This window comes from Molossus molossus, unplaced genomic scaffold (assembly GCF_014108415.1).
Source record: "Molossus molossus isolate mMolMol1 unplaced genomic scaffold, mMolMol1.p scaffold_m16_p_5, whole genome shotgun sequence".
NCBI classification, from domain to species: Eukaryota; Metazoa; Chordata; class Mammalia; order Chiroptera; family Molossidae; genus Molossus; species Molossus molossus.
This window is the reverse complement of record NW_023425388.1, coordinates 7,386,265-7,506,677: the sequence shown is the minus strand read 5'-3', so window position 1 is coordinate 7,506,677 and position 120,413 is coordinate 7,386,265. Positions and strand designations below refer to the sequence as shown.

Here is a 120,413-nt window from a genome sequence, read left to right as displayed (position 1 = left end):
GAGGTATCACTGTATGTGTTGGGGAGGGGGCGGGGGCGTGGGTGTGCTCCTGGGAGGGAGTTGAGCTAGACCTTTATTTTTTGAGGTTTTTTTTAAGGCTAGGCTTTTAGGGAGTCTCAGGGGAGGATTTCATTAGACTATTCATCAGTTTTATGCTGATGTACCCAAGTCAGGTTTATTCTTTTAGCTTCATCTGTCCTTGGCTGTGGTTGGCAAATGGCACAGACTGGATTTCTGCTATCTGTCTCTCTGAGCAGGGTGATTTAAGTTATTTACCCTCTGGTTAAGGAGAAGTGCAAACCATTGACTCTTCAGTGTCCTTGGTGTAGGGAAGACAGGACTTGCTAGGTGCCTGCAAACTGTTGTCGAACTTTCTGGCTCGGTTTCCCTATTCCGCTTTTCCAGGCTCCCTGGCTTGTCTCAGTATCACCACTCTGTAACCGGGAAGGAAGTAAAGGTGTGAAAGGGACCAAGTTTTGCCATCTGATGCGGCCTTTTGGGATATTGCTTTTAACCTGGTTATAAAAAAACAAAAGACTCAGAGAGAGTCTTTGACCTTCCCCCTTTCTACCTAAGAGATTCAGACCGAAAGGTCACCTGCAGGAAGGAAATCTTAGGATGTTTGCCTCAGTCTACTTTGAATTAATTGTGATAAATAAAGGGCTTCAGGCCCTGGCCAGTTTGCTCAGCAGTTAGAACGCAGCCCACGAACCAAGGGGTCTCAGGTTCCATTCCCAGTCAAGGGCAGGTATTGGGGTTGCAGGTTTGATCCCTGGCCCCTGTTGGAGTCATGTGAGAAGCAACCAATCGATGTGTCTCTCTCACATAGGTGTCTCTCTCTCTCCCTCCCCCTACCCTGCCACTCTATCTAAAACTCCATGGAAAAACACTCTGGGGTAAGGATGAACACAAAACATAAAATAAAAAGAGAGGGCCTCAGGCAGGGGCCTGTTAGCTCCATACCCCCACTCCCACCCCGGGTCCTGTTGTTTCTGGGTTGCCCAGCAAGAACGTGCCTGCCACTGTGTCCTCTCTTCCTCAACTACCTGGACATCCCCCATTTTCTCTTCTAAACCTTAGACCATTTCTCTTTTGTCCAAAATGTCATGTACACTCAATGTTGCTTCCCTGTCTCTGGAATTTTCATGCTTACGTGAAATCCTCATGTACCTGTATTAAAATCGGATTTTCTCCGTTTATCTGTCTTAGGCCGGCTCGAAGAACTTGGAAGGTGAGAGGAAAGGTATTAATCTTTTTTTAGCCCCTAGAGGAGAAAAGTTGTGATTTTTAAAAGTGTTTTTATTGTTTATTTAGAGAGAGGAAGGGAGAGCAAGAAAAAGACAGAAACATCCATGTGAGAGAGGAATATCCGTCAGGTGTCTCCTGCACGCCCCCTACTGGGGATCAAGCCGGAAACCCAGGCATGTGCCCTGACCAGGAGTCAAATGGGGACCTCTCAGTCCATGGGGCAACACTCAATCCACTGAGCCACACCGGCCAGGCGAGTTGTGATTTTTTTTAGCTCAAACAGGTGAGTGGTCTGTCCAACGAAGGTTTCTCATTAATAACTGGGAGAGCATGTGTTCTTTTGCCAAGATGTTCTCGTCTTCTTGAAGGAAAAATTTCAGTCGAGAGACAAATTGAAGAAAAGCAATCAAGAATTTATTGGCTGCTGCAAAAACACACGTAGGACAGTGAAACTAGAAAGGGCATAGAAGAAATAGCAGGAGAGCCCAGGCCGGGTTGCTTTGGCTCACTGGGAAGTCAGAGAAAAGGGGACCTTGGGGACAGGTTCATGGGTTGGTCTGGGATGAACTGCTGCTGCCCATTGCTGCCCTGGTTGCAAACCTCCTGGGGAGGTCTCAGGGAAGGGTTTCAACATATTTGGGTCATGCCGACTCTTGGCCTGCCATAGGTTGTTGCAATGCAATGAACTACAAGCAGAGATGGCTTGGAGTGAGGGGGAGCATCGCAAGGGAGCAAATGCTCCTGATCTCTGGATGCAGCCCAATTTATTTGCAAAGTGGCTCCCTAGGTTACATGGTGTTTTAGGTAATTAAGTCTTTGAGGTGGAGTCTCTGCTAACCTTACAGCGAAGCAAGCATACTTCCTATTCCAGCTGTATCTCGCAATTTTCAGCAGAGATACATAACAAACACATTCACACTTGGGCAATAAGCCCATTGGTGCTTTCAAGGCTGTTTTCCAAACCCAACATGCATACCTTATCTATTCTCATGCATACTATACATTCAGGGCTGTGTTCCAGCTCATTATGCATACCTTATCTATTCGCATGTATACTTTGACTCTTGGCTGGCCAGGCCGTGAGAATGCATACCTCAAGGCTACATTTTATTCATCCACAAACCCCCAGCCCCACAGTCATGGTCTTCACTTTGGTCAGTGTCAGGGCAGGGGTTTGACAGTCACTGCAGCCGGTCCTGTTGTCACCCACCTGGTTTTGCTGTTTTTCTGGGTCTGGAGCTGAAATACAACTGAGGCCTCGATGTCATCTCTAGGGAGGTGACCTTCTGTAGCCCCTGGAAATTGTTCTGCCAGTGTGTTCAGCTCTCTGTCTGTTTCCCCATTCTACTCGTCCTGGCTTACTGGCCTGTTGTAACAGGAGTCTTCGGCGTGGGGTGGGTTGGGGTGGGGGATGTCTTGTTGTCTGGGACTCTGAGCTGAGCTAAGAAGAATGGAAGTAGAATATTCTCTTTCCAAAGAGAAATGTTGCTCCCTACTCACAGAGTCCCAGGGCCACTCTTCAGTGGGCTTGACCTCAGTCCCCACTGTCTACTCATCTCTGCCCCAGACAAATCGGATGTGCCAGGGAGGCTTGGGGTGCACAAGGAGAATTGGGAGAGGAGGAAGATGATGTGGGGCTGCAGGAGTAGGGGGAGATGGAGGAAGTTGCCATTAACATGAAAATGTTTGAGAACCCCTGCTGGTGCTGGACCAACCCTCCAGCAGGAAGACACCTCATTACGGGCGAAGCCTCTGTTCAGAGGTCAGGGACCCTCCAGGTTCGAGGCTATGTTCCGGTTTGGATGTCTCAAGGCCTTCATTTTTATTTGTTATTTCGTTAATCCTCACCCAAGGATATTTGTCCATTGATTTTTAGATAGAGTGGGAAGGAGGGAGGGAGATAGAGAAAGATTGATTGGTTGCCTCCCTCCTTCCAGGGATGGAACCTGCAACCCAGGTAGAGGTCCCAGGCCATCTACCCTGGGATCCTTGGGGCGGCCCGCGCTCTAACTGCTGAGCTCAGGAGAACGGCAGGATGCCTTGAGGCTTTCCAACAGCGCTTCTCAAAAGCTGCACCGAAAACGTCAGAATGGCCTGATGAAACTCAAATTGCCGGGCCAGCGCCCGAGTTTCCGATTCAGCAGGTCTGGAGTGGGGCCCAGAGCCTGCACTCCCCGCAAACTCCCCGGGATGCGGATGCTCTGGTGCGGGGCGCACAGCTGGAGACCTTGGGAGGCTGCAGCTTAGGGCCGGCTCCGGAGAGGCTGAGGTTCGCTTTCGTTTCTGAGCTCTCGGCCCCTAAAGTTCCCTCCCTGCTGGGCGGTTCCTTTCTCCCCCGGGGGCGGGGCGGGGCCGGAGCCTGCGCTGCATAAAGCCGGGGAGCGCCGGGATGCGCGGGTCGCTGCGAGGAGCAGGTGAGTGTCGGCTCCGGGTCTGCGCGCCCTCCAGCCAGCCCGGGGCTCGGACAGGGGCGTTTGGGCGCTGCGGGGTGCGGGCGTTGCGGGGGGACTAGGAAGAAGAATAGTCCTAATGGTAATGGCCGTGCTGGCTGGGTCCGAAACACACTTGATTCTCCTTCAGGCTGCTGAGGCTTCTGGGTGACCGATCGAAACAGCCCCCTAACCGGCCCCTTTTCTGGGAAAACGACACGGAAAACTTCGCGTATTTACGGTGAGTTGATGTGGCTGGAAACAGACTCCCTGAGGGCAGAGACTGTGGCCTTTGATTGCTGGACTCGACATTCCTTGAGCACCCTTCCTGTGCCGGGCACACTGCTGGTGTGATCCGTCGCCGTTGCTAAGATCGTGTGTGGGTACAGACATGAAGTCCTCTGGGGAGCTGGATCTATGGAGGGTTCCGTGCTGTCCTAGCTAGGGATGGAAGAAACAGCAGCCTTTATGAAAGCGATACCCACAAAACCACCGAAATGTGAGAAGTGTTGGAGGCAGAAAGTGACTCTGACTCCCAGCGGCTGGTGGTCTCTTTTACTGATTGGGAATGTTTGAAATTGCACTACTTTCTGGCATCTCTAAAGCTACAAATAAATGTAGTTGTTTTTCCTGAACCGAACACTTGTCTGTAGAGGGCCTTAGCACCAGGACTAGACAAGGCATCCGTGGTCAGGGAGAGTCATGACAAGCAAAACAAAACAAAACAGGAAGGGAATATACTTCTAAATACATTTCCTAGGACCCACCCTGAGCAGGAAAGTCTGTCCAAAGGCAAGGGGATAGGGAATAAATATACAGAATGCAATCTCCTAGTACTCTTCAAAACTGATTGCCTTTCCAGATCCCCTTTCTGCCACTTTACCACAAAACAGGATGCATCCCTGGCTCCCCCCCCACTTTTTTTACCCTTTCCCTTTCAACTGCACCAGTATTGAGAAAGACCACATAGCTCTTGGGGGAGGGTCCTGTGAAAAGAAGCAGAGAACATCAGAAAATAACATTGATGCAGGCAGTAAATTTATAGCAAGGTTCTGTGCCTTGTCCATCTGTCTTAGAATTAAAACATTCAAGATTTACAAAAAGGATTCCGGGGACCATGAACTGGCTTCAGAGCAGGTCTCCTCCGTCCCCTCTGCATCTGCACCACCGGCAGCTATGAGAAAGCACCTGGATGGGTGCTCCTATTTATTTGCTCCGGTTTTCATCGACTTTGTATGTTTTGCATGATTTTAAGGAGGGGTAGGAGAATAGCTTTGCATTTATCAACTTGACATCCTTAAGGAAAAGGGAGATACACTGGAGGTAAGTAGGTGCTTTATGTTTTTTGTTTGTTTGTTTTTAAATATATTTTTACTGATTTTTAGATAGAGAGGAAGGGAGAGGGAGAAACATGGATTGGCTGCCTCCTACACACCCCTTATTGGGGATCGAGGCGGAGACCCAGGCATGTACCCGGACCCAGAGTCAAACCAGTGACCTCTTGGGCATGGGACCCTGATCAATCCACTGAGCCATGCTGGCTGGGCGATGCTTTATGTTCTTTATAACATTTACTTTAAATCGAAGGAGAAATATTTTTATTTACTTTTACCCAAGATTATTAAAATAGATGTGTAAAATTTAATGTTTAGAGACTTGTGGTCCCAGAAACATTTTCAAATGAATTTCAAATATATGCATATATATTTTTGGAGGCAGACAAGTATGATAAAGTGGTCAATTAAATACTTTCAAAAATAGCCCTGGCCAGTTTGGCTCAGCGGTTAGAGCGTCGGCCTGCGGTCCGGAGAGACCCGGGTTCGGTTCCCGCTAAGGGCACGTACTTCGGTTGCAGTTTGTCCCCGGCCCTGGTTGGTCGTGCGGGTGGCAACCACTCGATGTGTCCCTTCACGTCGATGTTTCTCTCTCTCTCTCCCTTCCTCTCTCTCCCTCCCACTCTATCTGTACAAAAAATGGAAAAATGTCCTCGGGTGAGGATAAAATAAATAAATAAATAAATAAATAAATAAATAAATACTTTCAAAAATAAAATGAACAACATTAAGATACACTTATGTGGGAAAAATGGAATGAAAATATGAAATCAAGGATCAAAAGGGACAGAATAAATGACTTGGAGTTCATATCTTTTTTTAAACTATAGGTTTGGACATCAAATTACCATTTTTAGATCCCTTCGGCTACATTAGAATGAGTTCTATCATAGTTTTAATTTTAAATGTAAATGAAAAAATACGTCATAAATTTTATTCTTTGCCACTCTGAATTTATGGTGAAAAATATTTTTAAACATGTCTTTATTGATTTTTTTTTTTTAGCGAGAAAAGAAGGGAGAGAGATAGAAACATGGATGTGAGAGAGAAACATCCCTTGGCCGCCTCCTGCACGCCCCCCACTGCAGATCGAGCCTGCAACCTGGGCACGTGCCCTGGTTGGGAATCAAACCGGGACCTCTCAGTCCCTGGGACGACACTCAGTCCACTGAGCCACAGTGGCTGGCCTGTGGTGAAAAAATTTTTGATGGTCAACCTAAAAATGTGACAGGAAATATCTAGTTAAAAATAATCAGTTGGGGTCTGGAAGCATATTCGTGAAGACCACTGACATTTGCTTCCGTGGGGTCCTCCCGTCATTTCTGTCTCAGCCAGTCAAGTGTGGTGCACGCACCTGGCATCTGATGTGTGTTCCTTCTGCTCTGCTTGATTTTAAGGTGGAACTGATGAAGGAAGAAGGTAGTTCTAACATGGGACTCACAGATCTTGATGCATCCTTTGCGTCCAATCTCCAGTCACCGAATGAAAATGCTGATAATTCAGAGAAAAATCTGGAAACAGTGAGTTGTTGCCTGCAAATCACTCTCCGTGTGGCTGGGAGCCGTGTCCCTGTGCGGGCTTCCCGGGGGTGGGGTGGGGGGAGTGGGGAATGTGGGCGGAGAGGCCAGCTCCTTCCCTCTCCTGGAGCAGGGTGCGGGTGTGAATCCTGTGGCTTGAGCCCTACTTGTAACCAAATGGAGACTTTTCGCCTCAGCTGATGTTGGGTGGAGTACCCTTGTGGCCCGGGAAGCCAGGCAAGATGCGGATTGGCTCGTGTAGGAATTGGCCTGGGCCCTGGCCTAGGAGCCTGTTACCGGCTGCCCGTGCCAAGATTCAGGCTCAGGCTGCAACCCTCCGAGGTGTCATCACGACATTCCCTCACAGGGTAGCCCTGTGGCATCACTTTTTTCCCAGAATCAAGACATATTTTTGTGAGGAACCAAACTTGGCTTCTGGAATCCATCCAGTCTAACTTCGCTCCTAACAATGACACTTTCAGATGCATGCTCTTGGGGTCATACCTCCCTTTGTAAGCCTGTTTTCCATCTTTTAGAGGATAATAAATAGGATTTACTTCATGTGGCTGTTGAGAGCATGAATCAGGCCTCTTGGGCACTTAGGAAAAGCTCCTTTTCTTGCTATTACAGGTGTTAAAGCCACGGATCATCAGCTTCTTTCAAGTAGACTCCATGCTCATGATCATTGCTATCAGTTTTTTGAACAACATTAAAAACCATGTTGAAAATCATAGAAAAATAAAAAGGTCCATCCATCTTTCCACCTCCCTAATACAACTCTCTCTGGCCTGGCTGTAACTGGTGGTGTATGGGGCAGTAGGAATTCACACAGCTCACACCCACTTGCTTGGAAGTAGCCTGGCCCTTTCCAGGAAGTTGAACAGAGTGTGTCTTGTGATCTGGCAATTCTACTTTTAGCTGTAGACTTTGGTTCTCCAAGTGCAGTCCCCACACCAGTGGTATCAGCGTTCCCTGGGATGCTATCATGCAAATGATGTTTGAAATGCAAATGATCACACCTCCGCACGCTCCTCCCCCAGACCTGGAGAACTAAAACCCGGGAGGGGGCCTTTAACAAGCCCTCCAGATGATTCTCCGTGGTGCTAAAGTTTGAGAGCTGCTATGCAAACTCTTGCTTGCTCTCCCTGAGAGTCATGATCCTAACAGCATTGTTTATAATAGCAAAACACAAAGCCAACGCAAGTGCCCACGAGTGATGGAGTGCACACGGAGACTGTGGTGTGCTTATGCAGCATAATTCTATGTAGCGGTGACAATGAATGAACTCGAGTTCCAGGCACCAGATGACTGCGTCTAAAAAGCAGTGGTGAACCCAAGAATCAAGTCATAGAAGAAATGTACAGTGTGATCCCATTTATATAAAGTTCCAAAACAGGCAACAAGAAGCAGTGTATGGTTTAGGGAAAGATGGACGGGTGGCACAACTCTGAAGAAGAACAAATACATGGTTATCACAAGCCTCGGGGTAGAAGGACCCTCTGGGGGTGAAGGGATAATAGGAAGGTGACTAGGGAGGGGTGATGGAGTGTCTTAAGTACTGGGAATATGTGTTTTCTTAACCCAGGTGGTTGGCACGTGCATATTTGCTAATTATTCATTTCTTATACACTCTCGTGGATGGATGATGAAATGAAACCAAAAGAGCCTGTAAGGGGACCTGGTACTGAGGCTACTCACGGTCAATGGGCTTTCCCTGCACAGTGTGCTCCACACCTTTCTGAAGTGTTATGGAGAAAAACTGCACTGGGCACTTGTTACAAAACAGCAAAAGCGATTTTATTCAAGACCATTGCAATAGAAGAGAGAGAGTGAGGTCAGTGTGGAATGCAAGGACAACTGGGGTTTACAGCCAGCAAGAGGGGTGGAAAAGAGGAAGGAGAAATACTAAGAGGAACTTGGTTAGGGTTGAGGGGGTTGGGGAGGAACTTGATTAGCTATCAAAGGTGAGGAATTCTGGATGGACCAGCTTAGCAGCAGGCTGAGGACCGGGCTTAAGGGAGCCCTACTCAAGGTTGGTTGAGGGAGTCCTTGCCAGGGTATACACCCTTTTCTGCTGAACTTAGTCAGTGTTTCCCATATATGAAATTTTCTCATAACAGCCTCTTTTAAACATCCAGTGTTTTTATTTTGATGGAGTCTTATTTGTCAGTTGGTTCTTGTATGCATTTTGCTTTTGGAACCATACCTCAGAAACCATAACGTAATCCACAGTCACAGAGATTTTTCTTCTAGAAGTTCTGTAGTTTGAAGTTTGCATTTAGGTTTATGATCCATTGTGAGTTAATTTTTGTATATGGTGTGATATATAGATACAAGGTGGGGTGTTTTTTGCATGTTGATAATTTGATTACCCCAATACCATTTTCTGAAAAGCATATCCTTTTTCTACTATATCATCCTTGAATTATCAAAAATCAGTTGTTTGTATGTGTGTCAGTTTGTTTCTGGAATATGTATCTGTTCTATTGACTTCTTTCTTCATTTGTACACCAGTATCACATTGTTTGGCTTACTGAAGCTTGATAACAATTATTGAAATATGGTAATGTGAGCTTCCAACTCTGTTCTTTGTTTTCAAAGTCATTTTGACTGTTCTAGGAGTATTAAGACCATTTATGTCTATTGTGATTATTAATATTAATAATTGAGAAGATCATTTTCTATTTATTTTCTATTTACCTTATCTGTTCTTCATTTCTTTTCTCTTTTTCTACCTTCTTTGGAGTTAATCAAGTATTTTTTATGATTCCATTTTATCTTCTTTGTTGGCTTATCAAGCAGAACTATTTTAACATCTCTACTTAACGTCATTAACTTATCAAGTCTACCTTCGAGGGGTAGTATACTACCTCATGTTTAATACAAGAGCCTTACAATAGTATGCTCTCATGTCTCCCCTCTCAGCCTTTATACTATTTTTTGTCATGAATTTTAACTTTACCTATATTACAAACCCCACAATATACTGTTATTTTTGTTCAGTCAAATATCTTTTAAATATATCTAAGTGATTTAAAAAGTATAGCAGTTACCTTTTCTGGTTAGATCCCTGTGACTTCCATTCAGTTCCATTTCCCGGCTGCTGCAAGCAAACACTTTCTCTGATGTTTTCGGCAGTGCAGGTCTGCCTGTGATGCGTGTGTTCCCCTTTGCTATATCTGAAAAAGTCTTTAATTCACCTGCGTTTTTGAAAGATATATTCAGTACTTTAAAAGTGCTGCTCCACTGTCTTTTTACTTACATTATTTCTGGTGAGAAATCTGCTGAAATACCATCTATGTTCCTCTGTATATAATATGCCATTCTCTGGCTGCTTTAATTTTGTTGTTGTTGTTCATCTTCACCCAAGCATATTTTTCCATTGATTTTTAGATAGAGTGGAAGGGGGGGAGGGACACAGAGAGAGAAACATCAATGTGAGAGACACATCGATTGGTTGCCTCCCACACGACCCCAACGGGGGCTGGGGATAGAACCTGCAACCCAGGTGTGTGCCCTTGCCAGAGACTCGAACCTGTGACCTTCGGTCCATGGGTTGATATTCTAACTACTGAACAAAACCAGTCTCTGGCTGCTTAAACATTTTCTCAGTATCGCTGTTGTTGAACAATTTGGCTAGATTGATGTAGTTTACTATGTTTCTTGTGCTTGGGGTTCATTGAGTTACTTGGAACTTTGAGTTAATAGTTTTCATCAAGTTTGGGAAAATTTTATTTATTATTTCTTAAAAAATTTTTTTCCGTTCCCTCCCACTCTCTTTCGCTAACTTAAATAATCTGTGTATTAGGCCAGTTCCACCTTTGATGGAACATGACCTTCCAGCCATGACAAAAGTCTCCGATTCTGCTTTGTCCAGAGTGCGGAGAACAGCCTGTACAACCAGTACGAGGAGAAGGTGCGCCCCTGCATCGACCTCATCGACTCCCTGCGCGCCCTGGGCGTGGAGCAGGACCTGGCCCTGCCCGCCATCGCCGTCATCGGGGACCAGAGCTCGGGCAAGAGCTCGGTGCTGGAGGCTCTGTCGGGCGTCGCCCTGCCCAGAGGCAGCGGTAAGGACTGGCCCCGTCAGCCAGCTCTGGCTGCCGTACAAACTACCGCAGGCTGGGCGGCTTAAGCAACTGAACTTCTCAGTCTGGAGGCTAGAAGTTCAAGATCAAGGTGTCAGCAGGCTTGGTTTCTCCCAAGGACTTTCTCCTTGTGCCAGTGACTGTCTTCTAGTTGCGTCCTCACATGACCTGTGTGTGCACATGTGTGGTGTCTCTTCCTCTTTTTATAAGGATGCCAGTCACATTGGTTACGGTCCCACCCTTAGGACCTGATTTAACCTTCATCACCTCTTTAAGGGAGGGCCCTATCTTCCCATGCAGTCACATCAGAGACTGGGGCTTCAGCATGGAACTTTTGAGGGGGACACACGTCAGTCCATAATACCCACCCGGTGCACATTTTTGTGTGGTGTATATGTAACCCGTAGTTTGTGGGAGGTCTTGAGTAAATACACACGGGTCCCCAGCCCAGAATCCTGTGCATGGGGTTGTCTTTCTGGAGCTTCTTCCCAAGAGCTGACCCTCCGTTTGGGAGGTAAAGATCGGTTCTCCGGTCAGTGGTGCTGTCTGAGCTACAAGGCCAAGGGTATCAGTGAGGGTTCACAGGACGCAGACAGACCTGAGATGGGTCTCGGACGTGCTTCGGATCTGGGCGGAGGTGGGATGGAGAAGGCTTTCATAGGAAGGTGGCCTGGTGGGAGCAGCACGCCTCTCTGACAGGAGCGCTGTGTGTATTAGGGAGAGTGGAGGATGTTTGCCTACGTCTGCTGTTTACCCCGAGCTGGTGACAAAACACTGGGATGAAGCAAGATGCTTCAAATGGTGGCTTTCAGAGTTAGGGAGCCAAACATCACCTCAGACGTATATTCCAAGTGCATACTCCTGAGACCACCCCAGACTTTCTGCATCAGCGTATCAGAGGGTGAGACCAGAATATTAGCCGTGTGGGCAGCCTCCCGGAGTCTGTAAAACTGGTCTCAGAACCACTGGTCTGAGGCCACCCTGTAGAACTTTTAAGAGCAGAGTATGGAACTGATGTGCCCATGGCCTCCTAGGTATTGTTACAAGATGCCCCTTGGTGCTGAAGCTGAGGAAACTTGGGCAAGAAGATAAATGGAAAGGCAAAGTCAGTTACTGGGACACTGAGTTGGACATTTCAGATGCTTCGGAGGTAGAACAGGCGATCAGGAAAGGTAAGTACTCCGTGGTCGTTCAGCCTCATCTACTGGGAGGGCAGGTCGAACCATGTGAAGTCAGTGGGGTCTGCTTGTCACTGTTCCCACGCTCTCCTTTTGGGGTCTGCCCTGAGCCCCTGAGAACCCATCCTCTCTTCCTCCCTCCTGCTCTTCGGGCCCTAGCTCCCTTGTATTTTATCTTAGTTTCCCTACGTAAGACCAGTGCTTTGGGACAGATTCTGACCTCAATAATTTGTTGCTTAGTATGTGATCAGGTATCTGGAAATGATGTGGATTTTAAAATTTAAAACTTGTCTCCAAAGATTGAGGGTCTTTTTTATCCAAGGGCTTTCCCTCTCCACAGACCTGATGGAAGAAGCATGGGGCTAGGTCTCTCCACCAGGAGCAGAATCCTTGTTTAGGCTAATGTATGGCGGGTCTCAGTAAATGTAAACCACAGAGATCGTTTGATTAATTGGAAACATCCAAAGGGAGAAATCCCACTGGAAGTTGATAAAGACAAAGGAGTAACACAGCGAGTTGCTGTGATTGAGATAAATAGGTAACTTCTCCTTAGTGACTTTAATTTCTTCCTAGCATATCACATAATTATGTTTCAGTCATTTGGGGAAGGTATAAAAGTGCCTGGAAGGTGTTGCTTTCAGAAGATTCGCTGTAATGAGTAACTTCCATCCTAGTGCTACGCCCATTCTCGGCGGGCTGGGATCGGTGCAACAATGATAGTACAAGCACATGCTGCTTGGAGTGAGGGGGAGCTTTGCAAGGGAGCAAACGCTCCAGATCTTTGGATGCAGTCCCATTTATTTGCAGATCAGTTCCCCCAGGTTACATGTGGATTTATGTAAATTATTTCCTTGAAATGGCGGCTCTGTAAACTATACAGCCTAGCCTTGTCTCCTGCTGTTTTTTGCAGAAAGAGGCTTTGAAACTAAAAGGTAATAAACACAGACATTCTTGAGTTCTAGGACCCATTAGTCCACCCATGCAAGCCTTATCTTATTCCCATGCAAATGAAGCACTCAATTGCACCTGGGCTGGCCAGATGGTGAGAATGCAGTAACATAAGGTACAAATCATCCATCATCCAACCCCCCAACTCCACAGTGCTATTCGGTTTTTCTTTTTTTCCTCTCCTCTAGCCCAGGTTGTCATTGCTGGAGAAGGTGTGGGAATCAGCCAGGAGCTCATTACTCTGGAGGTCAGCTCCCCTCATGTGCCGGATCTGACCCTGATAGACCTTCCTGGCATCACCCGGGTGGCGGTGGGCAATCAGCCAGCTGACATTGGACGTCAGGTGAAATTCTAGGCTCCATTCTGACCTTAGTCCTGTGGGGAAGGGAGGCTGCGATCGAGCCACAGTGAATTCAGAGCCGAGGTTGCAGGGTGGGTGGATATTGGGTGGTGTGAGCAGAGAGTTTGAAGAGCATACTGGTTGCAATTTCCTCCTTCAAGTCTGGTGGAGTCTTATCTGGAGACAATGAGGCCAACAGGTAAAATTGGAAATATGTTTTATATGTTTAGTTTTGTACAATGACTCATCTTTGGTTATAGTCACATTTTCTGGCCTATCTTAACTGGCATGTGTTAGAGAAGGATCTTAATGTGGGGAGAGAGAGCACTGGAAACAATATAGTGATATTTCCATATCAGTGACTCTCGCCCTGTAGACTGATGATTTGGGGAGGACTCACAATTCTCGTGACGTCCTGTCTTTGGTGACCATCAGACATGAGGTTTTCACAGGAGATGGTTAATGAGTGAAAACCTTCCTATTCCCTGACCCCAGAGCTCTTTTTGCCACAGAGAACTTTGTTTCTCCAAACTCTGGCTTTGGGTTGTGGGCTCATTTGGTTGGGGTGGGGTGGGGGGGATACCCCTGGGACTCCAAGCGCCTGAAGCAAGTACAAGGTCAGGATCTATCTCAACTCTCACACCCGCTCATTTTCTTACAGATTTTGAAACTCATCCAGAAGTACATCAAGAAGCAAGAGACCATCATATTGGTGGTGGTGCCCAGTAACATGGACATCGCCACCACAGAGGCGCTGAGCATGGCTCAGGAGGTGGACCCCGAAGGAGACAGGACCATAGGTGAGGAGAGGGAAGAGCCTAAAATCGGTAGATGGTGTGAGAGTGGAAAAGGGATCCTTGAATCCAAATGGATGTTTGTTGGGACACACGCAGGGTAGGGGGCCTGCACCCAGTCGACGAGAACTGCTACGGTGTCAGGTGTGGGGCCCACTGAGTCCTGATGACATGGGTCACATTGACTCTTGTTGGCCGCAAGTTGGCTCCGAGCCCTTGCCTACCTGCTTGTAAAAGGCATGGTGAGCTCCGAGGTCAGGGCAAAACTGGAAAGCAGTTACGTCAGTTAACAGTGAATTTGAGATGGCAAGAAAGGACACTGTGACATGTGCCACAACATGGATGGACTTTGAAGACATTTGGCTAAGTGAAATAGGTTGATACAAAGGACAAAAAAAACCCATATATTAGGTCCCTAGGGGAGTCAAATTCATAGAGACAGAAAGTAGAACGGAGGGTGCCGGGGGCTGGCAGAGGAGCTGGGGCGAGTGTCAATGGGGACGCAGTCAGATGGGGAAGAGGGACGCTCTGTGCCTGCACCTGAGCTCTGCAGGCCCTGCCGTCTGCCCTCAAGCAAGGCTGGGAGGGAGCCGGTGGCCGGGCCTGTCCTCTCCCAGGTGGGTTAGCTGTCTCCTCACTCCAGTGAAGCTGTGAGTAGCCTCTAACTGGAAGGCTCTGGTCGCAGGAATCCTCACAAAGCCCGACCTGGTGGACAGAGGCACGGAAGACAAGGTAGTTGACGTGGTGCGAAATTTTGTCTACCACCTGAAAAAGGGCTACATGATCGTCAAGTGCCGAGGCCAGCAGGACATTCAGGACCAGCTGAGCCTGCCCCAGGCCCTGCACAAAGAGAGGGAGTTCTTCGAGAACCATCCACATTACAAGTAAGGACAGCTCTGTTTTCCCAAGGTCACATCCAGACCGAGGACCTCCGTCCTCCCCGGGACAACTGCCGCTTTCCGAAAGCAGATATTGTGTGTGAGTGTGTCTGTTTCTTGACAGTGACCTTGGGATTTTCCTGGAAGAACAGTGGAGGAATTCACATGCATGGCAAAAAAATAACTTGTAAAAAATCAAATTAAGGAGTGAGCCTGCTATAATAACTTGAATAGTATGGTGCTGGAACCGGATTAAATAACATAAATATAGCAACTAGGAAAAATACAACAAATAGGAAAAAAAAAAATAATCCAATGAACAGAGAAAAAAACGCCATAAATACAACAAATAGGAGAAACATAAATACAACAAAGAGAAAATCCAAAAATAGACACAGATACATATATTTGATTTGTGATAAATGTGGCATTTCAAATCCGTGGGCTCTATTACTTTGATTGTTAATCAGTGGCATTGAGAAAATTATTTAATGTTTGGGTAGAAAAGTTACATTGTGCCCTGAACACGTTACACCAAAATAAATATCAGTGGTAGTTTATAGATGGAGAGTTTAGAATCCCAGGCGAAAGGTCATTCTAATGTTAATGCCAAAAGCAAATTTTTTAACAAGGAAGAGACTGATAAATCGGTTAGATTTAAATGACTGAGAAGATGCAGAGTTGGTGGGGAAGGAGGAACCTGGCCCTCTGCCCTGCAGCTGGGAGCCTGCACCACGACCTCTGCATGGTGCTTTGGTACCAGGCCAATGAGATGCCAACGCAAAGGTGCTTATGGGATTGTGAGGCCCCTTGTGTGCACATGTGTATGCAGGTGGAACCCCGTGTGCATTACAGTCAGTTCTCCCCAAAGCCTGTGGAGGGTCCTGTTCAGAGTTGACAGGTATATAACTCTGTGGCAGCAGCACTATTCACAAAAGCCAAAGGGCAAAACAACGCAAGTGTCTATTGATGGATGAATAGCTGACTGAGATGGGTCTACCCCGATGATGGAAAGTTAGCCTTTAAAAAGGACATTCGAACACCTGCTGCAACATGGACGAACCTTGAGCACTTTACACTTAGTGAAGTAAGCCAGTCACAGAAAGACAATACCGTAAGATTATAAAAGGTCCCTAGAGTGCTCATATGCATAGAGACAGTGTGGGATGGCAGGTGCAGGGGCCGGAAGAGGGGGCTGGGAGTTCGCGTTGATGGAGACAGCGTTTCCGTTCAGGAAGATGGAACATTCTGGAGACGGATGGTGGAGGTGGTTGCACGGCAATGAGGAGTAACACTGAGCTGTGCCCTTAATGGTTCATGTGGTGTGTATTTTACAACAATTAGGCAAATTGACAGGAGTCGAAACTGAAACTCGGGTCTGTGTGTAATCTCACAACCAGCCATGTCAACTCCTGCTCTTTGCCTCTTATCCTAAGAAATTGACCGCCATGTCATAACCCTGTACTAACTCCCCTGGGAACACAGATTTGGATTGAGTGAGAAGAGGGCTTGCCTTCCTTCCTCCAAGCAGCCACGGTTCAGTTCTCGTCCCGGGGAAGAGTGTGTCCCCTGGCCCAGTGTTCATCCTCACACCTCTGTAAATATGGGTCGATATAGTTTTATGAAGCCCTATGCCGATATGCATTAGATATACATGTGGACCCACAAAAGGGTGTGTCTGTGTGTGATGAAAACATCTATAGGTGATTGTAAAGACACAAGTCGTGTATCAGCTGGAAGGGGCCATTCTATACCATGTTTGAATGATCTGAATTTACCAAAATGCAGTCAGAATTCTATACGCTGCAGTTCTGAACATCGGAGGGGGACCTACCGGCGGGAGGACAGTCCCTCCATTGGATTCGCGGTGACGTCCCCAGCCACACAAAGCTGACTGCCCCTGTGGCCACACCGAGATGGGCCTTCATGCTGTCTTCTCTTGCAGGGATCTGCTGGAGGAGGGCAGAGCCACGATCCCCTGCCTGGCGGAAAGACTGACCACCGAGCTCATCGAACACATCTGTGTAAGCACAGGGAGGGCGGCCCGCGCTCTGGGTAGACTCCCACAGGCAGAGCTGAACCGTGGCGACGGCTGAGATGTCAGCCTGCACACGGAACTACCGGGCATCACGTGAAGAACAGGCCCAGCTTCAGTGGGTCTGGAGCGTGGCCTGAAACTCCCCATTTCTGGAGAGGGCCCAGGTCGTGTGTGGTGTTTGTCAGAAAGACCACGCGTTGAGCGGGATACTAATAGACGGTGTCCACGTGGCCGAATTACAAGCCCAAACCTCTGAGCACTGTCCTAACTGCCTTTCTCGCCGCCGACCACTGTCCACTCGCCTCGGTGATTGTAATGATTGTATTTCGTTTCTTAAATCTCGCCGGTTCTTTGCCAGTCTGTCCAGTCTCTTGCTTTTCCACATTCTCAATCCTTTGAAAAAGATGTCTTTGCACTTAATTCGGTGGTGTCTCAACCTTGACCGTTCCAGCGTCGGAAGCCTGGTGTGCTGGGTTCTGCTGGCTGTCACCCACAATGACTTGGGCCAGCATTTTGACTATGAGCTGTCTTTCTTGGAACTTGATCGGTGGTTATTTATGGAAGCCTGGGTCCCCGGGGGGTCTCTTCAGGGAGGGGCAGTGTTGGCTTCTGCCAGACACCTGGGAAGGCTCCCAGTTTGAACCACTTAGCTTCTGAGCTGGAGGTTCTGTCCATTAGATCCCCACCTAGAACAAGCCCACGGGGGCTTCTCCTTTGCCTCAGCACCAAGTCAGGCGGGTTCAGGTTTTCTCTCCCACAAATGCCCTTGAGGCCAGTCTGGCCTCACTGCTGTTCCCCTCAACCCGCGGGCACCCACTGTCACCGGGGTTGGCTTCTGAGTGTCTGGATTTTTTCTATTGATTTTTTTACAGAGAGAGAGAGAGACACTGAGGTGAGAGAGACACATTGATCAGCTGCCTCCTGCACGCCCCCTACTGGGGATCGAGCCCACAACTCGGGCATGTGCCCTGACTGGGAATCGAACCAGGACCTCTCAGTCTATGGGATGATGCTCAATCCACTGAGCCACGCTGGCCGGGCATTCCGTGGCCGGGTATTCCATGGCACATTTAAAGGGGTGCACGAGACGTTTAGCCACGTTTTCAGGTGTTCTCAGTGAAAGACTGAGCCCGCATGCGCAGTCAGCCCTAGGGTTAGATCTAGAAGTGCCTGGTCACTGTTCATGCCTGGACGATGTGGACGTTGCTGCGTCTGACCGTTGCACCTGCCACCGTTGCAGAACCCACCAGACAAGTTGCTTTTACAGGGCCTGGGAACCGTGCGAAAGGGTGGCCTTGGCTCTGAGCCATTTGCCCAGGAGGGGAGAGTGGCAGGCCTGGGTGGGAAACAGTCCCTAGCTTCTGGGAAATCTTTCTAGAGGGAGCCAGGACGTCAGAAATACTGCTCAGCTGCCCTGCACCTGGCAGAAGGAGGCCCGGGCCCCACTTCTCACTCCCTGCCCATGTTTCTGTATTCCCATCCCTTCCGCTCTCTGTTCCCCAGAGAACTCTGCCCCTGTTAGAAAACCAGATGAAGGAGCTCCAGCAGAGCGTGTCGGAGCAGTTACAGAAGTACGGCACGGACATTCCCCAAGACGAAAGTGAAAAAATGTTCTTTCTGATCGACGTGAGTACGGCCCGTGGCATCGCGTTGAAGAATCACACGTGGAGTGTATGAACCGGGCCGGTGCCTCTGCCCGCTGAGCACCAGAAAGGGGCCGGGGTCGGGGGCAGGGGGCGAGGAGGGGGTAGTGTGGACAGTCACATGTTCCTTGATTCTTCATCATGTGACTCACCCAAGCCCCGAAGGCCTTATGGGAAAGTGGGCGGGCGGGTGCCCAAGCCTCCCCTTTCCCGTTACCCCCATGCCCGTGGGCACCAAACAGCGTCTCACCCACCCTCCGCCTACGTGCGCTCTGCACACCCCTCGGCGCTTGTGTTTGAAATAGCTCCTGTGTTTCTTCTTCACAGAAAATTAATTCGTTTAATCAGGACATCCTCGCTTTAGTAGGAGGGGAGGAGTCCGTGGAGGCGAACAGTAGTCGGCTGTTCACCAAGATCCGGAACGAGTTCCACAAGTGGAGCCTAACGATTGAAAAAAACTTCCGGGAAGGTGAGTCCAACACACCAGGGCACACCCGCGTGGGCGGGGGCGCAGGACCGGGGAGCAGGCGATGCGGTTGGCGAGGGCAGTGGCCATGAGGACTTAGTGTGAGGGTCACCTTCGCTCCATTCCACGTCATGGAACGCAAGCCAGCGAGCACCTGTTGCTCGGGACGCTGGAAGAGGCTTCTGGAAGCACGAGCGTGTCTGCGAGCAGGTGTGTGGTGCTCTGAGTGTAAGAAACGGGGAAGTGGCCGCGGTGCCTCCGGGTTCACTGGCCAAGTTCCTGAAGCCGGATGCATCTGGGCCTAATAGTCACAGCAACCTTGCAGCTTCAAGTCCTCAAGAGTCGGAGAATGGCAGGAAATGCAGTCTGAAATTTATTTTGTTTTTTAAAATATGTTTTTATTGAATTTTTTTAGAGAGAAAGGGAGGGAGAGAGAGAGAGAAACACTGACGTGAGAGAGAAACATTGATCAGCTGCCTCCTGCACGCCCCCTACTGGGGATCGAGCCTGCAACCCGGGCACGTGCCCTGACCTGGAATTGAACCGGGACCTCTCAGTCCACAGGATGACACTCAATCCACTGAGCCACACTGGCTGGACTGAAATTTATTTTTTAGTATTTCAAGAGGCCTAAAGGAAAATCATATATTGGCCGACAATAAAGCTGTAGCAGCTGCGGGAAATTTCAAAGACTTTCGCTTTTATTCAAGCAACACGGTGGAGTTCCACAACTTATTTCAGCTGAGCAGACGTGCACACGGACAGTCTCCTGGCTTTGAGTGATGCACGTGGGACAGTAAGTCGTGCAGTTCTGTATACAGTTCTAGGCCACACCTCTGAGCCCATCTGCTCCTTGGCAGAGGAATGGAGGACGAAGGGGTGGGCAACCGTGTCCTGACACAGGGAAGCTCATTCCGAGGAGGTCGCAGAGCAGATCGTCGGCCGCCTGCCGTGTGTGTCCCCACGTCAGAAGGGGACCTTGCTACCCCTTTCAAGGAAGAGCTCGGCGCCCGACTTCAGCCCCCCTGCGCGCGCCGCTCTGCCAGCCTGTTACAGCATCAGCCTTTGCAGCGTGCAGCCTGGGAGGACGGAGCTTCTGGTTTTAAAGGCTAACTTCTTCCCAGCAAACTATCAGCTGCACATCACTGGATACCCACGAGCCAAAGAATTTGGACCCCCGACTCACCCCCCAACCAAAGAGGAACTCAAAATGGATCAAAAACTAGAATGGAAGCGCTAAAAGTATACAACTCTCGGAAGGACATAGCTTTAACTCGTTGTAACCTTAGACGAGGCAACGGTTTTCAGCTGGGGTGCCTAACGGCAAGGAAGAAGGGGAACGTCGATAAGCTGGACGGCATCAACATTAAAAGCTTGTGTGTGTCAAAGGACACTGTCGAGAATGTAGAAAGACATGTCACAGAATGGGAGAAGATATTTGCAAATTATAGATCTGATAAGGGTCTAGTATTCAGAATATATGAAGAACTCTTACAGCTCAACAACAAAAAGACAAATGATTCCACTTAGAGATGGACAAAAACTTGGGATAGACATTCCTCCAAAAATATAAGCTATCCAGGTGGCCAGTAGGCACATGAAGAGAGGCTTGATGTCATTAGCCACCAGAGGACTGCAAGTCCGACCCACAGTGGGATCCCACCTCGCACGTCCTGGCATGGCTATCATCAGAAAGGCGGATGAGAAAGGTTGACAATGTGGAGAAATGAGAGCCCTCCTACATTGCTGGAGAAAATGTAAATGGCCCAGCGACTCTGAGAAATACGACGGCAGTCCCTCGCAGTGACACATGCCGTTACCATGTGACCCAGCAATGTCACCCCTGGGTACACATGCAAGAGAATGAAGACATGTTCACGTACAATTTTGTAGATGCATCTTCTAGGCAGAATTACTCAGAAGAGCCAAACAAGCAGAAACAACCCAGATACCCATCAGCTGATGAGTGGATGAAGGAAATATGGTAAATCCATGTATATTTGCCTGCGTGGGCTACCACAGCAACGTGCCAGAGACTGAGTGTCATATCCAGCAACAGAAATTTATTTTCTGACAATGCTAGAGGTTAGAAGATCAAGATCCAGGTGGGCAGGGTTCGTTCCTCCTGAGGTCTCCCTCCTTGGCATGCAGACAGCTGCCTTCTCCCTGTGTCCTCGCGTGTCCTCTCTGTGCACATTCATGTCCTCATCTCTTACAAAGACACCAGTCATATTGGAGTAGGGCCCACCCTAATGACCTCATTTCAAATCAGTTACATCTTTAAGCTCCCTACCTCCAAATACAGCCACGCTCTGAGGTATCAGTGGGTAGGACTTCGACATGTTAATTTGGGGGACTCTGATACCATACAATGGAATATTCCTCCATTGTGGAAAGGCATGAAGGACTGACATGGTTGCAACATGGATGAAGCTTGCAGACATGCTAGGTGAAAGACATGAGACACATAGTCCCACACATGAGTTGGTGCATCTGAAATGTCCAGAATAGGCAAAGCAGAGAGACAGAACAGAGAGCGGTGGTTTCTGGGGCCGAGGAGGGCGGGGGAGTGACTGCTGATGGGTACAGGTTCCTGGAGCGATGGAAATGTTTGCAGATTAGAGAGTGGTGATCATTGCACACCTTTGTGAATATACTGAAACCACTGAATTGTACACTCTGATGCAGTGACTTTTATAACCTATGAGTTGTATCTCACTTTTAACTTTCCCTGTGAGAAACTAGCTCCCGACCTAGAAAAGGTACCTAGGCTACCATCCCTGGTTAGTTTTTCAGAGAGAGGAGCCAGAGCCCTGCTGAATTCCCCCTCCCCCAATGGGGGTGTTTTTCTCCACAGTCTAGTATGTTAAGAGTAAAAGAATTCCAAAAGCATAAAGAAAACACTGAGTGGTCTTTACCTAGTGAACAGTGATACCATTGATGTGATCTCATGTTCCTCGGGGAACTCTGGGTCCCACCCGACCCGTGCACGCCTCCTACTCATGGGACCCACGTGAGTGATGCTCACTGATTTTGGTTGGTGTTCATGGCCAATCCTGCTTTTTACTTATTTTTCTTTATTGCTTTTAGAGAGAGAGGAAGGGAGAGGGAGAGAGATAGACACATCGATGAGAGAGAATATTGATTGACCACCTCCTGCACGCTCCCACTGGGGATTGGGCCCACAACCTGGGCATGTGCCCTGACTGGGGAATTGAACCGGCGACCTCTTGGTGCATGGGTCGAAGCTCAACCACTGCGCCACACTGGCTGGGCCCAATTCATGATACTCTATTATGATACAATTGCTTTGGTAAAAATCAAATTGGATTCACAAAGTCTCATACTCAGGTACCTATTTAAGGATAGGTCTGCACTGACTGCCTCCTGGCATTATGCCCAGCTCTCCATTTGCTTTCCAAAGAGCAAGGAAAAGTGTGTTCAGAGCTGTCTCTGTATTGCCACCCCTGATTATTTGATGGTTTGCAGATCCGATTTGATGTTTTCCCCTTGCCTCTCTGTGTGTTCAGAAAGTCCAGAATGGTATCGTGTCTAGAAAAACCTGCAACATTATTTTTGTAAAATAATTCAAAGCTTTTCTTTCCTATGGTAGGTTATGGTGATATTCTTAGACAGATCAACATATTTGAAAATCGGTATCGTGGCAGAGAGCTGCCAGGATTTGTGAATTACAAGACATTTGAGACCATCATAAAAAAGCAGGTCAAACTCCTGGAAGACCCCGCTGTGGACATGCTGCACAATGTCACCGGTGAGTCCTCAGTTTTTCTCCGATCTCCCAAGACATTCTAAGGGATCTAGGAGCTGTGTGTCAGGAACCGGGGACAAAGACCAAATATGTATTTCTTAGGACAACAGACCTCCACTCTGCCCCACTACTGTGGCCACTGCACAGTCTCAGAACACCTGTTTATTTGAAAGCTCTGAGAAGCTAGGTTGACGACTAAGTAGCTGCATTACAGGAGGGTTTGCAGCCTTCTTGGGACGGCATGACCTTTGTCACCGGTAGGCAGGAAACTCAGCAGCCCGCTGGGGACGAATGCAGCGTTTCGTGGTATTGACCACCCTGCCCCTCAGAGGCTGCGCTCCTTGCTTTCTGGGGCGTGACCACAGCTGTCCGTCCACTCGGCGACATCACATGCAGGCTTTAACCTTCTCGTTTTAGCAATAAGTGATAATCATTCACAGATTACTGTGGGGGTGGCCTCCTAACAGCCCATTAAGAGATGTACTTCTAATGAAATTTTGCCTTTAGTGTTAATAATTATATATCAAAATCTGTCGTCGTGTTGTGTTGATCAGGCGTGCCCTCTTAATCCACTCCTAAAGAGAATATGTTGTACTTAGAGTTTTATAGTCATAGAAGTAATTTGTTTGTGTGTGTGTGTACACACACATAAATATATGTGTGTGTATATATATGTGTGTGTGTCTATATATATATATATACACACATAGAAATCATATTCTTTTTTAACTATTTATCCTTAGGATGAAAACTTTAAATGTCAAATAAGTATGCCAGGGTTTTAAAATTCTTCTTGGGAGCTCTTGAGCAGAAAAGCACACCTTTCTCCCTCCGGGAACAAGAAGAACGAGGGGGGCGGAGGACACTGTCTTCTTGTTGTTCTGTGTTTTATCCTCCTGGTTTCTGCAGTTGATAAAGATGATGAATGATTCTACCAATATTGCACTTTTTTGTCTTTCTTTCATCAGATATGGTCCGGAATGCCTTCGCAAATGTTTCCAAGAAAAATTACGAGGAATTTCTCAATCTTTACAGAACCTCCAAGGTAAAAGACAGTGTGTGTGTGTGTGTGTGTGTGTGTGTGTGTTGGGGGGGACCTCTGGTGTCTTTTTATAAAGGGGATTCCACTCACGTGACCTAGATGTCCCAAAGGCCCTCCCTCCAATCACCGTCATTGTAATTAGGATTTCAGTTCATGCACTTGGGGGACAGGCATTCAGCCCCCAGCACCCAGCACAGAGGGGACAGGCTCCGCCGTGCACCAGCGGCGGGTCTTGGCGGCGGCTCGGGCTGCCTGGGCCAGCGGCTCCAGGGAACGTGCCGTCCTCCGCAGGCTGTGATGGACACGGAAGGAAGCGGGGAGGACGCACCTGCTGTGTGCGCTGTATTTCCTGACGCTCAGTGAGGGGGGGGGGGGGTCCAGGTGTGAACGATTTCCCTGGATTTCAGGTAGTCAGTTTCTCTAAATCCCAGGAACAACAACAACAAAAAAGGAGAGTTCACTGACTTAAATTCGTCCCTCATCTTATCCTGGGGAGCTCTCTGGTGGACATATGCTCCTTGTCCTCAGGCTCAGGGGACAAGGGGTCTGGTCACATGTGTGGTTCAGGCTCTTCAGGGGATTCTGACCCTCTGTGGAGGGTGGGAACCCCCTCTTAGGTAAGCCAAGGCAGGGCGCAAAGTCTGCCCCGATGCACCATGCTGTTTTAATTCAAGTCAGAGAACCTCATTCTGTGGACTTGGCATATAACCTGTTTTCCTGGGACCCAGGGATTCATTTCTTGAGGGAGACTTGGTTGTGTTTCTCTTGTGCATTAGTCCAAAATTGAAGACATTAGACTAGAGCAAGAAAAAGAGGCCGAGAAATGCATCCGGCTTCACTTCCAAATGGAGCAGATTGTCTACTGCCAGGACCAGGAGTATCGGACTTCACTGCAGAAGATCCAAGAGAAGGAACTAGAGGAGAAGAAGAAATCAGGCAAGGGCTTAATTGAGCAAGTCTCTTCAGATTGCTCCCTCGCTGAAATCTTCCAACACCTCTTGGCCTACCGCCAGGTGAGTCTGCACATGGCTCAGAAAAGTGGTTTTTGTCTCATTTCCTGTCTTACTATCTCCAGAAGGTGCTCACCAGCCAACTCCATCTTTCAGCCCTTTGTTACCCTCCACAGAAGCAACTTAACTTCTGATGACAAAGAAGAGGTTGTGGCTTAGGGCCACTCACATCTGGCGTTGACTGGCCGTGTGGCCCTGGCCAAGTTCCTTAACCTCTCTGAGCCTCAGCTTCCTTCTCTGTAAAATGGTACCTCCTCATAGGTTTCTAGTGAATATTAAGTGGGATGAGTGAGTGTGTGTATATCCCTCAGCGCAACAGTGGGATACTACGGCGGCTCGCCAGATAGAAGCTACTCAAGGAGACACTTGCTTTGGTTGCTTCTCTGTACCTTGAATAATACGAAGGGTGATCGAATTCATCCTGCACAGCTCAGTCAGAACCGCCAGGCTAGGTAACAACCTGGATAGGTAAAGCAAATAGTAATCCCTTGGCCTACCGGTGTCTCCATCGCTTCACTACTCATGGGCTCAAGGCAGTGCTTCTCGAACTTGACCTCCCTGGGTCTTGTCGAGATGCAGGGGTGGACCACAGGTCTCAGTGGGGCCCAAGATTCCACATATGGGCTCCCAGGGGAACACCGTGCTGCAGTGAGTGAAGCCAGTGCAGGGCAAGCTGGAAGGACACCTGCGCCCCTTGGCTTCTCCTGCAGCGAAGCTTACAGCCTGTCTGCTCACCTTCCCCGTAGAACCTCTTAGAGTAGGTAACGCAGCACATGCACAAAATCCAAAAGAGAGAATGGGTGACAGTGGAAAGTGGGTCTCCCACCCACCCCGTCAGAGCCACACAATTCCCGCCCCGGGAGCAGCAGAGGCAGACACGTGCACACGCACACGTGAACACGCAGTATGTGTCTACATGCGAATTGTGTTTACACCGAGGTTAGCAGAGTTCCCTGCCCTGCGCCTTGCTTCCTTTCCTGTTACCTTGGAGATCGTCCCGCAAGTTCCCGTGGTGGTGCTGCCTTGCTCTATATCAAGGGCCGAGTCTCCCGTTTTATGGATAAAGAATATTGAGCCATTTTCCTATTTATAGGCTTGATAGTTTGTTTCCAGTCTTTTGCTAACACAGGGATGTTGCAGTGAATAGACTTGTTCACATAATATATCTGAAGTATAAATGAGGTTCCTGGTTATTAGTCAGAACCAACAGGATATATGTAGATAAAGAAATGTATTTTGCCCTGGCCAGTTTGGCTCAGCAGTTAGAGTGTCGGGCCATAGACTAAAGAGTCACGGGTTTGATTCCGGTCAAGGGCATGTATCTCAGTTGCGGTTCAGGCCCTGGCCCTGATCGGGGTTGTGAGGGAGGCAACCGACTGATCAATGTTTCTCTCTCTCTCTATCTGAAGATAAATGGAAAAATATTCTCAAGTGAGGATTTAAAAAAGAAATGTGTTTTTCAAGGAACTGGCTACTGGATCGTGGGGGCCGGCTGGGCAAGTCCAAAGTCTGTAGGAAGGCCATCAGGAAAAGCCGGCTGGAGATTCTTGGGCAGGAGTTGAAGCTGCTGTCCAAAGGCAGGATTTCTTTCTATTTTGCTTGTAAGGCCTTCAACTGATTGGGTGAGGCCCACCCACATGATCAGAGATGACCTCCTTTATTAAAGTCATCTGATTGTAGATGTTAACCACATCTACAGAACACCTCGATTAGTGTTTGATTGAATCACTGGGTACTGCTGCCTGGCCAAGGCGACACATGAAAGTGACCAGCACACCTGGGGCGAGGCTAGCACTTGCTTTATACTGATAAATACGACCTGCCGCAGGGCCTGCTTCTTCCCACACTTGCCAGTTTCGTCTTTACTAAAGTTGATTTTGTTTTTTTTACAGTGTGATAGGTGAAAAATGGTATCTTGTGGTAGTTTGAATTCTTTATTACAGTGAGGTGGACATCTTTCCATAGAGGAGTTATTTCTCTGTCCTGTTTGGCGAACTGTCCATCCAGCCGGGGCTGTTTCTCCAGTGCGGTATTAGCTCCTGTGGGTTTGAGACGCAAGTACTCTGCGTTTTCCCTTTGCCCTCTGACTTTGTTTATGGTGGTCTTGGACCATGCTGACGCTTTCTTGATTTATGGGTTGGATTTTAGAGTCATTTCTCCCTGGGCTTCTGGGCTTTCTGTCATCTTTCAAAAAGACTTGGTCTCTCTGAGTTTTAGAAATAAAACCTGCGGTGTTTTCTTCAAGTAACTTAGATCAGCTTTCATCATTAGACCGGCGATCCCTTTGGAACTGTTGGATATCGAGAATGAGAGTTGTTCCAGATGGCTGATAGTTGTCCCTGGGTGAAACCCTCCCTGTCCCCACTGGCAGGCAGTACACCTGTTCACACCCTCTCCCTGCGTAGGCTGGTCTTCTGGACCCTGAATTCCAGTCTGTTGGTTTGCTGTTCGTAGGTCAGTATCCGCAGATACATTACTGGATCTTTATACACTGTTCAGCTACCTGGTACAGTAAGTGATGCCCTAAACGCCTTGCACTTCTTTATGTTGTGGTGAAGTGTACATCGCATGAAAGGGGCCGTTTCGCCATGTTTAAGTGAACGGCTCAGTGGCCCTGAGCACAGTCACACTGTTATGCAGCTGTCCCCGCCATCCGGCTCCGGAACTTTCCATCGCCGGTCAGGGCTCATCTTCCTAAACTCAAACTCTGTCCCCATTCAACACTAGCCCACCCCCCACCCCAACCCCCACCATTTACTTTGTGACTCTGAATTTTTCTATTTAGGGACCTCCTACAAGGGGCCTCGTATAATGTTTGTCCTTTAGGGTCTGGCTTATTTCACTCAGCATCACATTCTCAAGATTGATGCCGGTTGTAGCATGTGTCCGAATTTCCTTCCATTTTAACGTAGGGTAATAGTCCGTGGTAGGGAGGGACCACGTTCTGCCTCTCCGCTCCTCTGCCCGGGGCCGTCGAGCTGGTCCTGCCTCGGGCTCCTCTGCACAAGGCTGCTGTGAGCGTGGGCATCGCCCTGCCTGTGCTGCCCTGCAGACACTCTGCCTGTTCTTGTGTGTTTTCGCCTTCACAGCGACTTCAGAATGGACTCCGTGCGCCGAGTGGCATTCCGGGCCCGGCATCTTTCTAAACTTTTCTTTTAACCATCCCATGAGCAGGACACTGAGGCACAGAGGTCACTGCACTCGCCAAGTACAGCATGCATTAGCTTCCGAGAGATGACCCATCTCAGGCAAGGGAAACGTTTCACTAACAGGTGGCATTTCGGGGTGGGGGCAGGGGGTGGAACCTACCTTTCAACCTGCACGGGACTCCAGGGCTCCGTCTGTGGCTTTCGATAGCTCAGCCTCCGCTCTGCTGAAGACTCTTAGTGGTGATGTTTTTTAAAGTCATCTGTTTAGCAGCGCTGTAAATAACTCGAGAGTGTAGTTTCTGGACTCTCCATTTACCTCTTTGGAGTACATTTTATCCTCTTCCGTCAGAAGTGACCACGTCATGGCCAGGACAAGCCGGTGGGCATCCAGCCGGCCCCTGACGCCAGGCCGGCGCCCTCTGCGCTGCGGGCATCTGTGTGGTCCCACCTGGTGCTCCCGCGGCGAAGAGGGAGTCTTCCTCTCATGATGTCCCCTCACCCCTGTGTGACCTGTTCCTTCCAGGAGGCCAGCAAGCGCCTGTCCAACCACATCCCTCTGATCATCCAGTACTTCATCCTGCAGTCGTATGGCCAGCAGCTGCAGAAGGCCATGCTCCAGCTGCTGCAGGACAAGGACCAGTTCGACTGGCTGCTCAAGGAGCAAAACGACACCAGCGACAAGAGGAAGTTCCTGAAGGAGCGGCTGGCGCGGCTGACAAAGGCTCGGCAGCGGCTGGCCAAGTTCCCAGGTTAAGTTGGGCTCTGTCCCACCCTGGTCCCCCAGCCTTCTTCCCCGGAGACCTGCGCCTTCGTCGGTGACCCATGCTCACCCCTCAGTGAGAAGGGACCTGGTAGGAAGCTATGATGAGCAGCCTGGTCTCCAGCACGAGGCCCGCCCTCAGGAAAGATGCGGTTTAGGTCAGGCAGGTGATGCCCTCTTCCTGGTTAGGAATCCCGTCGTGCCGTTCCTGCTCCCAGACTCTCCGCGTCTCCATCACAGACCGCACGTGAGCCCCATAGACGCTCTAGCGCCCAGTTTTCTTGCTGGCTTTTCCTGCCGTAAGATCATTAGCACCATGTGTATGAATGCTACAAGAGTCATAATTCACCAGTTGGTAATAAACTCCTTTCTAACCACACTTCTCCGATACCTTTTTTATTTGGGGGAGAAGGCTGAGAATGACGGCAGAGGAGCCCCGGGAGCAAGGGCTCCCCCCCGTGGCTGGGCCAGGTAGGAGTGAGGACGTTGGGAAAAGCTCACAGTCTGGTCGTAGACGAGAGGCTGAGGGGAAATGGGAGGTCGAGCGAAACCGGGTGTGAGGCACACGGTTGTTTGTAATGTGCACTGATCAAATGTCCAACTGTGAAACCCCTGGGCACCCACCGGAGTTAAAGGCCCAAGCAGGAGAGGTGGTCCAGCAAGCGGTGCCCCAGTTGGGGGTGGTCTGGGCAGCAGACAGTGGAATAGGGGCCATGAACTGCCCTGGAGGAACACAGCACAGTCATGACTTCTGGTCTAGCCGGGGGTGGGGATGCTCGCAGATACCAGCCAACTCGGGCTGGGCACTGAACAGAGGGCCTCTAGCCGGATGGGGGTGGGGGGCAGATGGCCAGAAGGATCTGTACCATGTCCTGTGAAGTGAGCTGAACCATCATGAGCCCAGAGGAGGGAAGGCAGGACCAGCAGGGGGACGAGGTGTGTGAGCCGTGCCACAGGGGGACCCATGAGCGGATGCGCTGCAGGGAGACCCACTCCGCACCCTCTCGGAGCAGTGCGGGCAGCAGGAGCACTCCCTACCAAGACGTCCAGAAAGAAAGGGCTCTGACCAAGCTGGCAGCCGCTTGTCAGGCCGGAGAGGTGAGCTAGTTACAGTCCCTCCCCTCCCGCCGTCCCCGCAAGATCACTCCGACCCGCCATGCAGCTCAATGCTTCGGGACAAGCAGAATTCCCTTCCGAGAGGGAATGCCAGGAGGAGAATGGGCAAGCACCTGTGTGTCTCTCCCAGGTGCCGAACCCCTGCAGGCTGATGCAGGGCAGAGGGCTCACAGGAGCCAGCCTGGCTCGCACTTAAAGAGAACACTATACCAATATGCACAGACTTGTGAGAACAAGGGTAAGCAGGCTGGGCGCACGGCACCAGGCCAGTACTGGGCACCTGTCCCTTTGGGAGACAAGGCCAGCCTCTCACCTCGGTGTTGGGGAGCTGGCGCCCCCTCTTGGCTGGCCCAAGTAACGTCTCCAGTACCAGGGTCTTCCTTGCCACCGAGCGAAGACTCTGGGAGAGCAGAACGGCAGGTGGCAGCGGTGCCAAGGGTTCTTTGCTGCTATAGTCCCAGAGAGGGTGGAGGAAGGAAGCGGATAGTATGTGCTCCGAATCGGGAATTTACCCAGTAGGGTGCTGGGGGGTAAATCTGATGGCGACTCAGAAGGCGATTACGATCTTTCCTTTTGGCCAAAAGAACAGGCGTGTAGCCCGGCTGGTGTGGCTCAGTGGACTGAGCGTTGTCCCACGCACCAAGAGGTCATCGGTTCAATTTCTGGTCAGGCCACGTGCCTGGGCTTTGGGCGTAACCCTCAGTTGGGGACGGGGGTGTGGGAGAGGCAGCCGATTGATGTTTCTCTCTCACATCAATGTTTCTATCTCTCTCTCCCTCTCCCTGCTTCTTTCTCTCTCTCTCAAAACTCAATTTTTTAAAATCTGGAAAAAGATGGACATTTATAATGCTTTCAACAATAAAGCTTTGTTTTTAATGTGGGAAAGAAGAAAAAGCAGGTGTCTAGGGATTTCCCAGGCCTGTCAGCCATCAACAGGGCAGACATTCACTGTCCCTCCTCCCAAGTGACCAGGACCCAGGAAGAAACGGCCCTGGAATGCATGTGGGTGATTCCTCAGAGCGCGGCAGGGCTCAGGCAAGGGGCTGAACTCCCCTGATGTCGCCGCCCCACCCCACGCCCATGAGGGCCCTTCCCAGATTCTGATGCCCCCTCTAGCACCGGCTTAAAGGGCCATCAACCGTGCAGGATATGTTCAAATATCCGTGATGCCCACTCATGGACCCTCACTCCAGGCAAGCTGGGGCTCAGTTGACCCCCAGGATGGGGCTGAGTTTGGTGCAGAACAAGGTGAGAGGGTGGAGGACTGAACTGCCCGAAAGCCTTCGTTTTCTGGAACGCACGATCTGGTGTGCTGCCTAAATGCCGTGGGAGGGAGGAGGTGTGGGAGACGCTGGCACTGAGCAGTGACTTCTGGGTTTGTGGTTTTCCTCGAAGATGCTATGGGGCGCCCGCCTCTGTCACTATCCTACCCACGCAACAGCTGAGACAAAAGCACCCGGCTGGCTGGGAAGGTCCCCAAGGGTCCCTGTGTGTGGGGGAGGAAAGGCCTCCACTCCGGGCAAGTCCTCCACCTGCAGCAGTAAGGGCAGCAGGGGGGCGCCGGGGGCTGCCGAGGCTTCCTTGGGTCGGATCCCACCGTACTCTCCTGTCCAGGGAAAAGGAGAAGACCGCGCTCCTTAGTCACAGCTGAGTGATGGCTCAAACACCATTTGTGGAGCTGATGCACTTAAAATGAGACCGCTGGTATGCCAGTGAAATCCGTAAGTTATTTTAGAAGGGGCATCAACCCCCGCCTTTTCTTAAAGCACCGGCCGCACTGGGAGTGTGGGCTGGGTCTGGTCTGCGCCAGCTCTCTGTGCTGTGGCCCCCCTGATCCTGCGCATTTCGGAGCCTCTGCCCTTCGGACCGAGCTCCCTCTGAGGCCTGGCTTTGTACACAGCCCCAGCCCCAGGCCCTCCGCCCTGGCTGCTTTCAGGACTCCAGAGACGCAGTAAACATTTGGGAAAAAAAAAAGTATAATTTATTCGTACAATATTTCACAATTCAAATTTACAGTTTAAAAAACAAAAGCGTACAACACAAGACAAACTGGGGTGACATAAATAAAAAGAAGCACGAGAGGTCACATTCTCACCATGTCAAGGCTTGTTAAGATCCGGCCTGGGGAGCAGCCACCTCGGTGCTGTGCGTCTGTGCCACCTCTAGGGGCGCTGCTGCCACTGAGGCCCATGGGGCGAGGCATCCTGAGAACGGGGTGGTGCAGCCTTCCTTCGACTCCCAGGTGAAGTCCCAGGAGGGGAACCGCTGCCTTCTGGACCCCGGCGTGCGGCAGACACTGGCCATCGCCCTTGGCCATTCCAGCACGGCCCTTCTTTCCAGGGGACCCCCGGGGGCCGGAAGGGGCCACTGGGAGTCCAACATACACCTTTCTCTTCCTTGTCGCAAGCACCGTGCAGTTCGTCAGCAAACTCGTTTACAGAACACGAACTTAGGAGCCAGTCACTTTGAAAGAAGCTCCAATTGGCCACTGCTCATCTTTGGCAAGGACAACAACAGTTTCAAAGAACCAAATGTAGCGACTACTCAGAGGCACCACGGCCAAGATTCCATGAGCACGGAGGTAGTAACACCTGGAAACGTTACATGCAAACAGTATGTCTTGAATCACACATCCCTGATTTCCCAGGTCACCTCAATTTCCTGTGATTAGCAGGCTGAAGAGTCAGCATGGCAGTCCACGTGGCCCCCCGGGAGGCCCGTGGGGCGGGCACATCTCCAAGGGGCTGGAGGCGGGCCAGGGAGGAGGGTGGGGGGGGCCGCCTGCCCCAGCAGTGCTCGGGGTGACCCGATCTGCCACCGCTGCCCTTGCTCCAAGGGCTCTATGCTCTTGTCCCACAAGAAGAAAGAAAGGTTTCTGAGGCCCTTTCAAGCGACTATCAAGTCATCACCCATGAAGGGCTGGTCCCTTTTTGTCAGCCACCATCCAGGGCTGCTAAGAAGCCAGTTAAAAATGATCAGTGACATCTCTTGTGGGGAGACAGGCCCTGGGGCTCCCCCCGTGGCCCTCCCCAGCAGTGGTCCCAGAGGGTGGCCCCTGATGTCCCACCAGGCTCTCTCCCTTTTCATCTCGAACTGTCCAGCAGTTGAGGTCGCCAGCCCCATAGGTCCCCCCCGGACGGGCTCAGAAGGAAGATGCCAGCGGGCAGACTCCTTCCCTCAGCCTGCGTTGGCCCTAGGCACCCACACCCAGCCCGCCCGGGCACCCGTTTGGACAAGAGGTCCAGGAGCACGGACCCGGGGTCGAGCCGCTGTGACCTGCACAGACTGTGGAGAGTGCCAAAGACGACCGAGATCACTATTTAATAAAAATGAAAGGACCTCCGAATCATTTCTAAAAATACATTGCGCACAGGGAATTAAAAACCAGCCCCCTCGTTCTCGTGTCGAACGGCATCCAGGACGAGGCCGGGCTGATCAGCTGTTTGCCTGTTCCAAAAGGAAAAGAAACGGCGTCATTTTCGTAAGATAAGCAAAGGTGGAAACTTACTGTTTTCTCCTAGATTGACGAGGCCCTTACACACCACATGAGCAAGCTTAAGAGGGCAAGGGGTGTGACTCCCCTACAGCGCGAAGGTCAGGAGGGGGGCTGACAGTGGAGGGAAGGCGGCGGGCTGAGGAACGTGTGTGCAGAGGCCGGAGGGAGGGGGAGGGGGAGGGGGGAGGGGGAGGAGGCCAGGGCCCAGGCCTTCACGGGGAAAATCAAGCGTGACATAGCCATGAAAGACATCAAGTGTTTCCCAATCCTGGCTCTGCCCGCGTCCCCTGCCGCCCAGCCTTTCACTCCATGCTCTGGTTGTGCTGAGCGATCAGCCAAGCCCTGGCCACGCCAGGCGGTCAGCTCTCTCTGTGGACAGACGGGCCGGCCCGTGGCCTGGCTCACTGCCGAGCCCACCAGCTCCCTCCCCGGCGCGGCCCCCAGCAGCACATCGGGGTTGCCTCTCTCCAGCACGCAGGCTTTTGCCAGGTGCGGACTGGCCAGCACTGTGGCCGCTAGAAGGTATTAGGTCCCACGGGTGTATCTGGGGTCCATGTCAGGCAATGCCCTCTGGTCCCGCCCTTCCCTCCCCACACAGCAGACTTGAGAAGACGAAAAGGACAGTTTCCTCCCCAGCAGCCCAGCCCTAGCAGGGGCAGGAACCTGGGCAGGTGCCGGTCCTGGGGCCCTGGGTGGAGAGGGACGTGGTTCTCGCCCAGGACCCAGGCAGTGCCGAGAAGGTCTTTGCTAAGCAGCATGGTCAGGCCGGCAGTCCCAGGGGGCAGGACACACCCTTGGCCCTCCCACCCTCGCAACCTCTATTTGTACCGGAGAATTCCAGCTGCTGCCCGACCCCTGACCTTTGGAACCTGCCCAGGGCGCACTCAATAGCCCGGAAAGGACAGAGCAGTCGCGACCCAACTGGCTAATCTGTGTCCCTGTGCTGTCTGCCCACCGCCAACATGTGGACTCGATGCGGTCTGGTGCAGCCGGCTGGGCCAGGACTGGGCAGTCCACAGAGCACAGGCCCGTATATCAAGTTAGCCCTGCCAAGCAGAGCCCAGTCGTTTCGTCCAAGCCCACTGGGCAGCATGTGAGTGAGGCCACCAGCAGCGATGGGGGGGTCGCTGGGAGGGGTGCTGGATGCAAACTCTGGTCCAGACAGGCACCGTCTGCGTCATGCCCACGGGTGGGCAACTGCCAGCTCCCTGCAGCAGGACCATAGCTCACAGACATCTGGGCCCTGACACAAGAAGGCAGAGCCCCCAGCCTGGAGGGCGGGACAATTACCTTCATTTGTCGGTAGATCCAGTCTGTAAACATAGTCACGTTTCCGTACACGCCTGGCCTGTTAGCCTTGGCACAGCCGGACCCCCAGCTCGTGTCCCCAATCAGCCACCAGATGCTGCTCTTCAGAGTGACCAGAGGGCCGCCACTGTCACCCTGGGGGACACAGCACGCAACAGAGAAGTCAAACCACAACTGCACACACCATGGACCTTGCACAGAGGACAGGGGTCGGGTGGGGGGTCTCAGTGGGACTTCCGACGGGGTGTGCGGCTGTGCTATCTCCCTCAATGAGGTGACAGAAATATAATGCTAGAAGAGACTACACCAGCAACAAACTGGTCTGGATCAGCTAAGAGTGACTAAGTCGATGGGTGTCCATATTTTTAAATAATCTAATACTTATTTCTGCTCCAGGGACACTCAGACAATACAAACTCCTTTTGGAAGAAGCAGGGGCATGTGGGTGGTGTTGACAGTACAAACCCTCCTCCCCGAGACCGTCAGCCACCAGCAGGTCCCTCGGGGCCCCAGAGCTGGCTGTGTCCCGGGGACACGGAACCTCATCTCTCATGGGGGAGACAGGGGCTCAGAGAGCCCCTGGGGTAGCCACGGCCCAGAGGCTGAGCAGCAGGTTGCATCACCTGGCAGGAGTCAACGCCCCCATCCTGGTAGCCGGCGCAGATCATGGTGGGTGTGATCAGGTTGTTGTAGACGTATCTGTGGTTGCACAGCGCGGGCTCTATCAGGGGCACCTCGGCGGCGTTCAGCACGTCCGACGTCTTCCCTGAGACAGACCGTGGCGCCATCAGTGCCGCAGCAGCCCTCACAGGCAGAGTGGCCCCTCCTGGAGGCAGGCCACCGCAGGCACCAGGCAGGGGCCCTGTCCCCCCCCAACCTCCCAAGCCGTCTCCTGGGGAACCTGGGTCATCCTTGCCGCTGGTGGGTCTGTGCTCATCGTGGCTCTAGTTTTTGGTTTCAGGGAGGAGATTTCCTGCCTCTGGAGCTACAGAACTCCACCGTGTCCCAGAACCGGCCTCTGTCACCACCCAGCCACTTGGTTGTGTGGGATCAACTCGCCTCATTCATCGCTCCCTCTGCCCGGGACGGTCCCCAGCCTGCCAGGAGCTTCTCTTCCTACCGTAAACCACGGCCCCGTCCACCCACACCCTCCTCCGCACGGTGTCTCGTCCTCAGTCCCCACTTCTCCCTCCCGCCTGGCTGCCCCCACCTGCTGTCTTCTGGGCAGCACGGGCTTCGTGCTGGAACAGTATCCACCAGTGTCCCCTGGCTCGGACACGGGGCCGTCGCCCGCCTGGGGCTCCCGTCACAGAGCTGGGGGCCTCCCTCCCTCGCCCCTCGGACAGCCACTCGATCAGCAGGTCTGGTGGCTCTACCCCAAACCTGCGAGACTGCTCCACCTCCACGCCCAAACCCAGGTCCGGGCCACCATCCCATCACGGAGGGCCACAGTCGTGGCCCCTCACCATCGCGTGCTGTCTCCTCTTGCCTGCACCCTTTCTGTGACAGCCATCAGGTTACGTCACTCACTTGACTAAAACTTCCGACAGCTCCCTGTCTCGCGAGGAAGGGAAGCTAATGTCCTCACCATCACCTACGCGGCCGCCCCTCGCCCCGGCTCATCGTGCCCCAGCACACTGGCCCTTCTGCTCCTTAAAGGTTCTTGTCACCCTGATGCCAGCTCAAATGTCACCTCTTCCAAGAAGCCTTCCCTCCCTCTCACAGCAGCAACAGTTATGTCTCCAGGCTGTCTGACCACATCCCGCCTCAGGCCTCCACCCGAGAAGGTGCAGTTTCTGAGAGCGGAGATTTCTGCCTCATTTTGTCCCACAAACTATCTGTTGCTCTTCCTTCCCGCCCTGGCTGCTGTGAGGCCTGGCTCGCAGCCTCAGTGCTCAGCTGGAGTAAACTCCACCGGGCACGATGCCGGGACACCCGCCCCCACGTCCCCCGAGGAGCCCCCGCATCACCCAGCCCCGGTCCTCTGCCCCGTGTTCGAAAGGGCTCATCGTCCGTGTGCCCTGCACACTCTGGAAGCTGGGGGACCACCGGAGGTGCCTTCGTACCGCTAACACTTCCGCACCCCACAACATGAAACGTATCTTCCTCTGAAAAGTATCTGAGAGGAAGAGAAACTGTAACTGAAGAAACCCGAGCTGGCCTGTGCTGAGGAGACCACAGGACACCATCACAGGGCGACTCACTACCTCTCACACTTGCATAGCTTTTAGCTTTCAAAATGCAGTTTCCACGCGTTGTCCCATCTGACGGGGACACGAGCACGGCGTGTTACGCAGGACAGGTACGGTTCTTCCCGCTCGGCAGATGGGGAGACCGAGGCACACAGACCGCACGAACTGCCCGAAGTCACCCAGTCGCCCGGGCGTAGAAGCAGGGTTGAAACCCGGGCCTTCCACTTCCAAACCCAGGGCTGTGTTCGTGGGACCGGCAGACTGGGTGCCCAGGGGCCTCACCTTTCTCGTAGGTGGCTCCCCACCCGGAGATCCAGCAGGGCTGTTTCGGCCCCAGCGCCAGGCCTGGGTTGGGCAGGCACACAGGTCTCACTTTGTCTGTTTCGAGAAAAAAAAGCACCGTGAGCTGGTCCGGTCTAACTGAAGGCGGTGGTCTGCCCTGGGCCCGCCCTCGTGTCAACTGGGCCCTCCTGCCCAAGGAAAATCCCAGATTCCAACAGTTTCTGGTACTTCCACTTGCTGCCCCTGCCAAAGTCCTCCTTCCACCAGGCAAGACGTTCGCTTCTGCAAGTCATGCGACTTACAAAGGGGAGTATTTCCTGCTAGCTCTGCTCCAGCACACAGACAAGCCCCTTTTCCTCCAACTTAAACCTTCAAGAAATAGAAATGAAAGAGACACGATGTCTCCGAGTGACAGAGGGTAAAACAGACGGATTGTGACAGTGGCCGGACAGCTGGTGAGCTTTGCCCCTGGGAGGCCTGCAGTGGGCGCTGCCTCACGGATCGGTTTTCTCCGTCCACATTGTTTCCTGACTTGAATGCAAACGCCTCCAGGGGAGGGGTGAGGTTTTGCTTCTTCTGTACTCAGGCAGGGCTAGAGCATTCGGACCCTTGGACACGGGGCTAGAGCATTCGGACCCTTGGACATGAGGCTAGAGCATTCGGACACTTGGACATGGGGCTAGAGCATTCGGACCCTTGGACACGGCGTTAGAGCATTCTGGATCCTTGGATGCACTAGAATGGGCCCAAATAAAAAGCTAAGGGAAGGCATGTTTCTTGTTTTGTTTTAAATAACTTTAAGTTGTTATTATTTTATATATCTTTTTATTTTTATTTTTTTCTCTATTGATTTTAGAGAGAGAAGCAGGGAGAGGGAGAGAGAGAAACATCAATGAGAGAGAACATTGACTGGCCACCTTCTGCACGCCCCCCACTGGGGATAGAGCCCACAACCTGGGCATGTGCCCTGACCGGGAATCGAACTGAAGACCTCTAGGTGCATGGGTTGATGCTCAACCACTGAGCCACACTGGCCGGGCAGTTGTTATTATTTTAAATTATTTTATTTTCACAATTTATGTGAAAAAAATAAATCTTTGCAAGTTATAGACCGATTGGCCTCAACCGGCGGCGATTCTGTCCTAAGGAATGTCTGGCAACCTCTGGAGACATCTTTGCTCGTCACACTGAGAGGTGCTCCTGGCATCCAGTGGGCAGGGGCCAGGGGTGCTGCCAAACACCCTAAAGTGCACAGGGCAGCCCCCCACAACGAATTAGCCGGCCCCAGAGGCAGCGGGGCTGTGGCGAACCCTTTTCTAGCCTCTCTCGTGCTGATTAAATCACCTTCTTGTGTGGAGGAAAGAAGGGGTCACTGCTTCCCTCAACACACATGGGCACATTCGGGGGTGAGCCGGCTTCTGCTGAGCACACTTCTACCGGCCAGCCCTCCGCACAGCACCCCGACTCGGCGGAAGTGCCTCCTCCATCTCCCGCAGCGCGCTGCACCTGCAGTCACCCCCCTTCAGATTTGGTCGGACTGTCCGCACGCCCCAGCCCCGCGAGCACACGTATGTACCGTTAAACGTCAGCGGTGTCTGCAACTTCATAAGAGCGATGTCATTGTTCTTGGTCTTGGAATCATAATGTGGATGAGAAATCACTTTTTCTACTCGGTACCCGTTCCCGTAGAACATGAAGGCTTGTCTCAGGATGCCCGCGAAGGCCGTCCAGTGGCGCGGGCTGTTCAGCGGTCTGGAAGAGAGAACGCCGCTCAGCATCCCGGGCCTCAAGTGGAGCACCCCGTCCGGGATCAAAAGCCAGACGCCGAAGCCGAGGGTGTCGGGGTGACACCAGCCGCCAGAGCCGGGGAGGCTGGCGAGCAGGTGGCAGTCTCCCTGACCTCCATCTCGGCGTGTCACCCCCGCACACCCTCCCCCTCCCGCCCGCTCTGAGTCCTGTGGGTCCTGTGAGCTTCGGCTGCAGCCCACGTACCCCCGCAATGCCGAGAACGCTTCGTCCTAGACCTAAACGCCTCCCTGAGGTTTCAGACTTCATTTCTGGCAGGACTGGGTCTTACCTACCTTTGTATGCTGGGGCATTTCCCGAGGCGCAGAAGGTGCTTAATAAATGTGTAGTGATAATAAACTTGAGGTCTACAGCCATCAAGGCATTCCCTCTATTTAGGGGTTTCCCACTGAGAGCACCCCAAGTCCAGTGGCTGGCACAGTCCGGTGCAGGGAAGGAAGGGACAGGCTTGGGTACTGCCCAGTTCCCGAGCCTCCGCAGCCCCCTGCAGCCCCCCGCAGCCCCTCGCAGCCTCCCACAGCCCCCTGCAGCCCCCCGCAGCCCCCCATAGCCTCCCGCAGCTCCCCACAGACCCCACAGCCCCCCGCAGCCTCCCGCAGCCCCCCGTAGCCTCCCGCAGCCCCCTGTAGCCTCCCGCAGCTCCCCACAGCCCCCCGCAGCCCCCCGCAGCCTCCCACAGCCCCCCGTAGCCTCCCGCAGCTCCCCACAGACCCCACAGCCCCCCGCAGCCTCCCGCAGCCCCCCGAAGCCCCCCACAGCCTCTCGCAGCCCCCGCAGCCCCCTGTAGCCTCCCACAGCCTCCCACAGCCCCCTGCAGCCCCCTGTAGCCTCCCACAGCCTCCCACAGCCCCCCGCAGCCTCCCGCAGCCCCCCACAGCCTCCCGCAGCCCCCCGCAGCCCCGGGAGGAGCAGCTGCACCGCTCACGGGGCAGGACTGCAGCCCCACACCTTGCGTGAACCGCCTGCGGCCACACAGCAGAGCCGGCCCGGCCACACTCGAACCAGACAATCGCTCTGACAAGTGAGGTTGCCTCCTACATCGGCATGCCACCAAAAACTATGCTTAAGCCCTGGCCAGTTTGGCTCAGCGGTTGAGCGTTGGCCTGTGGACCAGTGAGTCCCGGGTTCAGATCCTGCTAGGGGCATGTACCACACACACAAAAATAAAAATAAGAAAAAATACTATGTTTAAGAAAACAGGAGAAGGGACAGTATCTTCCACAAACGCGAACACTGTAAGTTGTGCCCTCCCAGCCTGGCTGTGTGGCCAGCGCAGCGGCCAAGGACGCTCAGCCGAGGCCACAGGCAACCTTCCAGCAGGGCGGTGGGTGATCCCTGAGCGTGTCTGGGTGCCCTTTCTGGGGACGATGGTCCAGAAGAGACCAAAGCTCCCAAGAGGGCAGGAAAGGCCAGTGACACCCAGCCCCCCCCCCCCCGCAGCCTTGCTCCCAGAACCTCATTCAGTGGACGCCCAAAGCATACTTGCTCAGGGGCGGGCTGGATCCTCCCAGCGCCACCACGAAGCTGGGGCCATGACCCCCCCTTATACACAAGGAAACTAGAGCTGGAAGAGGTCAAAAGACTTTGCTCAAGGTCACACGGCCAGAGCCACCTCCAAACCCCGGAGCCCTCGCCCCCGTGAACGCACTCTTCCACGCAGTGGGCGGCTGTCACGATCCACTCGGGGGTGATGATGGAGCCTCCGCAGACGTGGATGCCCTGGACGTGCAGGCTGACCTGCCAGGGCCAGTCCCCCAGCGCTGCACTGGTCCCGCCCACAATCCGACTCTGGCGGCCCATCTTCCTGTTGACTCCGCACTCTGAAGGCGACAAGCACAACCCAGCTGGCCGTGAGCAGAATCTGGGCCACCCTGCAGCACCCCGATACCCACCCACACAGCATGCACCCACACAGCAGCCGTCCCAAAGGCTGGTGGACAACTGTTGCCACCTCTGGTTCCCATCTGCTTGGGGTCTAACTTCTAGAGAGCATGGCCTGGCCTCTGTTTGCTTGGAGGGATGACAGGACACTCTTCCAACCCCCTGGGACCAACCCCCAAGCTCACTTCTGCTGACACTGTGATTCCAGACCCCCAGCGGGGTCCTGGACGACAAAAACCCCAGGATCTCCTGAGCCCTACTGAGACTAAGTGTCAGAGGTCCAGGGTTCCCAAACAGAGTGAAGGAGGAATTTCTCCCTGTGAGCTGGCTGTATTCCCACCCGGTGGGGGTGGGGGTCGGGGGAGGTGGAGGACCGGGTGGGTCACAACACTCCGTTGATACCTAAGGAGCTTGAGCCCCGCTGGGCTGGGAACTACCATCAGGCCCACTGGGGTGTGCGGCCCCTGGGAGCACCGCCCTCCATCAGGGAAGCTGGGCCTCGGGACCGAGAGCCCGTGCAGGATCCAGAGGCCGTCAGAGGGGCACCGGGACAGAGCCTTGCCCGCTGCTAAAGGTTTGGGAACCACAAGTGACCCAGACCCGGAAGGGGCAGCCACTGGCCTCCAGCCCCACCTCGGGCGGCTCCAGGGCGGGCCCCTCTCTGTCCACATTCCCAAAGAACAGGGTACATGTCCGAAGGTGCAGCGTCTCCTTTTTAGAAACATGAAAGGAAAACAAAGACTCACCTACACAGCGTAACGAAACCACCGTTTTTGAAGAACAGACATCACTACAAGGAAGAAAGAAAATTTTGGTCATGACAAACGAGGAGACTTTTTTTTTTTTTTTTTTTTTTTATCCTCACCTGAGGACATTTTTCTATTTTTTGTTCAGGTAGAGTGGGAGGGGGAGAGAGGAAGAGAGAGAGAGAGAGAAACATCAACGTGAAAGGGACACATCGAGTGGCTGCCACCCGCATGACCAACCAGGGCCCAGGGCCGGGGACAAACTGCAACCGAGGTACATGCCCTCAGCGGGAACCGAACCCGGGTCTCTCGGGACCGCAGGCCGACGCTCCAACCGCTGAGCCAAACCTGCCAGGGCTGACGAGGAGACATTTGACGCTCCGAATACTTAGAAATGAATGTTTCTTCCAACGTTCTCACTCCCCTGCCTCCGTGACTGAAGGCTCGAATCAGGAAAACAAATCCATGCAGGGGACAGTGTGGGTTCAAATCCTAGCTGTGTGGGCTTGGGCAAGTGACTGCACCTCTGAGCCTCAGTTTCCCCATAAGCAGAATGGGCCAATAACAGCACCAACTCACGGGGCGGTTTTGAGGGTGAGCATGCAACAGTGTCAGCCATTACTTTTATTCTGGGATTTAAAATCATCCTCTAATGTTTTAAGGGAGCCTCTTGTCAACTTGGGTGTTCTGTGACTGCTTTACATTTATCGCACAGAAAACCACATAATCAATGATTTGCCCTGGAGCAGAAGAATAAAAAGAGTTACTCGTTCGGGAGGTAAGCATTCGAGGGTCAGAAGGGAAGGAGTAACATGCACCCTGTGCAGAGCGCATTCCCTCCCAATTCGAAGAGGAGGAGAGAAGCCGTCCTGACACCCACCGCGGGCCACCTTCACCGCCCACGGACGACTCCTCGAAGACCCACACGGGGCCAGCCCACCGCTCCGTGAAGGAGCAGGACACGAACAAGCCCACTACACAGGCCTGTCCGAACAGACACCCTATGAACCTGGTCCAAACCAGGGACCATCCGCCTCCTCTGCGGGCCGCCGTGCCTAACTGCAACCTCTTTGCCAGTCCCGGGGTCGCCTGGTCCTGCAAGTGGTTTACAGCACCTCCCCCCACCCGGGACCGTCCGCAGGTGCAGGGACTACAGCTGTGCCCTGGAGGCCTGGGACACGGGCAGGGCCGAGACAAGCACACTCCCGTGAAGAGACGTTTTCTAAGAGTCACGAGGTTGACTCCCCTCTTCCAGCCTGCACCTGGGCACACTGCAGCACCAAGAGCCCCACCAGGAGCCACGAGACTCAGGTATTGACCAGGTAAGAAACATCCAAACCCGTAAGAACTTCTCGTGAGTTCATGTGAGCCACACCGACAGCGATCGCTGCGAAGCAAAATCTCAGTGGGCCGAGAAGATGCTCCAGAGAACGGCGGTTCTGCGCCTGATTCCACGCGTCACAGTCAAAGGAGGAGGTGTACGTGGTCACGAGAAACCCGCGGGTGGCAGATCAGGGAGGCGGGAGAAAGCAAAGGGCGGCGTAGGGCAGGGTGGACCTCTGGGACTGGATAAAAAGTAAAACGACAGACACACCCTCCTTTTGCATGTGTGGTACAGGACAGTGAACAGCCAACAATTAGCGAAGTAACCACAAGGAGGGGATTCGTGATTCCCGCCCTGGTGTGGGGGTTGTGCTTTGAGGGGCCCAGAATAAAGGAAATGACTTGGATATTCTCAAGGGATGTTATCAGGGATGTTATCCTACATGAAAACAAAAACAAAAACAAAAAACAAAAAAAATGACAGGCTCAGTTAAGGAAAAGGTTGGCAGTTGTTAGGGGAAAATTCCAGCCTCGGACCTAGAACACAACTACCCTCCATGACCTGCTTTTGGTTAGAAAGTTGCATTTCAGACATCCTGTGTGGTTGCTTAGGTCTCTAGGTTTGTAAGGTCGCCACACAGGCCTCCCCTGAGCTTGTCAGGTGTAGCGTGTGACCCTTTTCTCATCCGCAAATCGAAGGGCAACTTCTGGAAGCACGAGGAAAGCCCCCGACCCCCGTGGCAGAGACACGGCGTGCCAGACCAATGGCCTTCCCTCCCAAGGCCTCGCGGACAGATGGCAGCGTCCTGCCCTGCTTGGCCCATCCACCTGGACCCCGGCAGACAAAGGAGCTCTCAGCACTGACAAAGAGCGCGGGCAGCCGGCGTTCCGCTTCTCTCCTCTGGCAGGCAAACAGCAGCCCCGCTGTTTTGATGGGCGCACCTGGCCGTGCACACCTGGGCTCACCCTGTCACATTCCTTGGGGCAGCCAGGCCCCGCCAGACACCTCAGCCAGTGGCCACCAGGAATGCAAACCTGCTTCCAGCCTCCCACTCACAGGGAAAAGAGGGACCGAGTGATGAACTCAGCCACCCCTGAAACAGCTCCTGGCCTTCCGGGCGGTGATGGCTGGCTCACCACCTGGGGAGGTGACAGGGACCTGGGAGCAGGGGAAGGCGTCTTCACAAAGGACACTGTGTCTTTGACACTAATGAACATTCACATAACAAAAACCCTAGGAAGGCTGTCAACATTTTAAATGCCAAACAAACTGAGTGGCTTAACCCACCCCTCCCCCACCCCCTTAACCTGTAAACCATCAACCTTGTAACCTGCTCTTTGGGTTCATTTCCACCCAAGGACCCACTGGGACCACTGGGACCACCCAGGACTGCACGTCAGCTTGGAGGTACAGGAAATGTTGGCTGAGTCGAGCCCCGCCTGACACTAGGCTCAGGGCTGGGGGACCAACCACCCCTGCTGCCTGGGTCTTGGGGGATTCCCGCGGAACAGGACTTTTGGTGCTAAAACCAGCCAAGTCCCAGGCAAGCAGGTTGAGTTGGTCACCCTGCTGGGTCCCCGAGGTGCTCTCTTGGTTCCTAGAGACCCATCCTGACACATAGTAGGTACAACTCTAATGTCCAGGCAGTGGAGAAAAGAAGGAGACTCTCAGTTTTGTCCTGTCATCCAATACCACAGAGGGCACAGGGCACCACAAAATGGCACACAGACCTTCCCTAGGCTGAACCCAGCTGAGGCAGCTGATCCTGCCGGGAGTCCCTGCCCCCTGCAGCCCCGCAGCCCAGCGAGCAGAGTCAGACCCAGGCCAGCGACGCCCGCGACGGCCCCTGCCGGTCTCACTGTGAGCTTGTCAAAGCGGAGCAGGAATCACCAGATACCTGTGGTAGAGCTTTTTATAGAGGTCGGTGTTGCCGGCACTGATGTTCAGCTTCATAAAACTGGTGGCCCCGCTGTCATCCACGATTCCTTGGCTGGAATAAAAACTATTCCTGAAAGAGACAGAAAGTAGTCTTCAAAGTAACGGCTAAGCGATCACAAATCCTCTCACAGTGCAAACGCATCACAGCACGTCTCGCATGGAGGTCAGAGGAAGGGGAGCCACCGAGCACCCCGGAAGACGCCACCGCTCGTCCTGAACAAGGGGCCGTGTCATGACCCTCTTTGGATCCGATAATCCTGAAGTGACAGGCCAGGTCTTCATCAGTCGTGTGTCTCTAACCTCGTGCGGGTCCGGATAAAGAACCGAGACTGAGGCCGTGTACGGACATGTGATCTGACACAATTTTCAGATGTTGAAATGCCCAGTTATAAAGTCAGGTCCTGGACCATGACGGGGCTTCACTATGTCATTCAACCCTGCAGTGAAGGTGGCATTTTAGTGTTTTATTAGCCGAGATGCCAGTGTTTTTATCAAGTGGTGACTCATTTTGAAAACTGGCATCTACAGAACAGGCTAGAGTGGCAGAGCAGTCACACAGGGACACCCCAAGGAAGAGACGGTGGTAATCAAATCACACGGCCTTGCCTCCTGTAAGCAGGTGGCTGCCCAGCTGGTGTGGCTCAGTAGACTGAGTGTCATCCCATGGACTGAGAGGTCCCGGTTCGATTCCTGGTCAGGGCACATACCCAGGTTTTGGGTTTGATCCCCAGTAGGAGGCAGCCGATCTATATTTCTTTTTTATATCCATGTTTCTATCTCTCTCTCCCTAAAAGTTCAATGAAAACATATTTTTTAAAAAAGCACACACAACAACAGGTGGCTGCCAAGTGTTTCCCAGTGATGCTCTGGGGAGCCCCTGGCTGGGACTCTGGGAGGGGACACCCCTTCCCTCTCACCTCCCCTGTGGCTGTGTGTGCAGGAAAGAATTCTCTCGTGTATGAATCCGACAACCAATTCTCTCACGTTCAGTAGTCTTCAGTGCCTCCCAGCGCGTGCCAGGAAGGTCGTGCAGGGTCTGCTCCTGCTGACTGTCCCCCTTCAGCCCTGCCCACTCACCCCCAACCCCAGCCACCCAGGGAGGCCCTCGGTCTGCATCCAGGACCCTGGCGACCGCAGCACTGGATGGTCCTGCGTAACCGGAGTGGATGGAGGTCAAGGCAGGCCTGGTGGCAGGGAGCCACATTCACAGACAGGGGGCAGCAGTTCCACCTGCTGGCCCCCTGCATGAGCTCTGGGAAGGGGACGACTGTCTGTGGAGCTTGCGTGCTAGCGCACCCGGGGGGCAGCGAGAGCCCCTGGTCGGTCCGTGTCCGCCACTGTGCCGTGGGCTCCGAGCTCACCTGTAGCCCATGTCCTGGCAGGCTGCCCGCCCGTAGCTCTCACTCCAGTCGTCTTGGCAGACGGGGTGCCAGGACTTCCTCTGGGACGAGTACACCTGAAGGATGAAGTTCGGCCCGTAGAGACGAACTGCAGGAGAGGACCCACGAGCTTCAGACAGTTGTCCCAACTGCTGCACGAGCCCCGCCCCCGACGCCCCGGGACACAAAGGCTTGGAGGTTCCCTCTGCCCGAGGCACCCCCACACCCGAGGGACGCGCACCTCTTCTTTCCCTGCTGAAAGTGCTCTGTACCACGGGAAGCGAACGCGGGGACCCAGACAAAAGTGCGCTCACAGATGTTCCCTGGTGGCGCCATTCACAGCAGCGAAAGGTGGAACCAAGTGTCCACATGTGGTCCATCCACACAGTGGAATGTGACTGCCACGAAAGGAGTGACCGATACACGAGATGCCCGTGAACCTGAAGACCCGGCCGAGGGACAAGCCAGACACGAGGGCCCCGCACTGTCAGGTTCCATTTCTACGGACCGTCCAGAGCAGGGACCAGGAGGGGGCAGCGGTGCCTGGGGGACGGGCGGGGGCAGAGGTGCCAGCTCAGCTTTCCCCCTGAAGCGGTGACAGAATTCTGCCCCTGGCGGCGGGGAGGGCTGCACACACCTGTGAGCGTGTGAGAACCACTGCGCTGTGGCTTCTATCTCAGTACAACTACTTGGAAGAAATAAACGAAGAAGAAAAGGGGATTGTGACAATGCCCTTTCAACCATCACTTCGAGCGGCACGCGGCCATTTCTCGCCCAAACCCTGGACGTGGACAGAGTGCCCAGGGTGTGCGCAGGTCCTGTTGTGAAGCTCGGCCTCTCAATTCATCCACGTTTTGCCAAAGAGACAGAATGTTTAAAGAGCCACAACTTTATAAATACAGTGCGGGCCCTCCCAGTTCCAGGCTTTCTTCTCTCTCCCTAGAAGGAACCACAAGTCCGAGTTCTGGAACGTCTCATAGTGGGGGAGAGAGGCAAAGTGGGGACCCCAGAGTGGCCCCCCACATGACTGGGATGAACCCAAGTGTCCTGCCAAACTGCCCCCTGTGGTTTGGGGAATGTCTGTGGGCTCAAAGTGCAAAGCGAGGGGCCAGCTATTCTCGGGCTTCATTCTCGCCTCCCATCTGTGGTCCCGACCCGCCGGACAGACGGACCGACATTTCTCCGTGAAACACCAGCCTCGACCTGAATAGTTCTCAATTCTCCCACGAGGAGCCATTCCACGTGCCACACGTGGACTGAGCTAGCCACGTGTGAGGTGAGCGGACAGACAACCTGTGCTGCACCAAACAATGGACTACTGTTCAGGGCTGAAAAGGAAGGAGCGACGCTGTGAAGAGACACTGGGAGACGTAAGTGCATAGCACAACGGGACAGAAGCTGGCCTAAAAGGCTGCCTCGTGTAGAATTCCAAATACGTGCCGCTCCGGAAGATGCAGAGCCACGGAGACACTACAAGATCAGGGGCCGCTGGGTGCTGGGGGAGGGGTGGACTGGTGGAGCATAGAGGACGTTTAGTGAAATTACTCTGTATGACACTGTAAAAGTGGAGACATGTCATTATACCTGTGTCCACAATACCGAGGGTGATTCTGACTGTAATCTCAGGACTTCAGTTAATGACGGTGGATTGGTATCGGCTCATCCATTGTAACCCGCGCACCACACCCACACGAGCCGTTAGAGACTGGCAGCCATGAGGGGGATGGGCGCGCCTCTCTGCTAAACTCCACGCCTAACTCTGCTCTAAAATACAAAGTCTCCTCATTTCCTAACAGTGACCAGAATGAAATATACTTTTAAAGTTAAAAGTAAAACGGACACAGATGTCATTGGAAGTAAGGGAGACATTTCGTTCTTGATTTGTGGACGATTTGGGGGATTTTTTTCCCTTGCAACTACCTGCATTCAAATGCTACCAAGGCAACGGGGACAGCTAGTGCCGGAGAGCTGGGCTGGCCTCAGGCCGCGTCTCTTCTTTAAGCATCATAACTTTTTTGTTTTAGCTTTCCTGAGATATAACGGACGAGTAAAAAATTGTATATATTTAAGGTGTACAACTTGTTGTTTTCATGTTCGTGTGCATTGTGACATAATCGCCACAGTCGAGCTGATTAACATCTCCAGCATCTCCACCTGATTTTCCCTTCCTTCTCCCCTCCCTCCATCCCTCCTTCTTCCTTCCGGTGGTGAGAAGACTTCAACCTGCCCTCTTAGCAGATCTCAGGTGTCCGAACAGGATGGTAACTGTGTCACCCCAGTGGTTCTTCTGTCTCTCTGCTGACATGTCAGTGCTCCCAGAGAGCGTAGCCGTGGATGTAGGAAGTGAACGAACGTGAAGAATATACATACGCCCGTGGGAAGAACACTCTGCCCGGCTGGCGGTGTTCTTTAGTGTCTGGAGACAGGCACCCTGGGGAAATCATTTCCAGCCTACCGGGAGGACAGGCTCAAAGCACGTCACACGTGTGTTCTGCTCTAGTGTAGACCACACACGTTATGTTCTCCGACTTTCTGTAATAGGAGTAATTGATGTGGAAATTCGAGAATACCACATCGACGAGGACCTAGCAAATTATGCACGCACAACTCTCAGACCCAGCAGCTTACTTTGGGGACCTTTCCTGCAATATGTTCACATGCTTTGTGCATGGGTGTGACCACGAACGGTCAACAGGCCTCAACGTTCCCCGGGAGGAGACTGGGAACAAGGGTGTCTCTCTGCGGGAATCTGGGCAGCAGCTAGGAAGAGGGAGGAGCCCATGTCCCAACTCCCAGATGCGTGTCAGCAAGCGCCGCAGAGTCAGCTGGGTGGTCATCACCGGGAAATGGCCTTAACGTGCAAACAATATTCACTTTATATGCAAAATCTCTCTTGAAGGAGAAGCAAGAAATTAATGTTAGTTGCACCTGAAAAAACACGATACTTGGCTGGTGAAGAGGCATGTGTGTGTACGTGTGAATGCATGGTGTGTCTACAGGAGAGTGTGTGTGTGCGTATGCACAGGTGTGAGCTAGAAAAACAACCCAGACCTTTCCTCCTCCCGGTGTCTGTGTCTTGTGTCTCCTTTCCTCTCACAGGATACTTTGCTTCTGACACTCTGGTCACCAAATGTGCGGGGACTTTCCCCGCACCAAGCAAGCCTCCACACCATCTGGTGTCCACAATGTAATTCTGACACTGCCTACCTGGAGATAGCGTCAGACCCCACAGGGGAAGGGCTCCGCCCACGAGACTGCCCCCTTCAGAAGCCCCGTGCTTCTGACCAAATGGGAGGGTCCCACCACCCCCTGCTGAGGTCTGATTAATCTGCTAGAGGGGATCACAGACCTCAGGAAACATGCGTACGTTCCCCGGTTTATCCTCACAGGAGGTGTTGGAGATGTGCAGGGCAAGGCACGTGGGCGCCCCTCTCCCAGCACCTCCACGGCACACCCACCCCAAGCTCCCCGAACCCAGGCTGCTGGGATCTATGGAGGCTTCACCACGTGGGGGCGCCCCTCTCCCAGCACCTCCACGGCACACCCACCCCAAGCTCCCTGAACTCAGGCTGTTGGGATCTATGGAGGCTTCACCACATGGGAGCGATCGCTCAGTAACTGTTCGGCCTCTCCCTCAAGAGCGTGGGAGGAGGGACCAGAAAGCCCCAGCTTCCAGTCATGGCTTGTTCTTCCTGGGGACCAGCCCCACCCAGGAGCCATCCACGTGCCCTCCTAGGGTCGCCTCATTACAACGAAAGACACTCCTGTCACCCAGGAAATCAGGGTGTCAGGAGCCCTGTGCCAGGAACTGGGGGCAGAGACCAATTTATATTTTCTGTGATCTCACAGCGTGTGAGTGTATCCAGATGTGAGGGTGTGTGGTGTATGTCTGATATACGTGTGTGTGGTGTATGCGTGTGTGTGAGTTTGTGTCTGTGTATGAGTGTGTGTGTAAATCTATGTCTATGTGTGAGTGTGTGTGAATCTATGTCTAAGTGTAAGTGTGTTTGTGAATCTATGTCTATGTGTGTGTGTATGTGTGTGAATCTATGTCTATGTGTGAGTGTGTGCATAAGTGTGTGTGCATAGTGTGTGAGTGTGAGTGTGTGCATGGTATGTGAGTGTGTGTATGAGTGGTATGTCTATGTGTGAGTGTGTGTGTGAATCTATGTCTATGTGTGAGTGTGTGCATAAGTGTGTGTGCATAGTGTGTGAGTGTGAGTGTGTGCATGGTATGTGAGTGTGTGTATGAGTGTGTGTGCATGGTGTGTGAGTGTGTGTCTATGTATGGGTGTGTGGGGGGTGTAAACAGAGTAGGGAGATGAAATCTTTAACTGCATGCTTTTTCGGTACCTCCTGAATTCTGATCCATGTGAGTCCATTAACTCCTCACGTATGTAAACAAACACAACTGAAATGTCGAGATGAGGGAGAGGAAGGGACCCTCCAGGTAACCAGCGATGCCTTTGTCTCGCTGGAGCGGATGCACTCGCGCACGTCCGTGTAGGGACATCAGAAGCCCTGCCACCTGACCTCTTAGCCGCCCTCTGCTCAGCCTCAAAAACTCGCCCCTTTATGTCAGAAAATGGTGACAAATACATCATCACAAAAATAAAGGCAGGCACTGTGTCGAAAGCTTGAAGACTGAATCGCTCCCGGCACAGACACGGTGGCCTTCACCTGGGACACAAGTGTCCGCAGGGTTAGCAGAGACTGTCCCAGGGCCAAGCTTCCTCAGGGAGGAGTCCACAGGCTGGACCCACAGTGCACCCCACAGCGTGCGGGCCTGGGAGTGAGGACCCACAGTGCACCCCACAGAGTGCGGGCCTGGGCGCCGACGGACACCAGGGGCACCCCAACAGCGTTGCGTGGCCTGGGAGTGAGGACCCACAGTGCACCCCACAGAGTGCGGGCCTGGGAGCGCGGACGCCAGGGCACCCCACAGCGTGCGGGCCTGGGAGCGAGGACGCCAGGGCACCCCACAGCGTGCGGGCCTGGGAGCGAGGACGCCAGGGCACCCCACAGCGTGCGGGCCTGGGAGCGAGGACGCCAGGGCACCCCACAGCGTGCGGGCCTGGGAGTGAGGACGCCAGGGCACCCCACAGCGTGCGGGCCTGGGAGCGAGGACGCCAGGGCACCCCACAGCGTGCGGGCCTGGGAGCGAGGACGCCAGGGCACCCCACAGCGTGTGGGCCTCGGAGGAAGACAACAGTGCACCCCACAGCGTGCGGGCCTGGGAGCGAGGACGCCAGGGCACCCCACAGCGTGCGGGCCTGGGAGCGAGGACGCCAGGGCACCCCACAGCGTGTGGGCCTCGGAGGAAGACAACAGTGCACCCCACAGCGTGCGGGCCTGGGAGCGAGGACGCCAGGGCACCCCACAGCGTGTGGGCCTGCGGAGGAAGACCACAGTGCACCCCACAGCGTGCGGGCCTGGGAGCGAGGACGCCAGGGCACCCCACAGCGTGTGGGCCTGGGAGCGAGGACGCCAGGGCACCCCACAGCGTGTGGGCCTCGGAGGAAGACAACAGTGCACCCACAGCGTGCGGGCCTGGGAGCGAGGACGCCAGGGCACCCCACAGCGTGTGGGCCTCGGAGGAAGACAACAGTGCACCCCACAGCGTGCGGGCCTGGGAGCGAGGACGCCAGGGCACCCCACAGCGTGTGGGCCTGGGAGCGAGGACGCCAGGGCACCCCACAGCGTGTGGGCCTCGGAGGAAGACAACAGTGCACCCCACAGCGTGCGGGCCTGGGAGCGAGGATGCCAGGGCACCCCACAGCGTGTGGGCCTGGGAGGAGGACGCCCAGGACAGAAGCCCGCCAAGGAGGGACACAGAGGAAGGGGGATGGTCTTTCCCAGCGTCAACTGTCTGAAACGCTACCTGCTCAGGGTACAGGCTTTTAACTCCAGGTGTGGGATCAGTGACATTAGCCCAACTCCGGTTACAGCCCAAAATACACAACGTGCTCTCAGCTTTTAAACTGCTTGCTTATCCTCCCTGCCACGTGGGGGCACCCTGTGGCCGGCAGGAGTGAGCACGTCCGGGGACTGGCTCTGTGTCCCTCCCCGCTGTGTGATGTGGGACAAGGAGCCACCTTCTCTGAGCCTGTCTCCTCATCTGAAAATCAGGGTTAACGCAAGGATCCAGGTAGGGATTCACGGCATAATAGGCCTGTGCCGTCAGGCCCCGGACATGGTGGGCCCCAGTGCCCAACCCCCTGGCCACATGCAGGTCCCCACTCACCACACTGTTTCTCGTCCTCCCCGCTGGGACAGTGCAGGATCCCGTCACACCAGAGAGAGGCGCTGACACAGGTCCCCGAGGAGCCACACTCCATCCCTGACGCGGTGCACTTGTTCTCCGCTAGCAGAGACACGGGAGGGAGATGCCCGTCAGGCTCAGGAGCCGAGAAACTGCCCCGCCCACCAGAGTTCTGTCATCCACCCCGTAACAGGGGAAGGACATGTCTCCGTCATTGTAATGAGGGGAGGTGTCCTTGCTGCAACATCAAAGAAAACAGGGCCGCAGCCCAGGCGGGGTGGCTCGGTCGGTTAGAGCACCATCCTGCTACACCAAGGCTGTGGGTTTGATCCCCAGTCAGGGCACATCCAGAAGCAACCAGTGAATACATAAATAATTGCAACAACAAATCGATGTTTCCCTCTCGTCAGTAAATTGAATATATATATATATATAAAGAAAACAGGACTGCAGGCCAGGGGAAGGAGTCGCAGCCTTGGATTTGGACAGGCTCCACGTCCCCTCTGCCACACAGGGGACTCCTGTGGGTCTGCAGGGCCCGAGGCTGATGGAAAAGGCCTGGTGGCAGGGGAAGGGCGTGGGGGCCCTGCAGCTGCCACCGCTGTGCACTGCGACACGGGACCAGGTGTGGCCCCCAGGCGGGAACCCATGCTCCGAGTGCCAGGTGGCACCTAGTGCCCCAAACCACTGGGTAAACTTGAATGCTTCTCCCACCATGTGTCAACACCACACAAAAGGCTCAGGACTGTGACAACCCACAGGCCGGGTAGAAGCACGTCACCCAGACACCGCCCGCTCCAGGAACGGTACTCTGGCTTCGCCACCACCAAACAGAAGGGATGACAAGACCGCTTGTTTCGTAAGGAGGAAGCTTCAGGAAGGTCGTGGGAGGGCCCCCAGCCCGAGCAGGCCTGCCACGCCCAGCACATGGCCTCGGTCGCGCCCCCTCCGGCCTGGGGGGTCCCCACACTTACTGAACTTCCAGAGCAAGAGCGCGGCCGCCACCGCCCCGGCGGCGAGGACGGTCACCAGGGCGAAGGTGATGCACAGGGCTTTCTTCGTCTCTGAGGAAAAGAAACACGTTTACTATTTATTGCAAAGGTCTTTTTTGACGTCACAGCCTAACATTTTATCCGCTACTTTTACAACATAGCATATCAAGAAATAATTCCTTATGCACTTAAAAATATGACTTTAAAGAATATATCCTGGGAGTTCTTAATTGTTCCATTGCACTGACCTTGATGCTTTTTGGAGGCCAAAAGCAGAAAACCATGATATAAAGCAATGTGCAAAAGAGTTAAGCTCTTCAAAACAATGTACGGTTGCCCTGGCCGGTTTTCTCAGTGGTTAGAGCACCGGCCCGATTAAGGGCACGAACCTTGGTTGCGGTTTGTCCCCGGTCCTGGTCAGGGTCGTATGGGAGGAAGCCAGTCGATGTGTCTCTCTCAAATCAACGTCTTTCTCTCTCTCTCCCCCTCCCTCCTGCTCTATCTGAAGATAAATGGAAAAAATATCCTCAGATGAGGATTAAAAAAAAAATTATTGTATTGCCCTGGCTGGTTCTGCTCAATAGTTCAAGCTTTGGCCCTCAGACAGAGGGGCATGGGTTCAGTTCCTGATCAAGGGCATGTACTTGAGTTGCAGGTTCGATCCCTGGCCCCAGGTGGGGTCGTGCAGGAGGCAACCAATCTCTTTCACATCAATGTTTCTCTCTCTCTCTCTCTCCCTTTCACTCTAAAACTTAATGGAAACAATATTCTCAGGTGAAGATTAACAACAAAAATAGCATGGTCTTAAAATTGTTAAATTAATGATTAATGCAAACAATTGGCTAAAAGAGAAAAAGTACCTTGTCTCACTAATTCAGTGGTTCTCACCCCTAACCATAAAATTATTTTCGTTGCTACTTCATAACTGCAGTTTTGCTACTGTTGTGTCTTCGGCAACCACTGTGAAAGGGTCGTTCGACCCTCAGAGGGGTCGCGACCCATAGGTTGAGAACCGCTGCACTAATCTCAAGCACAAGCAAAGTAATAATAATGTCTCCAAAACTAGCCCCTCCAGGGCAGGGGCACGCCACGCAGAAGGGTCTCAGCCAAGGCTGCCAGTGAATGATGCCGCAGACCCACACCACCCTGTGCCAGCCACTGGCCGCATGTGCCCTGCGCGTCCATGAACTGGTTAAACTACTAAATAGTTCCATACATTCAAGTGCTCAGTGGTCCACGTGGCCACTGGCTACATGTTGTCACAGCGGCAAGGCCGTTTGGTGTGAGAACAGGAACATTTTCAGCTAAAAATAAAGACTCTGGGAAAGGTAAACAACAGTCTCTAGTCAAAACAAACTGACATGTTGCCCGGCCGGTGTGGCTCACTGGTGGAGCATTGACCCATGCACCAAGAGGTCACTGGTTCGATTCCCGGTCAGGGCACATGCACAGGTTGTGGGCCCGATCCCCAGTGGGGGGCATGCAGAGGGCAGCCAATCAATGTTCTCTCTCATTGATGTTTCTATCTCTCTCTCCCTTCCTCTCTTTCTAAAAATCAATAAAGAAAAAACATATTAAAGAAAAAACAAAAAACTGACATGCCATTGTAGGTCAGAACGTAAGCCAAGAGTTGTATAAAAGTTCAGAGGACAGTGCGAGACACCCTCGCCCCATCAATTCCTACGTGGAGGGCAGCCCCAGGTACTCCTGGGAGCTTTCCTTGGAAGGAAGGTGGAAAGGGAGAGGGAGGAGCGGGGAGAAGGCATTTAATCAGACCCTCCAACCCCGTTAGTGTATTCAGGACACCAGCTGGCGCGGGAGACAGCGTGGGGAGGTCTGGTCTACCCACAGGTACGCATGTGTCTTCCGGAAGCCAACCAGGGAAGAAATGCCGCTCTGGAGCGGAGAGACCAGAGCTGACCCGCTGATCAGGGCTCAAAGCCTCGCCTCTTGTTTTGTTATCACATTCTGCGAATTCCACAGTCTGTTCTCAAACTGGAATGGGCTGACGAGCCACCTGAGGAGCCTGTTAACCAGTTTCGTGGCGGTGACCCCATCACCGGAGATCCTGCTTCAGATGGGGAGAGGGGGCAAGAGTTTGCCGCTCTCACGGTCGCAGGTGAGGTCAAGGCCACTGGCCTGAGGAGCGCCGGGGGCCACCCTGCATGTTACCGCAACTTGGCCGACAGTGATTGTTTCTTAGGCTGGCCGCGGAGCCAAAGAGGCTGATTTCTCTGAGGAAATTCCAAATGGCCAGTGTTGCCCACTGGCCAAAGGTAATCTTTTCCTTTGGGCGACTTGCACATATGTTGTTTTATCTAAGAAAAAGACAACTTGCCTGGCGAGTGAAGGGATATTACATTAGGTAGGCTTAACCCCTCAGTGTGTGGTGGCACCCTGCCCAGCTCTGGGTGGCGGGCATCCCTGGTTTTACCCTTGGTGGGCAAGCATTCTGGGGTCAGTGTCTGCTCAGACCGGACCTGACCCGGGGCTGGTTTGCAACTGCGTCTGTCGTTGAGTTTAATCATAACTCGCTGTTCATTTACCTTCATCATTATCAATTTAGTCTATTGTTTCCAGTGTTAACTGTTTGCAGCACAGGCTTGGTGACCCTCATTCCCAAAACCTAAACTGCAGGAGTGTACGCATTGTGGTTCACTGTGAAACACCCGTGGTTGTTGCCAAAGCAAACAGACACGTGAAGTCCAAGAAGGTCCCTTGTACTCTTGACGGGGGAATCTGTGCTAGTTAAGTAACTTGTAAAATACTGTCAAGGCTCCGGGAAGGCTACATTCTGCGTGATTCCAGCTAAATGGCTGGAAAAGACAAAACCACGGAGCCAGTAAGATCAGTGGTTGCCAAGTGTTGTGGAGGGTGGGGGTGGGGAGGGGTGACCAGGTGGAGCACAGAGATTTTTAGGTCATGAAACTATTTACTATGATATTGTAATGATGATGGACACATCAAGCATTTGTTAAAACCGATAGAATGCATGATTCCAAGGGTATAAATCTAATTAAAAACTAGAATTTTAGTTAATAATAATGTATCAATATTGGCTCATCGACTGTAACAGGTGTATCACACTTAGGTAAGACAATAGGAAACTTTGGGGGTGAGGGAAGGAGGTATATGAGGACCCTCTATACTCAATTTTTCTATAAGGCTAAAACTACTCTAAAAATAATAGTATATTATTTTTTAAATACTTTCAAGGCCAAACATTACACTTATGAAATATATGTTTCCATATATTATAATCCAACAAAACGTTCTAAAGGTAACACCTAGGTAAGTCAGTAAGCCTTTTTTAGTTTAAAAGGCAATTTCATAATGCAAAATCACATCTGTAGGCTTATATTCTTCCCTTATAAAGTAACTGATGAGACATTTAGATGCCTGTCCGGCTGCCTGTCGTTACCAAGCCCTTGCCTGGAAAGTGAAAACGTGTGTGCCAGGCTGGAGGGTCCTTCAGCCAGCGGGGTGGGCCTTCCCGTGCCCCGCTCCCCTCCCACCGGTGGGAAGAGCGAAGGCCTCTGTGAGCGAGCAGGCTGTGAGACCCTGGGGACTGCCAGCAGCTAAGAAAGGCCAAAGAGAAACGGCCTCTGGTGTCAGTCTTCACTGTCAACGGCTCGTGTTTTTATCTCATACAACTGGCACAGGGGCCCGTCTGCTCCCGCTGTATGCCGTTTTTCTCTGTGTCCTGTGCTCTATAAAACGTCGTGTTGGGCAAGTCTGGGAAGAACAATAGCACCGGCCAGCTGTGCCCGGTGCAGCCCATCCGTGGGCTGGATGGGACTTGGCGGGACTTCGCCGGCGGCCACCACCCGTGCTCATTCGTCCTCAAACCCCTGTCTCTCCCAGCCAGGCCCCGGGTTATTTCTTTGGAATCCACAAACATACGCGGAGGTTTTCTGGGCCCTCAGCACCTTGCATAACAAGTGTCGCTGGTATGAGTACCACCCACTGAAGCTGCTGACCTCATGAGGGGACCCCTAGTTTCTGACCACTGTCGGAATCCCTTACCCCTCTTCACCCGGATTCCTTCCCACCACCCGACAGACTGTTCTCAGCCTGAGCACTGCCGACATCTCGGCCGCATCATTCTTGGTTTTGGGGTGTCCTGTGCACTGTAGGATGTGCAGCAGCATCCTTGGCACCTACACAGAAGCTGCCAGTAACAACGCCCCCACCAGTTATAACAACCCAAACTGTCTGCAGACAAACACCCCGAGCCGTGTGAAGGGAGCTGGGTGCAAACATACAAGAGGAACAGGCTGTCAAGCGCTGGGGGGCAGGGAGGGCATCCGGGCCTCAGATAGCAGGGCAGCATTTGCTTTGCTTATTATGCTGTGCTGGGCACTGGGAGTCACTCTGCTGTCCGCCTGGAACAGCACACGCTGTGTGCACATGTATGCATCTCTCCCCGAGTAAAACAAAACCGTTGTCAAAGCGAATGTTGGGGGGTAGGCGACGTACCGGCTCGGGAAGGGCACGGTCTGTCCGAGCCCACTGCTGCCCTGGGCAGGTCATCGCACAGGGAAGAAGAAGAAGAAGGGTCTAGAGAGGAAGGAGACCGCGCCCAACGCGAAGGAGGGAGGTGAATGAGAGGGTAAAGGAGACAGGCAATCACATGATGGGCAAAGGACGATAGCCGTCAGTCCCTCCGCCCTTCTCCATGGCCCGTTGGGGTCTGTCTACCTGTCATTAAAGCTGCGACCAAGTCACAAGGACCACACCAGCCCCTGCACACACAATCCTTATCGAGCATCTTAACCACAACTTGCGGTACCCGGGGAACCGCACCCCAAAGAAAGGTGAGATGTCTCCTCCCTGCCTCTGGAGCGCACCATCTGTTCAAGGGAAACCACGCGGACGGGGCCAGGGAGACAGGCCCATGTTGAAAGACCACCCTAGAGGCAAAGCTGGGACAGGAGACTTAAGAGAACATGAAGGTGTCTGCAGCCCCGAGACGCCCTGAAGGCCCTGGGGCAGGAGGGGACACCTGGCAGCTGGCAGCTGTGACACAGGGAAGGGCAAAGGGAAAGAGGCGAGACGCCCAGCAGCCAAGGGGAGGTGGCCACGGAGCTGACGGGAACAGACAGCCCACTGGAGAAGGCAGACCCCAAGCCCGGGTTCCGTGGTAGGAGATAAATTAAGAAAAGGGTCCTACTGGAGGTGCACAGTGTCCTCGCTGGGGACTTGGGCTGCGTGCGGGTGGCGAGTGTCGGAGTGTTCGTCAGGACCCTCGGGGTGTAGTGGGGCACCGTGGGCGGGTAGTAGTGAGCTGGGTACACCGAGTAGACAGTGGGGGCCGCGGAGGGCCGCGGGGGATACAGGCTTTCGGGCTGGTATCCATGATTTTCGTAGTAGGGTCCAGCACCTGGTGGTAATCCCTAAACAACGAAAAAGAAGATGAGTGAAATGAAGCCCTCATGACCCTGCAGGTTACATACATGCCCACTGCACTGGGACGAGACCCTGGAGCAGCCTCCAGAGTCTTTCAGGGCGCCTATGACTGTGCCACAAGCTAAACGTCTAGAATAAAAACTGACCAAGATTCCCATGAATTGTCACTAGCTTTTAGTTTTGTTTACTATTCATTTTTTTTTTATTGAGGTATAATGAGCATGTAATAGTATATTAGTTTCAGGTGTACAACATCATAATTCGATATTTGTACAAATTGTGAAATGATCACCACAATAAGTCTAGTTGACTTCAATCACCACACATGGTTAAAAAGTTGTTTCCTTATGATGAAAACTTTAAAGTCCATTTTTTTTAAAACAGCTTTCAAATATGCAATACAGTATTGCTCACTACAGTCATCATGCTGGCCCTCATATGCCCGGACTTACGAATTTTATAACTGGAAGTGTGTGTACCTTTCTGATCCCCTTTACCCATTTCACACACGCACTTTTTAAGAAAAAGTGTAGAAGTCTGGCATGAATCAATACCGTGAGAATGGGCTGCAGAGCTGTACACTGGCAATACCAGCATTACAAATATACCCATTTTACAGAGGGACACGTGAGTGACAGAGGTTAATTTACCAATGCACGTTATTTGCAAATTCCTTTGTATCTCTTCTCTTATAAAAATGTATCATATTTACTCACCATCCCTCTCTCTTTTTTTAAAATTCTCACCCAAAGATATTTCTCCATCTATGATCAGATAGAGTGGGAGGAAGGGAGAGAGAGGGAGGGAGAGAGAGAAAGAGAAACATTGATGCGAGAGAAACACATCAACACGTTGCCTCCTGCATGACCTGACCAGGGCCACAGACCAACTGCATCTGAGGTATGTGCCCTTGACTGGAATAGAACCCACGACTCATTGGTCCACAGACTGACGCTCTAACCACTGAGCCACCAGCCAGGGCTCACCATCTCTTATTAATGGGCATGAACCTGGTTTACAGTCAGGGGCTGCTTAGCCGTTGTTCCTAAAACACTTCCTACCCAGCCCACGCATTTCTGTGGACAGTGTGTGGACTCCTGCAGCTGCGCCCCTATGGGGGGATTTCTGGGTCCAAAGGTGGAGGGTACGGCCCCAGCCGCCACAATTTATTCTCAGCTGCAGCCTTGGGTTTGCTTCACTTCTATGTTCTCAGAAAGCCCTGTCTCTCCACCCTGGCTGTGTAGCTCACTGGTTAGAGCGTTGGCCTGTGAACCAAAGATTCACAGGTTCAATTCCCGGTCAAGGGCACATACCTCGGTTGTGGGTTCAATCCCTGGCCCCGGTTGGGGTCATGCAGGAGGCAACTAATCCATGTACCTCTCTTACACTGATGTCTCTCTCTCTATCTCTCTCCTCCTCCCTCCCTCCCACTCTCTATACAAAAAAAAATCAATGGGAAAATATCCTCAGGTGAGGATGGAAAACAGTGGCCTCTCCAGGCCTGCCCTCTAAGACCCAGGCCCCAGCAGGCCCCTCTAGACCCCGCCAGCTTGCAATCTGCACCACATCAGCTCCCCCCTTCGCCTGCTGGCTGGGGGGCCAGCTGGCCCCACTGTTAGCATCTGAGATCCCCATGCAAACTTTCTTCCCACTTACTAATGTCCCCCCTTGTTTATTTCTTGTCGACTGCGATCTCGGAGAGAACCGGGACCCTGAGCAGAGGCAACTCCACGCCTGGAATTTACACGGAGCCTCCAGGGAAGCGTGACTGTAAAGCAACGAGCCAAGTGCAGCCTCCCAGGGTTCACCTCCACTTAACGACCACCAACGCCCTCCCTCCTTCAGGCCCAGAGACCGTGAGTCTGAACCAAGCAGCAGACAGAAAGGGAAAACGAGAGGCAATCTCCCTGCTGAGCAGGCACCGAGGTAGAACCAGCGGCAGGTGCTCGGCCTCTATCAGAAGCATCTGAGAACAGGCCGTCCACCAGCAGAGGCTGCGGCCGGCGGAGTCGTTTGTGCTGGCAGAGTCCCACGCCGTGGGTTTTAAATTTGAAATGGAGCAGGGAAAACACATACCAGTAACAAATCAGGGCGGGGAGTGCAAAGGGTCTCTTTTCTAGATACAGGATCTAGAAAGTTGTTATTAATCACGGCTCTTTACTAAAGGCACTTATTCCCAGGTATAAGATGAGCCAGGTGAACAAGGTTGGTGCCCCATTCACTCGTGACCTGTCCCCAGGCCACACGACAGTCTGCTGGCCCATGTAGCCCACACACTTCCTTCCCCTGGACTTAGCTCCTCTTAGCACCGTCCTGCCCCGTCTGTCTCCACACCGCCCCTGCCCTCTGCCCACCCCACCCTTACGGCAGGAAGACAAGAGGCCAAGGTGAGCACCCACATCTCCCCACACCCACCTAACAGCTTTGGGACTCACCTGTGCCGCTGCTGTGGCCACACCCTGACCCCTGCTCACCTGTAATGTGCAAAAGGCCTCGACCGACATCCTGGGAGCCGACCAACAGCTCTTCAAGTGCCGACCGACGCCCACCACGCGGAATAACAGAAGGAATAAGGGAAATAACAGAGGACAAGTGCAGGAGGGGACAGTTAGCCACTTACTGAGTTTAAAGCCATCCTGACTTTGTCAGCAGCATCAGGTAGTGGCAGGTGTCTGGAGCGTTCGAGATGACCTAGGAGAAAGAATGACAAGACCGTGAGGCCTCCACAGCAGGTCGCTTCCAGATCAGCTGAGAAGGAACGAGAGGACGATCCAGGTGAGAGTCACCTCTCTCCAGAACAAGCTGCCCATGAAGGAGTCGGCCGCTGCTCTCTCCGGGGGGCCATGCCCCCCAGAGGCTCCCGCTACTAAACGGAGAACCCAGGGACCAGAAACACACACAAGGTGACGTGTAGCCTCAAGCTCAGCAGAGGCTACAGGTGGGCACACACCTGGGGTCAACTCCTGGCAGGGCTACTTCCTGGAGGTGTCGCTGGGCAATGTCGGAGCCTCTCTGACCCTCGGACAGAATGGACGTGGTCCTGGGCGCTGTCTCGTTTAGTTGAGGAGTCAAAGGGAGCGCAGGCAGTGCCGGGCACCGAGCACCAGATAGAGGACACACCTGGCATTTTTAAATAAGCCCTACGGAATCTTCCATTTCTTTTTTGTTTGTTTTTGTACCCTCACCTGAGGACATTTTTGCATGTATCTTCAGATAGAGTGGGAGGGAGAGAGGGAGCAAGAGAGAGAGAGAAACATCGATGTGAGAGAGACACATGGACTGGCTGCCACCCACACGACCCCATCCGGGGTCGGGGACAAACTGCAACCAAGGTACATGCCCCTGGCGGGAACTGTACCCATATCTCTCTGGACCGCGGACCAACACTCTAACTGCTGAGCCAAACCGGCCAGGGCCGGAATCTTCCATTTCTTAATAAACACATATGTAAAAAAAATCTGTAAAACACATCCGCACCGGCCCACTACTCCATTGACTAGCCTAAATCCAGAAAAGAGATTCAGAATCAATCACTTGGACAGTTTCTAATGAAGAGAAAGCTCTGGGTCATTTGCTGGTGTCTGTGACTAGTTCACAATAATATCTGGAAAGCCCAGCAACGTGAAAAGCTCTGTAGAAAAGCCCCGTCTGACACCACTCCCCACTCGTGAGCAAATGAGGGCGTTTATCTGCCCTCCCTGCTCTCTGGCAATGACCGAAGACGACTTCAAGAAATGGCCTTGGCAATCATCCATCCACAGGCCGTGTTCCCAGTGAGAAAGTTCTGGGCTCCAAAGCTGGCCAGACCGGGTCTGAAGGTTTCCCTTCTGTAAGGTGCCTGGTATACAGCAGGTGCTCAAACAGGGGCAGGCACAACAGAGTGTGGTGAAGCCCGTGACCTATGGGACCAGCCTCTGGATCTGACCCCAGCTCAGTCCTTCACTAGCTGTGGTCTGGGGCAAGTCAGGGAGCACTTCTGGGCCTCAGCTTCCTCGTCTGCAAAAGGAGGTAACAGTGACACCCCCTACAGCGTTGTCGGGGGTATGAGATGCGTTGATGCGAGTGAAGGTCTTAGTGCCTGGCTCACAAGAAGGGCTACATACATTCCGCTTCTAAATAAAAGCGACTGTAAGGCTGATACGTGTTGCGCAGCCTGCTGTGGCAGAGATGGGGTGGGGGTGGCTGATCGTGGCATTTGCAGAGTTGCCTCTGGTTAAGGTTTCCCAAGCAAGCAGCGTGAAGTCCACCAGCTCTGAAAACCCAGCGGAGCCAAAGGCAGCGAGCCCACTCCTGCACATAGCTGCCTTGCTGTCTCCTTAGCAAAACCATCGCATCCATTACTCTAAAAATAACATGCTATGAAGGAAAACATGAGGATGGGTTGTCATTTTTTTATAAAGCTAGTGTTTAATTCTTTTTTCCTTATTGATCTTAGAGAGGAAAGGAGAGGGAGAGAGAGAGAAACTGATGTGAGGGAACATCGATCAGCTGCCTCCTGCACGCCCCCTACTGGGGATCGAGCCTGCCACCCGGGCATGTGTCCTCACTGGGACTCGAACCAGGACCTCTCAGTCTATGGGACGACATTCAATCCACTGAGCAACACCGGCTGGGCTAAAGTCGGTATATATTAACAGTTTATTTTCAAAATTTAAAAGAATCAACAGAACCTGAGTGATTTCTTTGTCAATGCTTGTTTTCAAACTGATGAGCGTTCTGATCCAGGCCGGTAGCAGCGGAATCGCCCTGGGGTCTTTTCGTTCAGTATTTGTGTGCTTCCTCTTTTGACAGCGGCCCCCAGTTCCTTGACTGTCACCGGGTCCGTGCAGTGAACTTCATCTTTTATGTATCCCCAAAGAAAAGTCTAGTGGATACATTTTCTTTGTTCGAAGCTTAGACTGGCTTCACTCATTATTTCAAATCAGTTAAACCTTTGCTCCGGTCCAGCCCTCCACCATGTTCCTTCTCGCGAGGATGGTTTTTAATCTTGGGAAGCCTCATTAAAGGGGTGCCCCCAAATGCATCAGAGCACGTATCCACTCTTTGGGTAAGGATAACTATAAGAGGACGTTCATGTTGACAGTGCTGAGGTTAAGATTTAAGAAAGGCAACAACAGCTTTCTGGGTAAGAAGAAAGAGAATAGGTCAATATATAGGGGGGAGGCATCACTATATATATGTGTGTGTGTGTGTATATATAGACACACACACCATTTAGTGTATATACATCTGTATATACCCAGAAACATAACACACACACACACACACACACACACATATGTATGTAATATTTAAGCCTCTAGGTGGTGTGATTACCACCTATGGATCCAGCTTGCCTACCTCTGCGCCTGAGGAGGGAGCCTTCTCTAACGACAGGGGCTCAGCTAGCGCCGCCCCCTCCAGGCGGAGCTGGGACAAGCTTCTGAAGACCACTCTCCCTAAGATCACTTTGGAGAGTGCCGGCCTCTCAGGGTCTGCTCCCGGCGGCCACTCCTCGTGCCTCTGCGCTCGCTCACCTGTTTCAGGTTTGGACAAGTTTCAGGAAATGAAAATCCGATCCCGCTGGCGACTTGCCCAGCGAGGAGTCGGCGCTCCAAATCCCGGCTTCCCGGTCATTCAAGCTCCCTAACAGGGGGACAAGGAGGCGGAGAGGAAGGCACACAGGGAGCCCCGGCCACGAACTGTCCAGCGAAAGCCCGGGGACCAGGAGTAACGGCAGGATGTCCTGTCTCATCCAGCGATCCCATAGAACCAAACCCCAAGTGTACTGGACTTCGGAACCGAAGAGAGACTCGTGCCGCCTATGCTGTCCTCTGGCCGAGAAGGGACGGGCGATTCTCACAATGGACGAGACCCGCCGATGGCCTTGGTCCGGCTTCGCTTCCACGCGTGGCCACAGCCACTGCCGCCTGAAAGGAGCCGGGCGGCCCAGAGACAACACGGTGCCGCGAATGTTCTTTCCCGTCAGCCGAAGGACACAGACAGTTGTTCCTTCTGGGCACCAGCCACAATGAAACACTTTTCCTTTAAGTGACAGAAAAGTAAATACGCCTTGATGCTCCTGACCCTGCCCCGTTGTTGGCCACCTTCACAACTGTCCAGGTGAGTCACTCAGCAGAACAGGGTCGTTTCGGTCCACTGCGGGCCTTCCTTTCAGGGAGCTGAGTCACACCTGTGTCATCTGTGATCGCGCCGTGAAATCCTGCTGCGCCCCGTGACGTGCTAAGGTTATTCCAAAACAAGACATCTCGGCATGCGTTTGCTGGAGACGAATTTGGAAAACCACCAAACTAATGCAAATGAGCTCAGTCTTACAGGTGCTGGCTCCCATCCAGGGGGCCCGGGGTCTCCCTTATAGCGAAGCCTCCACCAACTTCATCACGCACCCCCATTCATGCATTTGCTCGGGTGCAGGGCCCCACTTCGAGGGGCTGCAGGTGTGGCGAGGTGTGACACGCCGATGAGGCCCACCTCCCTGGACCTCAGATTCTGTGTCCCTTCTTCAAACTCCAGAGCAAACAACAGCAGTAGACACGCCCTGTCTAGTGAACAAATGACCCACCAGAGTCCCTTACGCCTCAACTGCTGCCCAACGTCATATTGAACAAAAAGATGCGCTCATACCTCTTGGGGACAGCACACACTGTTGAAGTGAACAGACAGTGGTAGATTAAATAGCAGTTCAACACAGTTTAAGGCAACCAGGTAAATGGTACACACCATGATACAGGAGAGAGAGAGAGAGAGAGAGAGAGAGAGAGAGAGAGAGAGAGAGAGAGAGAGAGATCACCTTGGGGGAAGTATTGTCTGTGTCATCTAAGTTTCTTTTCCGATGAATGCCTCATTGTTCGGACAAACTTTATAGGGCAGTAATGGGGTGTGGTCCTTTATTATTATTTTTTTAAACCTTCCTTGTATCATACAAAGAAATGGTTCCAGTATTTTTTGAGCTCCAAAGGCCAAATGAGTAAGATGCAATATAAGAGCGAGAGAGCTGGAAAGCCAGCACCTGGACAAAACCCCACAGGTCCAGGTGGGCAGAACTGAGCGTGTGCCTAACACGGCAGACCGGACCAGGGCTCTCCCGGAGGGGGTGTGCAAAGGCCCCTGGCTAAGGTTCCGAGAACTTCCTCCAGTCGATTCGTGAATGGGGATAATAAATAAGCAGGGTTGTCACAAGGATGAAGTAAGTCCCTAGCAGCCCAACACGTGATGAGCACTTGGTAGCACGGTGACTGCAGCTAGGATTGACCGTCCAGGATCTAAGGGCTGTTCTGGGGAAAAGGGACTCCGTTCACTCTGTGTAAATCCAAAGGAGGAAACCGGAATCCAAAAGGTCAGAAATATCAGAAAGGTGGGTTTCACTCAGCCCGGGGAAACCACGTTTCCAACAATGAGAAAGTTCAAATGTCAACTGGGTTGCCTTAGAGAGAACGGAGTACTCCAACCTAAAAATGTTTGATCCAACATTGGAAGATTATTACTCAAGAATACTCTCAAACAGAACTGGGCTTTAGCGGGGAGGCCAGACATGATGATCTTTATTCTGTGCGGTCAGAAACTCTGAGAAGGAACTCCAAACTCGTCGTCCCTAGAAAACCCAGATCCAGGGCTGAAATGAGGTCAGGACGGCCCCTTGGAAGGCATTGACCTTGAAGGGAACCTGACGCTGGGTCTGAAGCCACATATAAACCAGCAGTAATCAAGACTGGGCTTTGTTTCCTCTTCCCACTCAGCTCTCACTTGGAAATATTTTTCTAGCCCTGGTTCAGTTGGTTGAGCACGGTCCCATGCACCAAAGGGTCTCTGGTTCGATTCCCAGTCAGGGCACACGTCTAGGTTTCAGGCTCAGTCCCCTTGGTGTTGGGGAGGGGGGGCAGCTGATCGATGTTTCTGTCTCACACTGATGATTCTCTCTCTCCCTCTCCCTTCCTCTCTCTCTAAAATCAATGAAAATATATTGAAAAGGAAAAAGAAAGAAAGAATTTTCTGGCAAACGTTCAGTGGACCGCCATGGCCACGCCCACTCTTCTCAGCCCTCCCCAAGTGCCAATTCTTCCGTCTGTTCTGCCCTGGCATGAACTTCCAGATTCCGGCAGCCGCAACTGCAAACACGGACTGCCCTCCAAACATTTGTCCTTCTTATCGCATTTCTATATCCTATCCCCCTCGCACACCGCACACCACCACCCTCCCTCCCCCGCGCCGATGCCCGATTGCTCACCTCTGCATGTACACACTGACCAAACGCCTGGAACTGTCACCTAGAGCAAGTCCGTTCCCCCTCCTCCCTGGCTGACCTCTAATAAGACAAAAGCATGTATCTGGGTCACCTCCTTTCTTCAAACTCCACAGTTTACAATCCAAATGACTGCCCACATCCCCACCAGAAATGTCAGTGTCGGCCTTTCTCCCAAGGTGCTGCTACTGTGACATTTCCTCGTGTCCCAGTTCTCCTCCTAACCACTGTCCACAGGCGGGGACGAACCAGGGCCCAGGCTGGCTCTTCTTCCTTCTGACCTCAGGCTCCTCCTCTAGACGGGCTTCCAAAACTGCCTGTGTGACCCGCCCGGCCCCCTTCTAGTCTCGGGGATTTCACGTGTAGTTGGAGCCAGGATGGTCAATGGCACAGGGCAGCCTCGTGTCCTCTTTCCTTATACCAGGGACCATTGCCCTGGGGACTTGCAAGCCGGCGCTCCCCAAGATGGCCACTAGTGCGTCCCATCCCCGAGCCAGGAAGGGGCTCACCAAGCCCAGCTGGTGCAGATCTCAGCTCTTAGGTCCATGACATTTTTGCACCCCATGCCCAGAGGCCACCTGACTTGTCCTGGGCCAGACCCAACCTCAGGGTCCTTGGCAGGCACCCTGGAAAGTAAGGAGGGGCCAGGAAGCGCAGCAGTGGCTCAGCAATGGTGGGAAGTGAGACCCCTCTGGGGGACCCAGAGAGGTGGGGGAGAACAGGTGGGAAAGCCCTCAGGGCCTTGAATGCCACACTCCTCCCCAGCAGGGATGGCGTCCAATCTTGAAGTCACCCAAACTGACCGTCCATAAATCGACCCCGTCACCTTCCCTTTCTGCTTCCACAACCAAGACTTAGACTTTAGAGGTAGTCCCCAAACTGGAATTTTCTGGAAGGTTCAGAAAAATAAACTCCCCGCTCCCAGAGTCTGATGCAGCCGTTGGAACCAAGGCAATGATCCCATATTGTTACAACGCGCCCCCAGGACTCGGCCACAGGTTTAGGTGGAAAAGAGCCACCAGCCCGGAATCCTGGTCTACGCTTCTTGGTGGCATGCTCCCCTCACCCCGTGGCTGGACCCGGAGGAACAGTCAGCACACTTATAAGACGACGATTATTACTGGCACGCTGTCCCGTGTATGTGTCTAGGTTTCACTGTCTATGGGACATTTCATCAGTGTCTTGTCCCTCGATGCCTCATCACCCAAGGAGGTCAGCCCCACTGAGGAGTCCCAGGCAGTCTGTCGGGTCACACTGGAAGGGGGCAGCACACAGCCCATTGGGGCTGCCATTGGGCCTCTGGTCTTAGGTTAGGGGGACAATAGCCTGGCGCACAAAAGAGCCCCTTTCACAGGAGGACCCCCAGGCCTTGTTCTCCCCTCTCCCCTTCTCCCCACTGGCTTTCACACATTCGGCCCTCCTGGAGGAAGGCAAGGGAAGGGACCTGTGTGCCGAAGCCAGAGCCAGGTGGCCTGCCCTCATCCCCAGTTCTCCCTGAGGACCCTGGGCAAGTGAGCTCTGCCTCGGTTTCCTTCCAACTGCATTAAACAGGTAAGGAAGGGGCCTGGCTGGAGACAAATGCCACGTTTGCTGTTATTCTAATACAGTGTGGCCAAATCTGCTCCTACGGTCAAGGTGACTGGCCCAGGGTAGGGCAGACAGGGGGTGAGGTGCCAGCCTCCAAGGCACACCAGCAACAACACAAGCCTGTTGTCAGAAGGTTGACCTTGGGGCATCAATAAGAAGGAAGTTTCTTGGACCAACCAAATGTCCAAACCAAGAACAAAGGCCCCTGCTGCTTCCCAGGTGCGATTTTTGAAAAACAGAAAGGGAGGTTTGAATGACCAGTCGGCAGGGGTCTCAGGCCAGGGGCTGCCCACCTCCTGGGCTGAGTGTTTGTTTGCACTCCAACCTCATCTGCCTAGCAGGGTCTGCTGGGATGGGGGATGGAGGCAGGCCCCACCTCCGTCAAGCTGGGGGAGCAGGGAGCAAGGCTAGAGAATTCCTGGCGGCTCCCCAGCACCTGGCCCACCAGATCCTTCCATCTCACTCAGCAGCAGGGGCAGCCTAGGAGCCCCCAGGCCCCTTGGCCTTGGTTAACTCTGACCCAGCCCCCCTTGGTCGGGAGTGGTTGGCTCCATTCTCACTTCCTGGAGAACCTTCAGATCTCCCAGGTAAAGTCAACAACCTTCCCCTCACTTCAGGTTTTCTAAACACCCTGGAGCTCCCCTGCGCTGCCTTTGTAGCTTTCCACATCCCGAGCGGCTCTGCAGGGCTCTGAGCACCAGGAGCCGGAGGACCAGCGCGCCTGTGTTCCCGCTTCTCTCTCAGCCGGGGCCTCCAGCGCGTTTGAGTTTGGGGCTCTGGGCCCTGGAAAACCCTGCCGACCAGGTCGACCTCCGGCACCTTGCCATCATGTCCTTCCCAAAGGCGTCCCTAGGATCCCCCCTGACCAGGCCCGTTGCCTGTGCATACGAAAAGGGATTCAAGACCACTGCGCAGAGTCCTCCCGCAGGACGGCCATATGCGACACCTGCTCGGAGCTACCGGCACGCAAATGCCTGGGCGGGAGCCAGTGACGGTGGCCACCTGCAAACAGGGCGTCTGTGACATGGAAGCATAAACTTTTAGGCCCTGGAGCAATTCTCCCGCAGGGCCCGGGGGGCCGAGGCAAGGTTCCTCCTGCCTGGCTGATGGGCTTGACCGCCCGGCCAGGCCACCGTCCGAGTCCGGCATGCGGTGGACCGAAGCGCCCTGGTGCCTGGACTTCTGCAGGGAGCGCGTGCCCAGGGTCCAGGACAGCTCCACCGGACCGGTTCTTGCGGGTGCCGGGTGCTCAGGTACCCGGTTCAGACCGCCGCTGCCAGGTCGCCACAACAGAGCCGGGACTGCGGACAGCCCCTCCTCCGGGGCGGCGGAGCAGTTCGTGCCTCGCGCGGGGACCCTCCGGGAACCTTTCCCCACCGTCCCTGCCGCGCCGGTCGTATCGCTCTGGGCATCTCAGCGAGTTTCCAGTTTCTCCCCACCTCGGGAGGGAACCAAGAAGCAGAAGGAGTTCAGGTAACACTCCCGGGCTGCAGAGATTTTCCCGAAACAAAGAAACGGACCGACAATCTCCCCTATTCCGTGTTCCCGAAGGAAAAAGGCGCACCTCTGGTCTCCACCTCGGGGCCACAGAGGACGAGTGGAACTGGAGCCGGTTCTGATCGAGGGATCCACTCGAGGAACCCGGAGGCACCCTCTTCTCCGACCAATTGGCCAGGGACTCACAGGACAGTCTGCCCCAGCCGCGTGATGCCAAGGGGTCCCAGGGCCCTCGGAGATCGCTTTGCCCTGCTCCGCCCGGCGCGTCCCGCACCTGCCGCGCTGGCGCTGCGCACACCTGGCTTCACCTCCCGCCACCTCCACCGAGCACCGGGTCGTCCTCGTCGCCCAGGTTCTCCCTCCTGCTCCCGGGATCCTGAACCCCGTACCCGGCACAGAGACGCTTACCTGCCGCTCTCTGGGCCCGGCGCTCCGGCCCCTCACCCTTTCTCCTTCTCCTCCGCCTCCTGCGGAGCTCGCGTCCTCTGTCCCGCGCGGGAGACTCCGACCCTCCCGGGTTCTCGCTTTAATCCCTGGAGGCGGTGTTCCAGTGTCCAGGGCGACACCCCCAAGTGCAGGTCCCGGTCACGTCTGGCTGGGGGAGGGGACGGGCCGGAGCTTGCGGCTCCAGCGGGGCAGGTCCGGAACCCGGAGGGGGCGGGGGCGGCGGGAGGAGGCGTTACCCTCGCGAAAGCCCGGGACGCGCTCCAGGCCTGGCCCGCGGGGGACCTAGAGGGAGCTTGGCTGACGCTCTCCCGCCCTCCTTTACCGGGCAGGGTAGGGCTGGGGAGGAGAGCGTCCCTCCCCAAGTCCGCTGACCTCCTCTGCCGGGGGCGTTTCCAGTCCGAGGACTCGATTTGGATTAAGGAGGGGTGTTGCGGCTAGCGCTGATCTAGACCCTTTGCAAACCCAGGAGCCGCTGCTTCTCACGCTCCTTTAGACGGCTGGCCCGGGCCTGGCCCCCGAACCCGGTCCCCGAGCCCCGCCTGGCCTCTGTGCCCTGGGCAAGAACCAGGAGTTGGCCCGGAGACCACTGATCCAGGCGCTAGCACAGAGGACGCAGCGCCTCGTGCCGGGACCCTCCTTAGCACTCCTGAGCCTCCTTCTCTGCCCTCGGGTGCTCCGAACGTCCCCAGAAGTGGCCCAGGAATTCCTGCCCACCAAAGGCGAGGGACAGGGGGTGAGGGGAGGGAGTGAGGTAAAACTTCAGAAATCAAGGCGTGGCTACCATCTCCCCACCCCTTCCTTAAGAGGTTCTTTTCAATTCTGTGTGCAAGACGCAACGTAATGTGGATCGTACACCACTTACTGTGGATTGCTTTAGAATAAGGTGGACGCACAAGAAAATTTACCGTATTCCGAGTCACGTGCCGCCTTGGCTCAGCACTCCCTCCTGGCCAGGTCTCCCTGGGAGCTGGAGTTTCCCAGTAAGTTCTCCACCCTGCCTTTGGCCCTCCCCTCTAGATCCACAATCGGGGGCTGTCCTGCTATGCCCAGTCCTAGCCGTCTCTCATACTTCCCTGGTGTCCAGGCTGGCCTAAATAGAAGACCCCCCAGACCATCATTAGCAGATAGGTCAGGACGCGTTCTCTTCTGGTGGCAATTCTCTTACTTGTTTTGAAGAGAGAGTTTGGAGCCCACTAGGAATGGCACCATTGTTACCCAAACTCGCAATGTCCACTACATACCAGAGTCTCTGCGTCTCTACATCCAGCCCTCCTGTGATGGTGGTTTTCTCAACATTCATTTCCTTTTCTTTTGGCAACATTCTGGAATTTGTGTTGGTGTGTTGGGGTATCCGCACCTCCCAGGAGCAGACCACCAGCTTGGGGAACCAACTCCACCAGTGCAAGCGGTGGGCATGTGGTCAGTCTCTGGCTTAGCAGCTGAATCCTATTATCTGCCAGAATCTCTGCTTCAGAGATGAACACACAACCCACTCTGGGCAGTGAGATGTGGAAGAGAGGTTTCCTGGGATTGAGGGTGGGGGGGGAGGGAGGGGATGTTTCCCACTATTCTAAGGGGATTTTCACAAACCCTCTTCCTTGTGTTTGGCAGAAGAAGGAAGTAGTCTCAGAATTGTTGGTTGCCATCTTTCCATCACCGGGAGTTGGTCCCAGCATAAAGGTAGCTCCTCCGTCAAAACCACAGCACATTCCATTGGTGTGCCTCAGTGACTGAGCGAAGTCCCATGGACTGAGAAATTCCAGTTAGATTCCCTGTCAGGACACCTGCCCAGGTTGCAGGTTCCATCCCCAGTAGAGGGTGTGCAAGAGGCAGCTGATCGATGTTTCTCTCTCACATCGATGTTTCTATCTCTTTCTCCCTAAAAAGAAACAAAACAACAAAAACAAAAACAAACAAACAAACAAACCACAGCATAGAGAGGGCCAGAAACCCAATTCTTCCTGGCATCACTGAGTCAAACCAGGTTTGAAGTTAAGCCCCCTTTATGGCTTCTTTCATAAATAAAAGTAGAAAATCAGAACTGTTTGCCAAGGGTAATAGTTGTGATACAATGAAAACAAAACAATATGATTGTATTTTTAAAATAAGCAACAGAGTTCTGTTCATAGCAGTATGGCAGTAAAGAGACTCTGAAATAAGGCAAAAAGGACTGGATAGAATATATAGCTAAATCCTTTAAAATTATTGCAAAGAAAGAAAAAACTTGGGAAATACTCAGACACAAAAGTGAAATTAGGGCATATATCCAAGGAAGTGGCAGCCGTCTGAAATCATCTAACCACCTCAAACAAGGTCACAGGCCTCCACCAGCTGGGAAGTTGGCTAAGATACCACCACGTCAAGTCAACACCCAAAACACTCTACCCTCAGAGAAAGGATAATTTTATTTTTTTAATATGTTTTTATTGATTTTTTAGAGAGAGAGACATTGATGGGAGAAACATCCATTGGCTGCCTCCTGAGCACCCCCTACTGGGGATCTAGTTCACAGCACTGGCATGTGCCCTGACCTGAAATTGAACCAGGACCTCTCAGTACATGGGATGATGCTCAATCCACGGAGCCACACTGGTCAAGCAGAGAAAGGATAATTTTTAAGAAAATGTATGTCCAACCCACTGGAGGGTGATGACCAATAAACTTGTCTATATCTTAGTCTTAGCTCTCATTGGTGGAAGAATAATATTCTCCTGACACTTTATAACTACAAGCAAGCTCTCATGTGAGAATTTAGGTTCTAGACCCAAATTTCCACTAACTTTGTGGTCAGAAATATCAAGCCATGAATTTAATCTTATAATTCTTATAATAAACACATACACACAATCAATCTCTCTCTCTCTCTCTTTCTCTCTCTCTCTCTCTCTCGCTCTCTCTCTCTCTCTCTCTCTCTCCAGTTTCTTTTGGAGAACTCTGACTAATACCCCCTCGAGCCAGGAAAAATTCCTACACAGTCACAATTACAATGAGATGTAATTAAAAACTATTAAAATAAGACACAAAAGTAGACAGAAACAACAAGCAATATAATCAGACCATAGATATTGCCATTATTAGACACAGATGAGAAAATACATTTGCTATTTTTAAAAAGAAGACAGAATCCAAAATGAATAAGAAGCAAATATTGTTTAAAATTATCTGGCAGAAATAGGGAGAAAATATTAAAGAGAATTTCTAGAAATAAAAATATGTAAATTTTCAATAGCTGAAGTCTCTCAATGACATGGAATGTAGACCTGAGTAAATTCACATAGAGGTAGTAAGTTATTTTTAAATTATATATAAAAGAAGCTAAGTGTATGGAGAATAGCGTATGATGATCTAATATATGTCTAATTAGATCTCCAAATGTGATATTAGAGAGAACAAGGTATAAACAATAACTGAAGTAATAATGATTAAGAATTTTTCAAAATTGACGAAAGTCATATTTTTTTTAGATTATTGAAGCAAAACAAATCCCAAGCAGAAAAAAGAGGAATCCACAGTTAAATATAATATAGTGAAATTGTAGAACCCCCAAAATAAAGACAAGATCTAAAAACATCCTGAAAAATAAATATCCCCAAATGGAAGGCAGATATGATAGAATAAAATATTTTAAGTGTTGGGAAAAAATGATTGTCAACCTAGAATTTCATATCCTGTAAAAGCATATTTCAAGAAAGAAGAAAAAGACATTTTCAGACAAATCAAGACAGTGTTGACCACAATAAAGAAACTTGAAAAGGATGTAGTTCAAGAAAAAATAAAATAATCCAGGAAGGAAATGGTAAGCCAAGAAAATGATAAAAATGTGGGTAAGTCTAACCAAATATTGACACCATAAAATAACACTACTGAAAAATGTTTAATTTGTAAAAGTAAGGAAGTAACAACAGCAACAAAAGTAGAGTTAAAATATTGGAAAATAATAGCATGAAAACCTAGTATTATCCCTAGTGGAATGAACAAAATTCAAGCCTTTTTAAAAGTAAAGTTTCTTTATTGATTTTAGAGAGAGAAGAAGGAAGAGGGAGAGAGAGATAGAAACATTGATGTGAGAAACATCAACTGGCTCCCTCCTGCATGCCCCTCAGTGGGGATTGGGCCCACAGCCTGGGCATGTGCCCTGAACAGGAATCGAACCGGCAATCTCTTGATGGCATGCATGAGTTGATGTTCAACCACTGAGCCACACCAGCTGGGCAAAATTCGAGCATTTTAATGATTGTATTATTCTGGAGGAGAACAAACATACGGATTAACTTTAGGCTTTGTTGAATATGTTTACCAAACAGAGAATTGCAAAAGAAATCTAAACCTAAAGTAGAAACAATCAGATAAGGAGGAAAAATGCAATAAAATCAAGGGAAATAAAGCAAAGAAGAAAGGATGAGGGGAAGAAGACAAGTAAAATTGAACCCAGAGAGAAAAAAAAAAGACAAATGTAAATGTAAACTATATATATATATATATATATATATATATATATATATATATATATATACACACACACATCAGTTATCATAACATATGTAAGTGGTCTAAATGATTCAGTTTATATAAATAGATTTTTAAAAAGACATAAATCATCAGATTATCTAATTTTTAAGACAGCTATAAATTATGAGAATGGGCATATGTAAAATAAAGCTTTATTTGGTTATATTAATAGTAGACAAAATAGACTTTAGAATAAATATTTGCATTGCAAATAAGGAGAGTCACTTTACAATGATAAGATAAAGAAATCACTTGGAAAATATAACAGTTGTAAACTTGTGTGTACCTAAAAACATAGTATCCAAAAATTTATAAAGGAAAACTTTTTATGTTTTGTTGTTATTGTTCATCCTCACCCAAGGATATTTTTTCAATGATTTTTAAATAATGTAGAAGGGAGGGAGGGAGAGCGAGAGAGAAACATCAATGTGAGAGACACATTGATTGGTTGCCTCCCACACAACCTGGACAAGGGTTGGGGATCGAACCTGCAACCCAGGTAAGTGTCCTTGGCTGGGAATCACACCCGGGACCTTTCAGTCCATGGGCTGATGCTCTAGTCGCTGAGCCAAACCAGCCAGGGCTTTTTTTTTTTTTTTTTTAATTGATGTTTTAGAGAGAGAGGAAGGAAGAGAGAAACATTGATGTGAGAGAAAAACATTCATTGGCTGCCTCCTGCACGCCCCTTACTGGGGATCGAACCCGAAACCCAGGCATGTGCCCTGACCTGGAATTGAACTGCGACCTCTCAGTCCATGGGATGACACTCAATCCACTGAGCTAGATTGGCCAGGCAAGGAAAAATTTTGAACTACAAGATGTTCACAAATTCACCACTCTCTCTGAGTTATGATACATTTAAGTGGACCAACCAACCAACCAACCAACAAACAAAAACAATAAAAATATAGATTTGAACAACACAATGAGCAAGCTTTATTAATGGCATATATAGACACTTACACCAAACAATTGGCCGGATGGTTTTCCAGGTTAATTCTTAGACACGGTTAAGAAACATACTATTCCAGTCTTTCAGAAATTCTTCAAAGGAATAGAAATATAGAAAATACTGTGCAACTCATCAATGCCTAAACTTGGGAGGATAGTTCAAGGAAAATTACAAGCCAATCTTATTCATGAATATAAATGTAAAAATCCCAAACGAATATTAGGAGAATGAATCCAATAATGTATAAAAAAGGTTGTGACCAAGTTGGGTTTATCCTAGGTACGTAATATTGCTTTGCTGCTTTCAGTATAGTTCAACACAGTAACACATTAAAACAAACAAACAAATTCATTAAGTTATCAACATATTTAGAATGAGCATTCAGTAAAATTCAACAGCAGTTATGAGGATTTTGCAAAAAGTCCTTTGCAAAGATGAAGTAAAAGGCAACTTTTTTACCTGATATATAAAAATCCCCCCAAATATTCTTAAAGATAAAATGAAAAAAATTACTTCTAGCACTGCTCTGCTCAACATCTTACTGAATGTTTCAGCATCAGTAATCAATAAGGAAAAAGAAATTAAACTAAAAGAAGAAACAATTCTGTCATTATTTGAAGCTCTGATTGTATACCTACAAAACTTCAAAGAATCAAGAGAAAATCATGAGAATTAAGAAAGTTTAGCTACTGAAATTAGATAAATACAGAGGAAATTCACACACACACAAAAATAGCTTGCATTCGTCTGTACCACCAACTAAGCATTGGAAAGTCACATTTTGAATGTACCATTTATTGTGATAATGGTAGTGTGATTTTGTAGGAGACTGTCATTCTTGAAAAGGCATGGTCACAATGTCTGCAACTTAATTTCAAACAGTTTATCAAGAAAAAGCCACATATGGAAAAATGTTAATACTTGTGGGGTCTGGAAGGAGGGTGTACATGTATTCATTATACTAATCTTTCATATTTTCTGCATCTTTGAAATGTGTCATCATACAAACCTGAGAAAAACTACAAAAAAGGTATACCACTTAAATGGCAACAAAAAGATTAGTTACCTTGAATAGATCTACCAAAATATATGAAAAGTATTATGGGGAAAAGTATAAGACTTTCCTGAAAGATATTAAAGACTGAACAAATGGAGAGAGATGCAATTCGTGTCTAGAAGACATGATGTTATAGAAGATACAATGTTACAACAATTGTCTCTTTAAATGACTTCATAGATCTCATACAATTGCAACCAAAATTCTAACGCATGCATATTGGAGTTCACTGAGGGGCTTAATCTAAAATAAATATGCAAGAGCATGAAAGAATAAAGGGCCAAGAATCACCAAGACACCGCCGAAGAAGAGCAAAGACACAGCAGGATTATTCCCAATTAAACTGTCCCATTCAGAAGACCGAGTATGAGAGACTGAGTCCAATAACTTCAGCATAGTAAGCTGTAAAATGCTATTGGTGTAAAGAAAAGAAGAAACAATGAGCGGAAAAGGACAAAGGGCATAGAAACAGAGCTGGGTAAGCGTGGAGACATGACGTTACCGTGAAGGTTCCGCAGATCGGTGCAGAGTGTAATGGGAACACTCATTATCCACATGGAAGAAGGTGGAGTTAGCATCCTACATCACATCACACATGTGAATCAACACGGGTGAATTAAAGACCATATGTGAAAAGAAAGTGTTAGAACTTTCAGAGGGTGTGGTGTCTCTGTGCTGTGACAGCCTCACCAGAATGTGCTTCTGGGTATGTTGGACGCAGGAGATCTCGGGAGATTTGGAGGCAGAAATGAAGCAGGTCCAGTTTTCGCTTCTGCACCTTGATGCTGGCAGCAGACGCACCTTGCAGGAGGCAGTGGCCAGGCCTGCAACTACTCCCTTTGTCCCCAGATCCTCCAGCTTTTCCAGCTCCTGGGTGGCGTGTGTGTTTAGCTCTGCGATGATGAGCCCCACCCCAGCTTCTGCAGGACCCCCACCTCAAGGTCAGGGCTACAGGGCGTTCACTCATGCACATGGGTTCCAGCTTGACCTGGTCTCCTTATTTTATATCTGCTGGGGACTGAATGAAGACCACCCCCACCCCGGACATAATGGTACTGGTGACAATTTGTTTCTTAACCTGGACAGTGACTTCATAGGTGTTCACTTTGTTTTTTCTTTATACCTTTTTGCATGAAATATATTCTGTGTATGTATGGGATATTTTGTAATTTTACAAATGAAGGTGGTATAATCATTAACCAATGGGTTTTAAAATGTCTGTGCTGGAAATGAGTTCCTTGATAGGAATCATGGAACTATTCACCAGCTGGTGGTAAGAAAACGACCTTTGGCCCCAGGCTGCTCAAGCCGGAGGTGAAAATTCTTCACCTGAGGTTCCGTACTTTAAGCAGCTCGAAGGGTCCGCGGGTGCCCACAGTTGAGGAGCAAAGGAGAATAACTAGGCCCTTGCAATGCAGGGTACGGGACACAGAGAATGGGTGCCAAGATGACGAGGAGGCTCCGCACTTTCAGAAGCCCCCTGAAGCCACCTCTCAGTGGGCCCAGGCCCTGTGGTGTGTCCCTAAGAGATGGACACGGCCTCCTGCCCCCTGACCGCCGGCGGGAGAACCCCCTCCCGTGGCCTCCTCCCCATGCTCTCGGCAGGTTCTTTGGAGGAATGCAGATCCCAGTGGCGCAAACAGGGAACAGGTTTTCGGTATTTGTTGTTTGTCATGGCTGAAACAAGTTAGAAGGCTTGGCCCCAAGGTTCAGCGTGTCCTGGGTCTCCAGCCTATAAAAGGAACCATTACCTTTTAGTAAACACTCGCTGTGCCAGTTACCACACTCGGCTGTGCGCCACCCCTTTGGGAGATGGGTACCTTGGTTCTCCGCGGGGCAGTTGAGGATACTGGGGCTCAGGGACAGGCCCTGACCTGCCTAGTCACACCGGTGGGCTGAGGCCCAAGCTGGGTCTGTGGGCACAGCAGGCTCATGGGTGGCTGGATCAGAATCAGGGGCCTGGACTCCCGCCACTAAGACTTGGGAAGGGTCCCCTGCTCCCAGTTTGTCCCAGGAACCCCAGGTCCCACAGGCCCCTTGGCTCCGGAACCCGGAGGGAGGCACTTGTAGGGGAAAGGGTGAGCGGGGCTGTGGGAGGGTCAGCAGAGGTCGTCACTGCCCCTCTGTGTCCTTCTCCAGTGCCCTGAGCCCCGGGGCTGACCTCGGCCCTCCCCACCCTGCTGCTCCCCCTCCTCGGGAGACATCCCAGGGCTAGGGACCTAGGACTGGGTGCTGGCTGATCGCTCTCACTGCTCTGGGGGCTACAGTTTAACTCTGTCCCCAACCCATACAATTCCTAACGATGGAGAAACAAATGGGAAAATTGCAATAAAAATTTCCACTTGGAAAAAGGAGAAGCAGTATTGGTGACCACCTGTCCTTTTGTACACCTTGTCCAGCAGGGAGGACCGGGACTCAGCAGCCTTGGGATCCTGGTGGCCCCCAGCTCGGCCCTTGGGGACCCCCTGCAGACCTGCCCCAGCAGCCCCGCGGCGCCCTTGCAGCGGGCAGGACGCCGGAGGTGCGGGGCCCCGGCTTCTCTGCTGGACCACGCTTCCCTGGCCTTAGGCCTGTGGCAGGCTCCTGGGGGCTGGGTTCCACCAACCAGAGCTCTGCTCAGACAAGCTCCTCGAAGCTGGACTCGGGCTGGGTCCAGCTGGCCCTCACCAGCCAGTGCCCTGGACACGGTCACTGCCCCCTCAGAGACTTTCCCTGTCCAGGGTGGACAGAATACCCTCTTGGCCTTTTAATGATTGTGTGACTTTTCTTGCCTGGTGTTCTTTCTCCTCTAGAGACTATGAATTCCTGAACTAGCGGGCTGTTCAGGGTGAGGGAACAGGGACAACCTAACCCCTCCCGAGTACCGGCCCTTGCGTTCTATGCTGGGTGCCATCTGGCTGCGCTCGCCTAAACGCCCGTCATCAGCACCCGCCTGATTCCTAGTCCCATCCCCATTGGCTCCCACCCCCACCCTGCCAAACACAGTGCCCTGAAGAGAGCCACCGGCCTGGGACTGCTGCCCCTCTCTGCGGGCAGTCTGACCCCAGTGCCAGCGGACTGGAGCCCCACTGTCCCAGGTGCTCACTGGGGCCTCTGCAGAGACGGCATCACTCAGCTCAACACTCTCCTCTGCCAACTCTGCTTCCTTCACCCCTCAGAGCTGCCCCAGCAACACTCCTCCAGAAAGCCCTGCCTCCCGGGGTCCTGACACAGGACAGACGTGACAGCCTCTCCGTGCCTCCGCTTCCTCCTTTGTAAAGCTTCAGAGCGATGTAGTTCGGTTGAAACGAGTGACGGCGTAGAAAAGGTTTACAAGGGTACCTGGCACCTGCTAAATGCCCAGTTACTACAGCTGCGGCTGCTCCTGCTACCAGTACTGCCGCCGCCACTAATACTGCGGCTGTTACTAGTGCTGCTGCTGTTACTAGTGCTGCTGCTGCTGCTAGTACTGCTGCTCCTGCTACTAGTGCTGCTGCTTCTACTAGTACTGCTGCTGTTACTAGTGCTGCTGCTGCTACTAGTGCTGCTGCCGCTACTAGTGCTGCCGCCACTAATACCGCAGCTGTTACTAGTGCTGCTGCTGTTACTAGTGCTGCTGCTGCTGCTACCAGTACTGCTGCTGTTACTAGTGCTGCTGCTGCTACTAGTACTGCTGCTGCTACTAGTACTGCTGCTGCCGCCACTAATACCACGGCTGTTACTAGTGCTGCTGCTGTTACTAGTGCTGCTGCTGCTACCAGTACTGCTGCTGCTACCAGTACTGCTGCTGCCGCCACTAATACCACGGCTGTTACTAGTGCTGCTGCTGTTACTAGTGCTGCTGCTGCTACCAGTACTGCTGCTGCTACCAGTACTGCTGCTGCCGCCACTAATACCACGGCTGTTACTAGTGCTGCTGCTGCTACCAGTACTGCTGCCGCCACTAATACCACGGCTGTTACTAGTGCTGCTGCTGTTATTAGTGCTGCTGATGTTACTAGTGCTGCTGCCGCCACTAATACCGCAGCTGTTAATAGTGCTGCTGCTGCTGCTAGTGCTGCTGCTGCGACCAGTATGCTGCTGTTACTAGTGCTGCTGCTGCCACTAATACTGCGGCTGTTACTTGTGCTGCTGCTACTAGTACTGCTGCTGCTGCTACTAGTACTGCTGCTCCTGCTACTAGTACTGCTGCTGCTTCTACTACTAGTACAGCTGCTGCTACTAGTACTGCTGCTGCTTCTGCTACTAGTGCAGCTGCTGCTGCTCCTGTTACTGCTGCTACTTCTGCTCCTGCTGCTGCTCCTCCTCCTACTAGTGTTGAGGACACACCACCTGCTTGTTGAACATGACCCGCTGGAGCTTGAGCAAGGCACCTGCCATCGCTCAGAACCACACCATCACTGTGACGTGGTCAGACTCTCAAGGGATCGTCAGTGTCTCTCAGACGGCCAGTGAAAGGTGCTCCCTTCCTCGTGTGTGCATTACTCCACTTCTAGTTAGTCCATCCCAGAATCAACCCCCGAGGGTGAGCCACCAGCCTCAGCCTGCTGCGTGTCGAGCTCTGTGCCTTGTCAAACCACACTGTCAACTTGGACCGTCAAAGACTGCCGTCAGCAGAGCCCCGGACCTAGCTTCCCCGGAGCCCAACGGATTGTGTTCTCTCCGCTTTATTGAGTGAAAAACTTTTCTTCATCATGTCAAGATTGATATTTTTGTTACAAGGGACATTTTAGATAATAAACGGTGGTATAATTTCAGACTCCCAGGTCAAGTGCAAATGTCCGGCTGTCTGGGGACCTGTGTGCTTCTCACAGCAGTTGGCAGACGCTGCACTGGCTCTGACCAGAACAGCTCGTTGTTCAGCAAACTTCGTGAAAGGCCAGCCTCTCCGACTCGATTCCAAGCCCACATCCTGGGCTTGCTGAATGTCACCACTGTGAGTGACAGTTAGGTAAATCAGAGCTGCTCAGGCATAAGGTGAGACCACCGTCAGGAGCCCTTCCTCTCGGCACCATGATTTCCAGAACAAGACTCAAGACCAAAGCCAGGCTGCCCGGCTCGGCAAGAGGAGGGGAGAGGAAGGCAGTGAGTGTCTGCAGTGTGGGACAGAGGAGCTGATTCGCCCTCCTCTCCCCACATCGAACACACACGCACGCACACGCACACGCATGCACACACGTGCACACACACGCTGTGGGGCAGGGCAGGTGCCATAGTGGTATGGAGGAGACGCTTGGGGAGGGCACCACAGGTCTCAACACTGTCCCTGTCCCCTCTGCTTGGACACTTTACAGAGGGGGTACAAGAATTCACCCCAAGAACCCGTGCTGCTGCTGGAAAACATTTGCGGGCGGGGTCCAACCTGGGGCCTCACAGCGCCATCCAAAGCTTGGTTTGCCCTCCATGCAGGGGCATCTTCACGGGCCTCACACCTCTGGGGTTGCCTGTGCTCCGGCCCCACCCACCCGGGCACACAGCAGGTGGGGGACGTGCTTGTGTGTGTGTGTGTGAACCCCAGGGGGCTAGTTTTAAGCTCTATTTGTGCAGCAAATCATCTACCCCCCTTTTTATAGAATTTTATTAAAATGTGTTTTTAGATGAGTAGTATAGCTTCTGTTATTCGTTTCAGAATGCACATCACCGCGGTCTCTCAAGTGAAATTAAAATGTGGTACCAAATGCAATGGGATTTCCAGAAAGTTCTTTCCTGAAATGGGCTGCACTAGCCGAGGTCGTGATCTTCCCCCTGCCCCTCCCCCCAACACAGACACGCCCTTCTAGGGAGGCCGATGATCCGAGTAATTAATACATTTCTTTGAAAAGAGAAATATTAAAAACACCATTTCATTCATAACACGTTCTTAAAAATTCCAAATTTAAAGTTCTTTTCACAAGTTTTTCTCATCATAAAATACTTATATTTTATGCTCATATGTGATTTCTTTATTTGGTTACAATACACACAAACGACTTTAAAAAAAAAGATTAGGACCGCCAGGATCATTCTAGGTCCTGTGCTGAACTTACCACCCGCTGGTACCCTGGGCCAGGAAGCCAGTCCGGGGGCTGTGCTTGCTTCTTTTCTTCCCGTTTTCTTTGTCCTGGTCACGGCAAGGTTCATAAAGCCCGCGAGTCCCTCTCTCCCGGAGAAACACAACGTCCAGCCAGTGAGAGCCGGCGCAAGAGGCAGACAAGGCCCCCAGGGGTGGGTACACGTGCTTCTGAGCTCAGCACGACCTTCTGGGTGGCCGGCAGCTCGGGGCACGAGGATGCACCCCACGGCGACTGTCCTGGGTTATCACCGCCTAGGTCCACGCGAGAAACCAACCGTAACAGATCAATAAGCAGCACAGTTCATTTTGACTTGAATGCCTCTGGTTAAATTGATTTTGAATATATGACATGCTAAGTACAATTTAAATATACATACATATACATATGTGTGTGCATATACACACATACACACACACACACACACACAGAGTGGGGCAAAGGTAGGTTTATAGTTGTCCGTATGCAAAATAATAAAATAATAAGTAGTAATATGAGAATAAACTCTGTTTTGTGTACTCACAACAGCAAATCTACTTTTGCCCCGCCCTGCACATATACGGTGTGTGCGTGTGTGCATATTTTTAGATATTCAAGTACACAGATATTCCTTGCTCTCATTGGATCTTAGAAACCTCGGCTGTTTTAGTGAATCTCTGCTTTAAACACCGGAGGACGGAACCCACCCATGCCCGACCTCGGGAACAGCGCACTGTCTTCAGTTAGCATGGCTTTCCTGTTGCAGGGGGCCCAGGCAAATGCCTCCATTATTTGTTACCGAACCCCAGAGGCCGCCAGCTCCTCCGTGGGAAGTAGCAGCAATTCACCCCAAGTCTGAATCACAGACTCAAACTCCTGGCCTGGCTGACCCACCAGGCTGGCTGCTGCAGCACAATCCACAGCCCGCCCTCAGCAACACCCCACCCCGCCGCACCCCCGAAACCCATGCCTTCACCCAAACTCCCGGTTCTCAGCACACCCCACTGCTTTCCCCTCCCTGCCTCTGTGAGCTCCGCCTTGTCACCATGGCTAATGACCCGGGCCTTGTCTTGGGGTCTCTTCGGGAGCCTGCTCCGGACAATAACGGACCATTTCATAAACCTAATGAAGAAAATAAAACAGTGGCCATGTTCTTGCTCGTAAATCTTTCAACCGTGGGTCCGGAATGTCTGCTGTGAAACAGGAGATTCTTCTGCTATAAAGAAGGAAGAGGACAAAATCTGCTTTCTCCTTTAGCAGCGACACCTTGGGGAGGGACTGCACACGGGCCAGTGGTCCCCAAGGGAGGACCTTCAGCGTTCTTCCAGCTGGTCTGGTACTCACAAAGGCGTGAGACAGCCCTGGCAGGTTTGGCTCAGCAGGTAGAGCTTCGGCCCACGGACCGGAGAGTCCCGGGTTCGGTTCCCGCTAAGGGCATGTACCTCGGTTGCAGTTTGTCCCCGGCCCTGGTTGGGTCGTGTGGGTGGCAGCCCCTCGATGGGTCTCTGTCACATCGATGTTTCTCTCTCTCTCTTCCTCCCTCTCTCCCTCCCACTCTGTCTGAAGATAAATAAAGGAATGTCTTCCGGTGAGGATTAAAAAAAAAAAGACTCACCCCTACGCCTGATTGAAAATGCAGATTTCTGGGCCTTGCCTCAAAGAGTCTGCTTCAGCGGTTCTGAGATCCGGACACATCTGTCCCTCCCTGCAGTGTTCTCTGGGCTTGGGGACTGTGAGGCTGACCCTGAGGGTTTTTACCTCTAGTGGGGTCTCATCTGGAGGGACAGGGCCAGCTCCGCATTGCGACTCCACCAGGGGCGTCCTCCTGGCCGGGCGGGCGCCCCTGGGTAATGCATGCTCCGAGCTCGCCTTCTTGCTGGCTGCCTTTTACTAATGCAAACGTTACAACGGTCAGGAAAGAAATGACATTCACGGCCCTTCATTTGCGCTTGGCTTTGACACCGATGCTGTGTTGGTGAGTTTAAAACGTGAGTCAGGAACATGACTTTGACAAGCTCCGCCTTGGTCCTCAGCCAGCTGTCCCCGAGATGCCCTAAGAGGGGTGGATTTAGGTTCCACCCCATGACAAGGACTCAGAGGGTCCACATCCCCAGCTGATAACTGGTTTTTATGTTCCAAGTCACGGGGAAAGCGAGCTGGACTCCTCTGAGGTGTGGCATGTGAGCGACGGGAGCCCGAGTGGGGAATCCGCGCGGGCTCATCTGGGCTGGGCGCACGCAGGAGAAGTGGCGGCCAGCTTCAGGGGACTCCGCAAGGGAGTGGGGAGACCGGACCTCAAAGTGGGCCCAGACCCTGCCTCCCGGGACTGCAGGGTCATGTCCACAGCGGGGTTGCTGGGCACGAGGGGCCCACGCTGCCCCCAGGAACTGCGGGAACCGGTGGTGTGTGTTCACTGTTGAAGGATTTCACTGCTTTTTCTTCATTTTCTCACTACTTCCACGGAGAAACCTTTCTCCTCTCCCCAGGCCAGCCCGCAGTCACCGGGAGCCCCGCTGGCCTGGTTTTTCCAGTTGGACCAGAAACAAGGCAGAGGCTCTGTTAACCCCTGGGCTTCCTGAGGACAGGACGGGTTTCAGGATGCGGCCCTCGCTAGACAAATCTGCATGCAGCCAACGACTGAAGTTTCCAGGAAATCTGGGTTCAGGTTCCAGGCCCCCAGTGTCCAGCAGGGTGTCCGCCTGCCAACGGCAGGGCCCCAGCCTTGGCCGGAGTCCACCTCTGTGCAGGGACTTGATGATCTGTCCTGCGCCAGCGATCCCAGGAAATGATGGGTCTGAAGGGGCTTTGAAACGAGAAGAAAGCGCTAAACAATGCACAAAACCAGACAGAAACCCACAGCCCAGACCCGCAGGGACAGGCAGGAGGGGCGTCCTCGGACCGGCTCATTCCGGCTCTGCCCTGAGTCAACAATGGCAAACGAAGCTGTCTCCACGGACCTGCTTGCAGTACTGGGGGGGGGGGGGGGGATGCCTACGGAGCCAGACCCAGACAGTGTGGGGTTCCAAGCGGATACGATTTGGGGGAACCTTCCTGAAGAAGGAAGATGCAAAATTATAAATGCAAGAGCACATCAAAAGCAGACACCGATTTAAAATGGGAAAAGCAACCACCATACATGACAAATTCTAAAAAGTTAACAGTATCACAATATCACAAATCCGGGAATATTGCATAAACGTTTCATTAATTCTATAATAACTTTGTAACTACATTTTTGGGGTGCATACTTTTTACTTCTTATAACCATTTAAAATAGCGTTTCTATCGAGGGGGTGGTATGGAGAGTGTGGTAGCTTCTGGCTCCACACATTTGGATGCTTTTCTCCTCCTCTCCCCCTCCCTGCAGACACAGGTGCTGGGCACATACTGTGCTCGTGCCACGGGGAGACACCCGGCCTGCATCCTTGCACCCCTGCTGGTGCTGTGGGTGGTGGGAACACTGTTGGAAGCCCTTCCCACACCTCAGAGTTAACATTACCTGCACATGACGACAGACCACATAAAAATTCTTCATCCCAACTGACAGGTGTCCCCTACTCCGCTTCCCCTCAGCACCCACACAGTATGCCTGTGGTGGAACAGCGTCACCAACCAGCTGAAATGGAGGGAAAGTGTGAGCAGAAAGACAGCGGTCCTTCGGATAGCAGCTTAGACAGTACTCTACTTTGGTGGCACTTGCAAAATGTTATGTTGCGAGCACCATCCCAGGGCTCCAAGGCTTCATCAGCTGCCAGGCAGACCCCGCTCTGCACCGCACAGAAAGCTCTGGAACCGAGCCTGGCCCCTCGCGGGGCTGTAAAGGCTGGGCTTGCTGTGAGGGGACAGATGCCGCCCCAAGAGCTGCCGGGAAGGCCTTCACCTGGACCCCGCCAAGCCCTCTGGCCTGTTTCTGCAGGTGACGGGGTGACAGGGCCAAGCCCAGACCTGCAGTCAGCCGGCACCGTCGGGATTATAGGTGTCTGCCTGAGCTTCCGCAGCCTCGCCCATTACATAGAAGAGAGACGTTCGGAGCTCTCTCCAATGGTTCCTGGGAAGGAGCAGTACTCAGGGTTATTCTCCAGCTTGGGGCCGGGCCAGATGGAAGGATGGAGTTGTCATCAACTAAGATGAGAAGTGGCAAGTCCGGGGAGTTAATCAGCTCAGGTTTGGACAAGTTAAATCTGCGGTGTATGCCCGACGTCCAAGTCGAGTCGGGAGCTGGGAGGGCGGTCTGGGCTGCAGCAGGCCCCGACCCCAATCAACGGATGTCCTTACAGGAAGAGGAGATGTGGACACTCAGAGAGACACCAAGGTTGCTCGTGCACAGATGGATGATCTGTCCCGTTCGGGGAGAAGGTGGCTGGCCATCTGCAAGACAAGGGTAGGGGCTGCAGAAAAACCAGCCCTGCCGACCCCTTGATCTCTGACACCCAGCCTCTAGAATTGCGACAGAGTACATTTCTGCTGTTTAACCGTGGCACTTCGTCATAGCAGCCCGCGCGTCTCACTACAGGCGGGGTCCTGGACACCCGGGGAGCACTGTGCGTGGCGGACGGTGGGATCGATTACAATCACTGCGTCCAGTGCCTCCGAGGGTCAAGTCAAATGAGGGCTGGCAATGTCTCTCCTTCCCAATCAATCTCTGTTTTGAATTTTTTTCTGATAGCAGAAAAAGACTTGCAAGTTGTTGAAATGTTGAGGAAAAGAGAGGCTGCTGCAATGTCCAGTACCCTGAAACATCTGGTTGTCTGTAAACACAGCGATAACCCATAGCACAAGCAAAGAGGAAACCACAAGTCCCAGGCTGCAGACCAGGTCTGCACCCTCCATGGGCAGGTGCGGGGCACCGTGCTGGGCTCTGCATGAGCATCGGAGCCACACGCTGAGCAACAAGGGCTCCTTCCCTGAGGCCACCAGGGGCCCAGGGGTTGCTTCCTGAGGGTCATCCAGAGAGATGAGAACCCAGAATGAGACTGGAGGCTTGAGGCACAGGCTGGAACAATCTACAGACCTCCACCCTGGGACATTCTCAGGAAACTGCTCCCTGGAGTCCCGGGTACCAGGAGCTTCAGCAGGAAGGGGAGAGACCCAGCCCCTGACGGGGCAACTCCTCAGTGAGGGCGGACAGGGGCCTCAATGCTGAGGTTGAACCTGGCTCTAGATGGAGCGGCGGGCAAGAGGAGGCAGTCACAGGGGTCCAGGGCCCCGGAAGGGCGAGCTCACCTCTGGGCTGGCAGCAAAACCCCATTGTAACGCTAACGCTGGGAGCCACATGAGAAAACCGGTCTGTAAAATACGCATTTCTGCTGGTGGGCCAATGTTATAGGGCACCTGGCAGAGTTCTAAAACAGGATGTGAGTCCTCGAGGGGCGGCTGGGGGAGGGACTCTATTTTTCCACCTGGATTTGTGATGTCCCGAAAGACGTCTTTTGCACTTGGAAAAGACTATTTGCAAATACCTTTTTAAAAGATTTAATATTATCCTTAGGCTTTTATGATCCATTTATCTTATTCTACTTATAAATATAGAGAACATGGATAATCACTTGCGGGTGGGGTATTCAAAAACTGTTTGTTAAACGTCCTTAAACATTTTGAATTGCATTTCTTCTTATTTTTTTTAATCTTCACCTGAGGATATGTGTTTTGTTTTTTTTTTAATTGATTTGAGAGAGAGAGGAAGGGAGAGGAGAGAGAGAGAGAGAGAGAGAGAGAGAGAGAAACATTAATCGGTTGCCTCCTGTGACTCGACCAGGGATCAAACCCACAACCCTTTGGTGCATCAGGTGCCACTCCAGCCAACTGAGCTATACCGACCAGGGTGCATTTCTTTTATTAACATATATTTTTTATTAATTTTTTTTTTTTTTTTTTTTAGGGAGAGAGAGATAGAAACACTGATGTGAGAGAGAAACATTGATCAGCTGCCTCCTGCACGCCCCACACTGGGGATGAAGCCTGAAACCTGGGCCTGTGCCCTGACTGGGAATCAAACCAGGACCTCTCAGTCCATGGGAAGAGGCTCAACCCACTGGGCAACACCTGCCAGTCAAGGGTGCATTTCTTATTTTTCAAATGTTTTGTTTTAAGTACTCTAGCTATCTCACAAACAAAACTTCTTAAAGCACCTATGAGATTTAAACAACCTAAACTTATAAATACAGTGACTTGTAAACTGTCTTGAGTATTTAAAAATACTTTGTAAAATTCTATCTTTCAACTTGATATCAAAGATCTAAATCAATTCCTCAAAATCACATTAAATTGGAATCACAAGTCTAATTTGTTATATTCTTGAATAGTCCAAATTCTCTTAAACATTATACATATTTTAAACATTAATCCTACCCAGGTTATTCCTTAACTTGATACAAACGTTATTGGTGGGGGGCTCTCCGGGTCCCCATCTATTGCCAGGGGAGGTGGGCTTCTTGCAATGTCATGAGAAAAGAAGTCTGAGATTCACACAGAAGAATGAGTGGCATTTGTTTGCATGGAATTAAACACCTGAGTTTCCAAGGTCCCCTCCCCTCCGTCCCACCATGGACAAAGTCTAGCTGTGTCCTTAGCAGAGCTAGGATTAATGCCATTGCCCAAAGTTTCTGTTCCATATCTGCACAGTCCAGTGCAGCTTCAGGCTCGCTTAGCTGGTGTTCCTAACTATAGTCCATGTGTGTGAGGTCTGCATGGCCATGGGCCGTGCAGCTTCTAGGGCCGCACAGGGATAGAGGAGCAGGAGCAAAGCCAGAGAAACGAGAGAGAGAATTCCTTCGTCTATGGATTATATATTTCCAAATTTTGTACACTTGCATCGGCTTCACCCCTTCTAGCCAATTATCTTTGTACCAGGCTAGACGGACAGGCAAGTATCTTTCCTACATCACCCCGACTTCACTGTACATGCGTCCATCTCCCCTTTGTTGGACCCCTTCCCCCAGTGATCTGCAGGGAATAGACTGGCGGTTCCTTACAATGAAAGTTGCAACTTCCTGGTGAAGCTGCCCAGATGGCCATGCTTACTTACAATGTCTGCCTCCCTTTTGCTCCTTGCCTATGATTATTAACTAGCTCATTACAATGGTAACACAAATATGTTGGTACTCTTGTCTTTTCATCATCTCTACTAGAGATTTGGTAGGATCTATGTTCTGTGGGAACTGAAGTTGATACAATTTGGGGGCCTCTGTAAGAAAAAGACAAACTTGTAAATGTGAAATGACTTACATACAGCAGGTGAGGGGCTCATGCAGTTGAAGGTCTTGAAGCTTAAGCTACCTTAGTTTCATGGTAAATGCAACTCGAATCTTTGTTTCTCGTCAAATCCTTTCTTAGGGTTGAAAATGACTTATCTCGCCCTGGACGGGTAGCTCAGTTAGTTAGAGCATCGTCCCGATACACCACGGTTGTGGGTGTGATCCTGGGTCAAGGTACATACAAGTAAAGACACACTGACATGTTACAATATGGGTGACCCTTGACAACATTATACCAAGGGAAACATTATACAGAAGTCACATACTGTATGATTCCGTTTGCATGAAATATCCAGAATAGACGAGCCAGAGACCACACGCTGGTGAGCCTTTGCCTGGAGTCAGGTAGGAGGGGGGGGGGATATGAATGAGAACTAAAGAGACAGGTTTCTTTCTGAGGTGATAAAAATGTTCAAAAACTGATTGTGGTGGTGGTCGTACAACTTTCAATGTCCTGAATGTCATTGGATTGCACGCTTTAAATGGGTGACTTGTATAATGGGTGACCTATATTTCAGTCAAGCTGTTAATAATTTTTTTAATTGATAAAATTAGAAAAAAAAAAGATATTCTAAGCAAGTTCAGACGACCTGCCTAGGCACTGAGGTCACTGACAGGCCGGAGCCCATCTGGGACTCCCACCCTGGCTGCGATACCCAAGTGGCCTCCAAGCTCTGAGCACACAAATGAACATAAAGCCTGCCCCGGAGGTTGCAGCGACATTTCAGAACTCGACGTGTGATGGGAAATCCTAAATTCTACCAGAGAGAGCAGACAGATCACTGGTGAAGGCACAAAAATGAGCAGGTGGCAAACTTCCCATCAACAGTGAGACAGAAGGGGGAGATCTTCGAAGCACTGAGAATTAGTGCCACACAGCCTCTTACACTCAGCAGTGGCGTAAGCGCGAGTGAAAATATTCTCAGACAATCAAAGATCAGTGGTATTTTCCACTCATATCTCTCATTAAAAGAATGTTAACGGAAGAACTTGAGGAAGAAGTAAATGAAACTTGGAAAAAGCAGGTGATTCGAGAAATAACGGAGAGTGTAAAAATTGACAAGACCACAGGAAATTAAGTTTTCTGTTGATGGGAAGTGCGGAATACTATTCTCTCCAAAGATGCCCATGTCCTAATCCCCAACACCGGTGACTCTGTGACCTGACATGGCAAAGGGGTCTTTGCAGGTGTGACTAAGGTAAGAACCTGAGATGGGAGAGGGTCCTGGGTTATCCAGGGGGCCCAAACCTCATCATGAAAGAATCTCTCCAGGGTCGGGGTAAGAAAGAGCTGTGACCACTGCAGAAGAGTCAGAGAGACGCCCCTCTGCTGGCTCTGGGGATGGAGGAGGGATCAGGAACCAAGCGAGGCAGAGCGTCTGGAAGCTGAATCAGGCAGGGTACAGAGTGGCCCCTAGCATTTCCAGAAAGGAACAGAACCGTGTTGAAACCTTGGTTTAGCTCAGCGAGATCCATGTCAGACTTCTGACCTCCAGAACTGTAAGATAATAAATACGTATCATTTAACTCAGCAAGTTGGCGGTAACTCATTACAATAGCAATAGAAGACAAGCTAGTATAACGAATACAACAAAGAAATACAGAAAGAAGCACACGCACACACACATACATCTTTTGTGTGCTTAAAGCTGCTTACACCAGAACTGTGAGTGACCACCTCTGTCGTTAGAGGTATGGTGTGTAGGGACTCAGGAGGCACTGAAGACAGACCTCTGTGGTATGCAGACTATGTCCAGCGGAAGGCAATCGAGACCCTGTCAGCTCACGGGAAACTTCTGCCCCTCCCCCTTAACAACCTAGAAGAATTTTTATTAGGGGCCTTCTTCACAGTATGAGATTATCAGAGATCATCTTTTTTGACCTATCTGATGGGCAAGGAAAACCAGTAATTACTGAACATCTGCTCTTTTTCTCATCCTGCAATGACCCGCCGAAGGCCCTGGAGCCTTACCCCATCCCCAGCTCAGAATGTCTCATGTCCCGCACTGTCCCATCTGTCCCCGAGCCTTCCTGTGTGTGGGTCTCTGACTCTCTCCTGTATGTGGGGTTTCTGTGCATATGTACGCAATTAAATTTGGTCACTTTCTCTCACTAATCTGTCTCATGTCTATTTGATAGAGGAAAGTTTCTTCTTCCCCCACAGACGTAAGAGCGTCTATGTCTCTTGCAGAAGGAGAATAGAAATGTGGATTTTCCTTTTATATTTAAAAAAAATTTTTTTTCCTTTATTGATTTTAGAGAGAGAGGAAGGGGGAGGGAGAGAGAGAGAGAAACATCAATAAGAGAGAACATCGATTGGCCGCCTCTTGCATGCCCCCCACTGGGGATCAGGCCCACAACCTGGGCATGTGCCCTGACCGGGAATCGAACCGGCGACCTCTTGGTGCAGGGTCAACACTCAACCACTGAGCCACACCGGCTGGACTTTCCTTATATTTTAAAGAAAAGGTATAGTATAGCCTGCATGGTAAAGAAGGACCATCACTAAAAGAATAACGATTACAACAGTGTGGAAGTGTCCGGGGAGCCGCAGAGACGATGGAATAGAACAGAAAGCAAAGAAACAGCCGCACTGGTGGGCATCAGAGACCGGCCAGCGGTGTCCTGACGCTGCCAGCCCTTGAACGCCAGGTCCTTGAGTCTTGCTGTCATACACGAGCACTGGACTCAGCACGGACCCAGCAGATTGCGTTTACGGAAAAGAGCGTGTGCACAGGAGCCTACCAGAGAAGAGAAGCTGAGCCCCCGAGGGGCTCCGTGGATCGCGCACGCAGGGGCCTCGGGCGGGTAGGGCTTGGAAGGGAGGGTGCAGTCCGTTGTCCCAGATGGCCATCTGGCGACGGTCGATCCCAGGGTAGTCACCAGGTGTTTCCATGGTAGACCACCCAAAGGGCCTGTAAGCGAATACTTGTGCAAACATTCTGGTTACTATTTAATTGGCAGAACAACTCTATTTGCGGAACATCGTGTTCAGTAAGATGTTATCGCCATGCATTCTTTCCTTTAAGGAAGTGGTTTGGTTCACTTTAACTCGGTAACTTTATTGACAGTAAGGAGTCCTAAGTCGTAAGATGGAGTTCTTTCTGTGAAGATGAAGTCTGGGCTCCCCTGTGCTGCCTCAGATCCTCAGTAAGGCCCAGTGCTTAAACACAGGCGTTCCCATCATGTCCCCCCTTAGGCTCTGCTCGTCCGCTGCTGTCATCGACGGTGCTTCATCACTGTGACATAATTGAGTCACAGCTCCCGGTCATCAACACTCAATTACCAAGCTATATTTTCTTCCGGGAGAGCGTGACCCCCAAAGCCACACAGATATATTGTCAGAACAAAGCCAGTCAGGACTTAGTGAGCAGAGACTTCACTCGAAAGGAAGGAACGGGGCCATTGCGGCCCCAAGAACACGCTGACTGCCACCCATGAGCACCTCGGAGCCGGGCAGAAAGGGCTTTGCTGTCAGAGGAAGACACAGCTGGGGCGAGCTGGGCACGAGGAAGCAAGCTGGAGGGGAGCAGGAGTCGGGGAAGGTCCTGCCCCAGGGAGTTGATGCTCCAGAGGAGCCGTGGCCGGCTCGGGCCACAGTTCGGGGACCTGGAAGGGGAGGCCCTGCACTCTTTGGTTGACAAGCATTTTGTCCCAGTGAGTCTGTGGGGATGTGCAGGTGAGCTCATCATTTTGAGTCAAAGAAAGGGCACTGAGGGGTTTGGACACAGCCTCATCCCTGGTAAACGTGGGGGACCTGGGAGTCATACCAAGTCGGAGGGGACGGCGGTTCTGGACAGTAAGGTGAAGTTCAGCGTTGTCAGTATTTCATCAGTTACATTCGACGGACCCGGGAGGGGCAGGAGGATGGAAACGCAAGTCCAGGAAGAAAGGGGTCCGCGGGAAATTCCTGACTGTGAAGGAGGCGCAGGTTCTTGTGCTCTTTCGATGGCCAGTGGCTGCTATCCGATCGCCGGGCTACGCAGATTTGATTAGCTACAGTTTAAAGATGATACAATTTGTATTTAAAATGTCAGTGTCCAAAATAGGTTGGGTTTCATACTCCATTAATTAAATGTACCGCAGAAGTGTTTAGAGATCAGCTCAGAATGAGCAAAACTATTCTAGCAGCTAGACAAGCAAAACGAGAAGACCACAGTCCCCAGGAGCAGATGGGAGGTGACTCTGCAATGGCAGCCCTGCCATCAAGGAGGGTCGGAGGGTCCCGGAGTCACCTCTGGCCTGGAGTCAGCTGGTGACTGCCCCGGACTGACCCACTTAGCATCCCTGGTTCCTTCAGCCTCGGAGCTGAAGCCCCTCCCTAACCCTCACAGGTGGTGCTCAGCCCGGCAGGACTCACCTGGAGGCACCATGAAAACCAGGAGCGCCCAGGCCGCACCCAGGCCGCACAGGGCAGAGGCCCCGTCTCAGGAGGAGTTTCAGCTCCCAGGTAATTCCAAGGTAAGACCACTTGGAAAGTCTCTACACGGACAGCCTCACCCATGGGCAGTGTTTGGGATTATTGTTTGATCGCCCTGTAGACGGGTGGCCTGAGAAACAGGTGAAGGAAGTTTTGTGTTCCGTGGACCCCAGCCCCCAGGTTACCAAGTCTCCTCGCCCGGCTCAGATACAGTTCCTCTCCTCCAGCTCCCTGTGCGTGTGTGTGTGGGGGGGGTGGGGTTCCTCTCTGCTCGCCACACGTCTGTCCCTCCACACAAAGAATTCTCCAGTTTGTCCCTCTGGGGGGGCTTGAGGTGGGGAGAAAGAAAATAGGCTGGTTTTGGTTCTTACCTGGGAAAAGGCACGCGTTTGTGGACTTTTGCTTTTGTGTCAAACACTGGCCTGTTTACCTGTAGCCTACGAAACGAACTGGTTAAAGATGACGGACGTTTTGTAGATGCTGGGAAACTCGGGGCAGAAAGAAACTGTCCCCTGTCCTGCAGGCTCTTCAGGGAACATGGTAAAGACGAATCCTGAGCTGGGGTAAGGTAAGGTGTCTGGGGGCTTCCAAGGGTCACCGCGGGACAATAAGGAGAGCAGACACTTCATGAATAGAAGTTTGCCCTGCAGATATATTGGTCAAGAGGTGATCTCTGACCAATTTATTATTATGGGCAAGACCCTAATTCGAGTTCTTCGAGGTAAGTAAAAGGAGAGGCAGAGATTTCTCTTGAGCCTGACACTAAAATTGCCTTTAGCTCTAAGCAATCTGTATACCATTGATTTCCTCAAAAATACAAAAGCAGCCCAAGGTGTCCCCAACTTGCCTAAATTCATGACACTGCCTCGTGTCCCTGAAGAGAGGAGACGCCGACTCTTAAAGGCATTAAATCCATAGAAGATTTCGTGACTCAAATTAGACAGATCCATCTTCACTTAAAATATAAAGTGCACTCATTTTATTACACAGATTTAAAATATCAGAAGTCATGTATAAAAATTCTAAATTCCGTATGAACATTGGATGGAGCCATTTCATTCAAACTCCGCAGTCTCCTTTGTCACCCCATTTCCTTGCCGACAGCCACCACTTCGGAGCTAACAGTTCGCTAGTCCGTCGAGGCTCCTCAGTTCTGTCTCATTCCTTTGAGCTCCAGCAAGGGACTCGAGCAGGATGTTGACACTAGAAACTGTATCCAAAACTGTATCTATTCACATAACATGAGGACATTATTTCTTTTTCATTCCTTTTGTGGGTGGGTTTATGCAGCATAGCCACCGTGTTGTTGTTCAGGTGGTTTTTTTTAAAAGCTTATTTTTAACACCCTTGTCCTCTGAATTCGAGATCATACGTCCTGGAATAATTCAATCAAGTTAAATATCTTTTCTTCTTTATCTTCTGTGAGCAAGTCAACCCGATGGCTACTCTCGGTGTCCCAACCAAGCGCGGCCTGGGGTCACTTCCGGCCACTGTCCTTCCGGGAAGAAGCGGCTCTTTTGTAAAACAGCAGCTGGTGTAATATTTCACAACAAAAACATTAATTAAAAAAGCAAGTGCGAGAGCCTTAACATATGAGAAACTTTATAAGAACTCACATAGAAGGCAACCTAATCTTTTCTGGGGGTGCTCAGGGGAAGGGCTTTTCTTTAGAGACTACGCAGGGGTCCTGACTGAGGACTTGCACTTCCTGGCTCCATTTGCGGTGTTTGGACTTGGCTACGGTTCCCAGTTGCTGCTGTCTTGCTTTCCAGTTATACGTTTCTGTTTGTCTGTCTCACTATTATGGATTGCATTCGTGTTGGGTTGTTGGTTATTTAAAGCGTAATGTGCAGATAGAATTTCCGAAGCAGCATTTTCTAACCATCAGACTCTGCAGCACCGACATTCATCTGTGGGTTCCAACCCCGAGCTGAAGAGCAGCTGGGATGAGGCCTCACAGACAGGAGCTCGCTGGGCAGGGACGTGCTGCCTGAGTCCGCCCAGATCAAAGTAGTCACAGCGGGCCCTGGCCGGGCGGCTCATTGGTTGGAGTGTTGTCCCGTACAGCAAAAGGTCGTAGGTTCGATGCCTGGTCGGGGCACATATGAGAAGTAACCGATCAATGTCTCTGTCTCACATTGATGTCTCTCTCTCTCGCTTCTCTCTCTCTCTCCCTTCTTCTCTCTCTAAAAATCAATAGAACAAAACAAAACAAAAACATATCCTCCGGTGAGGATTAAAATAAATATATAAATAAATAAAAATGAAATGGTCAACATTTTCTCAAGGGAAGTATACTAAAATGATTGGGTTATATGAAATTTCATACAGCATTGTTCATAATATCACGTATGATGTAGAAGCTGATATTGTTCTCTCATTGGGGCATAAATAAATAAGTAAATAAATCAATAAATCAATAAATAAAAATAAATGTGGGGGAGGGGAAATGTCCTCTTCCCCTCTTAGTTCTCCTGGCTGCTCGAATAATTAAAATAACATAAGACAGATTAACAGGAGAAAATAACTACATTTCATTACTTGTGTACAGAGGAAGGCTCCATAGGGATATGGGCCCAAGGACTCATGAGACAGGTAAGGCTCCTATGTCATCCTGAGCTAAGGAGAGAGGGGGGTTGTGGTTTGCAATTCAAAGAGGAAGAAGGTCATTTATGTGGAGATAGGGAAGCGCATGTTTGGTAAACCAGTGTGAGCTGGGCCATCTTAACAGTGAGCTACAGAGAGGACTTTGATCAAACAGGCCTTGCTGAGTTCCAGTCTGTCTATCACATTGTTCATATTAAACTACAGTTACCTCTGAGGATAGCTCCCATCCTAGAGCAGGTCTGCTATCTAAATCCTTTTAGGCAGTGAGGGGGAAGGTCAAAGGTTCTTTCTGAGACTCGTTTTTTTAAAATAATCAGCTTAAAGAAATACTTATGCTGAAGAGGCATATTTTGGGAAGACAGATTCTGTTCTCCTACAATACACATGTTTAGGGCGAGTTCAGCATTGACTTCTCTCCATTTTTGTTTGTTTGTTGTTATCACCAGGTTGTTTTTCTACTGCAGAGTGAAAATGTGTAGAGGTTGAAAGAGGTTGTCCTTTGCTCTAATTGAATTTATTGGGATCAAAAAAGACTGTGAGTTCATTGATCTTCAAATTCTACTCTAAAGATCAGAGCAGAAACAAACAACATAGAGACCAGAAAGACAATGCGAAAGATCAATGAAACCAAAAGCTGGTTCTTTGAAAAGATAAACAAGATCGATCAAACTTTAGCCAGGCTCACCAAGAAGCAAAAAGAGAGGACCCAAATAAATAAAATCAGAAATTAAAAAGGTGAAGTAACAACTGACTCCACAGAAATTCAAAGAATTGTAAGAAAATACTATGAACAATTATATGTCAACAAATTAGACAACCTAGGTGAAATGGACAAATTCCTAGAATCACACAGTTTCCCAAAACTGAACCAGGAAGAGTCAGAAAACTTGAACAGACCAATAACAACTAAGGAAATTAAAGGTGTAATCAATAAACTCCCAGCAAACAAAAGCCCCAGTCCGGACGGCTTCACAGGGGAGTTTTACCAAACATTCAAAGAAGATCTAACACCTAGTCTCCTCAAACTATTCCAAAAATTTCAAGAGGAAGGAAGGCTTCCAAGCTCTTTTTATGAGGCCAGCATAATCCTAATTGGAAAACCAGATAAAGACACCAGAAAGAAAAAAACAACAGGCCAATATTCCTGATGAACATAGATGGAAAAATCCTCAAAAAAATGTTAGCAAGTCGAATCCAGCGATATATTTTTTAAAATGTTCACCACGGCCCTGGCCGGTTTGGCTCAGCGGTTAGAGCGTCGGCCTGCGGTCCGTAAAGACCCGGGTTCGGTTCCCGCTAAGGGCACGTACCTCGGTTGCAGTTTGTCCCCGGCCCTGGTTGGTCGTGCGGGTGGCAGCCACTCGATGTGTCCCTTTCACATCGATGTTTCCCTCTCTCTCTCTTCCTCTCTCTCCCTCCTACTCTGTCTGTACAAAAAATGGAAAAATGTCCTCGGATGAGGATTAAAAAAATAAAATAAAATAAAATAAAATAAAATAAAATAAAATAAAATAAAATAAAATAAAATGTTCACCACGACCAAGTGTTATTCACCCCAGGGATGCAACGCTGGTATAATATTTGCAAATCAATAAATGTGATACACCACATAAACAAAATGAAAGATAAAAATTGTATGATCATATCAATTAATGTTGAAAAAGCATCTGACAAAATCTAGCAAAGGATTTTAATAAAAACGCTCAGCAAAGTGGTAATAGAGGGATCATATCTCAACATTATAAAGGCCATATATGACAAACCTACAGCCAACATCATACTCAATGGGCAAAAACTAAAAGCATTTCCATAAGAATAGGAATAAGACAGGGATGCCCACTTTTAAAATCAGAAATTAAAAAGCTGAAGTAACAACTGACTCCACAGAAATTCTACATAGTACTGGAAGTACTAGCCACAGCTGTCAGACAAGAAGAAAAAATAAAAGGCATCTAAATTGGAAGGGAGGAAGTGAAACTGTCATTATTCACAGATGACATGATATTGTGCATGGAAACCTTAAAGACTCCATCAAAAAACTACTAGACTTAATAAATGAATTTGGCAAAGTAGCAGGATACAAAATTAACATCCAGAAATCAATGGAATTTTTATACACCAATAATACACACTCAGAAAGGAAAACCAAAAAAATATCCCATTCACCATTGCAACAAAAAAATTAAGATACCTAAGAATAAACTTAAACAAGGAGGTAAAAGACTTGTTCTCAGAAAACTACAGGACATTGAAAAAAAGAAATAGAGGAAGATATTAAAAAGTGGAAGCATATACCATATTCATGGATTGGAAAAATCAATATTATTAAAATGTTCATACTATCCAAAACAATCTATAGATTCAATGCAATCCCTATTAAAGTACCAATGACATATTTCACAGAACTAGAAAAAACACTCCAAATGTTTATATTGAACCAAAAAAGACCCTGAATAGCCATAGTAATCTTGAAAAAGAAGAACAAATTTGGAGGGATCACAATGCCAGATATCAAGCTATACCACAAAGCCATCATAATCAAAACAGCCTGGCACTGACACAAAAACAGGCATTTAGATCAATGGACCAGAACAGAGAACCCAGAAATTGACCCAAGACATTATGCTCAATTAATATTTGACAAAGAAGGCAAGAGCATACAATAAAGTAAAGACAGTCTCTTCAATAAATGGTGTTGGGAGAATTAGACAGGTACATGCAAAAAAATGAAACTAGACCACCAACTTACACCATACACAAGAATAAACTTACAATGGATAAAAGACTTAAATGTAACTCATGAAACCATAACAATCCTAGAAGAAAAGGTAGGCAGCAAAATCTCAGACATCATATGGAGCATAATTTTCACCGAAACATTGCCTAGGGCAAGAGAAAAAAAGAAAAAATTAATAAATGGGACTATATCAAACTAAAAAGCTTCTGCACAGCAAAGGTAACCAGCATCAAAATGAAAAGGGAACCCGCTCTCTGGGAGAATATATTTGCCAAAGATACATCAGATGAGGGGTTAATATCCAAAATATATAAGGAACACATACAGCTCAACAAAAGGAAGACAAACAACCCAATTAAAAAATGGGCAGAGGAGCTGAGTAAACACTTCTTCAAACAGGACATACAAATGTCCCAGAGATATGTTAAAAAATGCTCAAGGTCTTTAATCATCAGAGAGATGCAAATTAAAACAACTATGAGGTATCACTTCACACCTGCCAGAATGGCCGCCATCAACAGATCCTCAAACAACAAGTGTTGGCGAGGGTGTGAAGAAAAGGGGACTCTAGTGCACTGCTGGTGGGAATGCAGACTGGTGCAGCCACTACGGAAAAAAATGTGGTGTTTCCTCAAAAAATTAAAAATGGATCTGCCATTTGACTCAGTGATCCCACTTCCAGAAATATATCCTAAGAAGCCTGAAACACCAATCAGGAAGAATATAAGCAGCCCTATGTTCATAGCAGCACTATTTACAATTGCTGAGATCTGGAAACAGCCCGCGTGCCCATCAGTAGATGAGTGGATAGGAAAGCTGTGGTACAGTTACACAATGGAGTACTATGCAGCTGTAAGAAAAGAAATCGCTTACCCTTTGAGACGACATGGAGGACCTGGAGAGTATTTATGCTGAGCAAAATAAGCCAGTCAGAGAAAGAGAAGCATCACTTGATCTCACTTATTTATGGAACATCATGAATAAAATAAGCTGATGATCAAAATAGATCCAGAGACATGGAAGTAGGGAACAGACTGACAAACTTCAGAGGGAAGGGGGATTGAGGGTGGGGTGGGAAAAGGTAAACCAAAGAACTTATATGCATATATACATACCCAATGGACAAAGACAATAATATGGGGAAGGCAGGAGGGGGGTGGACATGGGGAAGAGGAGGGTCAATGAGGGAAAAAGGGGGCAATATCTGTAATACTTTCAGCAATAAAGATTTAAAAAAAAAATTCTACTCTACTCTTGATTTCTAGGAGCCCAGGAAATAATATGCACAGTGGAGAACCTAGTTGTGTGTGGACACACACACACACATGCACGTATGTTCTTGCACACACACGTACACATGCTCCTGCACATGCATGTACATGCACACACATGTTTTCATACAATCATTACATCATCCTCTGTGGGGGTTTTTTTTGTGGTTTTTTTTGCAACAAGAAAAGTCAAGATTCACCCAGGGAGAGTGGGTAAGCTTTCAATTTTACTGATGGCAGGAGCAGGGAAGGGAGGGGAAATGGCTTGAAGAGTCTTCACAAGTCCCATGTGCTCTCTATATAATCTTTCTTTTGTAGCTAGATGGAATGATCTGACATGATGTCTGAGGCAAATTACTTCAATGGTGCATCTTGAAATGAAGAACTATCTCAAGTGCTATTTCCCAGAAAGGGAGACGGGTGGTCGTACCCGACACTCAGCAGTTCGCATCCGGCCCATGGTGAGCACCCCCAGCCCTGGCAGTGGTCGGATGCTGCCAGTCAGACTGCGTCCCGGAGGTGCAGAAGTTACGAGAGCCAGTCCCAGACTGGGCCTCAGCCTGTCGATGCCCCCGCCAGGCACAGATGTCCTCGTGAGACACAAGATCTCATCCAGTCTTCAAGGTGACAGGCTGTGGTAGTTATTCTGTTTTAGGTAAGAAACAGAGCGTTTTGCCTCTTGGTAGTAGTCTTGGATTTGGGGACTTGAGAAGGTTTCAGGAACCATTATTTTCAGATAAAAAGTGTCTCCTTTTTATTGAATTTAGTGGGGTGACATTGAGGAATAATGTCAGGTGTACAATCTACAATATACCATCTGTATATTGTATTGTGTGTTCACCACCCCAGGTCAAGTCTCCTTCCATCACCATTTATCCTCCTTTACCCTGTTCTACCTCCCCCACCCCCTTCCCTCTGCTAATCACCATACTGTTGTCTATAAATTGTGTGTTTTATTTATATATATATTTTCTTAATCCCTTCACCTTTTTCACCCAGCTCCCCAACCCCATCTCCTCTGACAGCTATCGATCTGTTCTCTGTATCTATGAATCTGTTTCTATTCTGTTCGTTTATTTTGTTCATTAGATTCTACATATGAGTGACATTGTATGGTACTTGTCTTTCTCTGACTGGCTTATTCCATTTAGCATAATATAAAAAGTGTCTTCTGAACTGCAAAATTCTATTCACTGCCAAGCAATGTGATAAAGGGGGTCGTCATGGAAATACACCCTGAAATTCACCATCTCCTCTGTTCTCTCTAAACTTAGCAGATGTGGTGGTTGTTTCCTGTCACCCTGTCACCCGTTACAGAGATTGGAGGATGGAGCTCAGAGCTAGAAAACCTAAGCCAATCACAGACATTCCAGTGTCCCTGATAGCAATTGGTCAGAACAGCCCAGTCGAAGCCAGTCAACACATGGCCTTTTCCTGGTGGACAAGAATTGGGGATGGACACCTGATTGGTTACAGCCAATGAAACATCAAGGAAGGTTGGCTGGTGGCTTCTGGAACAGATTTCTCAATCTGTCTCTCTCTCACTGAATGTTACTGTGCATTCACATTTACTGGAGCTCATACTGTGGATGACAAATTGGAGACAAAAATACTGTGATCTTTGGTGACTGTTTTGTGGGTTTTTAGAAATTTAAATAAGTCAAGGTCTCAGTTGATGGTACATTAAAACTGGGATAATTTGGTAGCATTTAATAAGTTTACTGTTTAAAAAATTTTTTTTCCTTTATTGATTTGAGAGAGAGAGAGAGAGAGTAAGGGAGAAGAAGAGAGAGATAGAAACATCAATGAGAGAACATCAATTGGCCGCCTCCTGCATGCCCTGACCAGGAATCGAACCAGCGACCTCTTGGTGCCTGGGTTGACACTCCACCACTGAGTCACACGAGCCGATGTAAGTTCACTGTTTTAAAAGTACAGAAGACATGAGAGCAGTGCCCACTTAAGGTCTACAGTGGCGGCAGCAGTTCCATCCTGGTCCCCACCCCCAGTCCCGAAGGAGAGAAGCCCTTGCAGAACTGGAGGCACAGGGGGCTGTGTGGAGAGGGCCTCCGAGGAGGTGGGTTCCTCCCTGGAGGCTTCAGCTGGCTTGAGGGGCCCCTGCAAAGTGAGGGCTGGGAGAAGAAATGCCCAACCTCACTCCCTGTTCAGCGCGGATGGCATGCTGATGATCCCCGTTAGCTGGCCCAGCCGGCGGTCCACCCCCGCGACCGGACGCGTGGAAGCATTCCGTCCGGCACAGGGAGCAACCGAGCGACCGGACCGAGACCAGCTGGAGCTGCCGCTGCAGCACATGCTTTAACGTCACTTTGAATTGGCTTCTCTTTTCTTCTTCTCAAAAATACGCCCCATACAACAGATGCCCCCTAGGATTCTCCTTCTCAGGCAGCTACCAGGCTTGTAGCTGCCTGCTGCTCACCACCTTACCCTGAGTATTTAGGGTAATTGTTAGAGCCTTGGAGATGGTTTTTCACCCCCCCCCCACTCCCCTTTGGCAACCATCAGCTTGTTCTCTATGTCTATGGGTCTGCTCCTATTTTTGTTCAGATTCCACATATAAGTGAAATCATATGGCACTTGTCTTTCTCTGACTGAATTATTTCACTCAGCATAATACCCTCTAGATCTATCCATGTTGTGTTGTTGCAAATGGTAAGAGTTTATTCTTCTTTATTGCTGAGTAATATTCTGTTTTATATATATATATATATATATATATATTCACATATGAATATATATGTATACATATCACATTTTCTTTATCCATTCATCTGTTGATGGGGACCTAAGATGCTTGTATAGCTAGTCTAGCACTGTCCCAATAAGCATAGGGGTGTATATATCTTTTCTAATTAGTGTCTTTGTTTTCTTTAACTAAATATCCAGGAATGGCTGGGTCATATGGTAGATCTACTTTTAATTGTTTTAGAGGAAACTCCATGCTGTTTTCCAAAGTGGCTGCACCAATTTATATTCCCACCAACCGTGCGTGAGGGTTCCCTTTTCTCCCTATCCTCATCCAACACTTGTTGTTAGTCGATTTATTGATAATAACCATTCTGACAGGTGTGAGGTGATATTTTATTGTGGTTTGATTTGCATTTCTCTGACATTAGTGATGTTGTGCATCTTTTCATGCCTATTGACCATTTGTAGATTCTCTTTGGAGAAGTGTTTATTCAGGTCATCTGCCCAATTTTTAATTGGACTGTTGGATTGTTTTAAATGTTAAGTTGTATGAGTTCCTTATATATTTTGAATATTAACCCCTTATTAGATGAATCATCGGCAAATCTCTTCTCCCATTCAGTAGGCTGTCTTTTTGTTTTAAACTGGCTTCTCTGTTTCTTGCACTGCAAAGCATCCTAAGATAATACACAAAATAGTCCATGTAAATAGCTATTCTAAAACAAAGTAGTGTCGTGGGCTAGAAGGAGAATGAGGACACTCACAGAAGGGGCAAAGCTGTTGGCCTATCGGTGCTGCAGCCTAGACACCGGCAGTGCCATCCGAATGTCAGCCCCTCCCTGCACAGAAGCACCGAGGGCACAGGGCGTGGTGGAGCCTGGGGCCGCTCGCTGTAGAAAGCAAAGAGCAGGGGCGTGGTCACCCTCCGGAGAACATAAAGCTGGATTGCTTTCAATAAAGATAGTTTGCTTGACTTTGGAAGGGAGTGGAGTTAACCATAAACCTATCAACCATAATACACCAGAGAAGAAAGGGAGCCTTAAAGGAGCTAAACAATAGGAGATTGCAAAATAACCTTTCAAAGCAAAGGATAAACATGAATGCCTTGAAAACATTTCCAGTAAGTGCAACAAATGGAAGACTGCTCCCGAGGAAATCTAAATAACAGAGCAATCATCGAAGGCCTTCTATGTGCTGGGTGTGATCTGAAAAGAGACAGAGGAAGGATAATAATAGACGCAAACCAGCCACAGGAGGCCCAGGAACAACTCAAGTGACTGTGAATCAAGAAAGAGTAGATTTAAAGAATGACTGATTGGAAATGCTGGAAATTAACACACACACACACACACACATACACACACACACACACAAACTATACATATTGAAATAAACAGCTTTAAAAAACAGGATAAACCCTAAAGTGGACACAGTTAAAGAGAAAATTAGAGAAACGAAAGACTGTACCAAGGAATTATGCTAACAGGACAGAGAGAGACCAAAAAATGAAAAATGTGAGACCCTTATATAATGTGGAGAATAAAACAAGACACTCCAACTTACGTTTAATCAGTGGTCCCGGAATTAGAGAATATAGGAAAAAGTGGAGGAAATATCTACATTTTAATAGCTGGCAATTTTTCAAAATTAAAGAAAGACATGATTTTTTAATTTTCCAAATAGAAAAATAACACTGAGGAACAAGCAGAGTCCCTAAAAATAAACCCACAGTCAGACACATTGCAGTAAAAATGCGGAACACCGAGGACAGGGAAAACCTAAAGTCTTCCAGAGAGAAAAGAATTGGTACCCTACGTAAACAATCATTCAACATCTCTGCACACAGTGGAACTGTGATTAGGAGTGGGTGTACCATACGCACCTCGGACGTAAAAATACTGAAGAGTGTGATGCAGACTTTGGGGAAAGAACAGAAGGTCAGTGGCTCTCAACCTTGGATGCTCCGTAGACCACCTGGGGACGATGTAAAATCCCAGTGCCCAGGCCACACTCCAGAGCCAAAGATCAGCTCTTAGTCTCCCTGGGTCAACTTCAGGGAGATGAACATCAAATCCAGGAGATTTCAGCAAGAGCCCAGGAACTACTGTTTGGGAGGGAAAATAACAACCATTTCAACAGTGTCTTTGGTGCAGGTGAGGCAGTTACGGGACAATCAGAATTTGGCTCGGTTCATTCTGCCCCACATGAATTTTTCTTATCCATGCGCCAAGTGCTTTACATTGTTTGGAGGAGGGAGGTTAGTTCAGTCATGTGATTCGGTGAGGACCGTGGACCACAGCCTGGCTGCACAGTGGAGACCCCAGGGAGAGTTTCAAATCTGTTGTCCTTGGGGCTAACTTCTTGAGATTCTGCTTTAACGCACAAGGGGTGAGCCTTCAAGTCTCCCCAGGGCAGCGGAGTCAGAGAGCCACCAGGAGAAGCCAAGGACACCAGCAGAAGCAGAGAAGGCGGAAGCAGTCTGATGACCTGTCCTGGAAGCCTCTTAGAAACCATGGGCTGCTGAGTCTTTTAAAAAGTCCAAACATGGCTCATTTTCACAACGATGTTAGACAGAGAATTCATGCACCAGCCAAATTAATGTTTCCTGAGCACATTGGAAATACCTAGAGGATCTGTGGGTAATGTCAAGAATCGCTTACTTATCCTTCCTCTGGGCCTATTCTTTTCGTATCTGGGACCAATGTCATTGGAGGGTGACCATGGTTGGAGCTCTTATCTCCACTGGGGACTTTGAATCAGCTTACTATTCCATGGGGTTACTTCCTTAAGAGTTCATTTGGTAGGAGCTCGCACGGAGGCACTGGGTGGTTATGATAAGGTGACTGCCTGGGACTTCATGGAAGCCCAGTGACTTTTGTCCAAACATTTCCTTTTAATTCATTTCCATGTTGACTCAGAGTGCCGGCTGACTTCGACCCTGACACAGACGAATCCAGGATGAGGAGGACAGCATTCTGCCCTGAAACTTGAACCCTGTCTCAGATAACCATTCTGGGAGCAGGTGTCGCACATGTCACTGCTAAGGAATCTCAATGACACGGCGTGCGTCCAGGCGGGCGCTGTTTTAGGGGCGCTCAAACCAGGGCATTCGTTAACACAGCTGTCTACGCCAAGGGCATTTCTGGGCTGTGGCGAGACCTTTTCATTAAAACAAAAGCAGGCCAAGGTTTGAAGGGTTCGGGTTATTTCCTTTTACAAACCAAACATTGCTCCAGACTCTCAGTGTTCCACATCCTCGTGTCCATGAGAACCCCTCAAGGGAGTGGTGTCAGCTGCGGATTCCCCGCGGTCTACCCTCAGAGGCTGTCTGTGGGTCTGGGCCAGGGCCTGGAATCTGCATTTTAAGCCACGTCAGACTTCAAGGAACACTCCACAGATCCTACAGGCTCCCTCCTCCTCCGGCAAGGTGAGTCCTCTGGCAGATGTCCTCCCGGCAGGGGCACCTCTCCAGCACCCTGAATTCCGCCACCCAGTTAAATAACTGCTGTGGGAATAAGGAACTGGACTTCATTGTTTCTTTCCTAGAGACTCGGTTGCCATGGGTGACAGCTGTCACCACGAAAGACCATCCAGTCCCAGGGCGGAGACGCATCTAACAATGTTCTGCAGGAGGAGCTGGGTTATTGGTGTGTCTCCGAGAACGTCAGACTGGTTGGATTCCCTCCGTTTACAGGTGGGGAAACTGAGGCTTACAGTGGCAACTGGCTTGCCCGGGCCCCGACTCTGAGACAGAGCCCGCCCCCCGACTCCAGGCAGCGCCGCACCATCTCCTCTTTGTCCACCAGACCCAGCCAAGCTTTCTGTGGGTCACAGCGTTGCATGTCTGGGTGCACGCCAAGAGCCGCGAGCAGTTCCCCTCATCTCGACGGCCACCATCAGCACGGACGGCCTGTGCTGCACGGCCTCTCTGGGCCAGCAAGCCCACACGGTTGTCCCCAGCCTCGGTCTGTGCTCTGCTGAGGTGCGGAGAGCCCCAAAGTCCCCTTGCTAGTACAGGGACTGCACCTTCACCCTGGGGCAGAGTCCCTCACCCCTCAGGGATTTTCTAGAATGAAATCCAACCAGGCCGCAAATACGTCTCATGTTTCTCAGGAGGGTAATGGGCTTATAGTTCTCTCTGTGTGTCTGTGTCTGTGTCTGTGTCTGTGTCTGTGTCTGTGTCTGTGTCTGTGTCTGTGTCTGTGTCTGTGTCTGTGTCTCTGTCTCTCTCTCTCTCTCTCTCACACACACACACACGCACATGCACAGCTCTCAGATTCGGGGTTTCTATTGGTCTGCCTGGCCGAGATCACAGTTCTGGGGGAGGGAAAGGAATGTGACCCAAAAGAGTGTCAGCCTCACCCCTCAGTACCCTCACTGTCCCCCATGCAATAAGGATAAGGGAGGGCCAGGGACTTGGATTCGGGCCCCACTGTCATAGCCAGAATGAGCCCTGAGTGGGTCATGGGCACCCCGATTAGTGGAGAGAAAACGCTCTGGAAGGAAGGTGTTCTTCCTCGAGTCCCCTCCCGCCCCCCGCGATTCCCTCTGGGCTCCGGGGCACGCCAGATGGCAAACGTAAGGGGCAGGGCGCGCAGCAGCTGGGGTGGTGATGCCGCTTCGGGAAGTTGACTGGAAGGTAGGAAAGAGATCTGTGGGAGCCAGGGGGCCCCAGGGCTACGAGAAGGGCAGACGGAAGGGGGACAGGTGAGAGAGAGCCTCGACGATGGAGAATCCTGGGGTAACGGGCTTTCCGCCAAGGCGGCAGGAGGAGGATGTGAGCGAGCATCCCTGAGACAGGAGACGGAGGAGAGCTGGGCAGTGACTGAAGATGAGGCACGTGGAGAGGCTTGTCCACACGGAGGCCTTTGGAACACACACCCTCTCCCTCCCTCTCCTCCGCCTCGTTTCTCTGTCTCTCCTGAAAGAAAAGGCTTCACTTTTATGTTGCTTCCAGAAGGAAGTATATATAATCTCATCTTTCTTGGATTTTGGACTTGACACACATTTCAGCTTGAGGATTACGGATTTCTGGGAAGTACCACCTTGGGGAGTGCACGTTTAGCGTGTCCTGGGCATGGTTCCTGGACTGCGGGCAGGGAGTGGCCAGGGGAGGCTGCAGTCAGACCTGAGCTGGGCCTGAACTCTGACCCCGGCCACCTGCACCTCTCCCAGTCCAGTTTCTTGCTGAACAAACTAGAGTAATTGTCGCGGGATCGCAGGAAGTGTCGGGAATGCCCTGGGTGACACCTTCCTACGTCTCTCCACGGAGTTGCGCAAAGCAGTTTCCCCTGGTGACAGGTGTGTTTGTGAGTCACCTGCTCCTGGAAAGGGGAGCTGAGTGTCGCTCCGAGTGCCTGCCTGGTGCCCGGCTGCTAAGTCGGGGATTTTACAGTGCTCTTCAAACAGCTTTCGGTGGGGACAGCGCCCCACTCACTTCCTCGGGGTGTTCCCACAGCGTCCCCCTCCTCCCTGGAGTCACCACCCTGACAGCTTGAGTTCAAGTTGCCTGGACTTCCTGGTGCCACAAGATTGCCCTTAACACACAGCAGGGTCCCATGCAGGACCGTCACCCAGTGTCCATTCCCCATGATCCCCTCCTTCCCCCAGTTCTGCCACAGACCCCCCGAGAACGCCATTGCAGTGTCAGTGTTGAGACCTGCGGAGTTTCAGCCTGAAAAAGCAGTCAAACAGCCTTGGGCAGCATTGCTCAGTGGTTAGAGCATCTGCCTGCACACTGAAGGGTCACGGGTTCAGTTCCTGACCAGGGGCACGTACCTGTGTTGCAGGTTTGATCTCTGGCCTGGTCGGGGCATGTGCAGGAGGCAGCCAATCGATGTGTCTCTCTCACATCTCTCCCTCCCTCCCACCCTCTCTACAAACCAATAGAAAAATATCCGCAGGTGAGGATTAGCAGCAACAAACCAGTCAAACCAAGTGTCATTGCATAATGTCTGTGGTAGTCTTTCAGGCAATTGCCAACCCATCTATCAGGTTACGCTCCCCAAGGTCGCGTTTAAAATTAGCTGGCAGAATTCACTTGTCTTTAGGGTCTCCCTCCAATGACACAAAACTCAGTGTCCTTTTCGTTGCATGTGTTCTGGGGCCCACTCGCTCTCTCTGAACTGAAGCAAAGCTGTTATGTGTTCCTGCTGCAGCGTAATAAAAGCGATTAGAATCCAATGAAGAACAACTGAGGAAATACTGATTTTGACAAACTTTTAGATTTAACGCATGGAGACGTCTGGTGAGAGGGAAAAGGTGATAAACTCTGACGTCTGAGCATGTCCCCTTCTTGGTAAAACCCTGCCCGTGGTTCAGGGTAGGAATGAACCCCTCGCTCGAGCTCATTCCAGCCACGCCCCCTGCTCACCCCTTGCCGCCTCCGGACCCCCGCACGTGCTATCCCCCCTCCCCGTGTGCAGGGATCACCCCCCACTCTGCCCTCAAAGCCCCCCTTCCCCTGACCTCCCGACGGGCTCGCGTCCCCAGAGCTCCCGCTCTTAGCCACCCCGCACCGCTCGCGGTGGGTCTGTGGGGCTGGGTGTCTGGCCGTGGTGCCTGCTCCCTCCACACCTGCTCCTGCCCAGGGAAGCAGGCACGAGCCCTGCAGAAGCTGAGCTGCTGAGTGCAAAGCAGGTGCCTCGTAAGCTTATCACGTGAGTTCACACAGCAGGCCTGGAGAGGAGGGCTCTAGGGGCGGGCTCCAAGATGGCAGTGACCGGGGGCAGTGACCGGGCCACCGCCATCCCACAGGTGAGAACACCGAGGCCTAGGAAGAGCTCATCTGTTGTCCGAGGGCTAGTGAATGGTAGACTCCAAATCCTACAGCCAGACTCTTTTTATTTTATCCTCACCAGAGGACATTTTTTCATGTTTTATTCAGATAGAGCGGGAGGGAGAAAAGGTGGAAGAGAGAGAGAGAAACATCAACGTGAAGGGACACATCGCGTGGCTGCCACCCACACGACCAACCGGGGCCGGGGACAAACTGCAACCGAGGTACGTGCCCTTAGCGGGAACCGAACCCGGGTCTCTCTGGACCGCAGGCGGACGCTCTAACCACTGAGCCAAACCAGCCAGGGATGTAGCCAGACTCTTAACCAATGAGCTAAAGACTTCCCAAATTTTCCTTCAATGAGATCTGGCTTTGGCCAAGAAATCCCGACCGACGTCCTAAAATTGACTTCCCGCTGGGTCCCTTGAACACTGATTTGTGGTCCCCACGGAGAAAGGGCAGTCCGAGCCCAGTTCCCTACTCTCCACTCAGTTACCTAGGAGGGGCTCTCAGAGGGGCCCCCAGCCCTAGAAATCTGCGAAGGGCAGGGTAAATGGGTCCCAGTGTCCCACACAGAGGGACACGTGTCCTCCCACACGTGGGTGGGCTTCAGCCACCTCCGCAGTGAAAGTGAGAGAACGAATGGACAACTGCGTGAACGGACTCCATCAGCCTTGCAATGATAGCCTGAGACCGTTTCCGCGTTAAACGGGATTCTGTCACGAGGCATAACGTATCACAATCCATCGATCTTTTACACTTGAGTGAGAATTAATATCGGCCTGCCCTCCTCCTCACGCACAGCTGGCCATGTAGAAGGAGAGATGAGGGGACTTCTGGGTTCCACAAGGCTGAGGGACCTAAAGTGCCAGGAGAGAACGGAAGGACCCTGCATCCAATCTTCGGCCCATTTACTGTCCATGCTGGATTGGCCCCGCCTCAGCTGAAGGCCCCAGAGAGTGACCTGGTGTCCAAGAGCCCTAAGGCGTGGGAACCGTCAAAGGGCCAAGTCTGGCTGAAGGGTCAACTCACTCCTGCCGTCCCTCCTCCGGGCAGGTGGCACTAAGCAGCCATGCTCCCACCTTCGGAGACATGGACAGGTGTCCCTCCAGGAACCCCGAGGCTCCTCTGTGCCCAGTGGCTCCCCAAGTAGTGTGTCTACGATGAAAGGAGCTCCAGGATGAGACGCCAGGCCACCTCTCTGTCATCCAGGCTGCAGACCTACGTCGTGGCTCTGGGCGGAAACTCACTCCAGGGGACTGGTTCACGTTCCGGCTGCTTCATGAAGAGGCAGTGAATGGAGTACTGAGGGGCCCGCCTGTGCTCGGGGGCGTGACCCTGAGGAGATGACCAATGAGCAGCTGGAAGAGGGGCCTCCCCGCAGTCCAGTACCTCCTGATGCCTCCTGGGCTGCGAGCAAGCCTCTCTGGCCTTCACCAACCTGCCCGCTCCCTCCTTTGGCTGACTCCCCACACCCTGCGCCCTCTGAGCCTTCGCTCTCCTCACAGGTGACAGCCAAGAGTTCAGGAGCAGAGTGCGCAGTGGGGACGGGCTGGGAGGGGACAAGCCTGAGGCCCTACCTGCGGACTTGGCTGACATGCCGGGAACCAGCAGTTCTGGAACGTGCCTGTCTGCTTAGTCACTGACTGGCTATGTGACCAGAGTCGGTTGTCTATTTGCTCAGCTCATTCCATAACATGAACATGGTGCTCCATCTACTTTACAGGAACGTTATGAAACAAATCTGGCACTGTGCAGTGTTGTGAAGGAAGTTGCCTGAGACTCCAAGTTACAATTGCAACGTGAACTGTAACGCCCACCTGCGCGAGCACCTCGATACACCCGCTGAACGCTCGGGAGGCCGCAGTACCTCCTGCCCACCGCTCCTGCCCCTCTGCGTGTGCCTCCCGCCTGGCAGCGCTGCTCACCCCTCCCTCGGCCCCTGCACCCCAGGAGGCCCCCACCTGCCAGGCCGGCCCTCCCCGGAAGGCCACCCTCCCACCGTTCCCTTTCCCTCCCATTGCTTTGTACGCCCAGCCTTTGCCTCTCGTCAGTATCGACAACTGACGTCCAGCCCAGCAGGATCAGAACCCAAACCCCAACCAACCGCTGTGAAACGTGAGAGTCTGCTCTCGAGGCTCAGCTCAAGGCGGTTGACAGGAAAGCAGGCAGACGAGGGGCAGGTCTGCGTGGAGCGCACAGCCCGCCGCAGGGAAGGCGGCCAGGGGTCCTCCATCCTGGAGGGACTAGAATCACCCGCTGGAGCCGCCACCGCCACACGTTCCCTTGCACATCCTTGGCTGCTTCTGAAATGAACGTACCCACACCCGCCAGGAGTGGGCTCCAGGCCCCAGAAGCCCCCTTAGGGTAGGTCGCTGTTGGCTCTCGGGGACGTGGTCGTCCCGAGCTGCCGGATGACACCTCAGCCTCTGTCTAAGGACCTGGGCCTTGGAGACAAGGGCACTGGAGTGGCCCTGGGCAGCAGCAGGCCTGTGCCTTCGCCCTCCAGCCAGGTGGGAAAGATGCACCCCTCCTGCAGAGGGGACTGGGGCCGAGGGAGGCCCTGCCGAGGGAGACGGGCGTGCTGAGTGCAAGTTCAGGTGGGGCTGGAAGACAGGAGATGAGGCGTCAGGTGTTCCGAGAAGGAACTCATGGGAGGTCCGTGCAGAAAACAGGTGTCTCAAAGGCTCTGCCCCCGGTGTACAGGTGAGTGAGGAATAACCCCCCGTGCAGTCCTATATGAGCGTGTTCTGTTAGAGGGGAAAGTCTCTTATGAGAAGCCAGGACCACATGGCCCGAGCTCACTATGGATGTGGTCCCCAAACCCTCAAGTGGAGTTGGGAGTGCTTTAGTGTTGCAGGTGAGGGAAACACAATGTCAAGTTCCTCCAGAAATCACACCTTCAACCCGGCCTCAGAGTGTCTGTACAGATCAAGTTCCTAGCAAAGTGAGCAGCCCATGGTTTCAAAACAGAAAAAAACCTCCCCAAACTCACAGGGAAAACCAGTAACAACGACGGCAGGGCATGGCCACAAAGCCACGAAGCCACGAAGACTTCAGACGGCATGAGCAGAAGTCTGTATTGTTAAGATGTTCCTTTCATATCAAGAAAAATAAAGCTGGAAAATGTGAATGTACGAACATGCAATCATGTCGATTTTAAAAAGCACTAAATCAGCGGTTCTCAACCTGTGGGTCGCGATCCCTTTGGGGGTTGAATGACCCTCTCACAGGGGTCGCCTAAGACCATCGGAAAACACGTATTTCCAATGGCAATTTGTAACAGTAGCAAAATTACAGTTATGAAGTAACAACAAAAATAATTTTACGGTTGGGGGTCACTGCAACATGAGGAACTGTATTAAAGGGTCGCGGCATTAGGAAGGTTGAGAACCACTGCACTAAATGGTTCAACCAGAAATTAAAGTGGTAGTGATGAGAATTTAAAACCCCATGGTGGCAGAGAGGGAAGGCTCTTCCTTAGAGCTCCAGCCAACAAACAAGAAAGAAATGAGAGAAATGGGAACACCTCCCTTTGGCCAACAGCACAGAAATCTCTGTTCCAGGCAAGGCTCATCAGTGGATGCTAAAATCAATGGGTAAAAATACTACAGGAAACAGCGTATTTGCTTTGGCGCAAAATATCTCCCCACAGGTGCTACTAAGTGTGGGGGAGGCGAGATAGTGACTTGATGTGGACATCACCTGACCAAGGGGTTACAGGCAACATCCCCAGTAACGGGACAACCGGTGCCTCCTGACAGGCCGCTCGAGGAAGGACACACATCGCTGTGGTATTGCTGCCCATAACGCATAACCTGGATTGCATCACGAGGAAACCCTAGAAAACCCGACTGAAGGACATGCTACTAACTAACTTGTTAGTTCTCCTCAAGAGAGTCAAGGTCGTAAAAGGCAAAGAGAAGGGAGACCAGGGTAAAGGATGCTAGACAGACGTGACGACCACATGCGGCGTGTGATTCTGGACAAGAGGAGAAACTCCTGTGGGAAATGGTGGAATTTGAACAAGCCTAGACGAGATGGTCGCGTTGCCCCGCGTCACATCCTGACTTCGCTGATGCCGTGGCAGGAAGCCGCGCACATTTGGGGAAGCCGAGTGAAGAACAGACGAGAATTCGGTGTCCTATTTTTGCAATATTCTTGGAAGCCTAAAATTATGTCACAATGCAAAATTGAAAGATGAAAACATTTTATAGTAAGCTGAAGGATACACTTTAAAAAAAAAAAAAAAACCTACCTAGAATGCAGCTCAGAAAGACAAAGAAATGGAAAATACACAATGGAGCCTGAGGTAGGAAAGATGGGATGAGAAAATCTGCAACTATCTAACCAGAATTCCACAAGAAGATAATAAACAAAGGAAGTGCGCTATTCGAAAAGATCATGGCTGAGAGTTTTCTAGAAGGGTGGGAGACACCTCGTGTTAGATCCAGGAAACTAAAGGACTCCCTGGCAGAGCTCAACTGCAAAGCACCCAAACAAAAAGCAACTTCATATTCCTAGAATCATACTCACACTGGGCAAAGCAGGGGTGTCCGTGCAACATGCCAGGTCAGCATTAAAAAATACATGCAAGGAACAGAAATAGGAACAGAGGAAGTGAAATGACCTTTATTCACAGGTGTCATAGTTACGTACGTCCTATAGAAAGTCCTACGGAGTCTCCAAATACAAATGGCTAGAACTAATATGTCAATTGAGAAAGATTTCAGGATGGAAAGGAAAAAACAACAACAACAACAAATGAACTTCAAAAATTACCCTTTGCAACAGTATTAAAAAATAAAATACATGAAAAATAAAGTACAGGCAGACAAATTTAACAAAAAGCATAGAATACCTCTAGACTGGAAAGTGGAAGTCAGTGCTGAGAGACACGGAAAATGACCCAAATAGTAAAGATACAGCACGCCGGTGGCTCAAGACGCAGTTGGAGGCATTACCATGTGAAGTGTCCCCAAACGCATCCGGGGAAAAAATGTTTTGAAAAAGAACACGGGAGGACTGATTGCAAGAGCTCCTTTATAGCTACAATCTAGACGAGTGGGACTGACGGAAGCATAGACAGGTAGGTCAGTGGCCCAGAGAGAATCCAGCAGTGGACTTGTGTTTATCAGATCAATTGATTTGACAAAGGAACCAACACATCTCAATGGGGAGAGGAGAGCCTGAGGCTGGAATGAAAGATTCCTGAGCATCTCCCTTCCCCCGTAAGTCTACCTCGCTGAATTCACGGAGGATCACTGACCGACATGTAGGAGCTACAGCTGCACCTCTGTCTTGGGGGAGGCAAGGATTTTTAGGCAGGATGAAGAAAGTACTAGACATAGGAGAAAACAATTGATCATTGGATTTCATCAAAATTAAAAATCATGGCGAAAATGAGCAGGCAACACAGACTGGAAGAAAAGATGTGTAATACACCCATCTGACAATGAACTTGTATCCAGAATATATTAAAAAACCAGTTATAACTTGATAATAAAATGAAATAATATAAAAATGTTAAAAGACAACTGATCCGATACAAATGTGGGCCAAAAGCTTGAAAACGATTTCACAGGGGAAGAGAGAATGAACGGTCCATAAATACACGAGCTAACAGCCTCAGCCGTCCGGGAAATTCCAATGAACACCACGAAGCCATGGCCAGGCCAGTATTAATACTATTATAACATTCATTAGTGCTAATGTAGTAGTTAATTTAATGGTAATGAATATTCTAGTAGTCAGTAAAAGGGCTGACATGAGTAGGGCTGATCACCTGCCATGTTGTCGAAGGCCCAGGACAGGTGGGAATGTAACATTGTACAAACGCTTCGGAAAACTGATCCGCAGTTTCTCAAAAAGTTACACATGTAGCTATGCAGTAATTTCACTCCTAGGTATTTTCCTCAAATAAAAACCAACATCCGCAAAAAGACTTGTACATGAGTATTCATGGTAGTTTACTCATAATAGCTAAAAATCGATGTGGGGTTGGGAGGTTGGAAGATGGACATTTTTTAACCTTGTGTTAAGCACTCTCAACCTTGTGTTAATGCATTCTGGGAATCCTGGGGCGTGGGGGGCGGAAACCTGGCCCCCCAGGTATGTTGGGTGCTTCATTTGCATGTGAATAAGGATTTATTATCTTTTAGCTTCAAGGTCTCTTCCTATAAAAAGTAAGAGACAAAGCTAGGGTGTATGTTTGCAGTAAAGCCATCTCAAGGAACTTAAATCCACTTGTGGCCTGGGGGTACCAGCCTGCAAATAAACGGGACTGTGTCCAGAGCGCTAGAGGATTCGCTCCCTTGCAAAGCTCCCCTCACTCCAAGCAGCCTGTGCTTGTAGTTTCATTGTGTTGCACCGATCCCGCAGGCCTGGAGACGGCAAATCGGAACCAATGCAAACGCCTGTTGATAAAAGAGTGAATAAGTAAGTGGTAGACCCGCCATACAGTGGAACACCACCCAGAAATAAAAGGGAGCCACCGTGGAAACCTGCACCGACACGGTGGAACAGAAACCCAGACCGAAGAGGACAAACCGCGCAAGTCCGCCCGCACGAGCTTCCAGAACAGGCACAATCTGCGGGCACCGCTGGGAGGGCTGGGGCCTGCCCGGAAAGGAGCATGGCACCTCTCTGGGGTGATGAAAACGTCCTGTGTGACGGGGGTGTGGGTTGCACGGCATGGATGTGGGTGTGCTGAGGACACGGGGTGGGCCCCTCACACACACTGCCACCGAGGGCGTGAAAAGTGTACAACTCACCTGGGCCTCTGGGCAGGGCAGGGCTGGCCTCCACTCGGGCACCACGGCTGAGGAGCCAGGCCTGGCTTTCGCGGTGCTTGGGCATGGGGCGGGGTGAGGGTTCCTGCCCGTGGGCAGAGGCCCGTGTGGTTGACTCTCCAGCCGGTGCCCACGCACAGAGCACAGCCCAGGATTTCTTAGCAGGGTGCCCAGATCTGGGCAGAGGGGAAGCCAGAATGTCAGCAGTCGAGCATCAAGTATAAAAAGACGCAAACTCTTTCTTACACGCAGAGCTGTACCACAGACGAGGCCTGCATTTCACTGTATGTAAATTGCACTCCACTAAAAAACAAAAACAAAAAAAAACTAGTGAAAGGAACAGAACTAGATAGTGAATATTAATCAGACTGACAGGTGCCTCTTTAAAAACAGTAATGACACCCAAAAGAAAATGCAATAATATCTTCAAAGTACTTAGAGAAAACTGCTGTCAACCTATTTTATACTCAGTGAAAACATCTTTCAAAAACAAGGGTGAAATAAATACATTTTCAGATGAACAGAAACTGAGAATTCGCCAACAGATCCCATGAAAGGAAATTTAAAATATATTCTTCAGGAAGGACCATTTTCCAGATAGAAGATTGTAAAGGCAAGAAGTAATGCTGAGCAGAGGGTGGTCATTCTGTTGGTACATAACAAGACGGGCACTGCCTAAATAATGACAAGTCACGTCTAAGCTGTAGGTCCTCAGGCAGCAAGCTAACACCCCACGTGGAGCAACAACAATGGAGTTTGGGGGCAGAGACTCAGAAATCAAGTGCTCTGAATACCTCGTGTTGTTGGAGAGAAGGTGAAGACATCCTTCAGCATTAGAACTCGTGGTGGACTGAATATGGAAATGGTGCCAATTCCGTGCCCTTCTGTACCCACACCCTTTGCTCTAATCAGTGGAGTCTGTTTCTCCGCCCCCGGAATCTGGTGAGGCTGTGGCTCGCTCTGGCCCAGAGGCCTTGCACCTTTCCACCTCTCCCTGGGGAGCCAGCCCGGCTCCCGTGGAATGAGCCCAGGCCAGCCTGCTGGGTCAGGAGCAAATGTGGCCCAATGGTCCAGCCAACAGCCAGCCGGTCTCCAGAAGCCAGTCACCCAGCCGGCCTGCGGCCTGCCCCACACCAGAGAGAGCCCTCGGGGCAGAGCGGAACACACAGAGCCCAGCCTAAGATGTGACCGCAGACTCTTAGGCTGAATGAATGATTATTGTTTTAAGGCACCAAGAACTGGGGAGGCTGGTTATGCAGAAATAACTCTGTGCTAAGTAGTTAAAATATCTGTGTCTGGGGACAAGGGTTATAATACAGTGGAACCTTGGTTCTCAAACTTAATTCTTCCCTGAAGGCTGTTCGAGAAGCAATTTGTTCAAACACGAATCAATTTTTTTCCCACTAGAAATAATGTAAATTAAATTAATTCGTTCCAGACCCCCAAATGATTCCCTGTTTTAACCTTTTTTGTAGACAGTGCAAGTCTAATGTACTGTTTGATCTATAAATAAACTCTTTAAAAACTAAAAGGACATAAAATATAAATAAAAATTTAACCAAAAGGAAATGAAATGTACAGTAAAAAATGAAAATTTACGTCCACACTGGAACTTACTTTCACGCTGAGAGTTATTGATGACTGAATATGGAGAGGAGTCACTATCTGGAAGGGGAGCCTCCTTCCATGAAAACATCAAGTAGCTCCGGTTCTCTCTCCCTGGTCTCTGCTCCACCAGAACGTGCCCCAGGCTCAGCGGCCTCTGCCTCCCTCGAACCTATCGTGACGTTTGCTCTGCCTGCGGTTACACTGCCGAAATGAGGCACTCCTTGTCATTGAACAAGCGTATCGCATGGTTTGCTACTTCCTTGTCAGGGTGATATTTCTCAATAAACTCTGCACCTCTCCCGTTTCCCCAGCACGTCCTTGACTACCCTCCCTCCCTCCTCTAGAGGGAGCTCCTCAGCGTGTCTGCTGCTCCCGCTGAAGGTCCGGGAGGAATCCAGGCTGATTGCAGGGCCCTGGAAGACACTTTGGCCCATGCTGTATCTGCAACCCTCGAGCAGGTGAGAATATTACAATGTTCCTTCCAGAACTCCCTGAGGTCTCCAAGGTCACCTCAAGCCACCTGTGAGACAGTGCCTTTGTGTAGAGTTTCTTGACATCAGACACAACCTGCTGGCCACGAGCTGGACGAGTGGGACGACCCTGACTGATGAAGCTGTGCCCCTCCACCCTCTCGGCCTCCATGCCCGTCGGAGGGCAGGAGTCTTGTCCCTTACTAAAAGTGCCCCGAGTGGCAATTGTTTTTCATGGAGGTATTTCTTCATACCTGGGGCAAACACTTCAAGGATCCACTCAATGATCTGCCTGGCTCAGCAAGCTCTGCTCTGAGCCCTTTGGCTCATGTTCGACTGGTTTTCCATGACATTGTTTTTCTTGAAAACTCGTGGGTTTTCAGAATGGTGGGCGAGCAGAGGCTTCACTATAAAGTTCCCACTCGCGTTCCCACACACAATGAAGTCCACTTGTCCTTCGTGGCTCGTGTCCTGGCCATGACTTCTCCCGTGTGATGGAGGTCGTCTTTGGCATTTTCTTCTGGAGGGGGCCTGTCTCACCACAACTGAGCACTTGCTGGGGACAAATCCCTACATATTCGTGAAATCCTGTCATGAAATTATTGGCAGCTACTTTGTTTGTTTGTTTTAAATTTTTTTTTCTTTATTGACAGAGGTTTAGAAAGAGAGAGAGAGAGGAGAGAGAAAAACATCGATGAGAAGTCCAAAGAGATG

The 120,413-nt window shown here is 51.0% G+C and overlaps 2 protein-coding genes across 2 annotated transcripts; one reads left to right on the top strand and one right to left on the bottom strand.

Moving 5' to 3' along the window:
• The first annotated feature begins 3,596 nt into the window (after positions 1-3,596).
• MX1 (MX dynamin like GTPase 1) lies at positions 3,597-29,044 on the top strand. The gene is made up of 15 exons (XM_036242666.1): positions 3,597-3,662; positions 3,829-3,918; positions 6,409-6,531; positions 10,406-10,598; positions 11,651-11,788; positions 12,931-13,085; positions 13,744-13,882; positions 14,562-14,760; positions 16,700-16,778; positions 18,296-18,418; positions 18,763-18,904; positions 22,515-22,673; positions 23,639-23,715; positions 24,489-24,725; positions 28,395-29,044. The coding sequence occupies exons 3-15, from the start codon at positions 6,418-6,420 to the stop codon at positions 28,623-28,625; spliced, it is 1,986 nt and encodes a 661-aa protein (XP_036098559.1). The 5' UTR covers positions 3,597-3,662; positions 3,829-3,918; positions 6,409-6,417; the 3' UTR covers positions 28,626-29,044.
• A 3,767-nt stretch (positions 29,045-32,811) lies between these two features.
• Positions 32,812-70,588, bottom strand: TMPRSS2 (transmembrane serine protease 2). Its single transcript, XM_036243106.1, has 14 exons — positions 70,494-70,588; positions 61,383-61,453; positions 58,527-58,749; positions 53,336-53,425; positions 52,344-52,463; positions 46,082-46,208; positions 44,680-44,790; positions 41,459-41,502; positions 40,480-40,651; positions 38,602-38,777; positions 37,026-37,121; positions 35,175-35,317; positions 34,534-34,686; positions 32,812-33,194 (listed from the first exon to the last, which is right to left on the bottom strand). The coding sequence occupies exons 2-14, from the start codon at positions 61,395-61,397 to the stop codon at positions 33,183-33,185; spliced, it is 1,482 nt and encodes a 493-aa protein (XP_036098999.1). The 5' UTR covers positions 61,398-61,453; positions 70,494-70,588; the 3' UTR covers positions 32,812-33,182.
• Between the last annotated feature and the right edge of the window lie 49,825 nt (positions 70,589-120,413).

What these genes read in the sequence shown, in the direction of transcription:
- TMPRSS2 (XM_036243106.1), bottom strand. An exon ending in GGAGGACGAGAAACAGTGTG is followed by an intron (nt 46,209 to 52,343) that starts GTGAGTGGGGAC and finishes CCTCTCCTGCAG; the next exon opens with TTCGTCTCTACGGGCCGAAC. An exon ending in GGGGCGTTGACTCCTGCCAG is followed by an intron (nt 34,687 to 35,174) that starts GTGATGCAACCT and finishes TGTGTCCCCCAG; the next exon opens with GGTGACAGTGGCGGCCCTCT.
- MX1 (XM_036242666.1), top strand. Translation starts at nt 6,418, where the DNA reads ATGAAGGAAGAAGGTAGTTCTAACATGGGACTCACAGATCTTGATGCA. An exon ending in AGCTCATCGAACACATCTGT is followed by an intron (nt 16,779 to 18,295) that starts GTAAGCACAGGG and finishes TCTGTTCCCCAG; the next exon opens with AGAACTCTGCCCCTGTTAGA. An exon ending in ACCTCTTGGCCTACCGCCAG is followed by an intron (nt 24,726 to 28,394) that starts GTGAGTCTGCAC and finishes TGTTCCTTCCAG; the next exon opens with GAGGCCAGCAAGCGCCTGTC.